Genomic DNA, 110,000 nt, shown 5'->3' with positions numbered 1-110,000 from the left:
TTGTTTAGCCCAGTGATTGGGTTGTTTTATCCCAGTGATTGGGTTGTTTTATCCCAGTGATTGGGTTGTTTTAGCACAGTGATTGGGTTGTTTTAAGCCAGTGGTTCAGTTGTTTAGTCCAGTGATTGGGTTGTTATAGCCCAGTGGTTTGGTTGTTTTATCCCAGTGGTTCAGTTGTTTTATCCCAGTGATTGGGTTGTTTTATCCCAGTGGTTCAGTTGTTTTATCCCAGTGGTTCCGTTGTTTTATCCCAGTGATTGGGTTGTTTTAGCCCAGTGATTGGGTTGTTTTAGCCCAGTGATTGGGTTGTTTTATCGCAGTGATTGGGTTATTTTATCCCAGTGATTGGGTTGTTTTATCACAGTGATTGGGTTGTTTTATCACAGTGATTGGGTTGTTTTATCCCAGTGATTGGGTTGTTTTATCACAGTGATTGGGTTGTTTTATCCCAGTGATTGGGTTGTTTTAGCCCAGTGATTGGGTTGTTTTATCACAGTGATTGGGTTGTTTTATCCCAGTGATTGGGTTGTTTTATCCCAGTGATTGGGTTGTTTTATCCCAGTGATTGGGTTGTTTTATCCCAGTGATTGGGTTGTTTTATCCCAGTGATTGGGTTGTTTTATCCCAGTGATTGGGTTGTTTTATCACAGTGATTGGGTTGTTTTATCCCAGTGATTGGGTTGTTTTATCACAGTGATTGGGTTGTTTTATCACAGTGATTGGGTTGTTTTATCCCAGAGATTGGGTTGTTTTATCCCAGTGATTGGGTTGTTTTATCCCAGTGGTTCAGTTGTTTAGCCCAGTGATTGGGTTGTTTTATCCCAGTGGTTGGGTTGTTTTATCCCAGTGATTGGGTTGTTTTATCCCAGTGATTGGGTTGTTTTATCCCAGTGATTGGGTTGTTTTATCCCAGTGGTTCAGTTGTTTAGCCCAGTGATTGGGTTGTTTTAACCCAGTGATTGGGTTGTTTTATCCCAGTGATTGGGTTGTTTTATCCCAGTGATTGGGTTGTTTTATCCCAGTGATTGGGTTGTTTTATCACAGTGATTGGGTTGTTTTATCCCAGTGATTGGGTTGTTTTATCCCAGTGATTGGGTTGTTTTATCACAGTGATTGGGTTGTTTTATCCCAGTGATTGGGTTGTTTTATCACAGTGATTGGGTTGTTTTATCCCATTGGTTGGGTTAAATGTTTGTCCAGCGTGCTGGGCAGTGGTATTTAACCCAATTAATGTGTAAAATGACTATATGTCTCTTTTTGTTTTTGTATTTAAAATTAGAGAAATATTCTATTATTGTAATTTTATATCTTTTTTTAATGATCTAACAGAAGAACTACATCGTACTAGACATGTGGGGGGAAAATAAATACTCTGAACCGAGTGGATACACACAAACTGAGACAGTCAGAAAGTGTTCAGCCTAATAAATGACAGTGAGATGCCAGTCACAGTAAACCTCATTCTCATATAGTCTAACACAATGGCTGAATAAAGCCGTTTTTAAACATGATTATGCCAAGCCATTTTATTCATTCCAAGGATATTAATTCTTCATATCAGCAATATCTATAAATGTATTTTAACATGTTGTTATTTCTGATATCCATATCATTTCAGATGTCTAAAATGTTTTTTATACTAGTAACAATCACATTTGACATCAAAAAATTGCCAGGAAAGCGGGAAATAACGGACACAGACTCAGAATCCAAAGGCAGGGAGAAATGTAATAACAATCAAAACAGGACTCAGGAACAAAACCAACCAGAAAAAGCACAGACCAGAGAACAGCAAACACCTGATTAACATTAATAAACCACCGGCAGAGAACTGAGAAAACAAGGCCGACATACACACTGCTGGAAAGACGAGCTAAACAAGGAGTGTGGAGAACAGCTGGGGAAAACAACATGAAAAACTACAAGAACTACAAAACTCCACAGGAAACAGGAAACAAAGCACTGAGATACTACAACATAAAAGTCCCACAAGCGCCAGATAAGCAGATATGACAAAAAGTAGTGAAAAATAGCTAATCCTAAACCAGGACCGCCTGAGAAATTAGGTAACACTTCATAATAACGGTCCGTTATTAATAGACAACTAAACAGGAAGTAATGCAGAACTATAGCACTACATTAACACTTCAGCTACACTGCAAAAAATGCTTTTCTTCCTCAGTATTTTTGTCTTGTTTCGAGTACAAACATCTAAAAATTCTTAAAACAAGAAGTATTTACTAGACAAGCCAAAGTAATTGTCTTGTTTTGTGAAAAAATAACTCAAAATGAAGAGAGTTTTTGCTTAAAATAAGATAAATAATCTGCCAATGGGGTGAGAAAAATAATCTTAATTCAAACAGAAAACAAGATTATTTTAATCTCACCCCATTGGCAGATTATTTATCTTATTTTAAGCAAAAACTCTCTTCATTTTGAGTTATTTTTTCCCAAAACAAGACAATCATTTTTACTCTGTCTAGTAAATGTAATTAACTAAGATCTTACATGTCTTAATGTAAGAATTTTTAGAAATTTTCACTAAAACAAGAGAAAAATACTAAGTAAGAACTGCTTTTTTTTTGCAGTGTTATATCCACAACTGAATCTGATTGACAGCCTATGGGGAGATTTCACTCGTGAAAATACAAATACAGATATCAATGATTCATATCCTGAGAATAAATAAAGTCAGAACAGACTGCCATAGTCTCCCTTAACTCTTTATCAGTATAACACACATAATGATGCACTTGAACACACTAAAGCGACACACAGGTTAAACACAAGCTTAACACAGTTGTCATCGTTCACACATAATGACTCAAAACGGTTCACACTTATATTTATTACAGGGTTTTTTTCCAATTGCTAACACATCATTTTGCAAACTAGGCTGGTTTTATCACAATACTTAACACAATTCACAAAACCACACACCCAAACTGCAAAACTCCTCAAATATCTTGCTAAATGAAGCATACATATAGCATTATCAAAATCAAACTTTTGCATGAAATGGCACACACTTCATTCATATTAACCAGGTTTTTGTCTAACCAACTCCACACTGTTGGGCATAATTAAAAGCACTCTCATCTTTAGTATGTCTTGCCATAATACCAAAATATGTAGTTCAAATTGTAGAAAATTCTTCAGATTGTTCACATGTACAGAAATATTTGCAGATACACACACATGCTGTTGAAACATTTATTATTTTAATTTTCACTAAACAGGTCAGTTCAACATAACCGTTCAAAATGGCGGATGGGAGACGAATTTCTGCAGGTGTTTTATTAGGGGTTTTTTTTACAACAATTTCATTGTCTTGCCTTTTCGTTAAAGTAGTACATATTTACATAAATTAATAATCATTTTAAGCATGTTGTGTATTTTCAACACATCGGAAATCGCATATAGTTGACCATCATTCCAGAATAATCAAAGTGAATATAGATAGCTGGTAAATGTAGCTGTACAATAGGATCATATGGCTGACAAAGACAAAAGTGTTAAAATAACATTTTCCCAAGACGCACAAAAGTATGAACCGTCCTCCATTCTTTCCGACAACAAAGCGCCTGAACACAACACGCTCGTAATCACGACTTCTGAAGTGGGAAGTGGGAAACTTCCGATAGCACGTGATGGTGGCATAAAAGGTGAGGCAGAGCTTTTCCCATCAGACATCAATTGACAAATTCGGCGCCCTGCCAAACATAAGTAGATAAGAAAATATGCCACTGACTCATTTTAAGTACACCTGTATGCATGCAGCAGCGGTGTAATGCGCTGACTGCTTCTGTTGTGGGTCTAATGTGACTAATATATTGAGAAGTGTGCGATTGAATCTTTCAGGTTGGGTTCCCCCTGAGGATGGTGCGGGGAGGAATGAGATTTCTTGATTACGAGCACACTCAGCATGATCAAACCACTTTCAAAATCTCTACCTTGATCTGAATGAATCTGGTTAGGCAGCTCATAATGGACAAAATACTTTCACACAAAGTCTGCGCCACGGTCAAGGCCTTCTGGTTCTTGGTTGGGAAAGCTTGTGTGTAGCGCGTAAAATGCTCTGTAACCACTAGCACACTGCACACATTACGGCTGTCAGGCTCAGTAGTAAGGAAGGCAATACATACTAGATTAAGAGGACTAGAAATCTGCATATGACCCATGGGAGTGGGGTTTTTTTTCTGCAGGGGGGCAATGTTTTACTTTCAATACACTGCTCACAAATTTTACAATAACCCTCAACCTCAGGTTTCATGCCAGGCCTAAAGACGAATGATGGATGGATGGATGGATGCATGGATGGATGGATGAAAGGAATAGATGGGTGGATAGATGGATGGATAGATGGATGGATGGATGGATGGATGGATGGATGGATGGATGGATGGATGGATGGATGGATGGATGGATGGATGGACGAATGATGGATGGGTGGATGGGGGCAATGTTTTTCTTTCAATTCATTGCTCACAAATTTGACATTATTCTCCAGCCTCAGGTTACATGCCAGGCCTAAAGGATCTGCCTCTGGTGAGGGCTTCTGACTCATCAAACCCCAAATGTTTTTGAACCACACTATAGTAAAGATACTACAGTAAATTGTAGAATACTATAGTAAAATTACTGTAGTAAATACTATAGTGTTTTTAACCACACTATAGTAAAGATACTACAGTAAATTGTAGTATATTATAGTAAAATTACTCTAGTAAATACTATAGTGTTTTTGAACCACACTATAGTAAAGATACTACAGTAAATTGTAGAATATTATAGTAAAATTACTCTAGTAAATACTATAGTGTTTTTAACCACACTATAGTAAAGATACTACAGTAAATTGTAGTATATTATAGTAAAATTACTCTAGTAAATACTATAGTGTTTTTAACCACACTATAGTAAAGATACTACAGTAAATTGTAGTATATTATAGTAAAATTACTGTAGTAAATACTATAGTGTTTTTGAACCACACTATAGTAAAGATACTACAGTAAATTGTAGTATATTACAGTAAAATTACTGTAGTAAATACTATAGTGTTTTTGAACCACACTATAGTGAAGATACTACAGTAAATTGTAGTATATTACAGTAAAATTACTCTAGTAAATACTATAGTGTTTTTGAACCATATTATAGTAAAGATACTACAGTAAATTGTAGTATATTATAGTAAAATTACTCTAGTAAATACTATAGTGTTTTTGAACCACACTATAGTAAAGATACTACAGTAAATTGTAGTATATTACAGTAAAATTACTCTAGTAAATACTATAGTGTTTTTGAACCATATTATAGTAAAGATACTACAGTAAATTGTAGTATATTATAGTAAAATTACTCTAGTAAATACTATAGTGTTTTTGAACCATATTATGGTAAAGATACTACAGTAAATTGTAGTATATTATAGTAAAATTACTCTAGTAAATACTATAGTGTTTTTGAACCACACTATAGTAAATATACTATGGTAAATTGTAGTATATTATAGTAAAATTACTGTAGTAAATACTATAGTGTTTCTGAACCACACTATAGTAAAGATACTACAGTAAATTGTAGTATATTACAGTAAAATTACTCTAGTAAATACTATAGTGTTTTTGAACCACACTATAGTAAAGATACTACAGTAAATTGTAGTATATTATAGTAAAATTACTGCAGTAAATACTATAGTGTTTCTGAACCACACTATAGTAAAGATACTACAGTAAATTGTAGAATATTACAGTAAAATTACTCAAGTCAACTATGTTACTGCCAAAATAAATATTTTTTCATAGCTAGAAAAAATGCCTACAATTTAAATAGTCCCTTGACTGACATATTGTGTATCAACTTACCATAATAAAAAGTTTTAATCATTAATACTTTATGAAAAAAAAATATATACAGGTATAATAATTCTCTATTTCCACAAAAGCAGTTAAATGGTCCTTACATTTTCTCAAACAAGTCACATTTTTATATGTCACGTTGGAAGAAAAAAACCCTGATGGACAAAGAACACCACTGGTGATCTCATAACACTAAACATGTTGTACAGTAGGCAAGTAAAAAAACTCAGCAGTAGCACAATTGACCACACGGAAACACAGTTGACAAAGATAAGTTGACCACATTAAAACACAGTTGACCACACGGAAACATAGCTGACAAGTTGACAACACAGAAGCACAGTTGACAAAGGTAACACAGCTGACCACACGGACACATAGCTGACAAAGGTAACACAGCTGACCACACGGACAGACAGCTGACAAAGGTAACACAGCTGACCACATGGACACATAGCTGACAAAGGTAACACAGCTGACCACACGGACACACAGCTGACAAAGGTAACACAGCTGACCACATGGACACATAGCTGACAAAGTTAACACAGCTGACCACATGGAAACATAGCTGACAAAGGTAACACAGCTGACAACACGGACACACAGCTGACAAAGGTAACACAGCTGACCACATGGACACATAGCTGACAAAGGTAACACAGCTGACCACACGGACACATAGCTGACAAAGGTAACACAGCTGACCACATGGAAACATAGCTGACAAAGGTAACACAGCTGACCACACGGACACATAGCTGACAAAGGTAACACAGCTGACCACATGGACACACAGCTGACAAAGGTAACACAGCTGACCACACGGACAGACAGCTGACAAAGGTAACACAGCTGACCACACGGACACATAGCTGACAATGGTAACACAGCTGACCACATGGACACATAGCTGACAAAGGTAACACAGCTGACCACACAGACACATAGCTGACAAAGGTAACACAGCTGACCACACGGACACATAGCTGACAAAGGTAACACAGCTGACCACACGGACACATAGCTGACAAAGGTAACACAGCTGACCACACGGACACATAGCTGACAAAGGTAACACAGCTGACCACATGGACACATAGCTGACAAAGGTAACACAGCTGACCACACGGACACATAGCTGACAAAGGTAACACAGCTGACCACACGGACACATAGCTGACAAAGGTAACACAGCTGACCACACGGACACATAGCTGACAAAGGTAACACAGCTGACCACATGGACACATAGCTGACAAAGATAACACAGCTGACCACATGGACAGACAGCTGACAAAGATAACACAGCTGACCACATGGACACATAGCTGACAAAGATAACACAGCTGACCACATGGACACATAGCTGACAAAGGTAACACAGCTGACCACACGGACACATAGCTGACAAAGGTAACACAGCTGACCACATGGACAGACAGCTGACAAAGATAACACAGCTGACCACATGGACACATAGCTGACAAAGGTAACACAGTTGACCACACGGACACATAGCTGACAAAGGTAACACAGCTGACCACATGGACACATAGCTGACAAAGGTAACACAGCTGACCACATGGACACATAGCTGACAAAGGTAACACAGCTGACCACATGGACACATAGCTGACAAAGGTAACACAGTTGACCACACGGACACATAGCTGACAAAGGTAACACAGCTGACCACATGGACACATAGCTGACAAAGGTAACACAGCTGACCACATGGACACATAGCTGACAAAGGTAACACAGCTGACCACACGGACACATAGCTGACAAAGGTAACACAGCTGACCACACGGACACACAGCTGACAAAGGTAACACAGCTGACCACACGGACAGACAGCTGACAAAGGTAACACAGCTGACCACATGGACACATAGCTGACAAAGGTAACACAGCTGACCACACGGACACATAGCTGACAAAGGTAACACAGCTGACCACATGGACACATAGCTGACAAAGGTAACACAGCTGACCACACGGACACATAGCTGACAAAGGTAACACAGCTGACCACATGGACAGACAGCTGACAAAGATAACACAGCTGACCACATGGACACATAGCTGACAAAGGTAACACAGCTGACCACATGGACACATAGCTGACAAAGATAACACAGCTGACCACATGGACACATAGCTGACAAAGGTAACACAGCTGACCACACGGACACATAGCTGACAAAGGTAACACAGTTGACCACACGGACACATAGCAGACAAAGGTAACACAGCTGACCACACGGACACATAGCTGACAAAGGTAACACAGCTGACCACACGGACACATTGCTGACAAAGGTAACACAGCTGACCACATGGACACATTGCTGACAAAGGTAACACAGCTGACCACACGGACACATAGCTGACAAAGGTAACACAGCTGACCACACGGACACATAGCTGACAAAGGTAACACAGTTGACCACACGGACACATAGCAGACAAAGGTAACACAGCTGACCACACGGACACATAGCTGACAAAGGTAACACAGTTGACCACACGGACACATAGCAGACAAAGGTAACACAGCTGACCACATGGACACATAGCTGACAAAGGTAACACAGCTGACCACACGGACACATAGCCGACAAAGGTAGCACAGCTGACCACACGGACACATAGCTGACAAAGGTAGCACAGCTGACCACATGGACAGACAGCTGACAAAGGTAACACAGCTGACCACACGGACACATAGCTGACAAAGGTAACACAGCTGACCACACGGACACATAGCTGACAAAGGTAACACAGCTGACCACATGGACAGACAGCTGACAAAGGTAACACAGCTGACCACACGGACACATTGCTGACAAAGGTAAGTTGACCACACGGAAACATGTTTTCGTGTTTTAGGACTTTCTGTTTTCCCTGTTCACTTCCTTTGTTTAGTTCCTGTCCTTGGTTGTGTCTAAAATCGCCCCCTATACCCTTAAATAGGGCACTATTTGATGAGACAGGCATTTGTACTGGTGTCTGAAATTATATTGGACGTTATTGGCACTCATTCAAACCCACAATGCATACTGATGTACGCTTAATGGCTAGATTAGAGAATACCCATAATGCAATGTGATAGCTGCGCTGAATGAATTCCAGCCTCTCACCAGAACATGGCAACCGCAGCTGAATCATCCATTTTCCAAAACGCACTGGTCCAGCAGTAACAGGTTTACATTCCTTTTTAAGCCATTATTCAATTATGTTTCCAAGGCAGAGTTCAAGATACATATTTAGCCTACTATTGCAGCTGCCAGTTTTCAAATAATTATTAAACAGGGAGCAGAAACTCTGTTTCATTTTCATTCCCTCCTTCAAGTGGACTGTATTAGTGGAGTAATGTAGAGAATAATGAATGGGGGACAGATTTGGAACACAACACCTGTTTGCTTGCCAAAAGTACACTTATGCTGCGTCCCGATTCGCCTACTTATACTACCACCTAAAAGTATGTACTCTCAAGGGAACAGACTGGCAAACTCTAGGAAACTGGGTCACACAGGCAAACACACTTAAAACACACTGGAACATCTCAAAACCCTGACAACATCTTAGTTTGCTATTGATATATTGTTTTTGCATTTTCAGTGTACTACTGTTCCTTTTTATGTATTTGTTTTTATACTTGAAACATGACAAATATTTTGTTGTATGAATATCTGAACATACAATATATCAAAAGAAAGAACAGAGCCTCTGCGTTAAACAAACATGTTTTCTAGCTTCACGCAGTCTTTTTATCAAAACTTTAATGTGGGTACATTTCATTAAAAAAAGGAGCCTTTTGAACAAAAGATAATAACTTGTGTGTAACTAATGCTTCTATCACTTGTTTCTGCTTCTTCTTCTCCAGACAGCAAATAGATCCAGGCCACATCTGAAACATGTGCGCCGCGTCCCAATCCTACTTATACTGCAGCCTAACAGTATGAACTCTTTTAGTGAAGTAAAGTTCATACCCCTGAGTGTGTAGCAGTAAAGTATGCAAGCTATGGGACTACTTCGTCATCTTTAACGGACTCTGTTGCTTAGTTACGAGCATCCCATAACCTGCCCTGTCAATCATCACAGTTCAAATCCTCCACATTCAGTTTAATCTCCTGCCGTATCAGAGAGAAATAGAGCCGCTCGTTGATCTGCCGTGTGTGTTTCTTTAACGCAGAGACTCTCCTCGTGTGTGTGCAGTTTAAATATAATGATGCTTTTAAAAGTTTATGGCCAAACGTGTCATTACAAACATGTTCTATGCTGCTGCGGGTGAAATATAATGTGGATAACAGAATAAATATATTTAAGTCAGGTTAAATATTGATAGTTGATCACTCAAACCCCTTTATCTAAACCGCTCTACTTAACTCGCACATCTGCCATGTTTGTAGTTTTTTAACACTTTGTATCCACGTTTGTTCTAATCGAATCCTCATCCAATTCGCAGTGGGTTGTGGGTAATATCAGCCGTTAGAGTGTGTGTCGATCCGCACTTCCGATTCTGACTGGAAATAGTAAACCATCCGGGTATCTTTGGTATACTCTTGTCAGCAGACTACGATTTGGGACATACTAATTCTATTTTCGAATACTACAGATAGTATGCGAATTGGGATGCAGGGTTAGTTTTTTTTACGTGTATGCGCACAGTTGAGCACACAGCCCTGCGGTGTACACTTCTTTTAATTCGTCCGCGTACACAGGCGTTCGACGCAGTTTTAAACAATCTCTCGCCACGCCATTCAGCGCTACTGTCCCCTATGACAGTACTGCCATACAGCGCTACTGTCCCCTAAACTCAACTTTTATAATCTTTTGTGTTCTTCAAGAAGAAATGACATCACATTATGCAAATGATGTGCGACTGGGACAATCCATTTCTTTTGAAGGGGGATTTCCTGGTCGTTAAATTAGCATAACACATAAAATAAGGTATATCAAAATAAACACATTATTACTTATTATATATATATATAAGCACATTAGATTTATAGAAGTTTTACCCAAAAACTGATATTTTTCCCCAGAAAACAAGCACAAATTTGTAGTTTTGTCTTATGTAATTTTACTTATCTACACTGTAAAAAAAAAATAGTTGGTTTAACTTTAAAAAAGAAAGTAACATGGTTGCCTTCAAATTTTGAGTTTATTGAAATGAAAAAGTTGAGTTGATATAATGAAGGTTTAATAAATAGAAACCCAAAATATTATTGTATCTGAACCACATAAAAAATATGATAAATAATGAAAATAGCACTATATGGCATGTTTCACTGCGTCATCACAAATAAAACACACACAATTACCAAATATGCTTTATAATTGTTTTTTTATTGCTTTTATATTTTAATAAAGGTTGTCGAATCTCAAACATGTTCATTGTAGTAACTCAAATTTTTATTTTCAATGAACTCAAAATTTTAAGGCAACCTAGTAACTTATTTTTAAAATATTTTTTTTTACAGTGTAGTAAATGCATCTTGATTTAAGAATATTTAGATATTCTGAGTGGAAACAGAAAAATACTAAATAAGAAGAGCATTTTTTTGGCAGTGCGGTTCTCCAGCCAGTCTCAGAGACGGCAGGCCTGTCTGATTCCTCAACAACTTTATACATTATTAGATATGTGCAGTGCATGAGCCGTGGGACACACACACACACCCGTGTGAAGGAGAGGCTCGAGTAAGCCGGGCGGTAAATCTCCGCTCGGCCATCTGCTTTGACAGCTCGGTCACATTGGATTGAGCGGCAAATCCACGGCGGCTGCGTCACTGTCTGCGCAGAGCTCTCACTCATTCACCAAACACATGAAGAAAAGCCCTGCGAGAAAGAAAAGTGCGGTGTGATCTTTCCTTCGACATGCACCGAGTGTGTGTGTGTGTGATTTCTGAAGTGCGCGTCACGTGATGGAGAAGGAGAGCCGCTCAAGGTTAAACAGGCGTCACGTGACTCGAGCAAAAGATGGGCTGATAAGAGATAGCACTTCATCCCGAAGCAAAAAAAAACAATAAACACACCGGAAGTGCAAAGAAAAGCACAACTTACAAACTAAAATATTAGGTTATAGAGTGTTTTTGTGTAAATGGGAGACGAGCCCCTGATGATGAAAACAGGCGCACGTGACGTCATCCGGCGGCAGCATCTCCTCCTATAGGTGCACCATCATCATCATCATCATCCTCGCGAGGGAGGAGGCAGGAGGTGAGCCACACACACACACTCTCACACACACACACTAAGACCTGTCTGTCTGTCGCGCACTCCCTCTTCCTCTTCCTCTTCCTCTCGGGCCTGTGGACCAGAATCTCTCTCTCTCTCTCTCTCTCTCTCTCTCTCTCTCTCTCTCTCTCTCTCTCTCTCTCTCTCTCTCTCTCTCTCTCTCCTCCATGCTGCAGATCAACTCTCTCCATGACTGAGACATGCTCGCCTTCGCTCTCGTCGCCGGATCTGTTTGGGTTGTGCTAGGTGAGTTAATGCTGATCTGAACACACACACACACGCACACACACACTCGATCTCGGAGCTGGTCGTTATTAAAGGCTCGTTTAGCCGTATAAAGCGTCAGATCGCGACGCGATGCGGCACCTTCGCGGATCGGGATGTGTTCCGTGATGCGGCATAAACGCGGAAGCTCTTGCGCGACGCGTTAATATGCGGGGATGGCTTTATGTAGCGATGTGGTCTGTAGTGAAAGGACACGGATGTGTGTTGTGTGTTATGTTCTTGCATTTTTATTGCACGTCTTTTAAAGCGGCTAGTTTGCCGGTGTCGTGCTTCATTGTTACGCAGAGACCGATGACGTCAGGTGCGAGCGCGCCTCCTGATTGGCCGGAGCTGTCCGGCGATGAGGTGCTGAAACGTCACTCCACCTGCACTGCTGCTTTACTACGAGTCTGCGTTTTCTCATGACGGCTCATTATATGCTAACTTACCTCAGTGTCGCTTTAAGCAGAACCTATAATGCTATTTAAAAGCACATGCGTGATGACTTGGGGTTTTTACTCCAAAAAGGGATCAGATTCTTTACATATCATGCATTTTTCATAGAATAGTGCACGGACACTGCCTAACCCGAGCCATGTGCTGCGTATGAATTATGCAGTTTGACGAGAGACTGAGGTGAACCTAATCTTTTAGCCCGTCCTCCATAATTTAAAGATTTAGGCTAACAAACACTTTCTGTCTTCTCCATTGAGATGCGCACTCATCGGCTGGTTCCCGGGCCAGCTCTGCATTGGCTCTGAAGGGAAGCTGGGGCTCACTCTTTCAAAAGTTATGGCGTATTCAATAAAGCAGAGGTGTCCAGTGTTGAAGAGGAGAGCTGGCTTAAAGAGACAGTTCACACATGGGCGTCGAACCAGTGGACACTGTAAAAAATGCTGGGTTAAAAACAACCAAAGTTGGGTTGAAAATGGACAAACCCAGCGAACCCAATCACTGGGCTAAAACAACCCAATCACTGGGCTAAAACAACCTAATCACTGGGCTAAAACAACCCAACCGCTGGGCTAAAACAAAACAATCACTGGGCTAAAACTACCTAATCACTGGGCTAAAACTACCTAATCACTGGGCTAAAACAACCCAATCACTGGGCTAAAACAACCTAATCACTGGGCTAAAACAACCCAATCACTGGCCTAAACTACCTAATCACTGGGATAAAACAACCCAATCACTGGGCTAAAACAACCCAATCACTGGGCTGAAACAACCAAATCACTGAAATAGCTAACAGCTGGGCTGCTAAAACAGCCCAATTGTTGGGTGTGTCCATTTTCAACCCAACTTGGGTTGTTTTTAACCCAGCATTTTTAGAATGTATTTGGGCGTGACGAGACTTTTTCACACCAATGATCTTGGACCCACTCACTGTTACCGCCTGTAATTCAGCACATGTCTGTTCACCTCTAACCGATAAACACTTTATTATTAAACACACTTTAGACTATTGATTTTCATAGCTATATTGTTTTATATATTTTGGTATCTAAACATCGGTCCGTATGCCCAGACACAATCACACAGTAAATAACTCAGTGCCTTCGGTTAAAGGGACAGTTCACTCAAAAAATGTTGTTCCAAACCTGTGTGGACCTCATTGACTTCCACAGTATTTTTTTTTAACTATGAAAGTCAATAAGGTCTCTCAGCTCTCAGTAGAATCAGCAGAAGAAATACATTCACACAGGTTTGGAGCAACTTGAGGGTGAGCAAATGATGACAGAATGTTCATTTTTTTGGGTGAACTATCCCTTTAACGCTCAGCCAGACTTTAGTAAACACCGCAGGGGCACTTCTCCAGTGGAGCGGTCCTGGGGGACGACCCTCCCGCAGTTAATTCAGCACCGACGCCAATGAGCTCTCCCACAGGAAGGTTCTGTCCTCATCTCCTCCCTGGGCTAAAACAACCCAATCACTGGGCTAAAACAACCCAATTACTGGGCTAAAACAACCCAATCACAGGCCTAAAACAACCCAATCACATTCACTGGGCTAAAACATCCCAATCACTGGGCTAAAACAACCCAATCACATTCACTGGGCTAAAACATCCCAATCACTTGGCTAAAACATCCCAATCACTGGGCTAAACCAACCCAATCACTGGGCTAAAACAACCCAATCACTGGACTAAAACAACCCAATCACATTCACTGGGCTAAAACATCCCAATCACTTGGCTAAAACATCCCAATCACTTGGCTAAAACATCCCAATCACTGGGCTAAACCAACCCAATCACTGGGCTAAAACAACCCAATCGCTGGGCTAAAACAACCCAACCGCATTCACTGGGCTAAAACAACCCAATCACTGGGCTAAAACATCCCAATCACTGGGCTAAAACAACCCAATCACTGGGCTAAAACATCCCAATCACTGGGCTAAAACAACCCAACCACATTCACTGGACTAAAACAACCCAATCACTGGGCTAAAACAACCCAACCACATTCAATGGACTAAAACAACCCAATCACTGGGCTAAAACAACCCAACCACATTCACTGGACTAAAACAACCCAATCACTGGGCTAAAACATCCCAATCACTGGGCTAAAACAACCCAATCACTGGGCTAAAACAACCCAATCACTGGGCTAAAACAACCCAATCACTTGGCTAAAACAACCCAAATGCTGGGCTAAAACAACCCAAACGCTGGGCTAAAACAATCCAACCACATTCACTTGGCTAAAACAACACAACCGCATTCACTGGGCTAAACAGCTAAAACAACCCAAATGCTGGGCTAAAACAACCCAATCACTGGGCTAAAACAACCCAAATGCTGGGCTAAAACAACCCAATCACTTGGCTAAAACAACCCAAACGCTGGGCTAAAACAACCCAACCGCATTCACTGGGCTAAAACAACCCAACCGCATTCACTGGGCTAAAACAACCCAATCACTGGGCTAAAACATCCCAATCACTGGGCTAAAACAACCCAAATGCTGGGCTAAAACAACCCAATCACTGGGCTAAAACAACCCAATAACTGGGCTAAAACAACCCAAACGCTGGGCTAGAACAACCCAATCACTAGGCTAAAACAGCCCAATCACTGGGCTAAAACAACCCAATCACTGGGCTAAAACAACTCAATCACTGGGCTAAAACAACCCAAACGCTGGGCTAGAACAACCCAATCACTAGGCTAAAACAGCCCAAACGCTGGGCTAAAACAACCCAATCACTGGGCTAAAACAACCCAAACGCTGGGCTAAAACAACCCAATCACTGGGCTAAAACAACCCAAACGCTGGGCTAAAACAACCCAATCACTGGACTAAAACAACCTAAATGCTGGGCTAAAACAACCCAATCACTTGGCTAAAACAACCCAATCACTGGACTAAAACAACCCAAATGCTGGGCTAAAACAACCCAATCACTGGACTAAAACAACCCAATCACTTGGCTAAAACAACCCAAACGCTGGGCTAAAACAATCCAACCACATTCACTTGGCTAAAACAACCCAATCACTGGGCTAAAACAACCCAATCACTGGGCTAAAACAACCCAATCACTGGGCTAAAACAACCCAAGCGCATTCACTGGCCTAAAACAACATTATTATTTTCATAGCTATATTGTTTTCTATATTTTTTTATTGAAAATAAAAACATAGTAGAGCGAGTGTCAGCGGATTCGAACCTCAGGTTGATTGGTATCTAAGCGTCCGTCCGTGTGCCCAGACACAATCACACAGTAAATAACTCAGTGCCTTCGGTTAACGCTCAGCCAGACTTTAGTAATCACGGCAGTGGCATCTTCTCCAGTGGAGCGGTCCTGAGGGACGACCCGCCCACAGTTAATTCAGTGTCGACGCCCATGAGCTCTCCCACAGGAAGCTTCAGTCCTCGTCTCCTGCCTCTGCTGAATGAGTGAGCAGACGGAGATGGACTTTACCATCATCAGACTGTCTGGTTACCAGCGTTCCTCAAAGAAACTCACACCGGTGCGGGACATCACGAGGCCCAGCCAGTGGGGGAGAACTTTCATGTTTGGGTGATCTGTCTCTTTAATGGGAAGTGTCCCACAATAGCTCAGCGTCTGCGGCTCCTGCTTCCGCCGGGATGAACGCCACATCCTCTTTCGGTCAGAGATCTCACGCCTCGCTCTGGGTGTGGAGGAATGGGGAAGACGGATGGTTATGGTTATGAGAATGAGTCGAATGCCGCTTAGTGAGCAGAATAAATGAGCTGAGTGGATCCTGTGCCAGCTGGGTTAGGCGGTTAGGTCATGTGTGATCTCACACGGCACAAAAGGCTCTTCTTACTTTAGTGTTTTTGTCCTGTTTCTAGTCTAAATATCAAAACAATCTTACATGAAGAATCATTTACTAGACAAGTAAAAATTATTGTCTTGTTTTGGGAAAAATAACTCAAAATGAAGAGAGTTTTTGCTTAAAATAAGATAAATAATCTGCCAATGGGGTGAGAAAAATAATCTTGTTTTCTGTTTGAATTAAGATTATTTTTCTCACCCCATTGGCAGATTATTATCTTATTATAAGCAAAAACTCTCTTCATTTAGATTTTATTTTCAACAAAACAAGAACAAATATCTCATGTCATTTATACAGTAAATGCATCTTGATTTAAGACTCGAAACAAGACAAAAATACTAAATAAGACGAGCATTATTTGCAGTGTGGTGTCATTATTCAGATGGAGAGCGCTCCAGTGCAGTCAGATCAATAATGCAGGATTGCTGATTATGAGGTGTGTTTAAACTGCGCCATGTGTTCAGGTGGAGCGTTAAACATGACCCAACCACACGAGGTTACACTGAACCACAGGCTTTTCTTTTAGAGCAGCTGACGTTCATACAGTGTGTCGATCACGTAGATGTGATCACTGTGTTTGATCTATAGGTGTGTGTGTGATTTGTGCTTTTTAATGTTATTTATATGTCAGTCGGTGTGTGTGTGTGAGCTGTAAGCTAAGCCTGTGTATCATGTAGTCAAGGGTAGATGGAGGAGGGAGGAGGGAGGGAGAGAGATCTGCTGAGGGTGGTGTGATACGGTGGCCACGGAGGCTCAGAGCAGACTAATGCGCTTCGCTTTCCCTGCCTCTGTGTGTGTGTGTGTGTGTGTGTGGGCGTGTGGGCACAGGAGCTGATCACACGTCGACTTATAGCATCCTGCACACAGACACACACACACACACACACACACACACACACACACACACACACACACACACACACACACACACACACACACACACACACACACACACACACACACACACACACACACACACTGCCCCTACCTTTAAACCTAACCATCACAGGAAACACTCTGCATTTTTACATAAAAAATAAAATAAAAACCATAATTTAGTATGTTTATGAATCCATTTATATTGTGGGGACCGCTGGCTGGTGGTGGTATATTACATTGTGGGGACATTTGGTCAATGTAATATAAACAAGTACCTAAACACACACACACACACACACACACACGCACACACACACACATGCACACACACACACACACACACACACACACAGTCATTGTATAATAATAAGGAAGGAAGCCAGGGAAAAGTGGACCGACTTTAAATAGCCGTTGGAAAGCAAGGGTCACTCTCGTCCATCTGTTTTGTGGACTAATAGGCCGTAATCTCCTGTGATAGGGATGCCTCAGTGGGGGCGGGGCTTACACTCCAGACCCCGCCCTCAGGATGGACAGCAGCCAATCAGCACCCTTCACAAGCTATAAAAGCTTTGAATGGCCTCATATGGAGAAGGTCGTCTAGCGATTAGAGTACAGAAACGATGCACTTATCTGTGTGTGTGTGTGTGTGTGTGTGTGTGTGTGTGTGTGGCTGTGTGTGGCTGTGTGTGAGCGGAAGCCAGTAGTTCAGACTCCAGGCAGGTGATGAACCTCTTTATTAATATTATTTAACACAACCTGGATGTTTCAGCTCCATGTGAAAATGTTTCATAGTAGTATTTCCCGTAGCCTCTCACGGCTGTTGGTTTGATAATACTTCAGCATACTTTAAAAAGAGCACTTAACACACTATACCAGAAGACACTTGAGTGTGAAGGTAAAGTGTGATTAGTTCACTTCAGAATGAAAACCTCCTGATAGTTTCCTCACCTCATCTCATCCCAGATGTTCATGTCTTTCTTTCTTCAGTGCAAAAGAAATGACGTTTTTTGAGGAAATCATTCCAGGATTTTTCTCCTCATAATGGCCTTCAATGGGAACCAGCGGCTGAAGGTCCAAACCAATGAGGAAGAGCTTCAGAGACTGATGATCCAGAGGAATAGAGTCTGATCCACACAAACCATCACACATTTGCAACAGTAATAAACATTTATACACTTTAACTTCAAATGCTCGAGGAAACTCTCAGAAAATATTAATTTTGAAGTGATCTAATCCTTTAATGTCCATTATTCCAGTAGTTGCAAGTAAATTGAAAATGCTTTTGTGACCCATTTGTGAGAAAAATAAGTATTTGACCACCTGAGAAAATCAATGTTAATATTTGGTACAGTAGCCTTTGTTTGCAATCACAGAGGTCAAACGTTTCCTGTAGTTTCTCACCAGTTTGCAGACACTGCAGGAGGGATTTAGGCCCACTCCTCCACACAGATCTTCTCTAGATCCGTCAGGTTTCTGGCCTGTCGCTGAGAAACACAGAGTTTGAGCTCCCTCCAAAGATTCTCTATTGGGTTTAGGTCTGGAGACTGGCTAGGCCACGCCAGAACCTTGATATGCTTCTTACAGAGCCACTCCTTGGTTATCCTGGCTGTGTGCTTCGGGTCATTGTCATGTTGGAAGACCCAGCCACGACCCATCTTCAATAACTGAGGGAAGGAGGTTGGTCCCCAAAATCTCTCAATACATGGCCCCGGTCATCCTTTCCTTAATACAGTGCAGTCGCCCTGTCCCATGTGCAGAAAAACACCCCCACAGCATGATGCTGCCACCCCCATGCTTCACCGTAGGGATGGTGTTCTTGGGATGGTACTCATCATTCTTCTTCCTCCAAACATGTTTAGTGGAATTGTGACCAAAAAGTTATATTTTGGTCTCATCTGACCACATGACTTTCTCCCATGACTCCTCTGGATCATCCAAATGGTCATTGGCAAACTTAAGACGGGCCTGGACATGTGCTGGTTTAAGCAGAAGAACCTTCCGTGCCATGCATGAATTCAAACCATGACGTCTTAGTGTATTACGAACAGTAACCTTGGAAACGGTGGTCCCAGCTCTTTTCAGGTCATTGACCAGCTCCTCCGGTGTAGTTCTGGGCTGATTTCTCACCTTAGGTTCATTGAGACCCCACGAGGTTAGATCTGGCGTGGAGCCCCAGCCCGAGGGAGATTGACAGTCATGTTTAGCTTCTTCCATTTTCTTATAATTTCTCCAAGAGTGGACCTTTTTCACCAAGCTGCTTGGCAATTTCCCTGTAGCCCTTTCCAGCCTTGTGGGGGTGTACAATTTTTTCTCTAGTGTCTTTGGACTTTTGCACCTGCTTCTATAGCCCAGTCCACCTGCTTATGTAGCCCTGCCCACCGACTCGTGTAGTTAAACGAGCAATAAACATGCCGAAGAAGATAGCAAGATAATTGTTTGTAAACAAGTCTGAGGTCGAGCTGGATTTGCAGACATATTGAGATTAAAACACAATGCTGTGCTTCTATAGTGGATCCGACAGGAATGGTGCAACACACTTATGTGAGTAAAACATGTTTTTATATGTGATAGTATTGCATTCTTACAGATCGTATTGATTATGTGTATGTGTCTAATAGAACATACCTTTAGCACGCTGTCACAGGCTGGAGAATTCTTTATTTGTTGGTTCATTGCGATTTGGAATCGGACTCGGACATCCCAAGGCTGTGTGGTTTCCAGACGAAAACATAAACCTGTCGGCTGGTGGTGAATCTTAAATAGTGAAATAATTTGAAGAGCGTGCCCGCATCTGTGTGTGTGTGTGTGGTTCGCGCTTATATCCACTGATCGAGCAGGCCAATAAAAAAAAAAAAAAACATCAATCGCGGCTGGATGAGAGATAAATCATTGTGTTTGTTTGATAAAGACGTTTACGAGCCCTGTGGTCGAGAGAATCATTCCGGTTGCCACTTTCAAAAAAATCCCTCCCTCATGTGAACTGACAGCGGAGCTGAGCTCATTAAATATGCAAACCTTATCCAATCCTAGCCGTGGGCGTTTACTTCCAAGTCTCCAGTGACACGCCCATCAAAACCCAGTGTTCAGGAGAGAGCCTCAAAACCAGTGTAGAAAATAGCCTATTACTTATTAGTTATGATGTTTTTGGATGTAAAAACCACACAAATGTCATTAGTTGACCTCAGACAACAGTATAAATATATAAAAAAGCTAGTTCATGACACCTTTAATAAGTGTGCTGCCGTCGCACTGACAAGCAATTACGGTCAACTAAAAAAATTACATATTTGTAAGAATGAAGTTGCAATTTAGAACATTGAAGATTAACTTTAATGCATGTAATATTGAATAATCACATACTTAACATGTGCTTTAGTATGTCAAAATAAGTGCACTTAAAACATAATCCCACATTATATGACGTCTTTAAATACTCATTAATCATTTGATGTGATGCACGTATTGTGTACATACAGTCAAAGCAAACATGATCCACACACAGATATGATATTTCACTCACTAAAGCTCATTTCTGACGTGAGGAGAGCTAAATACAGTCAACTGAGACATAGCATACCATATTAAAATTTATTCCCACACTTTGAGCTGAGCATGCTTTGCTATAATAACACTGTAATTACACCTTAAACCAACCCATACTGGTAAACCTGGACTAAACTAACCCATACCGGTAAACCTGGACTAAACCAACCCATACCGGTAAACCTGGACTAAACTAACCCATACCGGTAAACCTGGACTAAACTAACCCATACCGGTAAACCTGGACTAAACCAACCCATACCGGTAATCCTGGACTAAACCAACCCATACCGGTAATCCTGGACTAAACCAACCCATACCGGTAAACCTGGATTAAACCAACTGGTATACCAATAAACCTGTGCTTAACCAACCGCTATACCAGTAAATCTGTGCTAAACCAACCCGTATACCAGTAAACCTGTGCTAAACCAACCCATACCAGTAAACCTGGACTAAACCAACCCATACCAGTAATCCTGTACTAAACCAACCCATAAACCAGTAAACCTGTGCTAAACCATCCGCTATACCAGTAAACCTGTGCTAAACCAACCACTATACCAGTAAACCTGTGCTAAACCAACCGCTATACCAGTAAACCTGTGCTTAGCCAACCACTATACCAGTAAACCTGTGCTTAACCAACCGCTATACTAGTAAACCTGTGCTTAATCAACCCGTATACCAGTAAACCTGTGCTTAACCAACCGCTATACCAGTAAACCTGTGCTTAATCAACCGCTATACCAGTAAACCTGTGCTTAACCAACCGCTATACCAGTAAACCTGTGCTAAACCAACCCGTATACCAGTAAACCTGTGCTTAACCAACCGCTATACCAGTAAACCTGTGCTTAATCAACCGCTATACCAGTAAACCTGTGCTTAACCAACCGCTATACCAGTAAACCTGTGCTTAACCAACCGCTATACCAGTAAACCTGTGCTTAACCAACCGCTATACCAGTAAACCTGTGCTTAACCAACCCGCTATACCAGTAAACCTGTGCTTAATCAACCCGTATACCAGTAAACCTGTGCTTAACCAACCGCTATACCAGTAAACCTGTGCTTAATCAACCGCTATACCAGTAAACCTGTGCTTAACCAACTGCTATACCAGTAAACCTGTGCTAAACCAACCCGTATACCAGTAAACCTGTGCTTAACCAACCGCTATACCAGTAAACCTGTGCTTAACCAACCCGCTATACCAGTAAACCTGTGCTTAATCAACCGCTATACCAGTAAACCTGTGCTTAATCAACCGCTATACCAGTAAACCTGTGCTTAACCAACCGCTATACCAGTAAACCTGTGCTTAACCAACCGCTATACCAGTAAACCTGTGCTTAACCAACCGCTATACCAGTAAACCTGTGCTTAACCAACCCGCTATACCAGTAAACCTGTGCTTAATCAACCGCTATACCAGTAAACCTGTGCTTAACCAACCGCTATACCAGTAAACCTGTGCTTAACCAACCGCTATACCAGTAAACCTGTGCTTAACCAACCCGTATACCAGTAAACCTGTGCTTAACCAACCGCTATACCAGTAAACCTGTGCTTAACCAACCGCTATACCAGTAAACCTGTGCTTAACCAACCGCTATACCAGTAAACCTGTGCTTAATCAACCGCTATACCAGTAAACCTGTGCTTAACCAACCGCTATACCAGTAAACCTGTGCTTAACCAACCGCTATACCAGTAAACCTGTGCTTAACCAACCCGTATACCAGTAAACCTGTGCTTAACCAACCGCTATACCAGTAAACCTGTGCTTAACCAACCGCTATACCAGTAAACCTGTGCTTAACCAACCGCTATACCAGTAAACCTGTGCTTAATCAACCGCTATACCAGTAAACCTGTGCTTAACCAACCGCTATACCAGTAAACCTGTGCTTAACCAACTGCTATACCAGTAAACCTGTGCTTAACCAACCCGCTATACCAGTAAACCTGTGCTTAATCAACCCGTATCCACCTCACAATACGTGCACTGAACCCAACAGTTATTATTTTCAATGTAAGTACAGTAGTTAAAAACGCCTCATATGAAATATGACCAAAAACTCTAATTTGACAAAATCACAGTGTGTAAAGAAACTATGAGGACGAGCGGGAGGGCTTGACCTGAGCTTTAACTCTTAGAGACGGACTCGTCCATAACCACAGCTCTGAGGATCTGTTCCTGAGGGTCTCCAGTTACTATAACAAATCTTACATTAAATAATGATCAACAGATCTTCGGATTGGACAGGTCTCCACACCATCTTTATGAAGCAGTGTTTGATAATGAATAAAGCTTTGTCAGAATAAGAAATTATTATATTTCAAATCCTGCACACGGTCTATATTTAGTGGCGATAATCCCGTGATAATCTACGGCGTATAAATGAAAGCTCGTGCAGCAGGAGACTTCTGGAATATGAGTTCAGGGAATATCTGTCGTTCCCCGAGAGACTTCAGTCGAAATGATCAAAGCTGGTGTGCATCCACACATCACATCACACCGCTGGATTTATGGTCTGGCAAAATAATTACTATGGTTTGTTTCTTATGCAGTCATTTATGACTCAAGCTGTTAAATGTGCAGTCTGGACTGGAAGAAAGCTTCAAGTAAATAGACTTCACAAACAATCAATGCTTTCAGAACACAATTCAGCAGTTTTGTTGCCATAAACAACCACACGATCCAAATGCATTATTGACCAGGCATATGCGCTAGCCCCAGCTGTCTCCAAATAATAGTCCAGAGAGTTTCACTCGTCTGCTGTATGAACGTCACGTTCAGATGTTTTCAGATGAAGCCTGATCCAATATCTTCGAAGATTCCTCAACTAATGAGATATTATGTCTACAATGAGGAATGATGCCGCAAACATTACTGAAAAGCTAAATAAATCAGTGACATTACAAACGGGCAGTTTTACCAAACACAACAATTATCTTAGCAAAAGTGTTGCAGTGTATGGAGACCCTTGAGGAGCAGAAGGGTTTATATGTTTTGAATGTGTATTTGTAGTGTAAATCTTAAAAGAATATATTTGAAAAACTCTCCTTGCAGATAATATAGTTTTAACAGGACAGATTGTTTCAAATAGGCTTTGCAGAAAATGTCCGCCCAGACGAGGGTCTCAGTACCAACATTACAGTAGTCGGTACCATTAAAATTGTATGGTTCTCAGTACCACAGTAAAATATGTTGGAACGATTTTACTGTTTTATTTAACAATTTGATAAAAATATTAAATTAAATGACTTTAGTATTTATGATGGTGATCATTATAAGTAAATCATTACTGTAAACATTTGAAGGCAACATGATGTTTAAAGTAAAAAATAAGCAACCCTCTACGCACACCTATTAATAATAATTATCATTATTAGCGTTAGTATTATTATTATATTGAGACTGTATAACAGAAGCATAATATATTTCTGTCAATTTCTTCAAGTTAAACCAAGCTTTTATTTTGACCTTTGAGTTTCTGTGGGTGTATGACGTATGATATGACGATAGTTAAAGGTAAAATGCTCATGAAGTGAGTCTCAGGCCATGTCCACAATAATGCGCTTTTATTGGAAACATATTTTTCTCTCCGCTTTGGCCTTCGTCGACACTGAGATGGCATTTTCAGTCAACGAAAGCATACACTCAAAAAAATGCTGGGTTAAAAACAATTGAAGTTGCAATTGGGTTGTTTTAACCCAACGGTTGATTTTTTTTAAACCCTGCAATTGGGTTGTTTTAGCCCAGTGGTTGGGTTAAATGTCGCTTAAGACAACCCAAATGCTGGGTTAAAACAACCCAATTGCTCAGTTAGTCAATATTCACCCCAACTTGGGTTGTTTGTAGTCCAGCATTTTTAAAGTGTAGCTTTTTGAAAATGCTCCCCAAAGCAGATCGATTTTGAAAACGCTGTCTTCGTGTTGTAGTTTGGACTGTGAAGACCGAGGCTTTTGAAAACAGCGACACATTTTTAGTCATGTGATGCAGCCTGATGGCCTTTGTCATAATGTTTGTTGGTTTTGTGAGCTCGTCCTTACTGTGGGAGTAAGCGATCCGCAGGATACTGTTATTTGAAGTGGTCCAATATTTTGCCGTATTTGTTTTGGCACGTCTCCCAGACTATATTCCCGATCGCTTTTGAAACTTTATACTCCTTTGTTACTCGCATCAATAACTCCACCTCTCTGTCGGCCCATTTCAAAAACTGCAAAAGAGCCGGAAAGCAAATAAACACCTAGAGGAAACGACAGGTCGAAGCGTCCTAAAGGGTTAGTTCACCCAAAAATGAAAATGATTTCATTAATTACTCACCCTCATGTGGTTGGACACCCGTCAGACCTTCGTTCATCTTCAGAACACAAATGAAGATATTTTAGTGTAAAGCTGAGAAAGGCTTCAGATAGGCCTCCATTGGCATTCAGTCCATTCCCACTCACAAGACCCATAAAGGCCCTAAGCACATCGACACACAGCCCATCTCACTACAGCGGCTGGACAATCATTTTACCAAGCGAGTTTTTGTACGCAAAAAAAAATCTAAATAATGACTTTATCCGCCAAGTTATTGTCTTCCGTGTAGGTCTCGGACGGGAACTCACGCGATAGCGGCGCTCCTCCTCTTCCGGGTCATGAACGGCGGAGCGTCATATTCTCACGCATGCGTCGAGTTCACGTCAATAACTTGGTGGATAAAGTTGTTATTTTGATTTTTGTGCGCACAATAACTATTTTCGTGGTATTGTAACATTATTATGCTGGTATCGTTTTAAACATTTCAGTACTTACTTGGTTCCGAAGTACGGGTACTTTTGACATCCCTAATTTGGACCAATACATGCTTGTCCGGCAGCAGCGGTCAATCCGGCTCAACGCCGGCAGTACTGCTACCAACTCAAGCAGATGATATGCCAGTGGTGTCGCAAGAAGAGGCACAGTAGGCACAACCTGCAAGGCCTGCACCAAGTGTACACGCAGATGCCATATGCCCTCAATAATTTTTGTGCAATCAATAATTTCTGTGTGTCCTGCCCCTGAATGAATTCAAGCAGTTCTGCACATGCTTGTTGGTGAGATGCACCATCATGGTGACCTAGTCCAACTTAACACAGAAAAGAGATACTCTGCAGAGAGAGATTGCTCTTTTCCCGGTTGACCTAAAGCTCTAGATGGCTGAGCACCAGGTCCCTGTGTTCACACAACAGATCTCAAGACTGAGCTACAATGAGCAAGTCTTTGAGATAGTTGAGAATGCGAATGCCCACTCCCCTCAGCTGGCCATCTGCAACTTTCGGGAAGACACTGGGGGACAGGGACAGCCCAAAAGGGGAGGAACTTGTACTCTTATATCCGACCGAAGTATGTGTCCTTCATGTTGATCGCTGAAAACCAATCTTAGGGCTGAATGCAGGTAAGAATGCATTTCAGCGTCTTGAACAGAAGCTTGTGAAGGGCCCTGTTCAAGACAGGCAGATCCAAGGTCTGCCGTAACCCACAGCCTTTCTTGAGTGTTTCGAGACTTCATGTCAAGCTCAATGGTGTCTTACTGCACTCTGCATCCTTGTCTGACACTGAGGTAAACAAGACCTGTGGGGCCGCTGGGCGAACTGAAGCACATAACCGAGTCTGACCAGCAGCCATATCACCCTGCAGCCCAAGACTGGTTTCCCACTGAGACTAAGCAGGGCTGGGCCTGGTCAGTACCTGGATGGGAGACCAACTGGATAAACTAGGAGCTGCTGGTAGAGTTGTTAGTGAGGCCAGCAGGGGGCGCTCACCCTGTGGTCTGTGTGGGTCCTAACACCCCAGTATAGTGATGGGGACACTATACTGACAAAGAGCACCGTCTTTCAGATGAGACGTTAAACCGAGGTCCCGTCTCTCTGTGGTCGTTAAAAATATCAGGATGTCCTTTGATAAAGAGTAGGGGTGTAACCCCGGCATCCTGGCCAAATCTGCCCATTGGCCCCTGTCCGTCATGGCCTCCTAATAATCCCTCTCTGCTGATTGGCTTCAACACTCTGTCTCCTCTCCACCAATCAGCTGGTGTGTGGTGAGCGTTCTGGCGCAATATGGCTGCCGTCGCATCATCAGGTGGTGCTGCACATTGGTGGTGGTTGAGGAGATCCCCCCTTTTGACGTCACTCCATGGAAATAACCCGGTTTATTATTAAAGTGCTGTAAACGCGGTTTACTTGCGTTGTCAGTTTACTGGTTTGCATGTAAACGGAGGAAACTGGTTATTTCAATAAGCTGATATTTGTGAGCTATCAGTTTACTGGTGTGCATGTAAACGCGCCCAGTGTCGCCGAAGAGGCCGGCCTGGGAGATGGGAGCGTCAAGATTGCAAAATTTGTTGACTTCCCTCTTCTGGGCCAAGTTTAGAGATGGCGTTCCTGGACCAACAAGGTGGACATCGTCCTGTGAATGAACAAAGTGGTTCTCTGCGGAGACCAGAAACCAGAACGGGGAATAACGGGGGGGTCTCCACCTCATTCAAAGTATTGGAGTCTTGCTCTGAACATCGTGACGGTCAGGTTCCCGCAGTGAGATTTGTCAACTAATACTGCTTCAGTGTGTTTACGGCCCAGACAGTGAGGCAGTGATTGTGGCTGTCAGACAGGGCCAGGGAACGAACACATCTTAAACACACAGGTGAAATGCCATCTTTAGGACGCAAACGTCACCCGTGCTTGCTCTTTTAGGGAAACTTATCTTTATCCACGGGTGCGATCACTGCACTCGTCTGTGCAGACTTGCTCTTTTGGCGCTGAATACGCCTTATTTCTAACGCAGAACGCCTCCTTTCTCAAGCGAAGCAGCGAAATAAGCGAAATAACTACTCGGCTCTGAGGAAAAAAGCTGAATTTCCGGCAAGCTTATATGTCCGGGGGAGTGGCTTGCCATGCAAATCTCACTCGCCTATGTTCATTGGTCTGTTTTCTTACCACCCAAAGGTGATTTGGCTCCCAAATGAGCCCCCTATACGTCCGTATCGGTGTAAAAATGAATGTGACTGACTGACTGGGAATTGTAGTGTTACCCGATATTACATTTAAAGTTAATATATCTTAAATTAACTTAATTGCATTTTAATCATAGCAAATGTGTTTAAATACATGCAAGTTTCAATAGAAATGACATTAAAGTATATTTTCAAACTGTCCTCCCAAAAAAACGACTCTAGGTTGTTTTTCAAGCATCTTAGTACAACCTTTATTTGAGTTTTAAAGACATGTGTCCTCTAGCTGCCGTAAAAATAAAGCTGGTGTCGCGTTACGTTCCAGTGTGAAAGGACGTCTAACTGTCGTTAGCAATCAAAATGAGTGTTCATTTCACATTCACATGTTGTTGTATATTGCAATGCTTTACCAACTGAGCTATGCAAAACCTGAAATATTACGCAGATAAAAGGGGAAAATGCTGTAAAGTGAAAGTGTCCTGCTGTCTATAGCAGCACAACTTTAGTAAACGCTCCTATGGGTCGTATTTCAAGGAAGGGACAAACGACCTATATAGGCGTATTGAGTGGAGGACATGTATATTTTAGTTGACCTTAAATGTCATTCATCAGTACATTTAATTCTAAAGCTCAGGTAATTGCATTTAATATAATACGTATATATCTATAATACGTGTTAATGTAATTGTCTTGCATGTAAGGGTCTGAAAACATTACATTGAGCTTGTCCTTATGTATATTAAATTAAAATCTGTTATTTCAATAGTTAGTCTAATGCAGATGCAGATCCTTTAATTGTTAAGAACATCACACCACACGCTGGCTTTTAGTTAGCTGTCTTTTTAAATTGACCTGGACTGACACAGTGAACTTTAAACAGATGCGTCAATATTCCCCATTTTACAGCTCGTCGGTTCACACACTGCTCCTCCGCTCTGGTGAGTTATTAGTTATTCGTTTTTTTGGAAGTTCAAAACTAAGGTCAACAAATAAACTCTTGGATGAGCCGCACATGTGTTTTCTTTAACACGACTGTCCGACTCTTCACATGGACGGGGTTATGTCTTCAGTTCCAGGACACAAAGCCAGGCTTTCTACTCAATACACTGCAAAAAATGCTCTTCTTACCTGGTATTTTTGTCTTGTTTCTAGTCAAAATATCCAAAAAATCTTTGTTTTGGGAAAAATAACTCAAAATGAAGAAAGTTTTTGCTTAAAATAAGATAAATAATCTGCCAATGGGGTGAGAAAAATAATCTTGTTTTCTGTTTGAATTAAGATTATTTTTCTCACCCCATTGGCAGATTATTTATCTTATTTTAAGCAAAAACTCTCTTCATTTTGAGTTATTTTCCCCAAAACAAGACAATTACTTTCACTTGTCTAGTAAATACTTCTTGTTTTAAGAGTTTTTAGATGTTTGGACTCGAAACAAGACAAAAATACTGAGTAAGAAAAGCATTTTTTGCAGTGTATGCTTAACTTTGCAATGCCAGCTTCCTCTGATTATAGTAGTAGCAGACTGTTCGTGTCGGTAGAGTAAGTTGGCATGTAGTAAACCAGTGAGGTCCCGAATTTGAGCTATTTAGGGGGTTCGGGTGTAGCGCTGTCTGCTCCCCTGAGAAGATTTCTCTGATCTACATCTGTGCATTTTAAGATGTTTGAAGGTTAAAAATGAATAATAAATAGCTTTCTAAACCATGTTAGTGGGCAGTAGATTATCTGTCAAACCTGCTGTCTCATTTCATCACTCTCTCACTCTTTCCTTTTCTCTCAGTCTCCTTCTCTTCCCTTCCTAAAGCTGAGCTTTCCATCTGTGTCCGTGAAGAAAGTGAACATACACAGCAAAAAATGCTTTTCTTACTCAGTATTTTTGTCTTGTTTCTAGTCAAAATATAAAACAATTCTTAAAATAAGAAGTATTTACTAGACAAGCAAAAGTAATTGTCTTGTTTTGGGGAAAAATAACTCAAAATGAAGAGAGTTTTTGCTTAAAATAAGATAAATAATCTGCCAATGGGGTGAGGAAAATAATCTTGTTTTCTGTTTGAATTAAGATTATATCTCTCACCCCATTGGCAGATTATTTATCTTATTTTAAGCAAAAACTCTCTTCATTTTGAGTTATTTTCCCCCAAAACAAGACAATATTTAAATTAGTGTGTGTATTTGGTAGTTCGAGTGTGTAACAAGACACGAAACTGAACTGAAGGGATCACACGCTTTCAGAGAGGCAACTTGTGCGCACGTTCCGGTGTGTGTGTGTGTGTGTGTGTGTGTCAGACAGCATGAGAACGCAAGGAGTTGTTTTTCGCAAGTTATTACGTATAATAACTCTTTTTAACATCAAGAAATGATCATAAGTAACAGTAGTCGTGTGCCCAGTCTGTTCTCTGCCTATTAAAATCACTCAGATGTTGTGTGCCGTTGTGATATGCATATCGCGATATGTACATTTGCGATATTTCGATCATTTCGATATATTGCGTAGCCCTAGTTAATACACTATTATTTTACATCATTTATTATATACACCTCGGAAAAATACCGAGCTCCAGACCTCATAATCTCATGGCTGGATATGGATGCAAAGGTACTGATAGTTAGCAGAATATCTGTTGATGGAATAAAGATAATAAAGAATAAAGCTCGGCACAGATACTCTGAAGTTGATCTGATAATGCTGAATTATAGATCTGGTTTATGCTATCAGATTCCAAACATTAAATGTCTGTAATAACATTAGATGAACTCTTTAAATACTCAGACTGGAGTTACTTATGCGTTTATTACTTGATGTTCACGCAGAACAGTCAGAGCGGAAGGTTTTGAGGATCATAGAGTTCAGATGAACTCAGTGAAGAGGACCTTAGTGAGCACAGGCTCTGTTGATTTCCAGAGTTGTTTGTGTGTTCAGAGACTGTGTGTTAATGTGTAAGCCGTCTGAAGAACGAGCGCTTCTGGATGTTTGTGCTGATGGCTAGACAAACTGTGTTTTGTCACGATGACTTTCAGTGTTATCTTTACACACACACACACACATGGTCATCGGCTTGTGTTCGTATAGTAAAGCTGTGTGTGTGTATGTGTGTGTGTTTCAGAGCTCAGTTCCACGCTTATGGAGAAGATGCAGTCTCAGGATGTTCTGCTGGGGCTTCAGCTGCCGGAGCTGGATGATCTGGGTCAGTTCCTGCGCTCTCTGCCCACCTCGGCTCTCCTCGGCCTGGGTGCGCTGACCGCGGTGCTAGCCTACTGGATCGCCAGCCGGCCACGAGCCATCGTCCCACCCTGCGACCTCCGGCACCAGTCTCAGGAAGTGCAGGTTACACACACTCCACACACACACTCCACACTACATGGGTAATGTCCACACACAACTTAATTTTTCATATAAACAAATCTATATGAAATGCAAATTACTATTTTCTAGTGTTATTACAGTTCCTGAAATCACACAGAAGCATTTAAAGCTTTAAAACAAGCTTTAAAAAAATTCTCTGAAATTAACAAAAAAGATGTTTGCAGTGGGTAACATATTAGTAAATCGATAAAATATTGATTAATAATTAAAATAATTAAATTCTAAGATCCCAATAACTGAAATTTCTTTATGGTTTACATTTTTATTACTAATGAATATACACAATTTCTGTATGAAAAAAAAAATATATATATATATTTGTGTATACAGTACAGGCCAAACGTTTGGACACATTAATATGTGTAATGTTTCTGAAAGAAGTTTCTTCTGCTCATCAAGCCTGCATTTATTTGATCAAAAATACAGATTTTTTTTTAATATTGTGATTTATTATTACAATTTAAAATAATTGTTTTTCAGTGTATTCTCCTTTAAATGCTGATTTATTTATGATCCTTCAGAAATCATTCTCAGATGAGGATTCATTAGGAGTGTTGGAGACAGTCCTGCTCACTAATATATCTGAGGAAGAAAAGGCTCAGAAGAACGGCATTTATTCAAAATAAAAACATATTTTCAAATAATATAAATCTCCTTTACTATCAATTTAACACATCCTTGCTGAAGAAAAGTATTGATTTATTTTTAAAAAAAAAGAAAGTAAAAAAATGACTGACCAGTAGAGTATATTGTTGGTACAAAAGATTTCTATTTTTAAAACATTGGCTTCTTTTTGTTACGTGTTGCTGCAGTCGGGCAATGAGAAGTCCAAGACATCCAAAACTAAACGGGTTTATTTTCACAAAGACCAACTCAGAACAGAATATACACAACGCTGGAGAACGGAAACTACATAACACTCTTACTATAACAAACACACACAAGAACCGACCAGGAGTGAGGGGAGTGAGCCCAAACATAAAGGTGCGCTAACGATGAGGAGCAGGTGCTGGGAACCCGGGGAGAGCGGGAGAGAAGAGGAGGAAGTGACTTCAGGTGTGAGACAGGGAGGATCTTGGGAAATGGGTCCGGGGACGGGAGGGACTGTGACACTTATTTATTTTTTACTTTTTATTCACGAAAGTATTATAAAAAAAGTATCACAGGTTATGAACAAATATTAGTCATATGAACTGTTTCCAACACTCCTAATGAATCCTCATCTGAGAATGATTTCTGAAGGATCATGATCACTGAAGACTGGAGGAACATCCTGAACATTCAGCTTTTGGCCTGGACTGTATGCAGGGGTGCCGCCAGAAATTCTGGGCCCCCTACAATTTTTACAGATAAAATTTAACCCAATAAACATGCCCTGTATACTTTAAAAAAGATATTTAGCACATTGCATAGTTAAAATGTCTAAAGATGAGTACAAAGCCTACAAAAACAAGAAAAAAATATAGAAAGATGTACTTGTTTACATAAAAGGGAGAACATTTATTATCTCAATTGCAATTGCAAGCACAACAGAACATATTGTACACATATTGACATATATTTTACATGAGCAAGCTTAAGCTGGGTCCACCTGCTCAATCAGGAAACATCAGCTAGAACTAACTCATAATTAAATCAGTCAAGGAATAAAACTAGCTAGGCCAAAAGGGCTCAAAATCAAGACACACCAGGAGTAATGCCAGGTGTGTCTTGGCATTACTCATTCAACCTATTGTAAGTCGATGTATCATCACAAGAGTCTTGAAAATATATTATGAAGGTTGAAAAGTTACCTAGTGCTACTTTAAGAACATCAAGTAAGACAGCATCGATCGTAGCAGCAGCACTGTCACGTGACAGAACATGGCAAACTGATTTTGTAATTTTTGAAGCGTGTAGATTACTTTTTGTTTATCATCACGTGGCGAACACAGTAGATAAGACGTGTTTAGAGGCTTCAATCTTCGTAAAGTTTCGCGCTCAGGCTCACCTTGTTCATTTGAGACGGGGACGGGGGGCGTGGGAGAAGGGTGTGCAGCAGCCACTGAATCTGTGTCTACGAGACATGATAACCCGGAGACAGCACATCAGAGATGTATTGTTGGATGTAAATTATAATTCAGTAATTATTTTAGCTAGATAAAAGCAGGTCATGTAGCAACAAAAATAAGTAGGCTAACTCTGAAAGTTTTGGAATAACGTTAGAGGAATAGGGCAAGCTGCCTTTCTTTTTGAAAAATTGTGAGACATACTGTAGACTTCGTCGTTCTCTGTCTTCTCTTTCCTTCTTTCCGTTTTTGATGCCCCGACTTTTGATGTGACATACCTGCGTGTGTCACTGTCTGCGCTTCATCATAGCAAGTGCAATAACCAAGAGCTCACGCTAGCGTGGACCGCGCAGGTGGAATGAACCATTGTGAGGGAGGGGGGAGAAGGTTGTGACTGACATTTTGAAATTAGTTTTTTAAATATAAAATCAAAATACACATTTACTGCATGAGGGGCCCAAGCACATTTAATGTATGTATAAAAAAGAGAAAATAAATAAGAAAAGAAAAAGGGGGTCTGCTCTTCTGGGCCCTAAATCAGTCTGGGCCCTTAGAATCGTCCTAACCTTCCACCCCTTTACGGCGCCCTTGACTGTATGTCCGGCTCAAGTCCAGCTCAGGAGAGGTCAATAAACGCCATCTTTATAAAGCTCTAAAAGCCCTCACTAATGATCGGACAGGACACCGACGAGCACATCCTACAGAGGCCAAGCCCATGCAAATATAAATGCAAACACAGATGCAAACAAGCATCAGACGAACAATTCAACAATGCTTCTTTCATACAGTAATTGAAATGGGATTTACAGCAGATGTCCTCCTCTCTCAGCCTTTCTGTCCCGTGTGTTTTCCAGCTTGAAGATGGAGCTCGGCGGTCCATGATGGGCAGCGGATCCGAGCTTTTGGCATATTACCACGAGGATGCCAAAACCATGTACGAGGTGTTTCAGCGAGGCTTCCACATCACCGGTGAGACACACATTATCAGCCGCACACCTGCATCTGATTCATGCAAATCATGTACAATCACACAGCGCTTCGCCTGGACAATATCGCCTGACCCGCGGAAAAAGGTCAACAGAAAACAGTCTAGCTGAAGAGATAAAGATGCATTCCTACAGCTCAGACTAGCTTCCACCGACTGTATGTATACAAACCCGATTCCTAAACATTTGGGACACTGTAGAAATTGTGAATAAAAAAGGAATGCAATAATTTACAAATCTCATAAACTTATTTCATTCACAATAGAATACAGATCACATATCAAATGATGAAAGTGAGACATTTTGAAATGTCATGCCATATGTTGGCTCATTTTGGATTTCATGAGAGCTACACATTCCAAACAAGTTGGGACAGGGAGCAATAAGAGGGCGGAAAAGTTAAATGTACATATAAGGAACAGCTGGAGGACCAATTTGCAACTTATTAGGTCAATTGGGAACATGATTGGGTATAAAAAGAGCCTCTCAGAGTGGCAGTGTCTCTCAGAAGGCCAGATGGGCAGAGGATCACCAATTCCCCCAATGCTGCGGCGAAAAATAGTGGAGCAATATCAGAGGAGTTTCTCAGGGAAAAACTGCAAAGAGTTCTTATCTTTCACCCGTAGAAAACATTTGGTGCATCATAAAGAGGAAGATGCGACAAAGAAGACCTAAGCCAGCTGAGCAACTAGAAGCCTGTATTAGACAAGAATGGGACAACATTCCTATTCCTAAACTTGAGCAACTTGTCTCCTCAGTTCCCAGATGTTTGCAGACTGATATAAAAAGAAGAGGGGATGCCACGCAGGGGGAAACATGGCCTTGGCCCAACTTTTTTGGAATGTGTAGCTCTCATGAAATGCAAAATGAGCCAATATTTGGCATGACATCTCAAAATGTCTCACCTTCAACATTTGATATGTTATCTATGTTGTATTCTGAATAAAAGAGTGTAATTTTAAACTTCCACATCATTGCATTCTGTTTTTATTCACAATTTGTTCAGTGTCGGGGCGGCAGTGGCTCAGTGGTTCATGTAGGTTGTCTACAAACCAGAAGGTTGGTGGTTCAATCCCCGGTTCCACCTGACCAAGTGTCGAGGTGTCCATGAGCAAGACACCTAACCCCAGCTGCTCCCGACGAGCTGGATGGTGCCTTACATGGCTGACATCGCCGTCGGTGTATGAATGGGTGAATGTGAGGCAAAAATGTAAAGTGCTTTGAATAAAAGCGCTATATAAATGCAGTCCATTTCAGTGTCCCAACTTTTTTAGAAACAGGTTTGTATATATATGAGTGCATAATCTTCTGAAAGCCGGCGTGTAATTTGAGCTAGACCACATAATGAAATACTGCTTTCTGTAATAACACACATTCATTGCTCCAGGCAAACAGCGCTGAACTAGACACATTCATGTACTCAGATCTGATATCCTCTTGATCCCACAACAAAGGGTTGTGTGGGTACTTCATTATTTAATGCATTCATTAATAGCAAGCATTTGATAGCGTTAGGTGATAAAAATACTATTCATTGTTAGTTCATGTTCGCTCAGGTTCATTAAACCATATTAACAGATGCAACTTTTGATTTGAATCACGTATTAACATTAAATGAGATTAACAAATGCTTTAGAGGTATTGTTCAGGGTTCCTGCGGGTCTTAAAGTCTTAATTTGACCTTCCACAGTTTAAGGTCTTAAAAATGTCTGGATCAGAAAGTCTTAAATTCAATATCATGGCATTAAATTAGAGCCCTGTGATTTCTGTGATCCATTCATAAAACTGTAATTTATAATGCAGAATGACATGGGATTGGTCAGATTTTGTGTAAAAAAATAAACAGTAGGTCTGACTCTTAAAGGGCCAGTTACCCATTAACGAGAATCCTGGGATCATTTCCTCGGCCTAATGTCGCTCAAACCCGTCAGGCTTTCCTTCCTCATATAAGGCCATGGAGTCTCTTCAGAACATCTGGAATAATCCGCTCGATCCGTACGGATCCGTTTCTCTTTATGAGCTTTCTGAAGCGTCAGTGGAAGTTGCTTAGCCTGTCAATGGAGGACAGAAATCTGTCCATTTCATTACAAATATCTTAATTTGTGTTCAGATTAGAGAGCCACATTTAATCATTAAAGCAGAGGCCAGAAACATTAACACAATAAACTATAAACAGATTTCATAAGGTCTTAAATTAAACTGCCTCCACCGCATACATGATGTTTACCTCAGGATTTCTGTTTTCCAGCTCAAACTCTAAACATCCTTAAATCAGGACACATTAATGATAGCAGAATGAAGAAATTAAATCTCTTTTCTGAAAAACTGAACAGAATAAAGTGATTTTATTAATAAACCAGAGCAAATGTCATCAGTGGGTGTGATCATTACTCTCATCTTTACGAGTTAAGCTGATCTTTATGAACCCATTGACTGATATTTGCTCTCGTTTTAATCATAAAATCCCTTTCACAAAATTTCTGATCTCAAGCTTTAAGCAATTTTTGGTTAAATTAATTAAAAAGTGATGGAGATCTGTTTGAGATTATGTTCTCAGACTCTGAAATGTCACTAATAAATCATTGACTTTTTGAGACCATATTGTTGTGTTGCATTTAGTTTATTCCTTAAGTTTTGTTTAAAGGGGTCATGAATTGAGAAATCAACTTTTGATATATCCCACATGAAAAAAATACTATAGTATATTATAGTAAAATTTCTCTAGTAAATACTTAAGTGTTTTTGAACCATACTGAAGTAAAGATACTACAGTAAATTAGCAAAGTGAAGTAAATACTATAATATTCTACAGTTTACTGTAGTATCTTTACTATAGTGTGGTTTAAAAACACTATAGTATTTACTACAGTAATTTTACTATAATATTCTACAATTTACTGTAGTATCTTTACTATAGTGTGGTTCAAAACACTATAGTATTTACTACAGTAATTTTACTATAATCTACAATTTACTGTAGTATCTTTACTATAGTGTGGTTCAAAAACACTATAGTATTTACTACAGTAATTTTACTATAATCTACAATTTACTGTAGTATCTTTACTATAGTGTGGTTAAAAACACTATAGTATTTACTACAGTAATTTTACTATAATATTCTACAATTTACTGTAGTATCTTTACTATAGTATGGTTCAAAACACTATAGTATTTACTAGAGTAATTTTACTATAATATACTACAATTTACTGTTGTATCTTTACTATAGTGTGGTTCAAAAACACTATAGTATTTACTAGAGTAATTTTACTATAATATACTACAATTTACTGTAGTATCTTTACTATAGTGTGGTTCAAAAACACTATAGTATTTACTACAGTAATTTTACTATAATATACTACAATTTACTGTAGTATCTTTACTATAGTAAGGTTCGAAAACACTATAGTATTTACTACAGTAATTTTACTATAATATTCTACAATTTACTGTAGTATCTTTACTATAGTGTGGTTCAAAAACACTATAGTATTTACTACAGTAATTTTACTATAATATTCTACAATTTACTGTAGTATCTTTACTATAGTGTGGTTCAAAACACTATAGTATTTACTACAGTAATTTTACTATAATCTACAATTTACTGTAGTATCTTTACTATAGTATGGTTCAGAAACACTATAGTATTTACTAGAGTAATTTTACTATAATATACTACAATTTACTGTAGTATCTTTACTATAGTGTGGTTCAAAAACACTATAGTATTTACTAGAGTAATTTTACTATAATATACTACAATTTACTGTAGTATCTTTACCATAATATGGTTAAAACACTATAGTATTTACTACAGTAATTTTACTATAATATTCTACAATTTACTGTAGTATCTTTACTATAGTGTGGTTCAGAAACACTATAGTATTTACTACAGTAATTTTACTATAATATACTACAATTTACTGTAGTATCTTTACTATAGTGTGGTTCAGAAACACTATAGTATTTACTAGAGTAATTTTACTATAATATACTACAATTTACTGTAGTATCTTTACTATAGTATGGTTCAGAAACACTATAGTATTTACTAGAGTAATTTTACTATAATATACTACAATTTACTGTAGTATCTTTACTATAGTATGGTTCAGAAACACTATAGTATTTACTAGAGTAATTTTACTATAATATACTACAATTTACTGTAGTATCTTTACTATAGTGTGGTTCAAAACACTATAGTATTTACTACAGTAATTTTACTATAATATTCTACAATTTACTGTAGTATCTTTACTATAGTGTGGTTCAAAAACACTATAGTATTTACTAGAGTAATTTTACTATAATATTCTACAATTTACTATAGTATCTTCACTATAGTGTGGTTCAAAAACACTATAGTATTTACTAGAGTAATTTTACTATAATATACTACAATTTACTGTAGTATCTTTACTATAGTGTGGTTCAAAAACACTATAGTATTTACTACAGTAATTTTACTATAATATACTACAATTTACTGTAGTATCTTTACTATAGTGTGGTTCAAAAACACTATAGTATTTACTAGAGTAATTTTACTATAATATTCTACAATTTACTATAGTATCTTCACTATAGTGTGGTTCAAAAACACTATAGTATTTACTAGAGTAATTTTACTATAATATACTACAATTTACTGTAGTATCTTTACTATAGTGTGGTTCAAAAACACTATAGTATTTACTAGAGTAATTTTACTATAATATACTACAATTTACTGTAGTATCTTCACTATAGTGTGGTTCAAAAACACTATAGTATTTATTACAGTAATTTTACTATAATATTCTACAATTTACTATAGTATCTTCACTATAGTGTGGTTCAAAAACACTATAGTATTTACTACAGTAATTTTACTATAATATTCTACAATTTACTGTAGTATCTTTACTATAGTGTGGTTCAAAAACACTATAGTATTTACTAGAGTAATTTTACTATAATATTCTACAATTTACTATAGTATCTTCACTATAGTGTGGTTCAAAAACACTATAGTATTTACTAGAGTAATTTTACTATAATATACTACAATTTACTATAGTATCTTCACTATAGTGTGGTTCAAAAACACTATAGTATTTACTACAGTAATTTTACTATAGTATACTACAATTTACTGTAGTATCTTTACTATAGTGTGGTTCAAAAACACTATAGTATTTACTAGAGTAATTTTACTATAATATTCTACAATTTACTGTAGTATCTTTACTATAGTGTGGTTCAAAAACACTATAGTATTTACTAGAGTAATTTTACTATAATATTCTACAGTTTACTGTAGTATCTTTACTATAGTGTGGTTCAAAAACACTATAGTATTTACTAGAGTAATTTTTCTATAATATACTACAATTTACTGTAGTATCTTTACTATAGTGTGGTTCAAAAACACTATAGTATTTACTACAGTAATTTTACTATAATATACTACAATTTACTATAGTATCTTCACTATAGTGTGGTTCAAAAACACTATAGTATTTACTAGAGTAATTTTACTATAATATACTACAATTTACTATAGTATCTTCACTATAGTGTGGTTCAAAAACACTATAGTATTTACTAGAGTAATTTTACTATAATATACTACAATTTACTATAGTATCTTTACTATAGTGTGGTTCAAAAACACTATAGTATTTACTACAGTAATTTTACTATAATATACTACAATTTACTATAGTATCTTCACTATAGTATGGTTCAAAAACACTATAGTATTTACTACAGTAATTTTACTATAATATACTACAATTTACTGTAGTATCTTTACTATAGTGTGGTTCAAAAACACTATAGTATTTACTACAGTAATTTTACTATAATATTCTACAGTTTACTGTAGTATCTTTACGATATTATAGTTCAGAAACACTATAGTATTTACTTCAGTAATTTTACTGTAATTTTACTATAGTATACTATAGTATTTTTTCATGTGGGAGCTCATGGTAATAAAAGAATATCCTGTAAGTTTCCAAGCTGAAAACGTCCTTATTAGTCAAAGAGAAGTATAAGCGTGTTGAGATGCTCTTGAGAATGGATGTGACATCTCTGTGTGATATGTGTGTGAGCAGGTGATGGACCGTTTCTAGGCTCCAGACTCCCCAATCAACCCTATAAATGGCTGTCCTATAAAGAGGTGAGTGGAGAAGTGAAGTAAGTGTGGGTAAGCGTGTGTAAGCGTCTGTAAGCGTGTATAAGTGTGTGTAAGCATGTGTAAGCGTCTGTAAGCGCGTGTAAGAGCGTGTAAGCATCTGTAAGCGTGTGTAAGCGCGTGTAAGCGTGTGTAAGCATGTGTAAGCGTTTGTAAGCGTGTGTAAGCGTGTGTAAGCACTTTTGAGGGTGTGTAGTGTGTGTAAGAGTGTGTGTAAGCGTGTGTAAGAGTGTGTAATCGTTTGTAAGCATGTGTAAGCGTATGTAAGGGTGTAAGCATGTGTAAGAGTGTGTAAGCTTTTGTAAGCGTGTGTAGTGTGTGTGTGTGTGTTTAAGCGTGTGTAAGGGTGTGCAGTGCGTGCAAGTGTGTGTAAGCATGTGTAAGTGTGTGTAAGCGTGCGTAGTGTGTGTAATTGTGTATAAGCATGTGTATTGTGTAAGCGTGTGTAAGTGTGTGTAAGCGTGTGTAAGCGTGTGTACTGTGTGTAAGCATGTGTAGGCGTGTGTATTGTGTGTAAGCGTGTGTAAGCATAAGCGTGTGTATTGTGTGTAGGTGTGTGTAAGCGTAAGCGTGTGTAAGCGTGTGTAGTGTGTGTAAACGTGTGTATTGTGTGTAAGCGTGTGTAGTGTGTGTAAGCATGTGTAAGCGTGTGTATTGTGTGTAAGCGTGTGTAGTGTGTGTAAGCATGTGTAAGCGTGTGTATTGTGTGTAAGCGTGTGTAGTGTGTGTAAGCATGTGTAAGCATGAGTAAGCGTGTGCAGTGTGTGTAAGTGTGTGTAAGCGCGTGTAAGCGCTTGTAAGCGTGTGTAAGCGTGTGTATTGTGTAAGCGTGTGTAAGTGTAAGCGTGTATAGTGTGTGTAAGTGTGTGTAAGCGTGTATAGTGTGTGTAAGTGTGTGTAAGCGTGTATAGTGTGTGTAAGCGTGTATAGTGTGTGTAAGTGTGTGTAAGCGTGTATATTGTGTGTAAGCGCCCGATCTGATCCGTGTCTCCGCAGGTGTTCCGCAGGGCTGAAGACTTGGGCTCAGGTTTGCTGTCTCAGGGTTGTCAGCCCAACACGGCTCAGTTTATCGGGGTGTTTGCACAGAACCGGCCTGAGGTAAAACATCCCCAAACACCACAGCCGGCCCAGGCTCATGAACACACACTCATCCCCAAACGCCACAGCCGGCCCAGGCTCATGAACACACACTCATCCCCAAACGTCACAGCCGGCCCAGGCTCATGAACACACACTCATGCCCAAACACCACAGCCGGCCCAGGCTCATGAACACACACTCATGCCCAAATGTCACAACCGGCCCAGGCTCATGAACACACACTCATGCCCAAACACAGGCTCATGAACACACACTCATGCCCAAACACAGGCTCATGAACACACACTCATGCCCAAACACCACAGCCGGCCCAGGCTCATGAACACACACTCATCCCCAAACACCACAGCCGGCCCAGGCTCATGAACACACACTCATCCCCAAACACCACAGCCGGCCCAGGCTCATGAACACACACTCATGCCCAAACACCACAGCCGGCCCAGGCTCATGAACACACACTCATGCCCAAACACCACAGCCGGCCCAGGCTCATGAACACACACTCATCCCCAAACACCACAGCCGGCCCAGGCTCATGAACACACACTCATCCCCAAACGTCACAGCCGGCCCAGGCTCATGAACACACACTCATCCCCAAACACCACAGCCGGCCCAGGCTCATGAACACACACTCATCCCCAAACGCCACAGCCGGCCCAGGCTCATGAACACACACTCATCCCCAAACGCCACAGCCGGCCCAGGCTCATGAACACACACTCATCCCCAAACGTCACAGCCGGCCCAGGCTCATGAACACACACTCATCCCCAAACACCACAGCCGGCCCAGGCTCATGAACACACACTCATCCCCAAACGCCACAGCCGGCCCAGGCTCATGAACACACACTCATGCCCAAACACAGGCTCATGAACACACACTCATGCCCAAACACCACAGCCGGCCCAGGCTCATGAACACACACTCATCCCCAAACACCACAGCCGGCCCAGGCTCATGAACACACACTCATGCCCAAACACCACAGCCGGCCCAGGCTCATGAACACACACTCATGCCCAAACACCACAGCCGGCCCAGGCTCATGAACACACACTCATCCCCAAACGCCACAGCCGGCCCAGGCTCATGAACACACACTCATGCCCAAACACAGGCTCATGAACACACACTCATCCCCAAACGCCACAGCCGGCCCAGGCTCATGAACACACACTCATGCCCAAACACCACAGCCGGCCCAGGCTCATGAACACACACTCATGCCCAAACACCACAGCCGGCCCAGGCTCATGAACACACACTCATCCCCAAACACCACAGCCGGCCCAGGCTCATGAACACACACTCATCCCCAAACGCCACAGCCGGCCCAGGCTCATGAACACACACTCATGCCCAAACACCACAGCCGGCCCAGGCTCATGAACACACACTCATCCCCAAACACCACAGCCGGCCCAGGCTCATGAACACACACTTATGCCCAAACGCCACAGCCGGCCCAGGCTCATGAACACACACTCATCCCCAAACACCACAGCCGGCCCAGGCTCATGAACACACACTCATGCCCAAACACCACAGCCGGCCCAGGCTCATGAACACACACTCATCCCCAAACACCACAGCCGGCCCAGGCTCATGAACACACACTCATGCCCAAACGCCACAGCCGGCCCAGGCTCATGAACACACACTCATGCCCAAACACCACAGCCGGCCCAGGCTCATGAACACACACTCATCCCCAAACACCACAGCCGGCCCAGGCTCATGAACACACACTCATCCCCAAACACCACAGCCGGCCCAGGCTCATGAACACACACTCATCCCCAAACACCACAGCCGGCCCAGGCTCATGAACACACACTCATCCCCAAACACCACAGCCGGCCCAGGCTCATGAACACACACTTATGCCCAAACACAGGCTCATGAACACACACTCATGCCCAAACACAGGCTCATGAACACACACTCATGCCCAAACACAGGCTCATGAACACACACTCATGCCCAAACACAGGCTCATGAACACACACTCATGCCCAAACACAGGCTCATGAACACACACTCATGCCCAAGCATAGGCTCATGAACACACACTCATGCCCAAACACAGGCTCATGAACACACACTCATGCCCAAACACAGGCTCATGAACACACACTCATGCCCAAACACAGGCTCATGAACACACACTCATGCCCAAACACAGGCTCATGAACACACACTCATGCCCAAGCATAGGCTCATGAACACACACTCATGCCCAAACACAGGCTCATAAACACACACTCATGCCCAAACACAGGCTCATGAACACACACTCATGCCCAAACACAGGCTCATGAACACACACTCATGCCCAAGCATAGGCTCATGAACACACACTCATGCCCAAACACAGGCTCATGAACACACACTCATGCCCAAGCATAGGCTCATGAACACACACTCATGCCCAAACACAGGCTCATGAACACACACTCATGCCCAAACACAGGCTCATGAACACACACTCATGCCCAAACACAGGCTCATGAACACACACTCATGCCCAAACACAGGCTCATGAACACACACTCATGCCCAAACACAGGCTCATGAACACACACTCATGCCTGCTCTTCTGCCTTTCAGTGGATCATCTCTGAGCTGGCCTGCTACACTTACTCTATGGTGGTGGTGCCGCTGTACGACACACTCGGACCCGACGCCATCCGCTACATCATCAACACCGGTCAGGCCCTGCACACACACACACACACACACCCACACACACACACACACACACACACACACACCACACACTCACTCATTCACACACCCTTCACACACTGCAAAAAATGCCCTTTTTATTTTGAATTTTTTTCTTGTTTCCAGTCGAAATATCTAAAAATTCTTAAATCAAGATGTACATCCTGATTTAAAGAGTTAGTTGACCCAAAGATGTAAAATGTGTCATCAATACCAAAGTCACGTGATTTCTGCAGTTTGACACGTGATCCGAATCATGAATCGATTCACTGGTTCATAACGGTTGATGATTGTCGAGCCGCTGTAGTGAGATGGGCTTTGTAGCGACGTCTTTAGTGCCTTTATGGGTCTTGAGAGAGGAAATGACATTGGTGTCAATGAAGGCCTTTCTGAGCCATCGGATTTCAACACTAATATCTTCATCTGTGTGTGAAGATGAGCGGAGGTCTGACGGCTGGCCAACCACAGGAGGAATTAATCACACAATTTACATTTCTGGCTGAACTAACCCTTTAAAAATATTTAGATATTTAGAGTAAAGACAAGACAAGACAAAGTGACTAAGTAAGAAGAGCATTTTTTTGCAGTGCAGCTCAGTCTTTCAGATCGTCTCTTTCCATCTCTGACCGAGAGTGTGTTTGTTTTCCAGCTGAAATCTCCACAGTAATCTGTGATAAACCAGAGAAGGCCACGGTGCTTCTGGAAAACGTAGAGAGACGAGAGACGCCGGGCCTGAAGATGATCATCCTCATGGACGCCTTTGAGCCGCGGCTGGTGGAGGACGGACAGAAGTGTGGCGTTCACATCCAGGGCCTTAAAGATGTGGAGGTGAGAAGGACCAAAAGTCCTCGCGCTATTCAGTGTAACCCGTTCCTCAGCCGCACCTCACCGGGCCAAAAAATGCTCTTCTTATGCAGTCATTGTGTCTTGTTTCTAGTCTAAATATCTAACAATTCTGAAATCAAGATGCATTTACTAGATCAGTAAAACGACATGATATATATTTTTTTTGTTTTCTTAAAAATAACTCAAAATGAAGAGAGTTTTTGCTTAAAATAAGATAAATAATCTGCCAATGGGGTGAGGAAAATAATCTTAATTCAAACAGAAAACAAGATTATTTTTCTCACCCCATTGGCAGATTATTTATCTTATTTTAATCAAAAACTCTCTTCATTTTGAGTTATTTTCCCCCAAAACAAGACAATTACTTTTGCTTGTCTAGTAAATGTTTCTTGTTTGAAGAGTTTTTTGATATTTTGACTAGAAACAAGTAAGAAAAGCATTTTTTGCCGCGTCATAAATCCACGATCAGGATGTGTGTGTGGGTTGTTTTCCGCACCGCAGACTTCTTCGGGAGTTTATCAGGAGAATCTGAGGAATAAAGCATTCCAGCATGCCATCTTATGGAGACAAGCTTCAGCTTGCACAGCCTCTTTACATTAAGACCCGCCATGGAGGAGGATGCTTCCTGTGTGTGTGTGTGTGTGTGTGCAGATGAGCATCATGAATCATGCACACACTGCTGTTGATTAACGTCTTCTTGTTGTTTCCAGGCCCTGGGTCGAGATCACTACAGGAAACCCGTGGTGAGTGTGAAAATAACACTTCACGCCCAGATTTCAGAACACACTCATTTGCTGCACCGAAACATGGTGAACGCTCCCTGATCTCATTTATTCCAGTCAGAAACTGACTCGACCTGAACACATTACTGTACACCATCAAATAAATCAGGCAGAAGTAGCTCTTAATGGAAACAATTACAGGAAACCACGTTTTACAGTGCAGATTGACGAACAATTGAATATACACTGCAAAAAATGTTTTTGTCCTGTTTCTAGTCTAAATATCAAAAAAAATCTTACATTAAGAAACATTTACTAGACAAGCAAAAAGGATTGTCTTGTTTTGGGGAAAAATAACTCAAAATGAAGAGAGTTTTTGCTTAAAATAAGATAAATAATCTGCCAATGGGGTGAGAAAAATAATCTTGTTTTCTGTTTGAATTAAGATTATTTTTCTCACCCCATTGGCAGATTATTGATCTTATTTTAAGCAAAAACTCTCTTCATTTTGAGTTATTTTTCCCAAAACAAGACAATTACTTTTGCTTGTCTAGTAAATACTTCTTGTTTTAAGAGTTTTTAAATGTTTGGACTCGAAACAAGACAAATACTAAAGTAAGAAAAGCATTTTGTGCAGTTTGGATCAACTGTATCAAATGAAACGGAGCAGGATAGCCCAGAGGATGAACTGTGAGCAGTAGTGATGGAGAATCGACTCTCGGTGTCGCTCCCTTGTTTTCTGATTGTTCACTGAATCTCTAATATAAAGTGCATGGCCGTTGAGTGCACTATAATAAGTAAAGAGTGAAAGCGAGGTAATACACGGACGTAAGAAACCCGCATCAGACAGCTGCCGCAGAAACTTTCTCACACACATTTATTTGAGTAACTTAATTTAGACACACACACACTTACTTTAGAAACAGAAAACAGTCACAGCGACTTTAGTTTGTAATTATAGGCTTCCTCCATGCTAGCTTTAGTTTAATTGATTCTATATATTAAGGCAATATAGATTTTCCCATGGTTAACCTTGTGTTCATCAAACTAAACATAAATCATAAAAAAGAAACATCAGTAAGTGTGCATTATTTTATGTATCGCATATTTAACTCACCTTTTAAGACGGATCATGTGCGTTTAGCGCCATCACTCAACAGCAACAGCTTTTATCGTGACTTCTCCTCTGTAAAATAATGTATTGGCAACAGATACGTAGAAACGTTGATAGCCATGAAAGTCATCGCTAAATTGGACTAATTTGGACGGTCACGCTAAAAGTGTGCGGTTTTACTAAGAGGATTTAAGGCTTTGTGTCGGATGTGTCCAGTAACAGTTTGATGTGTTCTCACAGCCACCGGCACCAGATGACCTGTCTATCGTCTGCTTCACCAGTGGAACCACAGGTCAGTCAACGCCGCGCCGCGCCGCACCACAACCAAACACTAACCCAACACAACAAAACTTAACCCAAGCTAACCAAACCCTAACCCAACAAAACCTAACCCAAACCAACTTAACCCTAACCCATGAACAACAAAACCTAACCCAAACTAACCAAACCCTAACCTAACCCAACCCAACAAAATCTAACCCAAACTAACCAAACCCTAACCTAACCCAACCCAACAAAACCTAACCCAAACTAACCAAACCCTAACCCAACCCAACAAAACCTAACCCAAACTAACCAAACTCTAACCTAATCCAACTTTAACTAAACCTAATCCAAAGTAATCAAACCCAAACCTAACCCAACCCAACAAAACCTAACCCAAACTAACCAAACCCTAACCCAACACAACACAACCCAACCTAACCTAACCCTAACCCAACCCAACACAACACAACACAACACAACACAACACAACACAACACAACACAACACAACACAACCTAACCTAACCTAACCTAACCTAACCCAAACTAACAAAACCCTAACCCAACCCAACAAAACCTAACCCAAAATAACCAAACCTAACCCAACCCAACAAAACCTAACCCAAACTAACCAAACCCTATCCCTAACCCAACCCAACCTAACCTTAACCCTAACCCAACCCAACACAACACAACACAACACAACCTAACCCTACCCAACCCAACCCAACCCAACCTAATCTAACCCTAACCCTAACCCAACACAACCTAACCCAAACTAACAAAACCCTAACCCAACCCCAAAAAACCTAACCCAAAATAACCAAACCCTAACCCAACCCAAAAACCTAACCCAAAATAAACAAACTCTAACCTAATCCAACCTTAACTAAACCTAATCCAAACTAATCAAACCCAAACCAAACCCAACCTAACCAAATCAAACCAAACCCTAACCCAACAAAACCTAAACCAACCTAACCTAACCCTTACTAAACAAACCCTAACCTAACCCAACTTAACCTAACCAAACCTAACCCAATTAAACCCAACAAAACCTAACCAAACCTAACCCTTACTAAACAAACCCAAACCTAACCTAACCCAACCCAAACCTAACCCAACCCAACAAAACCTAACCCAAGCCAAACCTAACCTAACCTAACCTAACCCAACCCAACAAAACCTAACCCAACCCAACCCAAACCTAACCTAACCTAACCTAACCCAAATCTAACCCAACCCAACAAAACCTAACCCAACCCAAACTTAACCCAACTTAAACCAAAATAACCCAACTCAACCTGACCCAAACTAACCCAGCTCCAGAAAAATGCTACTATATATGTGTGTGTGCTTTTTGTTTTGTTTTTCATATGCATGTGAACGTAGTAGAGCAGGAACACATTTTTTGTTTGTAATAAACTTCCCCTGCTTAAAAGCTTCAGTTCAGGTGACGGCTTAAATGTGAACTGTCAGGTACTGCTCTGAAACACAGGTTCAGGATCCAGCTGCAGATTTATTAGGGCAATCCAGAATCAAAATCCATAACACAGACAATAGGTCAAAACACACAGGGAAGAAAACACACAGGGCAGAAAACACAGAATACATACGCAAATAGGCAAATCTGGGAAACCAGGCAGAAAAGTCCAAACCAACACATGGCTAACCAGAGCGAGAGTGGTCAGAAATGCAGTGTGACACTAACAAGACTTTCACAGAGAACGAGTGAAAACACAGGACCTAAACAGGCAGACATGACTGAGATAATGAGACATCTGAGTCACCACAACAGGGCCAGGCAAGTTCAGCTCAGGATAAGATCATCCAGGAGCCCTCTGGTGGAGGTCAAGGGCATGGGAGATTGGACAATTATACAATTAGTTTGAGTCATTTCAACGTATTTTATTTTTAAAAAATCCTGTCTCTTTGAATTTTGCAAAACTTGTATAAATTGATGTTAAAATGTATAAAATATTTTGAAGAGTTCAAGTTACTGTAAAAACGAATTGATCGTATCATTAGTGTTTGGTCATGCCACTTTGCTGCAGAACATGTGAACCGCAGATAACCAGAGCGGATAGAGCCGAATACTGCGCACAGAACACCATATCCCACAATGCAAAGAGCATCTGCTAAAAGAGTGTCACACAAAGTTGGATTAAAAATGCAAAATTAAATGTTGGAAGACTGCCAAGATGAAACATGAGGAGCATAATCAGTAGTTCACACACTACAAACAAAATGCTCTTCTTACTTTAGTATTTTTGTCTTGTTTCTAGTCAAAATATATTTCAAAATTCTTACATTAAGAAACATTTACTAGACAAGTAAAAATTATTATCTTGTTTTGGGGGAAAATAACTCAAAATGAAGAGAGTTTTTGCTTAAAATAAGATCAATAATCTGCCAATGGGGTGAGAAAAATAATCTTGTTTTCTGTTTGAATTAAGATTATTTTTCTCACCCCATTGGCAGATTATTGATCTTATTTTAAGCAAAAACTCTCTTCATTTTGAGTTATTTTTCCCCAAAACAAGGCAATTACTTTTGCTTGTCTAGTAAATGTTTCTTAATGTAAGCAGTTTTTGATATTTAGATTAGAAACAAGACAAAAATACTAAGTAAGAAGAGCATTTTTTGCAGTGTAGTCCAGTGTCCTTCAGTGGGTCAGGCGTGACGTCCTCCCTTCCTGTCCTGCTTATCTCCAGAGAATTGAGAGCTAGAGTTAGTTCAGAAGAACTGAAGGGAGGGAACCAGTGATCGCTCCCTCATGTCTGACTGTGCAGGAGTGCAGACTAAACCAAAACATTTGGTGTTGAAGAGGAAGACAGTCAGAGTTGGGTTAACAGTTTCTGTGGTTAAAGGACTCATCACCGTTTCACAGCAGCTTCACAGAACGTCACGCTGTTATGTCTGTAATGCCTTAAAGGGATAGTTCACCCAAAACTAAACATTAGCCCATGATTTACTCTCCCTCAAGTCTTCCTAGTGTGTATGACAATCTTATTTCAGACGAACACTATCAAACTTATATTGAAAAATATCCTGGCTCTTCAAAGCTTTATAATGGATAGATGCACTATTATGAGGGACAGATGCACTATTATGATGGACAGATGCACTATTATGATGGACAGATGCACTATTATGATGGACAGATGCACTATTGTGATGGACAGATGCACTTTTATGATGGATAGATGCACTATTATGATGGACAGATGCACTATTATGATGGACAGATGCACTATTATGATGGATAGATGCACTATTATGATGGACAGATGCACTATTATGATGGACAGATGCACTTTTATGATGGACAGATGCACTATTGTGATGGACAGATGCACTATTATGATGGACAGATGCACTATTATAATGGACAGATGCACTATTATGATGGACAGATGCACTATTATGATGGACAGATGCACTATTATAATGGACAGATGCACTATTATGATGGACAGATGCACTATTATGATGGACAGATGCACTATTATAATGGACAGATGCACTATTATGATGGACAGATGCACTATTATAATGGACAGATGCACTATTATGATGGACAGATGCACTATTATGATGGACAGATGCACTATTATGATGGACAGATGCACTATTATAATGGACAGATGCACTATTATGATGGACAGATGCACTATTATGATGGACAGATGCACTATTATGATGGACAGATGCACTATTATAATGGACAGATGCACTATTATGATGGACAGATGCACTATTATGATGGACAGATGCACTATTATGATGGACAGATGCACTATTATGATGGATAGATGCACTATTATGATGGATAGATGCACTATTATGATGGACAGATGCACTATTTTGATGGACAGATGCACTATTATGATGGACAGATGCACTATTATAATGGACAGATGCACTATTATGATGGATAGATGCACTATTATGATGGATAGATGCACTATTATGATGGATAGATGCACTATTATAATGGACAGATGCACTATTATGATGGATAGATGCACTATTATGATGGATAGATGCACTTTTATGATGGACAGATGCACTATTATGATGTATAGATGCACTATTATGATGGATAGATGCACTATTATGATGGATAGATGCACTATTATAATGGACAGATGCACTATTATGATGGATAGATGCACTATTATGATGGATAGATGCACTATTATGATGGATAGATGCAATTTTATGATGGATAGATGCACTATTATGATGGATAGATGCACTATGATGATGGACAGATGCACTATTATGATGGATAGATGCACTATTATGATGGACAGATGCACTATTATGATGGATAGATGCACTATTATGATGGATAGATGCACTATTATGATGGATAGATGCACTATGATGATGGACAGATGCACTTTTATGATGGACAGATGCACTATTATGATGGACAGATGCACTATTATGATGGACAGATGCACTATTATGATGGATAGATGCACTATTATGATGGATAGATGCACTTTTATGATGGATAGATGCACTATTATGATGGATAGATGCACTTTTATGATGGACAGATGCACTATTATGATGGACAGATGCACTATTATGATGGACAGATGCACTATTATAATGGACAGATGCACTATTATGATGGACAGATGCACTATTATAATGGACAGATGCACTATTATGATGGACAGATGCACTATTATGATGGGCAGATGCACTATTATAATGGACAGATGCACTATTATGATGGACAGATGCACTATTATGATGGACAGATGCACTATTATGATGGACAGATGCACTATTATAATGGACAGATGCACTATTATGATGGACAGATGCACTATTATGATGGACAGATGCACTATTATGATGGACAGATGCACTATTATGATGGACAGATGCACTATTATGATGGACAGATGCACTATTGTGATGGACAGATGCACTATTGTGATGGACAGATGCACTATTATGATGGACAGATGCACTATTGTGATGGACAGATGCACTATTGTGATGCACTATTGTGATGCACTATTGTGATGGACAGATGCAATAGTGATGGACAGATGCACTATTGTGATGGACAGATGCACTATTATGATGGACAGATGCACTATTGTGATGGACAGATGCACTATTATGATGGACAGATGCACTTTTATGATGGATAGATGCACTATTGTGATGGACAGATGCACTATTGTGATGGACAGATGCACTATTATGATGGACAGATGCACTATTATGATGGACAGATGCACTATTATGATGGACAGATGCACTTTTATGATGGATAGATGCACTATTGTGATGGACAGATGCACTATTGTGATGGACAGATGTACTATTATGATGGACAGATGCACTTTTATGATGGACAGATGCACTATTGTGATGGATAGATACACTATTGTGATGGACAGATGCACTTTTATGATGGACAGATGCACTATTGTGATGGATAGATGCACTATTGTGATGGACAGATGCACTTTTATGATGGACAGATGCACTATTGTGATGGATAGATGCACTATTGTGATGGACAGATGCACTTTTATGATGGACAGATGCACTATTGTGATGGATAGATGCACTATTGTGATGGACAGATGCACTATTGTGATGGATAGATGCACTATTGTGATGGACAGATGCACTATTGTGATGGACAGATGCACTTTTATGATGGACAGATGCACTATTGTGATGGACAGATGCACAATTGTGATGGATAGATGCACTTTTATGATGAAAAATGCACATTTATAGAGCCAGGACATTTATTAATATAACTCTGATTGTGTTTGTCTGAAAGAAGAATGTCATACACACCTAAGATGACTTGAGGGAGAGTAAATCATGGGCTAATGGTAATTTTTGGGTGAACTAACCCTGTAATAATGTAACAAAAACGACTATATGAGTTTAATGTCTCGGGGAATAATTAACTCAAAAGGGATTTAATATTCAATATTCATGAATTTATGAATATAATTTGCTAGTCGTTCATTACGTATTAAAATTTTCCGATAGGGAAAAATGTTTAATTAAATACAAGTAACCCTTTACGGAATTGCTTGAAATTATCTTACTAAGTTTGTCCTGCAAATTAGTTATAGACTTTCAAATCAATTCTCAATAAGGGATTACTGCTTTACGAGCGCATAAGGAACATTAACTTTACTGATCAGGACAAAATCAATATTTCAAATGGTCGTACAAGTTACTTTACTAGAATAGTAGCATAAGCAGTTAGGTAACGTTAGATCGTAAGTTTCATTGACTTCGTGTATGTGGAAGAATAACAGATTCAACTCATTAAATGTCTTTTGGAAGTTTAATAAACACAGACTAAAAATAACACTACAATTCACACAGAAAGTACATACTAAATATGCATCAAGAGAGTGGAAATATAGATAGTAAACGAAACAATATGGTACATAAACGAAAATAATGAATAGACTAAAATTAGAGAGATAGAGAGGGAGAGAGAGAGAGAGAGAGAGAGAGAGAGAGAGAGAGAGAGAGAGAGAGAGAGAGAGAGAGAGAGAGAGAGAGAGAGAGAGAGAGAGAGAGAGAGAGAGAGAGAATTTGAATTTGGCAATCCATTTATTACAAAATTCTCAAACTCCAGTCACAAAATCAAATATATAAAGAAAATACAATTAAAAATAAGATTAAAAAATAATAAATAAATAATTACATCAACACTTCTGAAATGGCAATTTCATTATCAACTAATGCACATAGCACATTTTCACAGCACCACTCAATTTCAAAAACATTCAACGCACCCATTAATTTATAAAAGTTAAACTCAATTACAAGTCGGGATTTTACCATTTTTTTGAAAACTGGTACAAGTTCTTTGTCCCCTTTCTGTTCAATTTTATTCCTCCTAGTTATATAGATGGCTAATTTTGCAATACCAACAATAAAATTTAGCAATTGACATTTCATTTTTTCCTTCATACTGTACCTACAACCAAGAATAAAATCCTGCTTTGTAAAACATACTTCAAAAGATTCAAAAAGAAGCTCTAAAAGGTTAAACAAAACAGGAAGTCTCTTACAAAACATAAAACAATGAAAAACAGTCTCCCTTTCATTGCAAAAAGGACAATTATCACTTACATTTGGGTTCAACATTGCCACAAAAGAATTAACCGCTACAGCTCCATGGAGTATCCTCCATTGAAGATCACCAACTCTTTTAGGTAAGGGAGGTTTATAAAGAACCCTCCACACTGGTTTTGTTGTTTCAGTCATTTCTAACATGTCTCTCCATACAGTATCACTTCTGTTCTTTAACCACTTAATATTTGTCACCTTCACAACACTTCTGTACAATATTTTGCCGTTCGCTGCAAAAAAGTCTATTTGCTCATCAAATTCCTTTAACAAGGGATTTGTGTAATTTGATGAAATAAAATCAGGTACAATACTTATATCTGGGAAAAAATCTTCACAGTCTGGAAATATACATTTCTTATTATACTCCTCAAGTAAAGATCTTTCTTGTACATTCATGGCCCCCTGCAGTTTATCTAAAAAGCGTTTAATAAAACGTGCAGATTTTACCTTTAAAAAGGCTGAAACTGCATCTACATCTTTAAAATCAGGACCTGCATTATTTATGATGTGTTTCAGTTGTAAAGATCCATTTCTGTACAGCAAATCTTTAAGACCAGGTATTTCTTCACCAGATACATCGAGCCGTGCTCCACACACGATAGGCTCTTCAAGTAGCCAGTATAGGGACGTTAAAGGTTCCATCCACTGATGTTTAAACAGACTCCATACTTTAAAGAGACTTCGATAAAAAACAGGAACTCCTCTAAAATCAAGTTTTTTGGAATCCATTAAAAACAAAGCAGTGTCCAGGCCAAGTCCACTTATTCTGCGTAAAATGCATTGAGCCACTGGTCTCCATACCAGTCTTTCAGATCCCAGCATAAACTTCTGCAGAAACTGAAGACGATAAGCAGCACATCTACTTGTCAAATGTACTAAACCTTGGCCTCCATCTTCTTTAGCAAGGAACAAGACACTTTGAGGGATCCAATGTAAGTTGTCCCAAAAGAAGTCCACCATTTCTGCTTGAATTTTAGATAAAAAACCAACAGGAGGGTCAACGCATGCAAGTCTATGCCACAGGGAGGAAGCCGCAAGATTGTTGATAACAAGTGTGCGTCCTTTAAAAGACAATTGAGGAAGCAGCCATTTCCATTTTTTCAAACGTCCTGTTACTTTATCTGCCATCCCTTCCCAGTTTTTCTGTATGAAAGAGTCATTGCCTAAGAAAACACCAAGGTATTTTAACCCATCTTTTCGCCATAGTAAACCTCCAGGTAGAATGGGATTTCCTCCCTCCCAATTCCCAAGCAATAAAGCATCGCTTTTTCCCCAATTTACAATTGCTGATGAAATATCTTTAAAATCATTAACAGTTTGTTGTAAAATTTGAACATCATCACTGTCATTTATAAAAACAATAACATCATCAGCATATGCAGACAAGTAAAAAGCAGTGTTACACAGTGGCAATGTCAAACCCTTTAACTTGCTTCGTAACATAAAAAGCAGGGGTTCTATAGCCAGCACATATAATAGCCCAGACATGGCACAACCTTGTCTGACCCCTCTCTGTACTTTAAAAGGGGTACACAGACCACCATTGATTTTGATCACACTCTCAATGTCACAGTACATTGTTCTGATCATATCAATAAAATTTGAATTAAAACCAAAGGCTTGTAATGTATGCCACAAATAAAAGTGCTCAACGCGATCAAAAGCCTTCTCTTGATCCAAAGATATAAGGCCAGTATTAATTCCAAAAAGTTTTGAAACCTCTATTACATCTCTGATTAGAGTTATATTATCAAAAATTGATCTATTTGGTATGCAATATGTTTGATCGTATTGTATCACCTTCCCAATTATTTTACTTAGTCTTGTAGCCAAAGTTTTAGACAGGATTTTGTACTCCGAGCACAAGAGGGAAACAGGCCTCCAATTTTTTATATTCTGGAGATCACCTTTTTTGGGCAATAGAGTGATAACTGCCCTTCTGCAACTTAGAGGAAGAAAACCTTTACCCAGGCTTTCATCAAACACTGTTAAAAGATCTGCACCTATGATGGGCCAGAAAGTTTTATAGAATTCAATGGGTAAACCATCAATTCCAGGAGATTTCCCATTCTCCATGCTCATCATTGCTGTATAAAGTTCTTGTACCGTCAAAGGTAATTTCAAACTTTCGTTGCTCTCTTCATCAAGTTTTGGCAGACCTTCAAAAAAACTAACAGTCATTTGTTCATTTGTTAAATCAGCTGTATATAATTTTTCATAAAACTGCACAGCAACCTCTCTTATCTCTGAAGTTTCAGTCACTTCCTGTCCTGTGTCAGAAAACAAAGAATGAATTATTCTGCTTTGACTATTTTTTTTCTCCATACTGAAGAAAAATTTGGAAGGTGCATCCATTTGTGTAATTTTCTGGAAGCGTGAGCGAACTAACGCTCCCTGTGCCTTAATGTCCAACAAGTTTGACAATAAAGTTTTCTTTACTGTCAGAGCTTCAATATATTCTTTTTTGCCTGTAGATGCAGACAAACTGTACAGATCAACTATCTCAGCCTCCAACGTATTTAATGATCGTGTTATTTCTCTTGTAACATTAAGAGTGTATTGCTGACAAAAACTTTTAATTTGTATTTTCCCGCAATCCCACCACTGTTGTAAAGAGCTATATAAATGTTTTTGTTGCTTAAAAACATCCCAAAAAAAAATAAAAGAATCTTTAAAATTTTTATCATCAAGCAAAGATGTATTAAAATGCCAATAGGCACTATTTGACTTAACATTTCTCACTAATACAGAGGAAAGAACCGCACTATGGTCAGAAAATCCGACAGGATTAATCTTACAAGATTTAAAAATATTATACTGGTGCTTGAAGGTATAAAAGCGATCAAGACGTGCCAAAGACAATAAGTTATCCTTACAGTGAACCCATGTGTATTGTCTTAAATTTTTATGCATATTTCTCCAAATATCACAGAGATCAAAAGTTTCCACTAATTGCTTAATAACCCTTTGAGATGCAACATGTGGTTCCAAATGATTTCTGTCTACTTTATCATTCTCCGTACAATTAAAATCTCCACCTAAAACTAAGAACTCATCTGTATTCAAGTTTTTCAGAGTAGTGTTGATTAAATTTAAAAACAAAACTCTTTCTGCTCCACTATTAGGAGCATAAATATTTAAAAACACCATAACAATCTTTTCAAATTTAACAACAACTTTTAAAAAGCGACCTTTTTCAATTTCCTCAAAATCATAAGAAACTGGAGTCACATTTTTAGAAAATAAAATTGCCACGCCTCCACTAATAGAGGATTTATGACTAAGGAAAAGTTGACCTCCCCACTCTCTTTTCCAGTCCACCTCATTTCTTTGATCGCTATGCGTTTCCTGTATGAACATAATATCAACAGACTTCTGATTGATAAACTCATACATCATCATCCTTTTCCGAACATCTCTAGCTCCATTTATATTTAAAGTTCCCATTCTTAGCTCACTCATTGTATTATTAAAGTTCAACAAGAAGCTAAGAGGGAAAAGAACTGAGATCAAAAACACCAAACTCGGGAAATTAAACCATAGCGTTCTTCTCATCTCTAAAAATTTGTTTTTTTACCTTGTTTACAAACTTTCTTAAACGATACACTTCAAGATCAGAAAAAGCCCCTTCTTTAATCAAATATCTGGTGTCCTTCACAAACTGAGCACGGTTAGGAAAATAATCCTCAACCTGTACACCTTTTAGCCCCTTCGTTTCCTGAAGAAAAGCACTAATATCTTCAGCTTTATACAAAAGGGTCACATTTTCAGTTTGAGAACAAGCAGAAAACTCTGAACAAACAGAAGCACTAGAGTCCGAATCATCATCAACCGAACTATGATCATTACCACATTTTTTTACTTGTTTACTGTTTTTATCATTTCGACCTTTTTTCCTTTTAACAGGAGTTTTAAAAGTCGATTCAACTTCCATGTCCAGTTCACAGTCATTCAATCTGAAGTCTGCAGTTATAACTTCACTGTCTTGTTCTTCAAGTACAGATACCGCATTACTCAAGCCCACCGCGATCTCTGCCGCCACGCACTCGGACTCGGACTCAACCACCACACCTCCATCAACCGCAGCAGCAGCAGCAGACACCGGCGACGACCCCGCATTACTCGCTCCCGCGAGCGGCTCGTCTAACGGTATAGCTGCGCTAGCTTCGACCTCTAGCGGAGCGGCCGCGGATGCGCTAGTCTCACCGACAGCGCTCCCCGCTTTATCTGCGCCAACCTGCCCTGTGTTTTTGTTAACTTTATCAGGGCAGCTACGAATGAGGTGCCCGATCTTTCCACAGCCAAAACATTTGATCGTCGTATCAGATGATGCAAAAACGGCATAATCAAACCCATCTATTTTGAATTTAAAAACCAGCTCAAGTTCATCTTCGCCATTTTTTAAAATCATAAACACCTGTCTCCTAAAAGACACGAGATGTTTTACCAAAGGCGATTTACACCCGAGCGGAATTTTTTTGATAGGGGAAACAATCTTTCCATATCGTGACAATTCCTGCACGATAATCTCATCTTTTACAAAAGGAGGAACGTTTGAAAGTATTATCTTCTTGGCTGGAGTACTCAGAGGAAACACCGGCGTGAGTGAACCTTTGATTACAACACCATGTTGTACTATTTCATTGGCCTTCTCGATCGTGCTAAAAAAAAGCACAAGCGCATTATTCATTCGCGAAGCTGACACGATAGCTTCATGACCCACAACGTCCCCTACGGCCAAACAAACATCTTCCACGTTGGCATTAGAATCTACTTTCACTCCATGACGCCGAGTTAAATGTTCAAAACCCATTATGTTTGGATTTGTCATGCTTCCCAGCAAAAAGCGGGAAGCAGACTATCCTCACAAGGTTTAACCAACAAAAAACAAACAAACACAAACAAAACACTTACAAAGAAAAAAAGTTTGAGAACTCACTCTTCCCAGCCACAGACGGCTACCACTCTCACTCACACTCACCACGCTCCGCCCACACACTCCCAGCATGCACGCGAGAGAGAGAGAGAGAGAGAGAGAGAGAGAGAGAGAGAGAGGCAGCTTCACTTCTGTTACACAGAGATCTCACAGAGTTAACTTGTCCCAACGGGAAAATAACACGACCCTCTTAACAGCAGTTTGGATTTTAGAAATAAGAATACTTGCTTTAGTTTGTGCGTGTGTTCTGAGTTCAAATGTCCTGCGTGTCCGGCGGTTCTTTCCGAGGTCGGTGTGGAGCGGCTGGTCGCTCTAGAAATGGGCTGCGTTCCCCTCCGAAAAATGCCCTCGGGGGCTGGAAAGGTGGTAGCCGAGTAGAGAAGAGAAGAGAGGCGAAGAGCCCAAAGAAATGTTTCCACTTGTCTTTTAAGACAATTAATCCACACCCCTTCTGGGTTAGTTTACCCAATCCAGAGGGTGAATTCTGAGCGGGAAAAGTTCTCTTTGTCTCGGTTTACGACCTGCTTTGCATGTTTATGAGGTGTCGAAAAGGGTGTCGATTTTGCAGAGTTTTACTCCCAAGTTTGCTAAACATATTACTGATACATTTCATGATCCTTTTTTTGTGCATCGTTGATTAAGGCAAAGAGAGAGGAACATTTAGATATCAGACACGTTATGGCTGGGAGATATTAAAGCAGAGATACATTCTTCCACAGGAATACAAGCATTTAAAATGAACTTACATTGTTTATACCTCGTGATTAGGTTGGTATGACCTAAGGAGCATGCATACACACAACGATGCATCGTATACAGTCTAGAATAGTCTTAATTAAAGCTTCATAAGGAAAGTGTGTGTGTTTTTGTGGTTCTGTGTGTATTGGAAGAGTCTTCGGAGTCTCTCTGTCTGGGAGAATGTGAGGGGGGAACAGGGTTCAAGTCATGTGGCCAGGTAATCTGATTGAAGTTTTCACAGTTCTCCAAAGAGGCGGCCTGTTTTATTTCAATTCGGCCACAAACCTGTCGAAGATGTCACTTGCCCAGACTCGTTGGCATCGGGCCCCTAATTTATATGCAGCTAAAAGCTATCCACCCTTTACATCAACATTGACTCATCTTTGATCCTCATGTGAGAGACCACAGACGCTACAGTCCCCCCTTTTCATTTCATCTGACGAAGTCCGGATGACATCGTCGGATGACAGTTATCGTTTTGGTCGGATGGCAGGTGGATCATGATGGTCAAGTGGCTAGTGGTTTCTAATTGTTTTCAGCCTTTGGTTCCTGTGGTCATTATCGGACAACCTCCCATCACAATGGACAGATGGTAGGTGAGTCGGGCAGTCGGGAGCAGGTGTTTGTTACGGCTGGGGAGCCAGCTCGATGAGGTCCGTCTCTGCTCCGGGCGTTGTAATTTCCCTCCGGGGTTTCCATCGGAGACCTCCGGACACGGCCGTTGTGAGCTTGGCTGTGGAGGTTCTCATCTTGTTGAATTTTCTGTACAGGAGGAAAGCGATGCCCAGGGTTAGGGTATTGCCGAAGATCATAGAGACACATAGTGCAGTGTCAGCTGCGGTCCAGGTTTGGACCACAGGAGAGTTATTCAGGATGGGCATTCGGGACAATGCTTGGAGGGCTGTATCAAGGGGAGCAATGTCAATGAGCTGGGGCCCCCCTTTCTCAATCCACAATTCTAACTCGGGAGTGAGGGTGAAGTTGTGGTCCTTGAAGAAGGCGGGGATTTCCAGTTCCGACTGGTATTCTTCGCTTGGGAGGTGTTACAAGGCCAAGTCGTCCAGGTGGAGGATGGCTCCTCGCGGTACCTGGACCCACATGCTCTGATCCAGCAGGTTGATACGGGTCGCAGTGTCGTGTTGGTCGTAGATCAGTGTGGCGGTGCGCACGGGAGTGTTGACGAGCCACCTGTCACCTATGATCTCTGCTTGCGTCTCGGTGACTTGGGTACGAGGCGTTGCGTCGGTGGGGCAGCGGGTATTGCTGAGCATAGGTTGCAAACCGCAGATTCCCTCAGTGTTGTCTCGGAGGAAAGGTTTGCTTGGGCAGAGATAATGAATGTCTTTGGTCAGGGTGCACATGTGTAGGTTTGGGGCTAGGTACAGCTGTGTGTCGCTGTCATGGTACACGACTACCTGAGGAGTGCGCACCTTGAGGTGAGTGTTACCTTTCCAAAAGCCCACATTAATAATGTCTTTGAGTCGGTAGATTCGGCTCGACTCGATGATGGGTAAATTAAGGAGGAAACCCATTTCTTTCTGCTCGGGATCCACGTAAAGGGGAATGGCGCTACCCAATGAGTAGGCCAGGTGTATCTGCAGCGGGTCAGTGGGTGCGTTGATCGCAGATGCCAACACGTTTTGCACAAGGCTTAAGGGTATCAGGTACGGTGGGATTCTACCCATGGCTAAGCTGTCGATGGACGAGCTTATTTCCCGTAACATGTCCGTCATTAAGGTGGTAACTAGCTGCGTTTGGGCAAAGTCATTTTGGAAGACGGTGAATAACTGTTTCATGGAGTTCACGGTCTGGTTCAACAGGACACTGTGGGTGTTTAGAATTACCACAGTTCCTCTCAACGTCTTGCCGATAGTCTGTAGAGCTGCACTCTGTGTGGTGAGTTGCTCTTTGAGCTGTGGAAGTTCAGTTTGGATTTCAGCCACATGTCGTCTTACTGTGGCGATGTTTACTGCGTTGACACTGGACATACCAATGTTAAACAGAGTTCCGACGGTGGTTGTGTCCACCTAATTCTGCCTGGTTGACGGTCATCTTCTCTAGTTGGTTGAGCATGTGCGTGATATTAGCATCGACGTGGCGGAGAGAGTCCTCTGTCCAGCGAGCACCGGCCCAGCTGTACTGGGCTACTGCACGGGGGTAGTGTGCGTTGTAGACGTTGCGGGGGTCAAGTCGGACATACACCTTCTGGGTGTGTGTTCGGCAGTTGGTGATCAGGAGTCCAGGTTGCTCTCTCAGTATGGTGCCCGAGGCTGGACCCGGTGTGATGATGTCTGGTGGTGGCTGGCCTCTGATAATCTGGAGGCACAGGAGCATGATCACGGCCGCGTCTCTTAGGCATTTCCAGATCTGTTGCATGACCTCGGTAGTGAAGTGGATGCCTCTGTCTGAGTTGATTCTCAGTGGCAATCTTGACAGGAAAAAGATGTGATTCATCAGGGGGTATGCCGTGGTCTGGGCAGTGTCGTTGGGTGCTGGCAGACACTCTACCCACTTGGTAAACTGGCGCACCACTGTGAGAAAGTACTTTTTGCCTTTTGTGGACCTGGGCAGGGGTTCTACCCGGTCGATTTGTAGGTTTGACCATGGGAACGTGATCCCTCTGTGTTGCAGTGGGGCTCTGTGGTTCGGGTTTGCTGGTTGGAACTGGCAGCGAACTAGCCATTCTCTAACATACTCTGCCGCATCTTGATGCATCCCAGGCCAATATGCCACCTGTTTCAGTGTGTCATACGTGGCTCTGGTGCCCTGGTGTCCAGCACATGGTGTGTTGTGGGCGTACATTAGCATCACCCCCTTTTGCGACCGTGGCACCACAAGCCATGGCGCTGTGTTGCCATCGGGTGCAAACCAGAGAATGTTGTCCAGAATACGCATCATGTGTCTGGAGTTATGTAGATGTCTGTGGCTAGAGTCATCAATGAGCTCAGAGTCAGTGATAGGGTGGTTGGAGGGGTCTGAGAGGTGGTCAAGAATTGTCTTTATTGCAGTGTCAGAGGCTTGCATATCTGCAATATCGTTGTTGGAAATCTGCGGAGTTAGCGATAGCAGCTGCAAGGCAGGCATTGTAGCCAGTGTCGATCGCTTGCTGTGGGTTAGCACTGCAACATTGGGGCTGGATGTGGGGTTTGGGGGTGCCCACATGTCGCCGTGTGGTGTGTTTTTACTGATTGCATTGCACAGTGAGAGACTTTTGGCTGAGTTGTCTGCCCACAATGCAGGGATACTGTTCGTTGTGGTGATGTCATTCAGCTGTAGGTCATTCATGACCTGGGGGCAGAAGGCATCAGAGTCTTTGGTTAGCTGAAATGTGCAGAGTAGCGAACTTGAACTTGGCTTTGGGGCTGAGGCTGTGTTTTCACAGTGTGCTACAGGGGGTCCCGTGACCATTGTGACCTGGCAGTCTGGCTCTGTGGGAGTTCCCGTGACCTCCGTGACTTGACAGTCTTGCTCAGACGATGTGTGTGTCTGAAGGGGCAGAGGGTCATGCACTTGAGCCCAGACTTTCAGCTGTTTGAAGTCCAGTACGGGTTCGAAGCGGTCCAGCAGGTCTTTTCCGATGAGAAGTGGATAAGTGTTCATAGAGGAGACATAGACGGGGTGTATAAGGCTCATAGGTCCAATCATCAGGTGGATGGGAGCTACGTGCTTGAGCTGGATGTCGTTTTGGCTATACGACTGCACATTTAGCTTACAAGTGTGAAGGTTAAGGGTGCGATTTTGCCTCTGTGCTTCAAATCTGAGTTTTTCAAACAGTTGGGCGGATATAAGCGTGAGGTCGGAGCCAGTGTCAACTAGGGCTTCGAGCTTAAATTCCCTTTCCATAGTGATGGTCAGATAGAGTTTTCGAGCCATTCCCTTCTCGATCAGGTTTCCCAGGAGTCTTGGTGTGGGGACCTGTGTGTTGCTTGGTAAGCCGTCGGGTTATGTTTCGAGTGTCTCATTGTGAGTGCAGATAATCAAAACAGCGCTTTCTGGTACTCTGGGCTGCCCCATGGGTACTCTGGGTGGTCCCGGAGGTTCGTTTCGGCTCCGTCTGGGTTGCCGGCCAGCTTCCCAGGTGCTCACCCCCTTTTGGTTGTGAAAGGGGCGAGGCAGGTCCCAGGATCCTTCAGAGCGATCGCTCTGGTACCGTGGACGGTCGCCATTATGACCACGCTGCCCTCTGCTGGCTTGGAGTGGTTTGGACTCTCTGTTGACGGGTCGGTAACTGTGGTTCTGTTGGGCGCCCTCTAGGGTTAGCTCTGGGCGGTGCTCAGAGACAGGGCAGATGGTGGGCTGTTTTACAGTCTTTTCAGAAATTGTTTTCTGTTTGACGTAAGCTTTGTGAGTCAAGTCTCTTAACTGTTGCGTGTCCATGCTGCGCGGGCACGCCAGCACCCCCAGGTGGTGACTGATGGTAGGGTGCAGGTTTCGGAGGAAAAGAGTTTTGAAGTTGATGTCCTCCTCCATGCCTGGGTCGTTACGTGCCCCAAAGTAAGCACGTCGCAGTCTGTTATAAAAGTTCTGTGAGGTCTCAAGTCGGGGTTGCTTGAGGTCCATGGCAGTGATGAGCCCCTGGTCTGACTCAGGGTCAGAGTACTCATGAATTAGAGCTTGTTGTAGATGCCAGTAGTCCGCTTTGATGTCCGCCTCTGGTTGTCGATCCAGAAAGCGCCGTACGTCACGATTAGACGTAGCCCTGAGCAGGTACAGTCTGTCCCAGTTGTTCGCGTGAGCGACAGTTTGCAGGTAAAAGTCTATGTCTTTTAAGTATGCGTGGACGTCGTGTCCTCCTGCCGGGTCTGGGCTGAAGGTAGGAATATTTCTGGCCAGCTTGTCAAGGTTCTTTGAAGCTTCGTGGCTGTTGACCTTGACTTCCTGGAAGGGCGTCCTTTCCTCTGCTGCTGACGGGGATTCGTGGAGACTGGCGGGTGACCTTTTAAACAGGGGGCTGTCGTCCCCCTTCGTAGCTCTTGCTTCTTGGTAAAAAGGTGCGAAGTAATCGGTCAGGGGAAACTCTGTGTTGTGTGTTTCCCCCTTCCGGTCACGTTGCACTTTATATGATTGTCTCAGTTCTCTGTGCACCATGTCAAGTTCATCTTTGAGCTCGTGTCTTTGCTGGATGAGCTCGTCGATCTCGGCTTGTGCTGACTGCAAATGTTTTGCATAGGCTTTAGCTTTAATGTCTCTGTCTTTAAGTTCATCAGTGGCTCTCTCCAGGAGGGATTCGCCACGCCGAAGCTGTTCGTCGAGGTTTTTCCTGGCGTCTTTCTCTGACTGTACTCGTCGTTCGGCGTCACGACGGAGCTCCTCCAGGGTCTTTTGAAGTCTTTCTATTTCTTTTCTTTGTTCTTTGTCTGTTTCGTCAGCTTTCTCTGTGTCTAGAAGCTGATCTAGACGAAACTGGGTGAGGGCTTGGTCTCTCCGGGCCTCCTCGGCTTGGAGCTTCAGCGTTGCTGCCTCCTGTTCCCGATTGGCGTAGCTCCCTTCGCTTAGACGTGCCTGCGCAATGAGGACGTGGGCGAGGCTTCCGAGGATCTTGGCCACTTCCTTGTTAGAGTAGCTTTGCGTGGGGTCATGTGTCATCAGCTGGTCTAGCTCGGTGTCCAGTTGCTCCTGGCTCAGCTGCCCCAGACTTCCTTGACTGGTGGCCGTTAGCGCTTCCAGCCATGTTGTTAGGCGATCCCACGGGACGGTGGGACTGGATGACCGGGACATTACTGTGGACGAGAGAAACACAGCACACACACACTCACACACACACTTAGGACTGCCTAATTCTCCTTGGGGTCTCTTGGTGAACTGAAAGAAACACAATCGTGATAGTCCAACAGTGAGGATAGGAAAGAGCACAGTGGAAACAAACACAAGATGAATTGGTCTGCAATGAAAGGAACGTCAGCGTGCGCGCCGGGAGTGTTAGGGAAGTTAATAGGCTAAATGCTCAAGATATACTAAAATTCGGCTTGTACTATGGGTTATCCCGTTTAGCTCATCCGGGGTTAATTTGAGGTTGCTCAAGTGGAAAACCCAGCGGTGTGGTCGGCCTTTCAGACGCTTCCAAACACCCAACTGCCGTGTCCCCGGTCCCCTGCTACTCTGTGTCGCGTTGCGGCCACTCAAACAGCTTATGACTTTAAACACAACCCGACACACCAGTCCATCAACCGCCAGCCCGCACAGCAAAATCGGTACGTTCCCCAGAACCCTCTCTTTCGAGAGTGGCCCCCTATTAGGCCCTGGTTTGGGTATTGGTCCCAGAAATTGCCTTGCTTGCGTGAGCTGGACTGGTTGACTTCTTTGGAGTGTCGAATTGCTGATGTCGCCACTGCGGGCCGCAGCCGCGGACAGAGATACAAGAAACCGAGACTCACACACAGCCGGTGCTGGTCACGTCGGTCGGGCCACCCCCCCCTCTGGAGACCAGCCTGAGACGATTCTCAATGCACCACAGACGCGTAAGCCCTACAATGGATGCACAAAGAGGGTAAACAGGTGGAATTAAAATGAATTAAAAACTCTCCTGTTCACCGGATCAAAGGCCTTTTGATTGTAGGCGAGAAGGAAGTGGAAGATTAAATATCAAGAGCAATTTAGAAAAAGGCAAAGGTTTCTGTCAAGTAATGATAAAACAAAAAGCACTTTTGATACCGTTTGTAATTACCAGACTGAGCTTTATTCCCAATGGGAGGGGAAAAGAAAAAAACTTTTGCAGAGAAAAAAAAAAAATTATTAAATAAAAAAAAAAAATTTAATTAAAAAAAAAATTAATTGAAATTAAAATTAAAAATAAAATAAAAATAAAATAAAAATTATAAAAAAAAAAAAAAAATAGAAGCTCAACTTAATTCAAATTACATTCAAAGCAAGTTTAAATGAAATTTAAATAAGCCTGTAAGGAAAATCAAATAAAAGAAAGCAAATCAAAAATCCTATCCTATAACGATTCATCTCTAAATGGGAGTTATCCAAATAAAAGAATTAATCAGAAAGGGAGTAGGGATTTAGTGTTGCGCTGACTTAACAGGGTATAGCCACAAGGTGGCGTCCTTCCTTCCAAGTGGACTGTCTGTGATTTGAACCTAATTTCACTTTGAGTTAGAGGAAGTTGTTTCTTTTTAAACTTCAAATTCGAATAAGGGTGTTTAATCAGCGAGAAAGGAGACTTGGTTGTTGCTAGAAAAATTGTATAAATGAAACTGTGTACAACAGTAAGCAATAAACAATTTATAGGCTCAAACTTATTTTGTTAAGGCAGAATCAAATAGCGGAGAGTGAAACTATCCGAATTTATCCACACGATGGCGCTGTTGCGCCTGCCCTAGACTAGAGTTAGTTAGGCGGAAATGCTCACCAGATGGCGTTGTCTGGTTTTAGAGTCGCCCTCTGGCGTTCTGCAAGCGGCGTTGCAATTTTTGAGTCGCCCTCTGGCGTTCCGCAAGCGGCGTTGCAATTTTTGAGTCGCCCTCTGGCGTTCTGTAAACACTTTTCTTGCTCACAATCACTCAAAATGACTTTGGTTATCTACGGTGCTGTAAGGGCACGGAAAATGAAACTGGTGAATACAGGGATTTACCGTCTGTCTATTCACGCATTTACAAGGACTCCAATAGACATTTATCAATATGGCTGACGGTTTTCAGCATCTTTGATTCAAATGTTTTAGGTCTCAGGTCTTTGGTTAGCTAAGCCAGACTTAAACCAGGAGTTATCGTTTATCTTAACGATATAATAATTATTCTTAGGCCTATTATTGTACAGGAGAGTCTCGTCCTGTCCCACTCTTCCGCAACGATAGAAACTTTTCGTAGTTCAGATCAAGCGGGATAACGCACGTACACGTCTACAGACTTCACCAAAATCTCATTATTTTGATGGAACATGTAATATAAATCGCGCGGATACACCCTATTGCGCCTACGGCTGCAGAGGTTTCGTTTCAATATTGGATTTACGTGCCGTTTATACTTTCATTAATATAATCCGGCTACTTCAGCATGTTTCAGCATCTGTTTATGCTTGGGTTCGCTTTGCGCGGTACCTCACAATTCAAAAACGCGCGTGGTTTATTAATACCCCAAAAATACACAATGAATAGAATATGAACATCGTTCACACATACACAAACATTTGAAACTTGCTCGGTAATTTCTCCACCAAATATGTAACAAAAACGACTATATGAGTTTAATGTCTCGGGGAATAATTAACTCAAAAGGGATTTAATATTCAATATTCATGAATTTATGAATATAATTTGCTAGTCGTTCATTACGTATTAAAATTTTCCGATAGGGAAAAATGTTTAATTAAATACAAGTAACCCTTTACGGAATTGCTTGAAATGATCTTACTAAGTTTGTCCTGCAAATTAGTTATAGACTTTCAAATCAATTCTCAATAAGGGATTACTGCTTTACGAGCGCATAAGGAACATTAACTTTACTGATCAGGACAAAATCAATATTTCAAATGGTCGTACAAGTTACTTTACTAGAATAGTAGCATAAGCAGTTAGGTAACGTTAGATCGTAAGTTTCATTGACTTCGTGTATGTGGAAGAATAACAGATTCAACTCATTAAATGTCTTTTGGAAGTTTAATAAACACAGACTAAAAATAACACTACAATTCACACAGAAAGTACATACTAAATAGGCATCAAGAGAGTGGAAATATAGATAGTAAACGAAACAATATGGTACATAAACGAAAATAATGAATTGACTAAAATTAGAGAGATAAAGAGGGAGAGAGAGAGAGAGAGAGAGAGAGAGAGAGAGAGAGAGAGAGAGGGAGAGAGAGAGAGAGAGAGAAAGAGAGAGAGAGAGAGAGAGAGAGAGAGAGAGAGAGAAAGAGAGAGAGAGAGAGAGAGAGAGAGAGAGAGAGAGAGAGAGAGAGGCAGCTTCACTTCTGTTACACAGAGATCTCACAGAGTTAACTTGTCCCAACGGGAAAATAACACGACCCTCTTAACAGCAGTTTGGATTTTAGAAATAAGAATACTTGCTTTAGTTCTGGCTTCTCGCGTGTGTGCGTGTGTTCCGAGTTCAAATGTCCTGCGTGTCCGGCGGTTCTTTCCGAGGTCGGTGTGGAGCGGCTGGTCGCTCTAGAAATGGGCTGCGTTCCCCTCCGAAAAATGCCCTCGGGGGCTGGAAAGTTGGTCGCCGAGTAGAGAAGAGAAGAGAGGCGAAGAGCCCAAAGAAATGTTTCCACTTGTCTTTTAAGACAATTAATCCACACCCCTTCTGGGTTAGTTTACCCAATCCAGAGGGTGAATTCTGAGCGGGAAAAGTTCTCTTTGTCTCGGTTTACGACTTGCTTTGCATGTTTATGAGGTGTCGAAAAGGGTGTCGATTTTGCAGAGTTTTACTCCCAAGTTTGCTAAACATATTACTGATACATTTCATGATCCTTTTTTTGTGCATCGTTGATTAAGGCAAAGAGAGAGGAACATTTAGATATCAGACACGTTATGGCTGGGAGATATTAAAGCAGAGATACATTCTTCCACAGGAATACAAGCATTTAAAATGAACTTACATTGTTTATACCTCGTGATTAGGTTGGTATGACCTAAGGAGCATGCATACACACAACGATGCATCGTATACAGTCTAGAATAGTCTTAATTAAAGCTTCATAAGGAAAGTGTGTGTGTTTTTGTGGTTCTGTGTGTATTGGAAGAGTCTTCGGAGTCTCTCTGTCTGGGAGAATGTGAGGGGGGAACAGGGTTCAAGTCATGTGGCCAGGTAATCTGATTGAAGTCTTCACAGTTCTCCAAAGAGGCGGCCTGTCTTATTTCGATTCGGCCACAAACCTGTCGAAGATGTCACTTGCCCAGACTCGTTGGCATCGGGCCCCTAATTTACATGCGGCTAAAAGCTATCCACCCTTTACATCAACATTGACTCATCTTTGATCCTCATGTGAGAGACCTCAGACGCTACAATAAAACTATAAATCTGTAATTCAGCAGCCGATTCATAGCGCTGAGTGTCAGCGATGAGAAACGATCGTTTGACCTTCATCAGCTCATGACCAACTCTTGATGACGGAGAGGTCACAGGGTCAGCAAACTACAGGTCACACATCAACACTGAGCTCAATCTGACTTCACAACATTAGCACTGTTATCCTCCTGGTCATAACGCAGAGGTGACTCGTGTGTGTGTGTGTGTGTGTGTGTGTTTGTGTGTGTATAATGCCATGGGTATGACAGGTATTACAGGAGAGGGTGAAATATGAGGACATTACCCATGGCCCCACTTTACAAAAGGCTTATAAATCACACAGGAGGAGTTTTAATGAGAAAGTAAAAATGCAGAATGTTTCCTGTGATGGGTAGGTTTAGGGGCAGTGTGTGTGTGTGTGTGTGTGTGTGTTCCTTGTTTGACAATACTTATGAGGGCACAAATGTCTTCACTTATATAGTAAAATATGAAAACAACTCACTAGTTTGACATTGGACTGGTCCTCCTCACTAGTTAAGAAGGCTTATAAATCGGCCAAAACACGTTTTTATTTCATTTAAATCTATTGTTCTGCAGATGTTTCTGAGATGGGGAGGTTAGGGGATAGAAAATATAATTAACCTGATATAAAATCAGTGGAAGTCTATGCAATGTCCTCACTAATATATGGAAACAAAACGTGTGTGTGTGTGTGTGTCTTTCAGGAGATCCGAAGGGAGTGATGCTGACCCACGGCAACGTCGTCGCAGACTTCGCTGGCTTCTTAAAAGTGACAGATGTGAGTGACTTCAGTAAAGATGTGCGATCGCTGAACAGTCGACAGACTGTGATCTGACTAACCACAGCCTCTCTCTCGCTGTCTGTGTGTGTGTGTGTGTGTGTGTGTTAATGTCTGCAGAAAGTCATCTTTCCGAACCAAGACGACGTTCTCATTTCCTTCCTGCCACTGGCTCACATGTTCGAGAGGCTGATTGAGGTGAGACCCGCGTGAGAAGACGTCGGCACACACACACTTTATAGTGCAGGGGCTCGTCCAATGAGATTAACACACACGTCCGCAACTCTTCTGCTGCATCAGTTTACAGTCTGGCTGTATGCCAACAGAATGAAACCACACCTACACACACACACACACAAGCCCACACTTCCTCTTTCCCAAGCTCTTGATGGCTATGGCCTAATTATGACCCACTGATCTCAGTCTCCTAAAAGAACAGCGCTGAGTTCCTCAATGCCTTAAAACGACTTTAAACCGCAGCTGTTTGCTTTCAGCTTATATTAAACACAGTGTAGGACAATCTTGTGTTTGTTCTGGTGAACGCTACACTGCAAAAAATGCTCTTCTTATTTAGTAACTTTGTCTTGTTTCTAGTCTAAATATATAACAATTCTTAAATCAAGATGCATTTACTAGATCAGTAAAACGACACAAGATATTTTTGCCTGTTTTCTGCGAAAAAATAAAGTGAGTTTTTTTTCTTAAAACAGGCAAAATGATCTGCTAATGGGGTGAGAAAAATAATCTTATTTCTGTTTGGGACGGAAACAAGAAACAATATTTTTTTTCTCACCCCATTAGCAGATCATTTTGCCTGTTTTAAGAAAAAAAACTCACTTTATTTTAATTTTATTATTAACAAAACAAGGAAACATATCTTATGTCGTTAGTAAATGCATCTTGATTTAATAATTGTTAGATATTTAGACTAGAAACTAGCCTAGAAATCTGGACGCACCCTAGCGGCAGCAAATCTAATCTGCCGTGAGTGTCGTCTAGGAACTCTCAATACCCTTCTGAGCTGTAAACGCCAAACTCTGGGCGGGCCAATCACATCGTGTATAGAGTTGGTGGGCGGGGCCATAATGACGACGGCCGAGTTGCGTTTGCGTGCTTCTGTTGTCTAGTAAACACAGAAACTGGCGAACGGCGGCGGTCTGTCGAATCAGCTTTGACCGCGACTCTGGAAGACTTGAGTTAAGCTTTTCTCTGAGAAAAGAACAAAGAACGGCACTGAAGTCATTCTGAAGAAGGGAAGATGTGTTCGGAGTTTAGCCGACCGGATAAGGCGAATGTTTAATCTGTCAGCGAGCTCTGCTTCACCTTCGTTGCTCTGGTTGGTGTAGCGCTATCCTATCGCGTGCAGAGGGAGTTTGACAGACAGCCGTTTATCCGCCCCTCAGATTGAGCTGTCAATGGAGAGTTTCCAGACCAAACATCTGGATGTGGGTCAGGCTTGTCAGGCTAACTAGACACAAGACAAAATTACTAAATAAGGGGAGCATTTTTTGCAGTGTACAGATGAATGACCAACATAACAAATACACTGAAGTCAAGTCAGCTTTATTTCTACAGTACAGATCGTCTCAGGCTTCATTATCAATGTTGATGTTGTAAAACTCACTCATTATGAAACCAGTTGAGGTTCTGTAGCGCAGCTCTACAGGAGAGGCTTTCTACAGCTCATTTCAGGAGTATTTCTGCTTGTGTTGCAGTCTGTGGTGATCTGCCATGGCGGGAGGATTGGCTTTTTCCAAGGGGACATCCGTCTTCTTCCTGACGACATGAAGGCTCTCAGGCCCACCATATTTCCTGTGGTGCCACGGCTCCTAAACCGCATGTATGACAAGGTGAGATCCAGTCAAAAACAGCTATTGCTACCTGATTCAACATTAAATCATATTTTGATGTTGTCTTGAATAAAGCCAGTTCATTTATATTAAATTATTGTAGATCATATTAAGAGCAGCAATCTTAAAATGTCTTCGTGATTCGAAGATCTTGCTGAAGACAAATTTGCTCCATTTAAAGCTGTGAATTTAACTTGTGCGCAAAATTGTAAAACGGCGTAAAACATCTGTGAATAAAGCAGTGTTTCCATCCCACGTGTTCAAGAGAACAAATCGTCACTGTCTCATACAAAATATCAGTAATAACTCTGTAAGTTGCTCAATCGTTTCAGGATTATTCCCCTCCATTGTAGATTAGTTTTTTCTCAGAACTTAAGGCGAAACACACACACACACACACACACTTTTTTTTTTACTTTATCAAAAAAACTCCTCCTTATAAGCCTTTTGAAAAGTGGGGACCGCTGGCTGGTAATCTCAGGTTTTACTATCCTTATGTGGACATTTGTTCCCCACAATGTAATATAAACAAGGGCACACACACACACACACACACACACACACACACACATACTCTACCCCTACACATCACAAGAAACATTCTGCATTTTTTACATTTAAAAAAATATATAATTTAGTATGTTTATGAATCCATTTACATTGTGGGGACTGCTGGCTGGTGATCTCAGGTTTATATTACATTGTGAGGACATTTGGTCAATGTAATATAAACAAGTACACACACCATAAATGAGTGTCATCTCAGAGCGTCAGGCGAAACACACACAACTAGCAGAACACACTTGCGTCGCCTGGAATCACATTGCGTCGGTGTTTAATAGGGACCTATGACTCTTTATGTCAACACTATTCAGTTTAATAATGCAAGATAAACAGAGGTAGAGGCCTTTTTAGCATAAACCATAAATCATAATTCAGTCGTGTCAGGACTATGATGCTTTATTTATACAGCACTTCACACAAGGCTGAGTTTCAAAGCCGTGATGAACCGAATTCAGCTCTGCTATGATCATATAGTATTGAATATATGCATTCTTCAGCCTCAGCTGCTGTGTATTCCTCATGTAAAGTGTGTGTGTGTGTGTGTGTGTGTGTGTGTGTGTGTGTGTGTGTGTGTGTGTGTGTGTGTGTGTGTGTGTGTGTGTGTGTGTGTGTGTGTGTGTGTGTGTGTGGTCAGATCTTCAGTCAGGCCAATAACTCCGCCAAGCGCTGGCTGCTGAACTTCGCGGCTAAGAGAAAAGGAGCGGAGGTGAGCCGCGGCGTGATCCGCAGCGACAGCATCTGGGATAAGATCTTCTTCCACAAGATTCAGGTGTGTGTCCAGATCCGCTGAGACTCGAGGCTGGCTGACCGGGTTTATACTGGTCTAATCCACAATCACCAGTTAGACATTTAATAAATAATAAATAAATAATGGGCAGCATAATGATGTGGGGCCTGGTTGAGTTACACTGCTCTTCTAACTTAGTCATTTGTCTTGTTTCTAGTCTAAATATCTAACAATTCTTAAATCAGGATGCAGTTACTAGATAAGTAAAATGACATGAGATATTTTTTCTTGTTTTGGTCATAAAAAAATCAAATCTAAATTTAGTGAGTTTTTGCTTAAAACAAGCTAAATTATCTGCCAATGAGGTGAGAAAAAATAATAGTGTGTCTGACCGGGTTTATACTGGTCTAATCCAGAATTGCCATTTGTGTTCAGTTTCCCTTCCAGAAACACACGCCACAATATTCCTCATTATAATAAATAATGGGCAGCATAACGATGTGGGGCCTGGTTGATTTACACTGCAAACATGCTCTTCTTACTCAGTCATTTTGACTTGTTTCTAGTCTAAATATCTAAATATTCTTAAAAGGGTGTTTGCATGTGATTTGACTTGTTTAGCTTTAGTTAGTGTGTAATGTCGCTGCTTGAGCATAAACAGTCTCTGCAAAGTTACAGCGCTGAAAGTTCACTGCAAACGGAGATATTGTCTTTTAAAGTTACGGCAGTTTATTGCCTACAAAAATGGCCGGTTTGGACTACAACGAGCTTCTTCCTGGGTTGGTGACATCATAAACCCTCGCTAGTCTCCGCAGATGTGACTTCTGCCCGTAATGTGAAGGGGCGTGGCCTTAACCTGTGCTTGGCACTTCAGCCAATAAAAATACAGGAAACTACATTTGGCCATCTGACCAATCTAAGAGCATTGCGTTTTTCAGAGGGAGGGGCTTCAGAGAAGCAGGAAGCAGACGAGCCGTTCAGAGCACAGACAGAGGTGTGGAGTAAAGGGAGAATAGAAGAAAAATACAGTGTTAAAAAAGAAAAGAAGTATTAAGACATGTTATACTGCACTCCATAAATAGAACTGGAAGTAAAACAACATAAGATACGTTTTCTTGTTTCGTTGAAAATAAAATCCAAATAAAGTGAGTTTTTGCGTAAAACAGGCTAAATGATCTGCCAATGGGGTGAGAAAAATAATCTAGTGTCTGACCTGTGTGTCCTCAGGCCAGTTTGGGCGGCAGGCTGCGGATGATCATCACTGGAGCAGCTCCAGCGTCTCCGTCAGTGCTGGGCTTCCTGAGGGCGGCTCTGGGCTGCCAGGTGTACGAGGCGTACGGGCAGACGGAGTGCACCGCCGGATGCACCTTCACCACACCTGGAGACTGGACATCCGGTCAGAACACACACTCACCACTTTTACATTTACACACATTCACCATTTAGGCATTACTGTTCAGTTTACCTCAAATAACTAGCCTGGATGCCAGCATTTGAAGCTCAGGTTCGGTCTGGACTTGATCCATAGAGGAGTAATTATTGCTGAACAGAAACTGACCAATGAGATCATCAGGGCGGGCTTTAGCTGATGATGGACAGATGATCAACAGAAACTGACCAATGAGATCATCAGGGCGGACTTTAGCTGATGATGGACAGATGATCAACAGAAACTGACCAATGAGATCATCAGGGCGGGCTTTAGCTGATGACGGACAGATGATCAACAGAAACTGACCAATGAGATCATCAGGGCGGGCTTTAGCTGATGATGGACAGATGATCAACAGAAACTGACCAATGAGATCATCAGGGCGGGCTTTAGCCGATGACGGACAGATGATCTACAGAAACTGACCAATGAGATCATCAGGGCGGGCTTTAGCCGATGACGGACAGATGATCAACAGAAACTGACCAATGAGATCATCAGGGCGGGCTTTAGCCGATGACGGACAGATGATCAACAGAAACTGACCAATGAGATCATCAGGGCGGGCTTTAGCCGATGACGGACAGATGATCAACAGAAACTGACCAATGAGATCATCAGGGCGGGCTTTAGCCGATGACGGACAGATGATCAACAGAAACTGACCAATGAGATCATCAGGGCGGGCTTTAGCCGATGATGGACAGATGATCAACAGAAACTGACCAATGAGATCGTCAGGGCGGGCTTTAGCCAATGACGGACAGATGATCAACAGAAACTGACCAATGAGATCGTCAGGGCGGGCTTTAGCCGATGACGGACAGATGATCAACAGAAACTGACCAATGAGATCATCAGGGCGGGCTTTAGCCGATGATGGACAGATGATCAACAGAAACTGACCAATGAGATCATCAGGGCGGGCTTTAGCCGATGACGGACAGATGATCAACAGAAACTGACCAATGAGATCATCAGGGCGGGCTTTAGCCAATGACGGACAGATGATCAACAGAAACTGACCAATGAGATCGTCAGGGCGGGCTTTAGCCGATGACGGACAGATGATCAACAGGAACTGACCAATGAGATCATCAGGGCGGGCTTTAGCCAATGACGGACAGATGATCAACAGGAACTGACCAATGAGATCATCAGGGCGGGCTTTAGCCGATGACGGACAGATGATCAACAGAAACTGACCAATGAGATCATCAGGGCGGGATTTAGCCGAGAATGGACAGATGATCAACAGAAACTGACCAATGAGATCATCAGGGCGGGCTTTAGCCGATGACGGACAGATGATCAACAGAAACTGACCAATGAGATCATCAGGGCGGGCTTTAGCCGATGACGGACAGATGATCAACAGAAACTGACCAATGAGATCATCAGGGCGGGATTTAGCCGAGAATGGACAGATGATCAACAGAAACTGACCAATGAGATCATCAGGGCGGGCTTTAGCTGATGATGGACAGATGATCAACAGAAACTGACCAATGAGATCATCAGGGCGGGCTTTAGCCGATGACGGACAGATGATCAACAGAAACTGACCAATGAGATCATCAGGGCGGGCTTTAGCTGATGATGAACAGATGATCAACAGAAACTGACCAATGAGATCATCAGGGCGGGCTTTAGCCGATGACGGACAGATGATCAACAGAAACTGACCAATGAGATCATCAGGGCGGGCTTTAGCCGATGACGGACAGATGATCAACAGAAACTGACCAATGAGATCGTCAGGGCGGGCTTTAGCCGATGACGGACAGATGATCAACAGTACCGTAATCATCTCGTCATCAAAGGCTCTTGGGTTGAGTTCTCTAATCTTAAACGGAGAGCTTGTTCGTATCTCCATCTCCTTCACTATTTCTCTCTGAAGTGATGATCGTGTTGGGAAGTTCTCTGTGTATCCTTAAATTCTGTTTTTACAACACCGGCAAAGATCGTTTACACTCATCTTTTTCTTCTAATGTTACTTATTCCAGCGCGCGTGCAGACAGGGTTGCCAAGTTTTTACAACAAAACCCGCCAAATACTAGCCCAAAGCAAGCCCAAAAAATTTATTTTGCCAAGGTTGCTGCTAAAATTGGCATTCCTGATTCTATTTATCACATAATTGAGGTCGCTTCAACCCACGGACATGGAAAACAACCGGCGGGAAAACCGCAGACTTGGCAACACAGTGCAGTTGAGTTGACATTTGAGCACTAACATTATGCGTCGCTCCGCTGCTCTGATTGGCTGTTGGTCTGTCCAGTCGAGGTCTTTCCTGGTTGGGTTGAAACACGCCCCATAATCACAGCCCAATGGAGCATGGAGAATTGAGTATGACCACGTCAGGCTATTAAATAATAACACTCCCCACAGGAAAATAACCGCATTAAATAACATGTTCTGGCTTTACTGACGGCACAGAAAAACATGTTTCAGTAACCATTTGACCTTTATTTATAGTAAGTAAACTAACTTTTTATTAATAACAGTAAATCAAAATTTGATGTTTGAATAAAACCATAAATATAAGTTGAGAAAACGAATACATTTGTGTGTAATTGGAGTGTTTAAGTCAGTGTGCTGTGAATATTAGAGCACATGATGATTAATGGACTCTTTCACAGTTATCAACATCACGAATCTAGAGAAGTCTCTCATATTTCCATTGAGATCGCTGCACTCTGAGATTTATTACCTTGGCAGTAAATGATAAAACAGGTTGTGTTTCTGACTGGTTTCACATTACTCATCTTTCTCTCTTAACTAACAATTCTCTTGTGCCATTGCATTGGACACAAATGTGTGCGATCCAGTGTGATTGATGGCTGGCCTTCACTAGCAGATCTAGATGTCATGACTATTTCGACAGACTCCACAATAGTTGTAATGTGACATCACACTCTGCAGGTTTTCTATTTTTAAACATATGATACACACACACCTCACTTTACAGAGGACTGGGCATGGCACAGCGATCTCTCAATGGCCACATGTCGTCACGTGACATATGCAAACTTTGGAAGTCAGTAAAATAAATCCACATGAGCTTGTGTTTCTGGACTGAGTTGAAGCAGAACCGCCCAGTTAGTGATCCGGATGATATCCTCTAACACTGAGCTGATGTGGATCCAGGATTCTAAGACAAATATGATTTGCCCTGCTGTCAAATCTACAGCCACTGTGAATCAACGCCGCCCTCCAGTGGCTTGTTTTTGTATAACACTTAGTACTGATGTCTATTAAAGGGTTAGTTCACCCAAAAATGAAACTGATGTCATTAATGACTCCCCCTAATGTCGTTCCACACCCGTAAGACCTCCGTTACTCTTCACACACAGTTTAAGATATTTTATATTTACCCTTGCATACGCTCTCAGACTAAATATAAAATATCTTAAACTGTGTGTGAAGATGAACGGAGGTCTTACGGGTGTGGAACGACATTAGGGAGAGGAGTTAATGACAGACATTTCATTTATGGGTAAACTAACCCTTTGAAGACTGTGTTCTGTGTTTCTCAGTTATTATCTTCTCTAACACCTGTCTGTCACACACTGAGAGCTACGGGTCTGTGTGTGGTGTTTATGGAGGACATGACATGAGTTTTGGAAAAGCACACTACAGCTCATAATGATGAAGTTATTGAGGTATTCTCTCTTTCTCTGTCTGCAGGTCATGTTGGAGCTCCGCTGCCGTGTAACCTCATTAAACTGGTGGATGTGGCGGAGAAGAACTACTTTGCTGCTAAAGGAGAGGGCGAGGTTTGTTACGTACACTTACGCTTCACTTCAGACACTGAAGTGTAACAGGACTGTAACAGGAAGTCAGACATTATACTGTAACGGGAAGTCAGACATTATACTGTAACGGGTAGTCAGACGTTATACTGTAACGGGAAGTCAGACGTTATACTGTAACGAGAAGTCAGACGTTATACTGTAACGGGAAGTCAGACGTTATACTGTAACGGGAAGTCAGACGTTATACTGTAACGGGAAGACAGACGTTATACTGTAACGGGAAGTCAGACATTATACTGTAACGGGAAGTTAGACGTTATACTGTAACGGGAAGTCAGACGTTATACTGTAACGAGAAGTCAGACGTTATACTGTAACGGGAAGACAGACGTTATACTGTAACGGGAAGTCAGACGTTATACTGTAACGGGAAGTCAGACGTTATACTGTAACAAAAAGTCAGACGTTATACTGTAACGGAAAGTCAGACGTTATACTGTAACGGGAAGTCAGACGTTATACTGTAACGGGAAGTCAAGCGTTATACTGTAACGGGAAGTCAGACGTTATACTGTAACGGGAAGTCAGACGTTATACTGTAACAAAAAGTCAGACGTTATACTGTAACGGGAAGTCAGACGTTATACTGTAACGGGAAGTCAGACGTTATACTGTAACGGGAAGTCAGACGTTATACTGTAACGGGAAGTCAGACGTTATACTGTAACAAAAAGTCAGACGTTATACTGTAACGGGAAGTCAGACGTTATACTGTAACGAGAAGTCAGACGTTATACTGTAACGGGAAGTCAGACGTTATACTGTAACAGGAAGTCAGACGTTATACTGTAACGGGAAGTCAGACGTTATACTGTAACGGGAAGTCAGACGTTATACTGTAACGGGAAGGCAGACGTTATACTGTAACGAGAAGTCAGACGTTATACTGTAACGGGAAGTCAGACGCTATACTGTAACTGGAAGTTATCTGTAACGAGAAGTCAGACGTTATACTGTAACGAGAAGTCAGACGTTATACTGTAACGGGAAGTCAGACGTTATACTGTAACGGGAAGACAGACGTTATATTGTAACGGGAAGTCAGACGTTATACTGTAACGTGAAGGCAGACGTTATACTGTAACGAGAAGTCAGACGTTATACTGTAACGGGAAGTCAGACGTTATACTGTAACGGGAAGTCAGACGTTATACTGTAACGGGAAGTCAGACGTTATACTGTAACGGGAAGTCAGACGTTATACTGTAACGGGAAGTCAGACGTTATACTGTAACGGGAAGACAGACGTTATACTGTAACGGGAAGTCAGACGTTATACTGTAACGGGAAGTCAGACGTTATACTGTAACGGTAAGTCAGACGTTATACTGTAACGGGAAGACAGACGTTATACTGTAACGGGAAGTCAGACGTTATACTGTAACGGGAAGTCAGACGTTATACTGTAACGGAAAGTCAGACGTTATACTGTAACGGGAAGTCAGACGTTATACTGTAACGGGAAGTCAGACGTTATACTGTAACAAAAAGTCAGACGTTATACTGTAACGGGAAGTCAGACGTTATACTGTAACGGAAAGTCAGACGTTATACTGTAACGGGAAGTCAGACGTTATACTGTAACAAAAAGTCAGACGTTATACTGTAACTGGAAGTCAGACGTTATACTGTAACGGGAAGTCAGACGTTATACTGTAACGGGAAGTCAGACGCTATACTGTAACTGGAAGTTATCTGTAACGGGCAGTCAGACGTTATACTGTAACGGGAAGTCAGACGTTATACTGTAACGGGAAGTCAGACGTTATACTGTAACGGGAAGTCAGACGTTATACTGTAACGGGAAGTCAGACGTTATACTGTAACGGGAAGTCAGACGTTATACTGTAACGTGAAGGCAGACGTTATACTGTAACGAGAAGTCAGACGTTATACTGTAACGGGAAGTCAGACGTTATACTGTAACGGGAAGTCAGACGCTATACTGTAACTAGAAGTTATCTGTAACGGGAAGTCAGACGTTATACTGTAACGTGAAGTCAGATGTTATACTGTAACGGGAAGTCAGACGTTATACTGTAACGGGAAGACAGACGCTATACTGTAACAGGAAGTCAGACGTTATACTGTAACGTGAAGGCAGACGTTATACTGTAACGAGAAGTCAGACGTTATACTGTAACGGGAAGTCAGACGTTATACTGTAACGGGAAGTCAGACGTTATACTGTAACGGGAAGTCAGACGTTATACTGTAACGGGAAGTCAGACGTTATACTGTAACAGGAAGACAGACGTTATACTGTAACGGGAAGTCAGACGTTATACTGTAACGGGAAGTCAGACGTTATACTGTAACGGGAAGTCAGACGTTATACTGTAACGGGAAGTCAGACGTTATACTGTAACGGGAAGTCAGACGTTATACTGTAACGGGAAGTCAGACGTTATACTGTAACGGGAAGTCAGACGTTATACTGTAACGGGAAGTCAGACGTTATACTGTAACGGGAAGTCAGACGTTATACTGTAACGGGAAGTCAGACGTTATACTGTAACGAGAAGTCAGACGTTATACTGTAACGGGAAGTCAGACGTTATACTGTAACGTGAAGGCAGACGTTATACTGTAACAAAAAGTCAGACGTTATACTGTAACGGGAAGTCAGACGTTATACTGTAACGGGAAGTCAGACGTTATACTGTAACGGGAAGTCAGACGTTATACTGTAACGGGAAGTCAGACGTTATACTGTAACGGGAAGTCAGACGTTATACTGTAACAAAAAGTCAGACGTTATACTGTAACGGGAAGTCAGACGTTATACTGTAACGAGAAGTCAGACGTTATACTGTAACGAGAAGTCAGACGTTATACTGTAACGGGAAGTCAGACGTTATACTGTAACGGGAAGTCAGACGTTATACTGTAACGGGAAGTCAGACGTTATACTGTAACGGGAAGTCAGACGTTATACTGTAACGAGAAGTCAGACGTTATACTGTAACGGGAAGACAGACGTTATACTGTAACGGGAAGTCAGACGTTATACTGTAACGGGAAGTCAGACGTTATACTGTAACGGGAAGTCAGACGTTATACTGTAACGGGAAGTCAGACGTTATACTGTAACAGGAAGTCAGACGTTATACTGTAACGAGAAGTCAGACGTTATACTGTAACAGGAAGTCAGACGTTATACTGTAACGAGAAGTCAGACGTTATACTGTAACGAGAAGTCAGACGTTATACTGTAACGGGAAGTCAGACGCTATACTGTAACGGGAAGTCAGACGTTATACTGTAACGGGAAGTCAGACGTTATACTGTAACGGGAAGTCAGACGTTATACTGTAACGGGAAGTCAGACGTTATACTGTAACGAGAAGTCAGACGTTATACTGTAACAGGAAGTCAGACGTTATACTGTAACGAGAAGTCAGACGTTATACTGTAACGAGAAGTCAGACGTTATACTGTAACGGGAAGTCAGACGCTATACTGTAACGGGAAGTCAGACGTTATACTGTAACGGGAAGTCAGACGTTATACTGTAACGGGAAGTCAGACGTTATACTGTAACGGGAAGTCAGACGTTATACTGTAACGGGAAGTCAGACGTTATACTGTAACGAGAAGTCAGACGTTATACTGTAACAGGAAGTCAGACGTTATACTGTAACGGGAAGACAGACGTTATACTGTAACGGGAAGTCAGACGTTATACTGTAACGGGAAGTCAGACGTTATACTGTAACGGGAAGTCAGACGTTATACTGTAACGGGAAGTCAGACGTTATACTGTAACAGGAAGTCAGACGTTATACTGTAACGAGAAGTCAGACGTTATACTGTAACGAGAAGTCAGACGTTATACTGTAACGGGAAGTCAGACGCTATACTGTAACGGGAAGTCAGACGTTATACTGTAACGGGAAGTCAGACGTTATACTGTAACGGGAAGTCAGACGTTATACTGTAACGGGAAGTCAGACGTTATACTGTAACGAGAAGTCAGACGTTATACTGTAACAGGAAGTCAGACGTTATACTGTAACGAGAAGTCAGACGTTATACTGTAACGAGAAGTCAGACGTTATACTGTAACGGGAAGTCAGACGCTATACTGTAACGGGAAGTCAGACGTTATACTGTAACGGGAAGTCAGACGTTATACTGTAACGGGAAGTCAGACGTTATACTGTAACGGGAAGTCAGACGTTATACTGTAACGGGAAGTCAGACGTTATACTGTAACGAGAAGTCAGACGTTATACTGTAACAGGAAGTCAGACGTTATACTGTAACGAGAAGTCAGACGTTATACTGTAACGAGAAGTCAGACGTTTTAACCAAAAAAAATTAATTAGATTTTGGCCCCAATCAGAATTTTAGTTTGAATGAGTTCTCAACAGCTGTGAAGGGAGACATTAATTATCATTCAGGAGGCATCCTGTATTATAGATCTGTGGGAGGTCACCTTCTTACTGGCATTCAATATTTTCTTAATTTATTAAAACTTCTTGGAGGTTTTTATAATAGCTGGGAGAATGAGAACACTTTACCAGACACTGAGACATTTCAAAAGATACATATAGTGTTTCATTGTACACACTTCACGTTATATAGCTTGTGTCTTCCTAAAGTGTAAAAAGGCAAATAAAGGTGGTAATATGCAGAGTGTGAGTGTATCGGTGTGGTGTCGCAGGGGACTGTTTAAATGTTAATTCTTAGGACAGTTCTTTGTTTCTCAGTCCAGACCTCCTGGCACCAGCCTTACGCCAAATTTATTCTGCAACAGGGAGCCATGCTGTCCCTGTTCAACAGCTGATGGAGAGTCATGTCTCCATGCATTTGTCTAGACATGAGCTAGCCAATGAGCACAAAGCTCTCTCTCACTAAACATAGATTATGCCATTATTAAAACATCACCCATTATTCTTCTTATTCTCCTCTTTATTTTTATTTTTTGCCTCAGGTCTGTGTGAAAGGCCCAAATGTCTTTAAGGGTTATCTGAAGGATCCTGTAAGAACAGCGGAGACGCTGGACACAGACGGATGGCTGCACACCGGAGACATTGGGAAATGGCTGCCGGTATAAAAGCACTTTCTCCTTAATATACACTCGATGAGCAGGAGCATCACACTGCTGTCCTTCTGCTGTCCACTGCACTGTAAACCTGCAGTCACTTTACTCTTTCCTCACAAGCGTTTTTAAAGAAGTTTCCAGCCACCGTCAATATTATTGAACAGATTCACAAAAGTTTCACGGCCCCCAGAATATTTTGTTTTATGAATATCTGAACATGCCATTTATCAAAAGAAAGAACAGACCCTCTGTTTTACTCTAGCTTCATGCATTATTTTTAATCACCACTTGAATGTGTACGTTTAATTAAAATGTCATTTTGAACAAAAAGCTGTTGAACAAAAATCGTTGTTTTTTTCAAAGACTATAAAGTGTGCATAAGCAATGTCTTCTTCTGTGTTTTGATCAGGAGATTCAGTACTCTTTCAGAAGATGCGTAACAGCGCCCCCTACCATAAAACAGTGAAAACACAGATTCTGCCATTGGCAGGGAAAGAGTTAAAAAGCTACCTCCAGCTGATTCAACCTCTAACATTAATGTATATAGGTTGGTTCATTGAAACCTGTTCATTTAGGTGTTACCATTTTGCTCAGTGTATAGGTCTATAGATATTGCTTGACCTGAGTCTCCTCTACATTTCTCCAAACACAAGCACGGAACAGGCTTACTTTAATGATATAGTGTGTTGAATCAAACCTAACTTTGGTGTGAAAGGCATTAACACTGCATAACCAACCTTGCTCTTCTTCATTGGTTTTAATGACATATATATATATATATATATATATATATATATATATATATATATATATATATATATATATATATATAAACTGAACTCCTTCCATTTGTCTGTCCTTCAGAACGGCACACTGAAGATCATTGATAGGAAGAAGCACATCTTTAAGTTAGCTCAAGGCGAGTATATCTCCCCAGAGAAGATAGAAAACATCTACATCCGCAGTGAGCCCGTGTCTCAGCTCTACGTCCACGGGGACAGCCTCCAGGTCAGTCGGTAACCCTTCTCTAAAATCATCTCCAGAGTGAGTTAGCTGTGCTGCTAGCTGATAACCTCTGAATGATTATGTGTGCAGTCGTGTCTGGTGGGAATCATCGTCCCAGATCCTGAGGTCTTTCCCTCATGGGCTCAGAAGAAAGGTTTTGAAGGATGCTTCGACAAGCTGTGTGACAATAAAGTAAGACTTAACCCTGATCTCGTACGGCTGTGCTGCGCTTCACCAAATGACTAACCATTGTCTCTTGTGTCACGTGTAAAGGACCTGAAGAAAGCCATCCTGGATGACATGGTACGTTTGGGAAAAGCCAGCGGCCTCCATTCATTCGAACAGGTGCGTTCACAAAGCCAACAACTACAGTAGCAAACCACCGTTATTATTCTTTAGGATGAATATCCGTTGCCAAAGTGATCACATAGGTTTTAAGACTTGGTTCAATTAACTAGAAATCTGGACCCAATTTATATTTGATGGCCTTACTTGTTATGTACTAATGTTTAAATTAATAATTTGCTATGATGCACTTATTGTGTACATACATGTTTTACATTGTACTTACATTTTAAGAATGGCCTGCTTGTAAGTACATCTGTAATTAATTTCTGTAGCTTTTTAATTACACTGTTCACAATTCCCTTACACCTTTTTTCACACCACCACACCTGACCCTAACTTTACCCTTAAACTGACCCACACCACCACACCTGACCCTAACTTTACCCTTAAACTGACCCACACCACCACACCTGACCCTAACTCTACCCTTAAACTGACCCACACCACCACACCTGACACAACTTTACCCTTAAACTGACCCACACCACCATACCTGACCCTAACTTTACCCTTAAACTGACCCACACCACCACACCTGAACCTAACTTTACCCTTAAACTGACCCACACCACCACACCTGTCCCTAACTCTACCCTTAAACTGACCCACACCACCACACCTGTCCCTAACTACCCTTAAACTGACCCACACCACCACACCTGACCCTAACTTTACCCTTAAACTGACCCACACCACCACACCTGACCCTAACTCTACCCTTAAACTGACCCACACCACCACACCTGACCCTAACTCTACCCTTAAACTGACCCACACCACCACACCTGTCCCTAACTCTACCCTTAAACTGACCCACACCACCACACCTGTCCCTAACTCTACCCTTAAACTGACCCACACCACCACACCTGTCCCTAACTCTACCCTTAAACTGACCCACACCACCACACCTGACCCTAACTTTAACTCTACCCTTACTAACTCTACCCTTAAACTGACCCACACCACCACACCTGTCCCTAACTCTACCCTTAAACTGACCCACACCACCACACCTGTCCCTAACTCTACCCTTAAACTGACCCACACCACCACACCTGTCCCTAACTCTACCCTTAAACTGACCCACACCACCACACCTGACCCTAACTTTAACTCTACCCTTACTAACTCTACCCTTAAACTGACCCTCACCACCACACCTGTCCCTAACTCTACCCTTAAACTGACCCTCACCACCACACCTGTCCCTAACTTTAACCTTAAACTGACCCTCACCACCACACCTGTCCCTAACTCTACCCTTAAACTGACCCTCACCACCACACCTGTCCCTAACTCTACCTGTAAACTGACCCACACCACCACACCTGTCCCTAACTCTACCCTTAAACTGACCCACACCACCACACCTGACCCTAACTCTACCCTTAAACTGACCCACACCACCACACCTGACCCTTACTTTACCCTTAAACTGACCCACACCACCACACCTGACCCTAACACCACCCTTAAACTGACCCACACCACCACACCTGTCCCTAACTTTACCCTTAAACTGACCCACACCACCACACCTGACCCTAACTTTACCCTTAAACTGACCCACACCACCACACCTGTCCCTAACTCTACCCTTAAACTGACCCACACCACCACACCTGTCCCTAACTCTACCCTTAAACTGACCCACACCACCACACCTGACCCTAACTTTACCCTTAAACTGACCCACACCACCACACCTGACCCTAACTCTACCCTTAAACTGACCCACACCACCACACCTGTCCCTAACTTTACCCTTAAACTGACCCACACCACCACACCTGTCCCTAACTCTACCCTTAAACTGACCCACACCACCACACCTGTCCCTAACTCTACCCTTAAACTGACCCACACCACCACACCTGTCCCTAACTCTACCCTTAAACTGACCCACACCACCACACCTGACCCTAACTTTAACTCTACCCTTACTAACTCTACCCTTAAACTGACCCTCACCACCACACCTGTCCCTAACTCTACCCTTAAACTGACCCTCACCACCACACCTGTCCCTAACTTTACCCTTAAACTGACCCTCACCACCACACCTGTCCCTAACTCTACCCTTAAACTGACCCTCACCACCACACCTGTCCCTAACTCTACCCTTAAACTGACCCACACCACCACACCTGACCCTAACTCTACCCTTAAACTGACCCACACCACCACACCTGACCCTTACTTTACCCTTAAACTGACCCACACCACCACACCTGACCCTAACTTTACCCTTAAACTGACCCACACCACCACACCTGACCCTAACTTTACCCTTAAACTGACCCACACCACCACACCTGTCCCTAACTCAACCCTTAAACTGACCCACACCACCACACCTGTCCCTAACTACCCTTAAACTGACCCACACCACCACACTTGACCCTAACTTTACCCTTAAACTGACCCACACCACCACACCTGACCCTAACTCTACCCTTAAACTGACCCACACCACCACACCTGTCCCTAACTCTACCCTTAAACTGACCCACACCACCACACCTGTCCCTAACTTTACCCTTAAACTGACCCACACCACCACACCTGTCCCTAACTTTACCCTTAAACTGACCCACACCACCACACCTGTCCCTAACTCTACCCTTAAACTGACCCACACCACCACACCTGTCCCTAACTCTACCCTTAAACTGACCCACACCACCACACCTGACCCTAACTTTAACTCTACCCTTACTAACTCTACCCTTAAACTGACCCTCACCACCACACCTGTCCCTAACTCTACCCTTAAACTGACCCTCACCACCACACCTGTCCCTAACTTTACCCTTAAACTGACCCTCACCACCACACCTGTCCCTAACTCTACCCTTAAACTGACCCTCACCACCACACATGTCCCTAACTATACCCTTTAACTGACTTACACCACCACACCTGACCCTTACTTTACCCTTAAACTGACCCACACCACCACACCTGACCCTAACACCACCCTTAAACTGACCCACACCACCACACCTGTCCCTAACTTTACCCTTAAACTGACCCACACCACCACACCTGACCCTAACTTTACCCTTAAACTGACCCACACCACCACACCTGTCCCTAACTCTACCCTTAAACTGACCCACACCACCACACCTGTCCCTAACTCTACCCTTAAACTGACCCACACCACCACACCTGTCCCTAACTCTACCCTTAAACTGACCCACACCACCACACCTGACCCTAACTTTACCCTTAAACTGACCCACACCACCACACCTGTCCCTAACTCTACCTTTAAACTGACCCACACCACCACACCTGTCCCTAACTCTACCCTTAAACTGACCCACACCACCACACCTGACCCTAACTCTACCCTTAAACTGACCCACACCACCACACCTGTCCCTAACTCTACCCTTAAACTGACCCACACCACCACACCTGTCCCTAACTCTACCCTTAAACAGACACACACCACCGCATCTGTCCCTAACTCTACCCTATAACTGACCCACACCACCACACCTGTCCCTAACGTTACCCTTAAACTAACCCACACCACCACACCTGTCCCTAACTTTACCCATAAACTGACCCACACCACCACACCTGACCCTAACTCTACCCTTAAACTGACCCAAACCACCAAACCTGACCCTAACTTTACCCTTAAACTGGCCCACACCACCACACCTGTCCCTAACTCTACCCTTAAACTGACCCACACCACCACACCTGACCCTAACTCTACCCTTAAACTGAACCACACCACCACACCTGACACTAACTCTACCCTTAAACTGACCCACACCACCACACCTGACCCTAACTCTACCCTTAAACTGACCCTCACCACCACACCTGTCCCTAACTTTACCCTTAAACTGACCCACACCACCACACCTGTTCCTAACTTTACCCTTAAACTGACCCACACCACCACACCTGACCCCAACTCTAGCCTTAAACTGACCCACACCACCGCATCTGTCCCTTACTCTACCCTTAAACTGACCCACACCACCACACCTGTCCCTAACTTTACCCTTAAACTAACCCATATCACCAAACCTGTCCCTAACTTTACCCTTAAACTGACCCACAACACCACACCTGACCCTAACTTTACCCTTAAACTAACCCACACCACCACACCTGACCCTAACTTTACCCTTAAACTGACCCACACCACCACACCTGTCCATAACTTTACCCTTACACTGACCCACACCACCAAACCCTGTCCCTAACTTTACCCTTAAACTGACCCACACCACCACACCTGACCCTAACTCTACCCTTAAACTGACCCACACCACCACAACTGACCCTAACTCTACCCTTAAACTGACCCACACCACCACATCTGTCCCTAATTCTACCCTTAAACTGACCCACATCACCACACCTGTCCCTAACTTTACCCTTAAACTGACCCACACCACCACACCTGTCACTAACTCTACCCTTAAACTGACCCACACCACCACACCTTTCCCTAACTTTACCCTTAAACTGACCCACACCACCACACCTGACCCTAAGTCTACCCTTAAACTGACCCACACCACCACACCTGACCCTAACTTTACCCTTACACTGACCCACACCACCACACCTGTGCCTAACTTTACCCTTAAACTGACCCACACCACCACACCTGACCTTAACTTTACCCTTAAACTGACCCACACCACCACACCTGACCTTAACTTTACCCTTAAACTGACCCACACCACCACACCTGTCCTTAACTTTACCCTTAAACTGACCCACACCACCACACCTGACCCTAACTCTACCCTTAAACTGACCCACACCACCACACCTGACCTTAACTTTACCCTTAAACTGACCCACACAACCACACCTGACCCTAACTCTACCCTTAAACTGACCCACACCACCACATCTGTCCCTAACTTTACCCTTAAACTGACCCACACCACCACACCTGACCTTAACTTTACCCTTAAACTGACCCACACCACCACACCTGACCTTAACTTTACCCTTAAACTGACCCACACCACCACACCTGACCCTAACTTTACCCTTAAACTGACCCACACCACCACACCTGACCCTAACTTTACCCTTAAACTGACCCACACCACCACACCTGACCCTAACTTTACCCTTAAACTGACCCACATTACCACACCTGACCCTAACTCTACCCTTAAACTGACCCACACCTCCACACCTGACCCTAACTTTACCCTTAAACTGACCCACACCACCACACCTGACCCTAACTTTACCCTTAAACTGACCCACACCACCACACCTGTCTCTAACTCTACCCTTAAACTGACCCACACCACCACACCTGACCTTAACTTTACCCTTAAACTGACCCACACCACCACACCTGACCTTAACTTTACCCTTAAACTGACCCACACCACCACACCTGACCCTAACTTTACCCTTAAACTGACCCACACCACCACACCTGACCCTAACTCTACCCCTAAACTGACCCACACCACCACACCTGACCCTAACTTTACCCTTAAACTGACCCACACCACCACACCTGACCCTAACTTTACCCTTAAACTGACCCACACCACCACACCTGACCCTAACTCTACCCTTAAACTGACCCACACCACCACACCTGACCCTAACTCTACCCTTAAACTGACCCACACCACCACACCTGTCTCTAACTCTACCCTTAAGCTGACCCACACCACCACACCTGACTTTAACTTTACCCTTAAACTGACCCACACCACCACACCTGACCCTAACTCTACCCTTAAACTGACCCACACCACCACACCTGTCCCTAACTTTAACTTTACCCTTAAACTGACCCACACCACCACACCTGACCTTAACTCTACCCTTAAACTGACCCACACCACCACACCTGACCCTAACTTTACCCTTAAACTGACCCACACCACCACACCTGACCCTAACTTTACCCTTAAACTGACCCACACCACCACACCTGTCCCTAACTCTACCCTTAAACTGACCCACACCGCCACACCTGACCCTAACTCTACCCTTAAACTGACCCACATCACCACACCTGTCCCTAACTCTAACCTTAAACTGACCCACACCACCACACCTGTCCCTAACTCTACCCTTAAACTGACCCACACCACCACACCTGTCCCTTACTCTACCCTTAAACTGACCCACACCACCACACCTGTCCCTAACTCTACCCTTAAACTGACCCACACCACCACACCTGACCCTAACTCTACCCTTAAACTGACCCACACCACCACACCTGACCCTAACTCTACCTTTAAACTGACACACACCACCACACCTGACCCTAACTCTACCCTTAAACTGACCCACACCACCACACCTGACCCTAACTCTACCCTTAAACTGACCCACACCACCACACCTGACCCTAACTCTACCTTTAAACTGACACACACCACCACACCTGACCCTAACTCTACCCTTAAACTGACCCACACCACCACACCTGACCCTAACTCTACCCTTAAACTGACCCACACCACCACACCTGTCCCTTACTCTACCCTTAAACTGACCCACACCACCACACCTGACCCTAACTCTACCCTTAAACTGACCCACACCACCACACCTGTCCCTAACTCTACCCTTAAACTGACCCACACCACCACACCTGTCCCTAACTCTACCCTTAAACTGACCCACACCACCACACCTGTCCCTAACTCTACCCTTAAACTGACCCTCACCACCACACCTGACCCTAACTCTACCCTTAAACTGACCCTCACCACCACACCTGTCTCTAACTCTACCCTTAAACTGACCCTCACCACCACACCTGTCTCTAACTCTACCCTTAAACTGACCCACACCACCACACCTGTCCCTAACTCTACCCTTAAACTGACCCTCACCACCACACCTGTCTCTAACTCTACCCTTAAACTGACCCACACCACCACACCTGTCCCTAACTCTACCCTTAAACTGACCCTCACCACCACACCTGTCTCTAACTCTACCCTTAAACTGACCCTCACCACCACACCTGTCTCTAACTCTACCCTTAAACTGACCCACACCACCACACCTGACCTCAACTTTACCCTTAAACTGACCCACACCACCACACCTGACCCTAACTCTACCCTTAAACTGACCCACACCACCACACCTGTCCCTAACTTTAACTTTACCCTTAAACTGACCCACACCACCACACCTGTCTCTAACTCTACCCTTAAACTGACCCTCACCACCACACCTGTCTCTAACTCTACCCTTAAACTGACCCTCACCACCACACCTGTCTCTAACTCTACCCTTAAACTGACCCACACCACCACACCTGACCTTAACTTTACCCTTAAACTGACCCACACCACCACACCTGACCCTAACTCTACCCTTAAACTGACCCACACCACCACACCTGACCCTAACTCTACCCTTAAACTGACCCACACCACCACACCTGACCCTAACTCTACCCTTAAACTGACCCACACCACCACACCTGACCCTAACTTTACCCTTAAACTGACCCACACCACCACACCTGACTCTAACTTTACCCTTAAACTGACCCACACCACCACACCTGTCCCTAACTTTACCCTTAAACTGACCCACACCACCACACCTGTCCCTAACTCTACCCTTAAACTGACCCACACCACCACACCTGTCTCTAACTCTACCCTTAAACTGACCCACACCACCACACCTGACCTCAACTTTACCCTTAAACTGACCCACACCACCACACCTGTCCCTAACTCTACCCTTAAACTGACCCACATCACCACACCTGACCTCAACTTTACCCTTAAACTGACCCACACCACCACACCTGTCTCTAACTTTACCTATATCCCAACTCAATATCATCAAACACGCACAGCAATACAATATGAACACAATAAGTACATTGTACTTCTTTTTTTGATTTAAGTTCATAGTAGTTAAGGCCACCTAATATAAAGTGGGACCAAACCTTTTATATTTAGTCTAATTTAAAGGTGAAGCATGTCATTTCTGCATGTGCTAGATCTTCCCACTGTGATCTCTACATAATTCTTTAAATGTATTTAAAATGATTCATGATCCTCTGTTTGCCTCCTCTCAGGTTAAAGACATCCACATTCACAAAGAAATGTTCTCCATACAAAACGGATTGCTGACCCCCACTTTAAAAGCAAAGAGACCAGAGCTGAAGGAGTATTTCAAGGTGGAAATCGAACAACTGTACAGCAACATCTCCATGTAATTATTCCGTCACCAAAAGATGAGGACGTTTAATCGACATTGGCATTCCTTCACTATTTGTTCTTCCTCGCTCAAAACTAGCAGGCACTAATTGCTCCGACTGAGCCGTGGGCGTCAAGACCAAGCATGAGCTTACCGGCGAGTTATTAGACGAGTAATTCCCCCTTTGGCCGTGAATGTCAGGAGTCGGTGGCGAGCTGCATCAGATCGAGTCTCCTCAGAAAGAAGAAGCAGTTCCAGCTCGCATGCATGCTTGACTCGAGGAGAGCAACGTAACCCAAAGTTCATCCATTCATGTTTCATTTGTGGATCCAAAGGCAATTCTAATGGCACATTCCCAGCTAAAAGCCATGCATGCTGTGCTCCGGCGTTCCACGACGGACATTCCCAGCTCCTTTACAGCATCAGAAGACATTTTACACCATATGATGCTTGTCTATGTAGGAAAGGCCTACAAGTGAGGCTCGCTTGATCAAAGTGAGCATATGCCATGCAATACCGGGCTGACCTTACGGATCAACTAGCTTTTCAGTTCTTTTCCATCCCAAAGTATTTCAATAGTAGCGTACATTTTGAAGAAAACTAGATGTGAAACTATTTAAGCAATGGTTTGAAGTGTAGAGAAACCAATAAGATTTGAATCTGCTCTTGAATGATATCAGAACTTTATCTTTGTATTTCACGAGGGGACAGGAATGGGGAAAATATGAATCTGCAGAGATGTTGATATATTCTTGGTTACTTTAGCTTTCGTTTTATGGCATTAAAACATGATGAACTTAACATGCCACCGTTCAGTCTGGCCTATATTGTGTTTGTTAGAATGTTTTTAGCTAATTTAATGATCAGGGTTATTCCGTTATTCATTTATTTATTACCGTCAGAGGTTATTCTAAAGGTAACTTCATTTGGACGCATTTTACACAAATAAACCTGATGAGTCTACATTCCTGCTGATTTCAGCGGTCAGACTGAAGAACGACGGCCAGTCTCTGTCTAAAGCAGTCAAAGTCTTTCAGTCAAACAGCTATTAGACATTAACAGTCTGAACATGAGAGCCTTACACGTTTTATATTGTGTTCAAATTTGGAGAAAGGAAGAAAAACTTTTTTTGGTTATTGAAACAGTTCACCTGCATCTTTTCCTGATAATAAAGTCTTTTATGCGCATGTACATCTCTGCATATACAGAAAAATAGTGATGATGAGTGTGTGCAAAAAATGTAAAAATAAAGAAGAATTCTTTGTAATTCTATTGGTTGTGATGGTCTTGAGAGTATGTGAAGTGTCCTCATTTAAATCAGTGACTTAAGGATGCCAGCCGGACTCAGCCCCGCCCACAGCATCTGAGCTCAGGTTCGGTTCGACCAATGAGATCATCAGGGCGGGCTTTAGCCGATGACGGACAGATGATCAACAGAAACTGACCAATGAGATCATCAGGGCGGGCTTTAGCCGATGACGGACAGATGATCAACAGAAACTGACCAATGAGATCATCAGGGCGGGCTTTAAATGATGACGGACAGATGATCAACAGAAACTGACCAATGAGATCATCAGGGCGGGCTTTAGCTGATGACGGACAGATGAACAACAGGAACTGACCAATGAGATCATCAGGGCTGGCTTTAGCCGATGACGGACAGATGATCGACAGAAACTGACCAATGAGATCATCAGGGCGGGCTTTAGCCGATGACGGACAGATGATCAACAGAAACTGACCAATGAGATCATCAGGGCGGGCTTTAGCCGATGACGGACAGATGATCAACAGAAACTGACCAATGAGATCATCAGGGCGGGCTTTAAATGATGATGGACAGATGATCAACAGAAACTGACCAATGAGATCATCAGGGCGGGCTTTAGCCGATGATGGACAGATGATCAACAGAAACTGACCAATGGGATCATCAGGGCGGGCTTTAGCCGATGATGGACAGATGATCAACAGAAACTGACCAATGGGATCATCAGGGCGGGCTTTAGCCGATGATGGACAGATGATCAACAGAAACTGACCAATGAGATCATCAGGGTGGGCTTTAGCCGACGACGGACAGATGATCGACAGAGACTGACCAATGAGATCATCAGGGCGGGCTTTAGCCGACGACGGACAGATGATCGACAGAGACTGACCAATGAGATCATCAGGGCGGGCTTTAGCCGATGATGGACAGATGATCGACAGAAACTGACCAATGAGATCATCAGGGCGGGCTTTAGACGATGATGGACAGATGATCAACAGAAACTGACCAATGGGATCATCAGGGCGGGCTTTAGCTGATGATGGACAGATGATCAACACAAACTGACCAATGGGATCATCAGGGCGGGCTTTAGACGATGACAGACAGATGATCAACAGAAATCAGCTAAAGCCCGCCCTGATGATTTCATTGGTCAGTTTCTGTTGATCATCTGTCCGTCTGGCTAGTCTCAAATAAATAATTATTAGACACAAAATATTGTCTTGAGAATAAATATTTGATTAGCTCTTACGCAAAGCTTCTGCGAAGAAAAACAGTTCCGTACTGCTTTAAGCCTTTATCTATTGCTGCTAAATGTTGAAAATGAATGCTGAAAGGGTTAGTTCAGCCAAAAATGAAACCAAGCCTCTGATTTACTCACCCTCAAGTCATTATAGGTGTTTATGGCATTCTTCTGTCAGACAAATACAATCAGAGTTATATTTAAAAAGTCCAGGCTAACGTTAATCCCAGCAGTAGTTGTAGTTGTGTTTGAAGTCCATAAAAAATGCAGCTGTCCGTCAAATAACGTGCTCCACACGACTCCGATGGGTTAATAGAGCCTTCTGATTCCAATCGATGCGTCTGTGTCAGAAAAATATCCATATTAAAAACTTTATGAAGGAAACCCGCCGTGAAGTCTTCCATTGTAACCCACGGCTGTTTAAGCCACAAGATGGCGCCAGCGTTAAGCACAGAAGTAGAACCGGTCAAGTAACTCGCAGTACCCGGATGAGCGGTGTGTGTGTTATCTGGAAATAACACACCGCTGGAATGAGCGATTGACCAATCAGAATCAAGTATTTCACAGAGCCGTGTAATAAATGAGTTTAAGTTAGTCGTCTGCTAGTGTGTCAGATGGAGCGTCACTGACTGGCTTAAACCATGAGGGCATAATGTGCATTTATACAACTATAATACAATAATGTTTCTTGTGATAGGTAGGTTTAGGGGCTGTGTGTGTGTTTGTGTTTGTGTGATGGGTAGGTTTAGGGGCTGTGTGTGTGTGTGTGTGATGGGTAGGTTTAGGGGCTGTGTGTGTGTTTGTGTGATGGGTAGGTTTAGGGGCTGTGTGTGTGTGTGTGTGTGTGTGTGTGTGTGTGTGTGTGTGTGTGTGTGTGTGTGATGAGTAGGTTTAGGGGCTGTATGTGTGTGTGTGTTTGTGTGATAGGTAGGTTTAGGGGCTCTGTGTGTGTGTGTGTGTGTGTGAGTAGGTTTAGGGGCTGTGTGTGTGTGTGTGTGTGTGTGTGTGTGTGTGTGTGTGTGTGTGTGTGTGTGTGTGTGTGTGTGTGTGTGTGTGTGTGTGTGTGTGTGTGTGTGTGTGTGTGTGTGAGTAGGTTTAGGGGCTGTGTGTGTGTGTGTGTTAGTGTGATGAGTAGGTTTAGGGGCTGTGTGTGTGTGTATGTGTGATGAGTAGGTTTAGGGGCTGTGTGTGTGTGTTTGTGTGATGAGTAGGTTTAGGGGCAGTGTGTGTGTGTGTGTGTGTGTGTGTGTGTGTGTGTGTGTGTGTGTGTGTGTGTGTTTGTGTGATGGGTAGGTTTAGGGGCTGTGTGTGTGTGTGTGTGTGTGTGTGTGTGTGTGTGTGTGTGTGTGTGTGTTTGTGTGATAGGTAGGTTTAGGGGCTGTGTGTGTGTGTGTGTGTGTGTGTGTGTGTGTGTGTGTGTGTGTGTGTGTGTGTGTGTGTGTGTGTGTGTGTGTGCACTCGCGTGCATCAGCGCAATAGATAATAACAGATCAGTGCCCGTCGTTCAGAGATGCAAAACATGCAAGAGTTCAGTAATTATTAAATAGTATTTTGCAGTTTAATATTCACAGACGCTAGTGTATATTCGGCAGTCTGGAGTATATATCCAGTATATAAGTATATATCCAGTCTGGAGCCCTGCGCTTAGATAAACACGGAAGCGACTGAACGCAGCTGTGGGTAGGCCTATGTAGCCTATACAAAACATATATTGATACTTGGTGCTAGAGTATCGATAACGTCTCGTCGGCATATCGATTTTTTTTTGCCCCACCCCTAATAACTATGATGTCTTTGAAACATCTGTGTATTTGACAAATATTGCATTTATTTCACTCCATCTTTGATAAACTATTCAAACAGCACAAGCATCCCTATAGGAAGCAGAAAGTGTCGGACTTCATGTTTCGGTTTTTGGCTCCTTGCCGGAAAATTCATGTCGGGTGGCCATGATTATTTTCCTGTTTGGATAAGTTCAAATCTGTCATGGATGTTTGCAGCTCAATCTGACAACGGATAGACCGGATAATAGCAGTAATTTTAATGTGAGCTTATACAGGCACATCTGCTTCATAATACGACATAAAAAGCTATCTTTGTGGCCAAATGTGTTACTCTGGCCTTGTGGTGGCTTGGACTGCCAATGGGAATAAGATATTCATATTTTTGAGAATGGATGCAAAAAATATATATATTTTTCCGTTTATATGCATACAACAAATTTTGATGTGGGTACGATGTTAATTTTTGTGTAACCGCAGACATACAAAACGCAGAGCTGTGGGTGCCAGAGATGGATAAACTCTACAGGTCCAGAGGAGAATCAAAGGTAATCAATTAAACTAAAAGGGGAGGAGCCACCTTCACTCAATGCTGTACAAAATGGCCAAGCCAAGCACTGGTGTGTGTTGTGGCATTTGTGTCAAAGTTTGCTATGATGGAGTTTCTGAAAGGTTTCTTAGTGGTGGTTGTGATTGTTGCATTTGATCTGCCTAATGCATGGGGAAGTTTGAGATACAGTCAAAGTCCAAGAAGCATGGGGCCAAAATCAGATCCAGCTTCCAGAAGTCCTGCCCTTTCTCCTCCAGGGCTCCGGAACACTTTGCAAGTGTCTTCTCAGTTTCAGAGTCCTTTGGGTTCTTCCTCCAGAGGCCTTGCACAGGAGCCTTTTGGCCTTCAGGAGAAGCAGCTGTTGCAGGGTCCAGTGAAGCCTTTGGATTGGAAGTATCCCATTGTTCCCGAGGTGCAGAGCGAGTTGGCGGTGAACTTCCAGTTGAGGCAACCCGTGACTCCCAGCAGCGTAGCGGTTCAATGTGGAGAGAACCGGGTTCTTGTAGAGGTCCAGCAGGACTTGTTTAGCAATGGTCATTTGATCCAGCCAACTGGCCTGTCTTTAGGCGGCTGTCCTGTTGTTGGTCAGGACTCTCAGTCTAAGGTGCTCATCTTTGAGTATGAGTTACAGGACTGCAACAGCGTGCAGATGGTAAGTACTCCTGAATCTGTTTATTCTAGTTGAGGATATCCAAAGTCCTCAAGGAGTGTCAGTTCACATGGCTGTTGTATTTGCAATGCCAGGGCAGCTGGTATAAACCTTTCTTAAAGGGGTGGTTCACCCAATCATCTTAGTGAGGAACAGTTGTTTTAACTACTTCAATCTCTTCCAGATGAATGAGGATGAGCTTGTCTACACCTTCTCTCTTACCTACACCCCTGAGGCTCTTGCAGGTACTCCGATTACCCGGGTCGAGGGTGCAGTTGTTGGTGTTCAATGCCACTATCAAAGGTAAGTGGTCTGTGACTTTCACTTCCTCTCGCTCAATGGGGAGCCCATTTAATGGGTCCTTTAATGAACCACAGGCTTCAGAATGTAAGCAGTGATGCCTTGAGGCCAACATGGGTCCCTTATGCCTCAACGGAGGTTGGTGAAGAAGCCTTGGTGTTCTCCCTGAAGCTTATGATGGGTTGGTACAGGTTTTTGATAAACAAGAATAAGGATTTTTTTTTTTATATTTCTAAAGTGTTCCCTCTTTCTCTGCAGATGATTGGTCCAGTCAGAGACCTTCATCACTCTATTTCCTGGGTGGCATTATTAACATTGAGGCATCTGTGAAGCAGTACAATCATGTACCTCTGCGTGTGTTTGTGGACAGCTGTGTGGCCACTCAAGGGCCTGATGTGAACTCCCTTCCGAGATATTCCTTCATTGAGAATCATGGGTAAGGTCATGGCCCTTGATGCTATAGGACCGTTTTGGTTGCTTTTTAACCAGTCATGGCTAGGGTCTAGTTGCTCACTTTCTCTATAGTTGAGTTGCTCTTTGTCTTCAGGTGCTTTGTGGATGCCAAGGCTACAGCTTCCAGCTCCCGCTTCATGCCTCGGTCCCAGGTTGACAAGGTCCAGATCCAGCTGGAGGCGTTCGTGTTCCAGGAGAGCTCCAGTCCTTCTGTATGTACTACGCATATCATGAGTTAATTCGACTTCTCTTCCCATCTTTGGTTTTCTGACGTGTCATCCCTTGCAGATCTACATAACATGTGTTGTGAAGGCAACTATTGCTTCTGCACCCAGTGACGCTCAGCACAAATCCTGTTCATTCGCCAATGGGTACGTTGCACTTTATCTTATTTTAAAGCTGCCTTTGCTCATGTTGAAGGTGGTGTCTTTGTCTTGGTTCAGGTGGTTTGCTGCTGATGGAAATGACCAAGTTTGTGGTTGCTGTGACTCAACATGTGGTCCTGATGGTGGAATTGCTGCTTCTCCCTATGGAGGTTAGTAACTTTTGCTCTTTAGGTTGCGTTTGACGTTTTAACTGCTCTAACCTGGCTCTCCTCTCTCTAGGTGTTCAGTGGGAAGGCAAGGCTACACTTGGTCCTGTGGCGGTTCAAGGGCAAAAGAAAGTTCCTCAATAAAGCTGACATCAATTCTTGCTTGTATCTGACTTGTTATATTTCTTTGTTCTCCCTATCATATTTCTGTGCTCTCAAAAGGCTTGTTCAACTTCATGCAGCAATGCACAGACTGGTCAGTGGCTTACTTTAGCAGTGCATTCTGGGTAGAAATTGTCTGACGTGCGCTCATGCCAATTCCAAAGTGCTGTAAGTGGCTCGAGCAGCTGACTGGTGCTTTCTGCGCAGCTTCTCCAGAGCGGCTGCTTGACACGGTTTCATGATTGGCTGGCTTTACGGCATGACAAGCACTCATTTGGTCCCTTTAGTTCCACTACTGGTCACAAATCTCTTACTCTATACTATTATCATTTAGTTGCAACATTATATTGTCCTTCATCAACTGATTACTCATTAGACTTCACTTCAGTGATAGTGTAGTTTCTATGTTGAGCTTCATAGACCCTTTTCACATTTCTGGGTTTCTCAGAGTGGAAGTCATCGTAGTGGAGTTAACTTTTATAGTGGTGACTGGAGGACTACATTAAATATTGTCACCATTTGCTCAAATGGCAAAATAGAAATGCAGTAACAGTTTCACAACTTTCAAAGAGAGAGGGAAAATAGTGAGCTTGATAACTGTAGTGAAAAGAGCTGTTTTTTACCATCAATCCCATAGATGTTGTGTTTGAAACACCCTCACAGCAGTATTACAAATATGTAGCATTAAGCAGTACATCAAGTATTACATAACTATTAGGGGTGGGCATCACAGGATAACTCTATGATACTATCATGATATTTTACCAACAATAACTATCACAACACCAGCGACTCTTTGACAGATTAGTTTTCATTTATTAACAGTTCATTTATTTATTTTAAATAGCAACAATGCACAATAAGTATTATACAGCTACCAAACAGCCATATGCTTGAAAAATGCTTATTTCTAGAGAGAACAGATTTGTGACTAAATGATTTATAGTAAAATAAGGAAAAATCTCTTACTACTACTATGAATGATCATATCAGCAACATCTCCAATTTATATTACTAGTGGTAGTAATTTAATACTAGGAGTAATTAGGGATGTCACAACACTAAAAAATCCAATTAATAAAATGTTGGAAGAGCAAAAAATATGTTGAACTAATTTTCTTACATGTGCTTAGTTAAGAAGACTGAGTTTGGTGTGTTTTTAACAGTCTTAGTGCATTAAGCCACGTTAAGCGTTTTAGCTGTGGAAAATCAGCCAGTAAATCGCATGCAACCCATAGCAACGCGCTATAGCAACACTTAGACCGACTGATAAGAAAAAATAAACAGACATTTTCCGACTTTTGAGCCATTTGTTAATATTGTACACATTGTCATGTTATTATAAGTCAAATTTATTTTGTTTTATTGACCACAAATATTATCATTGATATTTGTCTGAGAGGGGCACTTTTGATTTATTTTGAAAAAGGGCTAGGGCTCGAGCACCCAAAGCTCCCCCCTCTGACCGTGCCTGCCCAGTTCAGTCTCACACTTGGCAAAGCACTTGCGATAGTACTGAGCCTAGTAATGACCAACAGTTACAGAAATCATTTTAAAGACTTAAAAGCTTTCCTGTTATCCGAATGTTTTTTTTTTAATAGGCTATATTTTCTGATCTTCTTCAACATCTATTTCTGATGTTGAAGAATAAAAAAAGGTTTGTTTTCTATATTTGTATTTATGTATAAGATATTTAGTGAAAGAAAAATGTTTAGACTTCAGTTGTCTCACCAAGTCAGAAAACAAAATGAATTTAGCCCTTTGGAAGATTCAGTTCGAAGGCCGGTAAGCGTCCTCTGGAGGAATAACACTGTATCGCATCTTTGGGACAGATACGGATATGCTTCTGTGCATTTGTGAATCGGACAGTCTCAAAACATTCCACAGGTACAAAAGCGCATATTCAGGGGCATTCTAAGAAGAACACCAATGCAAAAGACTGTGCATTAAATTACAGGTGTGTAATTTACACATAATTAAATGTGTGTGTGGATCTCTCGCGTGCATTTGTGGATTGCTTTGTGTGTGTGTGGATCTCTCGCGTGCATTTGTGGATTGCTTTGTGTGTGTGTGGATCTCTCGCGTGCATTTGTGGATTGCTTTGTGTGTGTGGATCTCTCGCATGCATTTGTGAATTGGTGCGTGCGCATGTGGATCTCTCACGTACATTTGTGGAAGGTTTTGATACTGTTTTCTCTCCATATTTAAGTAGTTTTTTCAAATCTCTGGAAAAAAGAAGAAAGAAGAATGTGACGTGCTAAAGATTTATAGATATTCTTATGCCTCTCCCTGATTGGGTAACGGTAGTACAAGACAAAAACATTCAAACTGATCTAATATCACACAGTGGAGCTTTAAGGAATAAACGCGCCTGCGTTCGTCGGGCAGAGGGTTAAAGATAGCCTAGACCTACATTTATAATGCAAAAGCTTTATATTAAAGATCAATAAAAATATACAGCTTTTGCAGAATTATAAATGTGTATACTGTCACTTCAGACATTTAATGCGTCCTGGTTGAATATGTTTCCCAAAAATGGGAATTGTTTTTTACTTTCTATTCATTATATAATCCTAAATAAAAATGTAGGCTACTCAACTGTTTTCACCATTAATGATAATAATAAATGTTTATTGAGCTCAAATCCTCATATCAAAGTGATTTGTGAAGGATATGTGACACTGAAGACTAAAATGATGATCAATTCCGCTTTGATCACAGGAATAAATTATACTTTACTAGGCCTATATATTCACACAGAGAGAGAAAAAAGTAATTTTAAATTGTAAAAATATTTCCCAATATTGTTTTTGCTGTATTTTGGATCACATACATTTAAGACAGAAATATACAAAAGATGGATAAATTCGCGTCATTGGCCTCAGCTTCGCGCTCGACTGGCCATGATGTGTGACGTCACAGGCGCGGCAGTTCTGATCGTGACGTCACAGACGGACAGTGCTTATAACCCGATCGCGCTGAGCAAGTTGAGTTCGGCGAATATCAGAGAGAAAAATCTGCTCGAAGTGTCACACACACCTGAAGTCTCCCGGTAAGCAGTTGTCTAAAATGTCGTCTACAGTAGCGAGACCTGAGGAGATGGAGAGCAGCGACGAAGAGTTCGTGGATGCGTTTGAGTATTTACCTGAGGAGAGCAATCCCAACACCAGCGCATCAGATCCGGCGGAAAACAGCTCGCAGGACAGCCCAACAGGTGAGGGATGGATTAACACACATCAACACCGAGTAACGGGTACAGAAATAATACAGGGGACACCTGGGTGCGTCGAGAAAAAGTTGGCAAGAGCGCTCTTTTAGTAAAAATAGAGTTTGGTTCAAAATAGCAGCCGAGGGAGTATTTTGTTGCCATAACAACAGCCGCAACAAGAGAAACCGAGAAACCCGCAGCGTAATTCAAAAACACTACTTAATGTGGGACGAAATGTACTTTTAAGACTTTTTCAGTCGAGAATGTACTTTAAATCTCAAACCTGAGTTTATTTCTAAAGAGAGCACATATCTGATTTGGCGTTTTCGGAGTTCTGCGATCCAGTCGATCAGCGGCGCTCATCGCTCGTTTACCCCGGGGAGAGCAGCCTTTCCTCGGCGTGACCTTCTGACGTCTGCCGCTGACTCTGCTGTCTCTGTAGTGGTTAAACATGACATATAATTCGTCAAATCTTTGGTCTCATGGATCTATATTTTTTTCCCCTGGCAAATCTTTAGGCTGAGGGCAAAGTGAAGTTTCATTACTTTATGTTTAAGCTATTTAACTTTACGTTACTCTTGTTGCCCACTAGCGCTGACTTTATGTTTGACTGAATTGTTTGCTTTATTTCTTCTTATACCTTTTACTCGTACTTTTATAATGGCTATAATACATAAACTGACATTTTAAAAAAGAGAGAGTTGTGTTTTATTACAGTGATAATATGCAGACTTGTCTGAAAGCACATATTAATGTGTTTAATGTTTTAAATATAAACGAAAAGAGGCAGGGTTGTGTTTGATGCCCGTCTAGGGAGAGGGCCCTTTGAAATCCCATAAAAAGTTGTTGTTTTTTTAGCCTAATTCGAATTAATTGGCCCCTCCAATTGATGTCATTATTGATTTAAAAATATATTGCTAACACCAACTGAGAGAATGCTTGTTGCTGTAAGTAAATTATGGGCCAGGCCAGCTAACGTCAGGTTGCCAACATTAACCAGTTTCAGAAACAGCCAGTGACGCAGCAGCAGTAGCAGCACTGGCCAGTCCTGGCTGCTGTCCTGGAGATGAGGCTGAGAGCAGAAATGAGGAAACACAAGGTGAGATCATTGCTCAAAGGGCCAGCTCCCCCCTTGCTTCCTAATTGTAAGCTGTTTACCTTAAATAAGTAAGCCTTTTGATTCAATGTGTGTGCTATTGCCTAGTGCTATTGGAGTGGTGGAACGCGTGGCAGCACAGTGTAAAGCTACTAGCCCTACTATTGCTTATAATGTGTGATATAGTGTTGTCACGATACCAAAATTATGACTTCGATACGATATCAGACTAAAATATCGATATATTGATACTAAATCGATACCACAGTAAAAAAAAAAATAAAATAAAAAAAAAATAAGATAAGATGCTTAATATGACAACAGAACTTATTATTCATTGTTATTTTTTACTAAAAATTCATGTGGCCAGCATGTTCCTTAGGGTTAGGCATCGTTTTGATTTGAACAATTATTGATCAATTGATCAATTACTATTAAAATTATCTCACAAATTTTTGCTATCTCAATGTATTTTTTACAATGGGGTAATTGTGTTGCAATAGCTTACACACAGCACAAGAAAGCTTGATTTCGAATGGTAAATTGAATTTAAAAAGACGAGTAAACAGTAATGAAATAAGAACAAATAAACAGATTACAAACAATAGCACAAATAAATGCAGTAGAATAGAAGATACAAATGAAATAGACTGCTTTATTTTTTTAGGTAAGTCTAACATTCAGATAAGAAACTGAATTTAAAAAATGCATAGTAATTACATTTAATAATGTTCTTTGTAAAAAAAATAAATAGCGTACAGATGAAACTGTTAAAGTTACACAAGTTGATCAGTCAAGAGCATAGACTGTAAAAAAATAAGAGAGCAGATTGATCGTTTGTCTTTTTGTAGTTTGAATAGCAAATGACTGCGGTCCCTTTAAGACTAACAGACGCATGGATCCTAAACACTGCTCCTGTTCCTCGTTCTTCCTGAACTGTTTGCGACTGTGTTTACGTTAATACTCTTCCAGATGTGCACTGATAATTCTTTGAGTGTATTTGACCAATAATAAGCTGGAAAAGGAAGCAAATGTTTGCACTTGTATCATGTCAGAGGCGGCTTTATTACGGTAGGCTATGTGTGTGTGTGCGCTTCAGATGTGGAGCACGAAATCTGCGGGGATTAGTAGAATTAATTTATGTGCAATCCCGTGCGAAATTCAGACCGATCACACACTAACACTAACACACTGTCATGAGGAAAAAGTCCAGCAGAACGCGCGTTCGCCGTGCTCAGAGGTTAACCGGGCTGAGTGAGAATATGCCGGTGTGTGTCAACTCGCTGTCGGTCAGAGAGGAGAACGCAGCTAATATCGATACTGTAAAAACTGAGAATCGTATCGTTTCAGATATTCCAGTATCGATATATATCGAAATATCGATATTTTTGACAACACTAGTGTGATATATTCTCAAACTCCTTAATAAATGATCTGCCTATATTTCTGCACATGTAGATGTGCCTACTAATATAACTGTGTTCTCAAGCTCACACAGGTAATATTGATTTGAGCAATATCACAGCAGATCTCATCACTGATTTCACAAACAAAAAGACTCGTCAGTGGGCATTCTGGGATGTAGATTACATCTCATTTGACTTTTTTATTTTTATAGTTGACATTTTTTTTAATTATGGCAGGCTTAGCTTATTTGATTGGTTTCTGAGGGTACAGTTGTCTCGTGTTCTCCTGTTCAAAAATAAATGTTTTTAATTTAAAACTTGCATTAGTATTATGGATCAAAATGACACACCCGATGTAGCCTAAGGTTTAAAGGTATTTGAGCACAAAAATAGATTTAAACACTATTTATACTTGTTTATATTCAAATAATTAAAATAACTCAATTTTGAATGATTTTTTTCATTTTGCTAACCCGCACCGTACGATGGCACGTGTAGGGGCCGACTGACATTGAGAGTATACGGGGCCCAGAGTTTGGTGCTACGCCCCTGCGGCCATTTTACTGCTGTCTCTATCGCAGAATCTGACGTTCCGAAGCGCGAAACTTAAATCACGTGAGCGAACTCAAGACACATAACGACACTCAGAACGCATTATTCATTACACTACAGCATCGCACACAATATAACTCACATTTATCATTTATTAAGGGCTGAAATGTTGCACGCAAATGTAACAAGCAAAGTATTTATCATAATAATGTTTGAAAATATCAGCTCTACTGTTATATGGGGCAAGGTACTTTAGGTTTGTTAACTGTGCTTATAGAAACTGAAGAACAAAGAATGCGCATCAGGTGAGTTTTAATTCGAATAAAACCAAGCGGCTGGAGGCGTATCGTGTGGGCGGAGCTCAAAAGTCAGGTGCGCACATTCACTTCACAACAGACGTGAATTTGCATCATGAGGGGCTTCTGCCAGGCGGCTGAATGTCTATATATATGTATATTTTTAACTCGTATTAGTTAGAAAAGTCTTTAGTTTTATCATATTTTTAAAAGAAAAATACGCTGTAGCGAGTTTTTCCGAATAAAACCAAGCGGCTGGAGGCGTATCGTGTGGGCGGAGCTACAAAGTCAGGTGCACACGCAGCTATTGCGTTGAGAGCGTTTGAAAGCTGTGACATCCTAATGGGCCGTTCACACAAGACACGAATGAAGGTAATAAAGCGCCCTATTCGAGCGCGAACATTTTGAGTTTCCTTGCTTCATTTGCGCTTGACATTCACTTCACAACAGACGTGAATTTGCATCATGAGAGGGGCTTCTGCCAGGCGGCTGAATGTCTATTCGCGTCTTTGCATTGACGTAAATCACTTGCGCGTAACGCTTCATTCGCGTCAGGTGTGAACGCACCTTGATGGTTTATCAGTGGTAAATATGTTCTAGTCATGTTTACATGATTAGTTCATGATTTATAATAACTCATGACTGAAGTGTTACATTAATCATCAAGCTGTAATCTGTGCTAATGAAACATGTTTCTAAACTTGCAGAAAAAACCACTAAATGGAGGAAAGTGAGGAAGGTGGTGAAACGAAGCTTCCAAACCGTCACGAACAGAGTGTGTGCTCTTGTGAAGCGTGAGTCTGCAGCAGCCACGGATCCACTCGAGACCGAGGCTACGCGTGATGATGCTCAGCCATCGCCGAGCGCTTCTGTGTGCTTTATCACCTTGGAAGAATATATTGAAATGAAAGGCTCTTCAATGAAGGAAAAAGATGCGAGAATCATCATGAGGCGAATCTTTGAGACTCTCAAAACCTCCTGGGATCTTGGGGTTTACCCGCCAATCTATGTGCATGAAATAACCATCGACCCCAACACACTCCAGATCAATATAATTGACCCTAATACTCGGGCACCAAGGCAGCCAATGAAGAATATGACAGAATTTCAGCAAGCTTTACTCGAAGCCTGGTTTAATCGGTGGGAAAAATTAAAGTACGCAGAATCATATTTCAACGTGATGTACGCGCTGGTCGACAACATCAAGCGCCCGTTTTGGAAAAGGCGCGTGTCCTTTGGTGAGATGAATAACAATAAAGATAATGAATGTTAGTCATAGTAACACATTACCGTACCTCATGACTAATCTGCTTTCCTCTAATCTTGTTCACAGAATGCTCCTTTCTTCTCTGGCGACTGGCAATACAGCGAAGGTCTGAACTGGAGACAACCTTGCAGGACGTTTTAAATGATCCCTGGTTCAGCCGATGATCAGTTAAGGAGAATTTTAAGAGCTCTTCCTTTACTCCACTGATCCACACACAATTGCAAACAGATTCAACAACAGGCAATAATCATTTGTCAAAGGGGGAGTGGCCTCAGTTAAGGGGGAGTGGCCTCAGTTAAGGGGGAGTGGCCTCAGTTAAGGGGGAGTGGCATAAGTTAAGGGGGAGTGGTATCAGTTAAGGGGGAGTGGCATAAGTTAAGGGGGAGTGGCATAAGTTAAGGGGGAGTGGCATCAGTTAAGGGGGAATGGTATCAGTTAAGGGGGAGTGGTATCAGTTAAGGGGGAGTGGTATCAGTTAGGGGGAGTGGTATCAGTTAAGGGGGAGTGGCATCAATTAAGGGGGAGTGGCGTCAGTTAAGGGGGAATGGTATTAATTAAATGGGCAATGTAAAAAAAGCGCCACTGGGGCCCGGATGGCAGTGCATTTCCTTTTTTCTTTTCCTCTCTCTTCTCCCTCTTCTCTGTCACTCCTCGTGCTTCCGTCTCCTTTCTCTCGCCTCGTCTGTTCCGACTCACAGGTGTTGCAGATGCCGTGACTGGAGCGGTGTGGAGCTACTTCTCGTGAGTGCCCTTGACCTGTGGGAGGTGTGGGGGTTAGTCACATTCGTGGGCGTGGGTGGGTGGTGATCCGTTGCGGTGTAATTAGTAGTTTTTTTGGGTGGGGGCGTAGGGGGTTTAGGGGTTAGTCACGTACGTGGGGGGGGGATACGTTGCGGTGTAATTTGTTTAGATTGTTTGTTTGTTTTTTGGGGGGGGAGTTCAGGGTTAGTCACGTTCGTGAGGGGGTTGGGATCCGTTGTGGCGTAATTCGCCGTTTTTTTTGGGGGAGGGGGGTTGTTCGGGTTAGTCACGTTCATGGGGGGGGTTTGGGATCCGTCGTGGTGTAATTCGTGTTTCCGGGGGAGGGGGGGTGTTGCAGGTGTTAGTCAAGTTCGTGAGAGGGGGGGTTTGGGATCCGTCGTGGTGTAATTCGTGTTTCCGGGGGAG

General features: G+C 42.0%; 3 protein-coding genes across 7 annotated transcripts; all 3 read left to right on the top strand.

Moving 5' to 3' along the window:
- The first annotated feature begins 11,603 nt into the window (after window positions 1-11,603).
- acsl6 (acyl-CoA synthetase long chain family member 6) lies at window positions 11,604-95,331 on the top strand. Of its 4 annotated transcripts, none has more exons than XM_067424032.1 (20): window positions 11,604-12,101; window positions 31,208-31,428; window positions 34,370-34,484; window positions 40,618-40,682; window positions 41,694-41,795; window positions 44,418-44,517; window positions 45,184-45,362; window positions 46,091-46,123; window positions 47,457-47,508; window positions 70,987-71,060; window positions 71,181-71,258; window positions 72,776-72,910; window positions 74,109-74,243; window positions 75,429-75,597; window positions 79,321-79,409; window positions 84,388-84,504; window positions 85,363-85,506; window positions 85,594-85,695; window positions 85,777-85,848; window positions 93,938-95,331. In XM_067424032.1, exons 2-20 carry the CDS (start codon window positions 31,225-31,227, stop codon window positions 94,076-94,078), a joined length of 2,106 nt encoding a protein of 701 aa, XP_067280133.1. In that variant the 5' UTR covers window positions 11,604-12,101; window positions 31,208-31,224; the 3' UTR covers window positions 94,079-95,331. The 4 variants fall into 4 exon arrangements, with proteins under 4 accessions (XP_067280133.1, XP_067280130.1, XP_067280131.1 ...); XM_067424029.1 differs by lacking the exon at window positions 11,604-12,101 and adding an exon at window positions 12,119-12,365; XM_067424030.1 differs by lacking the exon at window positions 11,604-12,101 and adding an exon at window positions 18,572-18,737.
- Window positions 95,332-99,018: 3,687 nt separating this feature from the next.
- Window positions 99,019-100,990, top strand: LOC137046064 (zona pellucida sperm-binding protein 3-like). Its single transcript, XM_067423119.1, has 8 exons — window positions 99,019-99,564; window positions 99,746-99,864; window positions 99,939-100,042; window positions 100,120-100,297; window positions 100,409-100,526; window positions 100,603-100,685; window positions 100,758-100,849; window positions 100,920-100,990. Exons 1-8 carry the CDS (start codon window positions 99,019-99,021, stop codon window positions 100,988-100,990), a joined length of 1,311 nt encoding a protein of 436 aa, XP_067279220.1.
- A 3,003-nt stretch (window positions 100,991-103,993) lies between these two features.
- LOC137046953 (uncharacterized) lies at window positions 103,994-109,118 on the top strand. Of its 2 annotated transcripts, XM_067424469.1 has the most exons (4): window positions 103,994-104,222; window positions 105,217-105,315; window positions 108,274-108,804; window positions 108,900-109,118. In XM_067424469.1, exons 1-4 carry the CDS (start codon window positions 104,078-104,080, stop codon window positions 108,995-108,997), a joined length of 873 nt encoding a protein of 290 aa, XP_067280570.1. In that variant the 5' UTR covers window positions 103,994-104,077; the 3' UTR covers window positions 108,998-109,118. The 2 variants fall into 2 exon arrangements, with proteins under 2 accessions (XP_067280570.1, XP_067280571.1); XM_067424470.1 differs by lacking the exon at window positions 105,217-105,315.
- Window positions 109,119-110,000: the final 882 nt, after the last annotated feature.

Source organism: Pseudorasbora parva, chromosome 18, assembly GCF_024679245.1.
Source record: "Pseudorasbora parva isolate DD20220531a chromosome 18, ASM2467924v1, whole genome shotgun sequence".
Lineage (NCBI taxonomy): Eukaryota > Metazoa > Chordata > Actinopteri > Cypriniformes > Gobionidae > Pseudorasbora > Pseudorasbora parva.
The sequence above is the reverse complement of the archived record's forward strand: the minus strand, read 5'-3'. Positions and strand labels throughout refer to the sequence as shown.

Coding starts and splice junctions, on each gene's coding strand:
- acsl6 (XM_067424029.1), top strand. CDS start 12,320: ATGCTCGCCTTCGCTCTCGTCGCCGGATCTGTTTGGGTTGTGCTAG. Junction 31,429..34,369: donor ACCAGTCTCAGGAAGTGCAG/GTTACACACACT, acceptor TGTGTTTTCCAG/CTTGAAGATGGAGCTCGGCG. Junction 47,509..70,986: donor CTTCACCAGTGGAACCACAG/GTCAGTCAACGC, acceptor TGTGTCTTTCAG/GAGATCCGAAGGGAGTGATG.
- LOC137046064 (XM_067423119.1), top strand. CDS start 99,019: ATGGAGTTTCTGAAAGGTTTCTTAGTGGTGGTTGTGATTGTTGCATTT. Junction 99,565..99,745: donor ACTGCAACAGCGTGCAGATG/GTAAGTACTCCT, acceptor AATCTCTTCCAG/ATGAATGAGGATGAGCTTGT. Junction 100,043..100,119: donor CTCCCTGAAGCTTATGATGG/GTTGGTACAGGT, acceptor CTTTCTCTGCAG/ATGATTGGTCCAGTCAGAGA.
- LOC137046953 (XM_067424469.1), top strand. CDS start 104,078: ATGTCGTCTACAGTAGCGAGACCTGAGGAGATGGAGAGCAGCGACGAA. Junction 104,223..105,216: donor CTCGCAGGACAGCCCAACAG/GTGAGGGATGGA, acceptor AACATTAACCAG/TTTCAGAAACAGCCAGTGAC. Junction 108,805..108,899: donor GAAAAGGCGCGTGTCCTTTG/GTGAGATGAATA, acceptor TCTTGTTCACAG/AATGCTCCTTTCTTCTCTGG.